This window comes from Pelophylax lessonae, assembly GCF_965119305.1.
Source record: "Pelophylax lessonae genome assembly, chromosome: 12".
In the NCBI taxonomy this organism is placed as follows: Eukaryota; Metazoa; Chordata; class Amphibia; order Anura; family Ranidae; genus Pelophylax; species Pelophylax lessonae.
The window spans coordinates 129,268,975-129,389,360 of record NC_138779.1 but is presented as its reverse complement, the minus strand read 5'-3'; the positions used below and the strand labels follow the sequence as shown (position 1 = coordinate 129,389,360).

The following is a 120,386-nucleotide window of genomic DNA, read 5'->3' as shown; positions in this document are numbered from 1 at the left end:
ACAAACTAGGGGAAGGATTTATGTCATCTTTTTTTTTTTTTTTCTACTAGTAATGGCGGCTATCTGCAGTTTTTAATGAGACTGTGAAATTGCAGTGGACAGATCGGACCCCTAACGGACATTTTTGACACTTTTGGGGGGGGGTCAGTGACATTACTACAGTAATCAGTGCCAAAAATAGGCACTGTTTCTGCAATAATGACACTGGCAGGGAAGGGGTTAACCTAGGGGTGATCAAAAGGTTAAATGTGATCCTAGGGGAGTGTTTACTAACTGTGGGGGGAGGGACTTGTGAAATGATCATAGAGACCTGTGATCCTATAGAGAAGTATCACAGGCGCTCTGGGATCATTTCAGAGAGAAGAACAGTCGGCTGTGTTTACAACAGCTGACCGGTGTTCTCTCTCAGAGGGGAGTAATCGTGGGTGCCCAGCGACATCGGTGCCACCGGTCCCGTGGATCGACATCCCCGCTGCCTAGTGGAGCGATCCCTCTGATCCCCATACAGGTATGGAAATTCCACAGCCAAGCCAGCCTGCCGCAGTATATATGTGACAGGCGATCGGCAAATGGTTAAGGGGGTTGGGGGGGAGGGGGCATACTTCTACCTAAACACTTTTTACCGTAATGCAGTCAAATCCTGTGAAGAGGGAGTGGGGGCAGGGCAAGCGGTGCTGTCAGTGTCTATAGATGCAGGTAGCATGGCTCTGGAGTGAGCCCACAGGTGTGCCCCCATAGCAAGCAGGAAAGGAGGGAGCCAGGAATGTTGGCGGGGGATCTGAGAAGAGGAGAAGCAGAGCCACTCTGTGAAATTCTATTTCACAGAGCAGGTAATTATAAGCCTGTTTATTATTAAAAAAAAATAAACAAATAGAGTTTACAACCACATTAAAATGGTTGTTAAGCAATAAAGCCTCTAAATACCTTCTTTTATACTACACTGTGTTCATGTTTGTTTAAAATCGTGCCTCTAAATTCCTTCTTTTAGATCGTTTCTCTTAAGTCACATGACCTTCAGCTGCTCTCCTCTTCCCATCCAAGGTCTACAGTGGGAGGGGCCGACATCCCCCACCTATGTCATGTGACTACTGTGCTGTCCACTCAGCCCCTCCCACTGTAGCCCTTAGATCGGAGGAGGAGAGCGGCCGGACGTCACGTGACTAAAGAGAAACGACCTAAAAGACAGTATTTTAGAGGAAAATTTTAAACAAACATGTACACAGTGTAGTATAGCTTTGTAGAACAGAGGGTCTGGCAGTAATCCTTCTTTGATTTTATTGCCAGCTACTAGGAATTGAGGGAAGGGGTGGATTTGTTTATCGGCTCACACACAGGAGCTGACGGGGAGGGGAGAGTAGCGGGATGATGGAGGCATGTAAATTGACCATGGTATTATGGATCAACAGCCATGATTACCGTGGTCAGTTTACATAGGGGGACACAAAAACAGGCAGGATCAATCAGGTTTTTTAGAACGTAGAGAGGGACAAATGTTACCGCACGAGCATTATGCTGTGTATCCTGCTTTAAAGGAACAGGATCCTTTTTTTTTTTCTTTAGGCTTACAACCGCTTTAAAGACCAATATCTGTCAGCAACAACTGATCGATAGTTAGCTTTATATTTGTCGGCACCTTTTATTTGGGATCTATTATTTTTTGTTGCATTATTTAAATTTAAAAAAGTGCAAGAATTGTGTGCACCTAAACCAACTCACACTGTATCACTCACCTTCACTGTATTTCAGAAACCTCCTTTTCTACTCATTAGAGACATTCTTTTCTCTGCTTTCACCTACAAGGTAGTATTCCCTGTTGTTATCACCTCTGTGAGTCGTCACATTCTTTTTTTATTTATTTTTTTTGGCTGCAAGGCTTCTGGGCTCAGTATCAGGGTAGTATATTGTTGTCGTATATTGTTTATTTATAGCATATAGCAATATTGCTGCGCTAAATTCATAAAAAATAAATATATGAAAGGCGAAAAGCAGCCAACACAAATCTTGAATTAAGAACAGATCAGATAAATAATAATGGTAATGTGGCGCTAATCTGAACACTGTTAACATATAAAGTTCATAAATCGGAGAGGAAATCAACGGTCCATATGTGTCCAATCCAAACAGAGGTGTATAGAGCCGCAGGCCCGGAGAACCACCACCACATAACAGATGACACTGCCTCTTACCAGACGCAGTCTATGACGAAACGCGTTGGGTGGAGCTTATGGGGACGCACGCCACATGCGGAGGAGACGCGGCGGCCATCTTGTTGGTGGGTTATCGGCAGTTACAGACTGCAATGAGAGGAAACACACAACGCCATCCATTTCCTGGGATTTTGTAAGTCATTTTTAACCATATGCGCTGAATAAACACTATAAACATTATCCACTATGAGGAGTGTTTTGCTTTGTATTTTATGAGCCTACATATGGTTGGAGAGTGAACCGTGTGCCATTACAAGAGAGAGGAGGACCTTACCTGTACCTTGATCAATATGCTGTTCATGACCTTTGTAATGAGGGTCATTTGCATCTGGTAAGAGGCAGTGTGATCTGTTATGTGGTGGTGGTTCTCTGGGCCTGCGGCTCTATACACCTCTGTTTGGATTGGACACATATGGACTGTTGATTTCCTCTGCGACTTATGGACTTTGTATATTGTTATTTTTTTATGTTAGTAAAGGTATTTGTTTTAGACTAAGGCCCCTTTTCACACTTATGGGACCTAAAAGTCGCACGATTTTACCGCGATTTTACCGCAATTTTGACTGGACTTGAAACAATGTCTATGTCTATGGACCTCAAAACGCATTAAAATCGGCCCAAAGTAGTGCAGGGACTACTTTGAAGTTGTTGTGACTTGAAGTCGCACAGATATGAACGGTACTCATTGGAAATCATGGAGTACGACTTGTAATGCGACTTTGCAGTCCCAAGTCACACAAATGTGAAAGAGGCCTAAACTGCATTTTTTACAGCAAGGCTTTCTTTAAAAAAACAAAAACAAAGTGTGCCTTTTTTAGGGGGTGATATTTTGTAGTCTTAATTTCTTTTGGAGTTATTTTAGATTCTTAGTTAATGTAGATAAGGCCTTTTTGGGGTGCTCAAAGCACAGCATTTACTTGTTGACTATCTATTCTTGGAGCTGCCTTTTGTCTATAGCACACCACTGCATTGTTTAACGTGGGTGTCTGAGCTGGCGGCTTTATCTTGTAGGGGAACCTCCTGCAAGACACGGGTGTTGAGGCCAGTTTATATTGCCTTCCCTGTCTATGTTTGCTTGACCAGGGCAGGAACAACCTTAAAAGGAAAATGATTTAAAAAGATTAGAATGATTTAAAAAAATTTAATATATAAGTAATCATAATAAATTGTTATGGTTGGTGGGAAATGGCTGGGTCAGTACCATAAAAGCGGACCAATACCAGCAGATGACATGGCTCCCCAAATCATCACTGACTGTGGAAACTTCACAATGGACCTCATACAACTTGTATTCTGGTCCTCTCCACTCTTCTTCCAGACTCTGTGACCTTGATTTCGAAATGAAATATAAACATTTCAACAGTCAGTGATGATTTGGGGAGCCATGTCATCTGCTGGTGTTGGTCCACTGTGTTTTATCAAGTCCAAAGTCAGCGCAGCCCTCTACCAGAAAATTCTAGAGCACCTCATGCTTCCCTCTGCTGACCAGCTTTATGGAGATGCTGATTTCATTTTCCAGCAGGATTTGGTCCGCCCACACTGGTAAAAGTAACAATACCTGGGTTAATGATCATGGTATTACTGTGCTTGATTGGCCAGCAAACTCGCCTGACCTAAACCCCATAGAGAATCTGTGGGGTATTGTCAAGAGAAAGATGAGAGACACCAGACCCAACAATGCAGATGAGCTGAAAGCTGCTATCAAAGAAACCTGGACTTCCATAGCACCTCAACAGTGCCACAGGTTGATCGCCTCCATGTCATGCCGCATTGATTCATTCAAAAGGAGCCCCGAACAAGTATTGAGTGCATACTATACTGTGCATGGACATACATTTTAGTGAGCCAATATTTCTGTATTAAAAATACTTTTTTTTTAGGTCTTATGCAATAGTCTAATTTTCTGAGATACTGAACTTTGGGTTTTTACTAGCTGTAAGCCATAATCTTCAAAATTAAAATAAATAAATGCTTGAAATACTGTATTTCACTCTGTGTGTAAAGCATCTAGATAAAATATATTTTATTTCACTATTTGAATAAAATTACTGAAATAAATTAACTTTTTGATGAAATTCTAATGTTATGAGATGCACCTGTAAACTGGGGCAGTCATGGAATTGGCATGGGGTCACATTGGAGGCCTTCAGTTGCCAATCTGCTTTGCTGGGCTTCTAGTATGTCCCTCCACCTTCAAGGAGGAATGGGTGGCCTCCAGGCATACCTGTCCTTATCTTGCTATATATGCTCCAACCAGGGTCTGTGCTACCGTGCTAGACTATTTTACGCAAGACCAGCTACTTGGACCCCCCCAAAAAAAAACTGTACATATTGCCCCCCCTGCACAATATGTCCCCCTTTAATCCTACACCCCCCTTTCTGCACACACTGCCTTCCTTTAACGCTACACCCCCTCCCTGCACACACTGCCCTAATTTATGCTACAGCCCCTTCCTGAACACACTGCCCCCCTTAATGCTACACCCCCTTTAACCCTACACCCCCTTCCTATACACACCGCCCCTTTAACCTTACACCCCCTTCCTGTACACACTGCCCCCTTCCTGCGCACACTGCCCCCTTTTAACCCTACACCCTCTTCCTGTATACACTTCCCCCTTTAACCCTACACCACCCTACTTGTATACACTACCCCCCCTAACCCTACACCCCCTTCCCACACAAACTACCCCACTTCCTGAACATACTTCCCTGTATCGACTATCCCCCCCCTGTGATGTGTCTTGCCCCCACTTGCCGAACACAGCGAGCAGTGCACAGCGAGCCACCCGGCCCTGACAGCAGAGTTCATCTACCTGCTCCCGCAGCCTCCGGTTCTTACACTGCAGGTTTGTGATAGCCCGGGAAAGGGGCACCTGAACTCCTTCATCTCGGCTTGCAGCTCCCGCAGGGTCCCCCATAGCGGACATTCCCTCTCCTCCTCCAGTATACTTCTACAGACCAGCCACACCGATCTCTACCCCAAGTTCCATGCTGGCTGGCGATGACAGGTGGCGATTGGGGCCTTGGAATGACTTCATCTGCAGCATGCTGGTGATCATCATCATCCAGTGAATGACCTTGTCTGGTTCTGGGATCTCAGCTCACTTCCGCTGTGTGCAGGTGCACCGGTGTGTGCAGGGGGAGGGACAGCAGCTCTAGAAGTGATATTCATGGGAGATGAGGAGATGCTAGGAGAGGAATGTGGTACTAGTAATGGCTGCGCCGTAGGTGGCAATGCACCGTAGACGACTGCCTAGTTCGCCTACTGTTAGCACTGGCCCTGGCTCCAACATCGAGAACCTGAAAGAATAGAGTTAGGACTGCACTTTACATAGGAGCCTTGAAGAGGCTGTGTGGATTTAATGTGTACAGTATATTTGCAAATGTTTTTCAACTAAAACCTCTATTTTTAATGCACAGTGTAAGGATGAAAAGGGCACTTGCTGACAAATGGCAGCTCTGCATCCTTGGAAGAGGAGGAGGATGAAAAGGGTACATAAGCAGCACTTGTAAGCAAGTGCCTGCTCAGCATCCTAGACAAGGAGGAAAAGGGTGCCTTAGCAGCATAGAAAGGAAAGTGGCTGCTCTGAGTCATGGCCTTGATCACCTACTGGTGGCACTGAAGGGCGAAGTTCCAGTGGGCAGTAATTAGGGCTGAAAAAGGAGCGCATGCTTCTCAAACGCGTCGCCATAAGCGTTCCGCATCACCGTGAGGAGTGACGTCAGGATCCCAGGACCCATGAGTGTCAACGTTCCACCAGCAGACGGGGAGCCCACGGAGACCACCGAGGCCGCCCCATCGCATGCGGAGGAACCCCTCTGCCTCTCTCACCAGGACCCCCTGCCCCTACCACCAAGACCCACTCCAGTGATGCCCCAGGTGACTGACAATTCTTGTTGATGTGCTTCTAATTCACCTGTATTATGTGAGTGTACTACTGCTTTACTCCACATTAAATGTCTTGCTGCACTTAGAAGGCGCTGCACTTGTTTCCTCTTGTCTCCCCCCAGAGATCACTTCTGTCTCTCCTGCCGGCAGCCGCTACAGTGGACAGCTATCCCCTGAACTTGGGACCCCCCAAACTTTTTTGAGCCCAGAGGTCCAGGAGAGCTGACTGGTGGAGTTGAGGCACTGCGAGAATCTGGAAAGCAGTATCGTGAGTACAGAGGATCTTGCCTAAGGGTCTTCCCAAGAAGGGGACCACTCCGGAGAAGTGTAGTCAGTGGACAGGTGTCAGCTGGAGGAAAGGGGGTACTAGGTGAGTGCCCTGATAAGAAATACAATAAGGAACATCTATCTCGGATTCATCTAGTGGCAGGATTAAGTAGCGGCCTTGCTGCATCCTCAAGTTAGAAGTCCTCAGAATTGTGAACAGTTCAAGCTTTGGAGTATCCCACTCATCCCTTCTCCCATCCCAACATAAAATAAAAACAACAAAAACATCAACCCCTAGACTGATCATTGACTGAGCCAAGAAGGTAAAGTGCTAAGATTTCTGCTTGCAGTTGCTACGGGTAACCCAGGGGAATCCAAAAGTGTTAAACACCAGCAGCTCTTAAGGGGGCAGTGCTACACAGGTAAAAACATCACATCACAGTTGGGGACAGAAGGATGCTAATGCACTTTGTGCTATACAATCTCATGGGTTATGATTAGGCACCCTTATGTAGTGGCAGACCAGTGAGTGCTAGAGTGGAGGTACCTGGAGTGGGGTGTGTTTGTTTTCATTTAAGCCTTTTTTTTTCAAAATTAAATCATTCCTATTGTGATGCTGCTGCTTATGTAAGCCAAGCTAACAGTAAAAGAAAAACAATAATTTAGACATTTGCCAGTCATGCCTGCCAGTGTATGCTGACAATAAAACTGTCCACCAAAACCGTACTGTTCCATTACACGACATATAGCTTTAAACAAAAAGAAGGATGGTGGACATAAAAACATAGAAATTCCATATGTTATAAAATATGTAACATATCTTTTGGATGGGATTGTCCAGTATAAATATTTCTAGGACATCCTGGTATAGATTTCACAAATGTATTGAAATACGGTCGGCGTATTTCGTTGAGGTACTACTTCCTCAGGACCTTTCTGGCCTTTCTTGTGTAGCAATACCGAACACCACAGAGGGATACAAGAGGGAATTGGAACTACACGATACCCAGTGGTTGATAGAAAAGATTAGAAGGAAAAAGAAAAGAAAACAACAATAATATAAAAATAAAAAATATTATGTTTATTTAGACAACCATTAAATGAGGAAACACATTGGCAACCAATTAAAATATGAGATCCCATATAATGTTAATATCACAATGCATTAAAGATGGACCCTAATACATATTGGATGATGCTGAAATAGGTGGACACATAGACACCAACGCGTTTCAACAAAACGTCCTCTTCAGGGGGAAAGGATGTCCACTTGAAGTAGATATAATTACCAGATCAGACATCTAAGTGCATTTGTACATGAGAAGTGGAAACTCTGTGTGTATATGACTCAGAACAGTGTTATAAAGAGTCCCATGTATCCCAGAGGACAGCACAAGCGAAAACCGACAAAAGGGAAAAGAGGATTCTCCCACATAAATGGGAGAATCCTAAATAATATCCAACAGTTTTCCCAGTCAAAGACCCAATATTTTAGTAATGCTGGACATAGACATCAAAGGCCCTCCTAGGTAGGTGCTAGAATGAGTCTATATAGGTTTTGGTTTCTCTGCTTAACAGGGAGAGAGCTAGGCACATGCTGTCTGCTTAACAGAGACCTTTGATTGATTGGTATAGTCTGCTCAGTGTGTTCTGGTGCTGCTCGTGCTGTCTTGAGAGTTTCACACTGGTCGGGAGCTATGGGATATGCTGGACAGTGGGAGGAAACCTTGCAGATGAGAGCATGGATGTCTATACAGCCCTGGCCATTTAGAAGGGGATGTGCCCCAGTGGATGCTGGGTAACTGTATTTATATCTGAAGAGCATATGGGCTCTGGGTCTTCCTCTAAAACAGTGAATCTCGGTACCCCAGATATTTCCGAACTACATTTCTCATGATGCTCAACTACACTGCAGAATGCAGGGGCATCATGGGAAATGTAGTTCCAAAACATCTGGGGTGCCAAGGTTCGCCATCACTACTCTAGAGAAAGAGGTCCAGCAGGGGAGGGGGCTGCTGTCCCTCCTCAGCACAGGCTGCCATGCGGCCTCAGATGGGCGACCGGATGGTCTAAAACATTGAAGCTGCAACCCATGGTTTTTACTGACTGAGGGAGGAGGTCCTCAGATCCTTTCTGATACTACTGAGGAAGACTGCTGCTGGTGCTTCAGAAGCCTTGTGAGTACAGACCCCCACAGAGGATCCCTGGGACTGATGCTGCTATTTCCCAATCTGGGTGCCAGAAGTAAGTTGCTGGGGGTGAGCTAAAGGGGACTCTGGCTAGTGTCTTAAAGAGGCAAAGTTCACTGAGTTCCTTCAGCTACAAAGGAATTTGTTCATTCCATACACCGGCTGTATGGTCCTACACCATAATCTGCTACACAGTTCTCTTGAGAGAGTTGTCCTCACCTGTGAATAGTTAATTTGAAGTATCCTACTAATTCCCTTCTCCTATCCACGTTCTCCAAATAAAACATAAAAACAAAACCCCTAGACTGGTCATTGGAGATAACCATTGGAAGAGTGTGTGCTCCTGGCTGTGCAAAAATATCCTAGGACTGGCTGTGGATCAATCAGTGGGAGGCTCGGGCACCAATATTCAAGCGGCTCCTGCGGGGGTAGCGCTACACTTGTATTCGCATATAGCACAATATAAAGTTGAAAACTACAAGTAAACAGAATATCCAAATTAAAATCATGAAAAACATTATTTCATTTAGTCACAATCAGAAACATGGGTTCAGTAGGATATGAGAACAATGAATCACCCTAATAAATAATATTATAATTTATATTACCTCAAATAGCATGTATCATACAGCACTCACATAAAAGAGATATAGTTTTTTTCAAATATAGGGTCTGGGCGGTTCATGGGGGGAAAGAGAGGGGAACCCACACGTATGGTAGTATTCAAATTTAAAATGGTCAAACCAGGCTGATAAACCCAAGTACAAAGCAAATAAAAAATGGTAAGGTCTTGTACCAAATTTTATATATGTATACACCTATCTACATATCCTTAAAGGCAAAATAGAGCTGTATATTATTCCTATGTATTTACCTACAGTATAAAGGATCTTCAAATTATGTCCATATTATAATATATAATTGAGGGGATTCTTTACTGTTAGGGCTACAGTATTGTGGAATTCTCTACCACAAGAGGTGGTTTCTGCGGGAAGTATGGTGGCTTTCAAAAGACTCTTAGACGTACATCTCAAGGATCAGAACATTCAGGGATATGTGAGATGATTACGGCCACACACACCTACACAGGTTGAACTGGATGGACTATTGTCTTTATTCAACCTCACCTACTATGTAACCTATGTAATATAAATAAAGGCAAGAGACATAAATGAGTAAAAAAACCCCAAACTAAATGGGATAATATAGCGCTTGCTGGTAGGATCAGGAGCAAATAGGAATAAAATGACAATTAAAAAAGCTAAATTATAGGTGGAACGCACGCCGTCAGCCAGGAAGTCACGTGGAACGCAATCTGCTCTCCACCCTACAGACACCATACCAGCGGGCATTAGATAGCGTGTTTTATTTTTGTTTGACTACTAACTCCAATAAAAAACTTTTTAAACGGTACTGCACCATTTGGAGCCTTTTGTTTTTTCCCTAAACCGACCTGGAGGACCTTGGGGACCTTATCTGCTCAGCAAGGGGGATTCCGGTCTAAGGGGATCAGAGCCCAGCAGTTACCACTTCTTTGACCTGGAGGGTCATAAAGCGCTATTGGTCTCTTTGTCGTAAGGCAGTTGAGACCCACCATATCTGGTGAGTTTACACCTTATCCTTTCCTGAATTCACCTTTATGATTGGATTTCCTGGACCATTGGAGGATCCAGCACTGAGCACTTGCACTTTTTTTGGCACCTTTATGGACTATTTGTCACTAAGTCACCTATGAACTATTTTGGACTTCACTTGGCACATTTATACACTTTTATTGTTATTTATTTATATATATATATATATATATATATTTTTTTTTTTTTTTTTTCCTCACTGCGTGTACCTTTTAAGGGTTTAGATTTTATGTAATTTATGATATTAGCTTTTTTAATTGTAATTTTATTCCTATTTGCTCCTGATCCTACCAGGCAGCAAGCGCTATATTATCCCATTTAGTTTGTTTTTTTTTTTACTCAGATATTTCCTACTTTATAGCAGCTGCTTTTATATTTAATTTTATTTCCTTTTATTAATATTTATATATTATATATTAGTGTATCTAACCCGCTTAATTAGGCACTCCTAGGCGCGAGGAATATATTCGTCTGAATATATATATTTCTAAGAGACATAAATGCCCCATCTGATGTATCTCTCACCCAGATAAGGGGGGGGGGGACCAAAAGGTTGCCCTCACATTCAGGAGACCTAAAGTTCTATGGATAGATTAAAAAATAAAATGAAATGTTATTCAATATGTGGTACTTTTGGAGGTGTATATATAAAGTCCCGTATCCTATTTACTTTACACAGATAGCTCTAAGGTATCCCTCAGTCATATTCTATACAGGATTCCTGCATTTTCAATGTTGCCCTCAAAGCCACATGAAAAGACCCTCTCCTTGCTGTATTATACTTTAAAACATTTTTTTGCATGAGAACCTTCTTAATAAAGACATGAGGAGAGATAAAACTTATTTAAAATATAACAAAAGTTTTGAATACAGTAAGCAAGAGTTGGAACCTCTACCAGGTTTACAGTGTTGTCAATGTTCCCACTAGGGAGATTCACCCTCTCTGTCTTGGTGACCCTTGTCATTGGGACAGAAAATCCAAAATTTTGCAGCGGTCTATAGATAACAAATTGGGAAATCTTTCAATGTGCTCCTTTCTGTTCTTTAGGAAAGGAAGTGAAGAAAAATGTCTCCAATTGGACACAAACATAAAAAAAACTGTCAGGGGTTCTAAAGATTCCCTATGGTATCAAAATAGCTAAAAAAAAAAAAAAAAAAAGAAAGAAATTGGGTTTACACAAACTTTATGGTTCACAGCTCTGGAAAAGATTCCTTCTGACCTTGGAACTGCATGTTAAAACGTTTTTAGTGGACATTACCATGTAGAGCTTACTTTTCTATTGCAACGTGAATTGAGAGTTCATAGGATTGTAGTTATGCTGCTGTTATAACTGTTTGTCTAAGTGAATCTGACTGGGAGCGACTTTCATTACACAGTCTGAATCCCTTTAGATGTTATTAACCCTTTGGGAGTATCTCACCAAAAATGTTTTGTTTTTTTCTTACTGAAGATTCCAAAAATTTGACTTGTATCTTAGTGCAGACCCATGGGAAAATCAGTGGGGCAATCACACAAGCAGCAAATTACATTTCTGGGAAGCGTTCGAACACCAGCTGCATATGGAACACCTCCAGACCGCCATATTTTTTTGAATTTTACAGATAATTACAGAGCTGCAGATTGAAAAATGTTTTAATAACATTAAATTAATAACATTAAATTGCAATTTGGCTTGCATCTCAAGTGTATATGTTATATTCATTTTTTTATTTGTCATTTTTTTCACCACAAAAATGGAGTTACCTGTTAAGCACTAATAGAATGGATAGCGCTACTAAAGACTTTTGCAATAGCACATTTGCATCCAAAAATGTAGTATGCTACATATACAAAAGATATAATATTTTCTGATTTATTATGTCAATTTCTGGAGTCTTCAGGTGTTTTCTGGAGGAGGAGCACATGCTGTTAACTAAAGTTGTAACTGTAACCCAAGTCCAAAAGTCCCAGACTGTAAGCAGTTAATGGGACAAGATACATGGGTGTAGTAAGAAGAAAGCATATGGCAGAATGCCAAAGAACAGACTATTAATGGCTCATTAACCCTTGTCCGAGCTCTGTCTAGTTGTGGAACTTTGAGCAGTCACTTGGTTTACTCTCTGCGACATACAATGAATTCTTCAGCTTGGTGGGTGACATTCATTGTCCTATTCTGTGTTTTGCTGAAGAAAGGTGCCAATGGAAACTTTTCCTCTCCATGTGACAGGTAAGCAGCAAAATTTTAAAACGTGTGAAAAGGGAAACGGAGTATATAAAATATTTGGATGTTGAATAATTTACAGTTTAATAATTATCGCTTATTTTTATGGAGTCATTTATAGATTTTGATAGTGTCCTATTTTTTATTCATAAAAATATAGAAAAGTATTGCACATAATATAACCTGCGTGACTGCAAATATTTCTCAGTCCATACTGTCCTGGGACCGTAGACAACAATTCCTGCAGCTCCTTGGTATGATCAGGAGAGATCCAGGTGATACAGACAAAAGGACAAACATGGCACGGAAAAGTGTTACAACTGGATAATTTGAATGAGAGATTAAATAATTCACACTCCTCACATTCCAGTAAGTAGGCAGAAGAAGAGCATCCACAGAGCCAAGTACCAGGCAATTTCATGCTGAAAATTATGCATTTGAATGTGAATTGTTTCATCTTTCATTAATTGTATCCAATTTTAACACTTTATGGAACTCTGTTTGCTCTCCTTTTTTCCCCGTTTGTTATTGAATTTTAATGCCTGACAGCAGTGGCTTACCAATAGTCATGGCAGCCCATGCAGCTGCCATGGGGCCTGGCCTGAGGTAGGAGGGGGGTCCCCATTAGGGAAGATTTATAGGTAACTAAACAGTGCAATTTACTGCATAGAATGACTGAAAGTCATACCTTAAAGTGGATGTAAACCTGATTCATGAAATTTGACCTGGGCACATCTATCTGTAGTTTTTATTTATCTCTCTTCAAAGTCCTAAGTCCCATGGCTCTCTCCTGCTCCGTTTTTCTGTTATCAGCATGATAACTTCTGACAAGTTCTCCGTCAACTGAGATAAAACCAGGCTGAATTTTGTGTTGGGGGTGGGTGCTATAAATAGATTAGCAGAGAGCTGGTCTATTCACAGCACAGCTCTTCATGTTTCTGCCTATGTGGAGAGGATATGTGTGCCTGTAACGGAACCGTTACCCACACTGTGTTTGTGGGCTTCTGTCAGAATAGTCTTGAACATAGATATCAGATATTCTAGCTGCCCCCATACAAAACTAGCCGAGAATAGCCTGTATCAGATCTGGAACCTTTATTGAACAAAATCACACACAATATATACTACAGAGGAGGACATCCCCCTCCTGATCAGATTACCCCACCAGGTCAGGTGCCTGATTACATTATCCTATGCAGATGAAATTGTGTACAGAAATATAGTTAACCTAAACGAATTATCTAGCCATCTGGACAGAAACAATAGGTGAGTTAATTAACAATTACCAATGGGACAGACGTGCTTAACAGAAAACACATCACACCTTAATACACAGACAATAGCAGGAGACCACCAGTAATAGACTGTCTGTCTCTTACATTGAAGAACATGGTACAGAGGCCAATGTGATTGGCCCTTTCAATGAACATGTTCAGAATCAAACAGGCCAGGAATAGTCTCCATATATTTCTTGAGATACATGGTTGATAAATATTACTGTCACATTTGAAGTAATCCAAACCATATTCTCAGTGTCCATTAAGTAGCTGTCCATCATTTCCTTGTGCCCCTAATAGACACAGGGTGACTTACACTTAAGAGGGGCCTAGGGAGCTAAGAGAGGGATTTCTCAACCTCTCTAATGTAAGCTGGGTTCCACAGGCCCCCCAACCAAAGTGACTCCTGGTACAGTGCCTGTCCTCCAATCAGCTGTCTCACAGTGTATGGCCGAACTTCCTTCCCACAGGTGAATCAGGAAGAGAAAATTCTAACAGGACGTTCGCTTTCTAAACAGTGTAGAAAGCTGAAGACAGCACATATACAAGTTAAACTTACTGTATGTAGGGAGATTTGTTTCATCTCTGTGTATCATCTGAGGCTGTTCACTTCACTGGGTATATGTGAGGGTTTACATCCACTTTAAGCTGTCCATAGGTGGATCAAAATTTAGCTGGTTTCAGCAGGGACTGGCCTCATTTTGATCCTTGTATGGGCATTATGATTGTACAAAAGTCCATCTGCTGGAAAATTTCCCCCCAATCAAAGCTGCAGGCTATAGCCCGTAGCACTGATCTGTATATTCTGATTGGGGGGGAGTCTCCCCGCTGTCAGGATACAATGACATCTCATCTGTTTTTTTCATTCAACCCTGGTTAAAAGAAAAACACTGACCAATCTATAACCATCTTTCCAGTGATCCCCAGTCACAGATGTGCAGTCCTCTGTGCAGTAAGAAGCATTTGCTTATCTGTCTTAGGAGTGAACATGTATTGCCCTCTGAACTTCTGCTACAGGCTGAAATGAACCCGGTATGCCTGATACAGTCAAAACCTTAGGGGTAGCTGAGGTTTGTAATTCTACAAAAAAGTTTAATGCTAGAGTTTTAAAGTGTGTATTAGAGTTGTAGAGTAATTGTATGCATAAGTATTATTATTTTGTCATATTAAAAAATATCATGATGGTTATTGTTAATATTGCAAATACAGCTATACATTTTATCCAAAGCTCTGGTCCCATGTGGTGTACTGACTATGGTAACAGCTCTCCTTCTACCTGCCCTTGATTTAGGCATACATTATGCTAATATCAATGACACATATTGTCACAGTGGACTAAATTGAAAGTCGAATTTATCAATATAACACATGCTTTTCATATCAAATATCAGGATTAAAATATTCTACATATTGCATTGTGACTACTACTTAACCCTAGATAGGGCTTTTTTTCTCAGAGAATAGGTGCAGGAACTCCCCCTTTCCGAGTCACCCCTTTTCTCTGTCCCCTACCCACCTCTGAGCACCAATCCTTGGTTCCACCCCCTACCCACCTCCCAGTACTGCCCTTTTAGAGAATACAGAACCAAGTATAATTTTGTGGTGCAAAGTAATTTGTATAGATTTTGGTAATGATAACAGAAAAAGCAGTAAAATAGATCCCCTGCAGCCAGTAACAATAGGCCGACCTGCCAGCAACAATAGATCCCCCTAACAACAACGGACCACCTGTAACAAAATTTCCCCCCTAGCTACAATTGACTTCCGGCAGCAACAACAGATCTCCCATTAGCCAGCATCAATAGACTCTCTGTCAGCAAAGAACAATAGTTCCCTCTCTCAAAAGTAGATCTCTCCCAGCAACAACTGACCCTCCAGCAATATAAGACTCACCCCTAGCAACAGTAGGTCCCCCATTAGCAACAATAGACCTGCTTAGCAGCAATAGACCCCCCCTGCAAAAAAAGATCTCCTCCAGCTGAAGGTGCTTTCCCCCCCATTACCGCTGAAAAAAAAGCCCTGACCTTAGATCTATAAAGAAGATACACAGCCAAAAAATTGGACGAGATGTGTTCAATCCTAACCCCTTGGCGCAGGCCAATTGTGAGGCCTCTCGGCACCGACAGGCTGCATATTTGTGGGCATTGTGATCAATAGTGCTGTGCCAAAAGCTCACGATCTCTGCATGCGATCGGGAGTTTTCGGATCCTGTGGCCTCCATGACAGCCAATCACAGCGGTCACATGATTTTTAGCCACACCCTGCCCCCGGCATCTTAAACCCCTTAAAGAGCCGATAGGCACGGCGTGAAGAGGTTAAACTGTGTAAGAGGTTCTTTGCTGTTAGAGCAGTAAGAGTGTGGATCTCCCTTTCACAGTTGGTGGCTTCAATGGGGAGTGTAGATAAATTGACAAACTTTTATATGTGTTACCTATTGAATACAGTGTACAGGGATATGGAAAAGGGTAGTGACATAAATTCACACACACACACACACACACACACACACACAAACACTCTCAGGTTGAAGTGGATGGACTGGTGTCTTTATTAAATCATAACACCTATGTAACTATGTACAACCTGAGGGCATACTGTACTGATGGTCTTTTATTTCCTGCTAGGGTCTTATTGACAGAACTGCTAAAGGAAAGGCATTGAAAAATGAACACTAAAAAGGAACTAAAATTAACATGTATAACATCTGGGGAATGTATATGGATGGCAATTTGAGGGATCATATCACTAAAATCATCCCTTATTAAGAAGTAGTCAATATCCACCAGTGTATAAATTGTGTTTTTATAGACATAATAATATCTCGATCACAAAATCTTGTGAAGTGCACCTTGAACACATTACTGTTTAAAATCTGTAAGGGTGGATAACAGAGGGGGGTTCGCCAAAAGGACATAATTCATTTTATATAGAGCAACAATCAGTAATTATTGTTAATAATGGAAGCATCTTCCAATCATAAATTATTCTTAGTGGCAGACTTTCCATTTTCATCTCTGCTGTCCAACCAGTTGATTTCTGGTCTTACAACCAATTTGCAAGCTGTTGTACATAACTTCGGAAAACTAAAACATGTCATCTTAGATATTTTTCTTTGATATTTGGTTGGGAACCATATCTTTTTTTGGCTCATGCAACAACACAAGGCTCACTAATGAATGCCATCTTCATGACTCAGCTGTATGTTACTTTTATGAACAATGTTATGTTCTAATTACCAAAATTCTAGCAAGAGGGAACATTTCTGTAACTGTTACAGCAAACATTCATCACTCAGGAACATGGTTTTAGTCTTTTCATCAACATACATCCATTATTGATACTGCTGTAATCTTGACTGCTGAGAAGCATAGACTCATTTATGAGCAGCTAATAAACCAATACCTTACCCCCCAAAAAGACACAGAAGCTGATTAAGTTGGAAATAGGGCAATCCCACAGCTTTATTGAACTTTGCAAAAGTAACAACTTTCCAAATGTACCAAACAGTGCCAGTCACAGTTCTACTGTGAGCACCCGACAATGCCAGCCACAGTTCTACCGTGAGCACCCATAAAACATAAACTTACATAGTCTAAGAGGCCTGTCCTTACCATCAGTGCCAGACAGACATTAGACTGACCCCAGAATTTAACTTAAGGGCATAGCCCATAAAGCAACATCAATTGCTGGCAAGGTCAAAACCGCCAATAAAGCTGTGACAAAACATCACAACGAGCGGAGGGGTGATCAACTCTTGTAACAGTTGAATCTCCTCAAAGAAGTTGGATGTGCCCCAGCGTAGCCTTTTCCTAGAGTTCAGGCTCCACCCAGTCACCTCAGGTCTTTGTAGTCAATCCCAAGGGAGCTACTTAACTTCTCTTTTAGGTTCACACCCACAGTGACGCCATGCTTCCAGCAGTCAAGGCTCCCTTTCCCTAAGGAGGTTCAAGGGGCCTTCACTATAACCCAAAGTTGGCCATGTGAACATTATTGGTAGAAGATATATTAACAGACCGGTCTGAACTATTGGTCTTTTTTCTTAGGCTAGGTTCTTTAGGCAAGGTGAAGGAATGTTAGGCTGCTGCAGCAGAAGGCTTCATGCATACTGGCATAAAAACTGCTAGTCCTCGGAGTAGTAACCTGTCTGCTCAACACAAAAGTGCATGCAAAGAAAATTGTTCACACTTTGTGGCTGCTAAAAACATAGGACAACAGACAATAGTTTCTGATGCATTTAATGCAACTGGCAGTACTAAGTCATAGAACAAGCGTGGTTACCTTTTGTCCTCTTTATTGCTGTAATATAGCACCAAAACTACCACTAAAACTAGGAAAAGTGGGTCATTATCCTGTTGTAAGAAATCAATGTTAAGAAAACTAAGATCATGGCAACCGATCCCATCACTCCTTGGCAAATAGAAGGAGAAGACATGGAAACAGTGACAGAGTTCATCTTCCTAGGCTCCAAGATCAAGGCAGACGGTGACTGTAGCCATGAAATTAATAGATTTTTGCTTCTTGAGAGGAAAGCAATGGCAAACCTAGACAATATTATAAAAAGCAGAGACATCACCCTACCAACAAAGTGCAGTATAGTCAAAGAGTCAAAGCTATGGTATTCCTAGTAGTAACTATGGCTGTGAAAGTTGGACCATAAGGAAGGCGGAACGCCGAAGAATTGATGCTTTTGAACTATGGTGTTGAAGAAGACTCTTGAAAGTTCCTTGGACGGCAAGAAGATCAAACCAGCCAATCCTGAAAGGAATCAACCCTGAATATTCACTGGAAGGACAGGTTCTGAAGCTGAAACGCAAATACTTTGGCCACCTAATGCAAAGAGAGGACTCATTGGAAAAGACCCTGATGCTGGGAAACATGGAAGGAAGGAAAAAAGAGGAGAGGACGACAGAAAACTAGATAGATAGATAGATAGATAGATAGATAGATAGATAGATAGATAGATAGATAGATAGATAGATAGATAGATAGATAGATAGATAGATAGATAGATAGATAGATAGATAGATAGATAGATAGATAGATAGATAGATAGATAGATAGATAGATAGATAGATAGATAGATAGATAGATAGATAGATAGATAGATAGATAGATAGATAGATAGATGGATGGATAATGTAAACAAGCCGCCTGTCATTCTCCCCTGTGTATGAATAGTGATCATACAGTTCTACTATGTAGATCCGTTGATCACTGTTCCTACACCTCAAGCCACAGCCAATAACAGTTAGAATCACGCCCCTAAGGACACACATAACCCCTCCCTCTCAAAAAAAAAGTTAACCCCTTCACTACCAGTGTCATTTTACAGTAACAGTGCATATGTATAGCACTGATTACTTTAGTAATGTCACTGGTAACCCCAAAAGTGTCAAAAATGTCAGTCAAGGGTCCGATCTGTCCGCCGCAATGTCGCAGTACCGAAAAAAAAAAATCGCACATCGCCGCCATTACGTGTTAAAAAAAACAACAAAAAATGACAAAAATCTTTCCCTTAGTTATTAAACGCAATAACTTTTGCAAAAACCAATCAAAATACGCTTTTTGCGATTTTTTTTTTTTTTTTTTTACGACAAATTGGCCGAAAATGTTAAAAAATTTTGATTTTTACATTTTTTTTTTCATATAAAAAAATGCGAAAAATATTGTTATTTTTGCAAAATTGATGCTCTTTTTTTGTTTATAGCGCATGATCAAATACCACCAAAAGAGAGCTCTGTTTGTGGGAAAAAAGGACGTCAAATTCGTTTAGGTACAGCGTCGCATGACCGCGCAATTGTCCGTTAAAGTCACGCAGTGCCGAATCGCAAAATAGGCCCTGGTCAGGAAGGGGGTAAAATCTTCCGGGGCTTAAGTGGTTAAGTTAAGCAAGCTCCAGGAGGCAGTGGAGGACAGAAAAGACAGGTGCTCTATGATCCATGAGGTCACGAAGAGTCGGACATGGCTAAACGACTGAACAACAACAATCCTGTTTTATTTGACTTATGTTAAAACATACACTTCACTATTATACTTTTTTTATTTCTTAACACGGTAATACCATTTTTAATGCAGATATACATACCGTAATCAAATCGTTTTCAGGCACTCAAAAGGTAACATCTACATTTATTATCCTTCCAGTTTTACTGGGAAAAGTAGATTAGAAGGGAGTGGTTGCGCTGTATGTTCACAGGTTACTGTGTTACGAAATAAACTATCTAATATTAATAGATGTCTATGATGCTCGTGTTCATTTGTAGCACTCTAATGAGGCAACACGTTTCATTACATGTGTTCCAGTCTCATGCAGAAAGATGATTTTATACAGCAGTATAAAAAATCACCAGCTCCAGATTTATTCACTGCAAGAGTAAAAAAAACTTCTAAAGTTGTTTAGCTGAGAATGGCTTGATGAAAAGAAATCTTCTTTAAAATGTAGAAGGTATTTTTAGGTGGGAAGGTATTTCGGGTCATTTAGGTTATTCTGTGTCTTTTTGTATCTGTGCCTTTTCCTTTTTTTGTGTTTGTGAATGTTATTTGTGCACTGTTACTTTTAATTTTGTGTTTTAGGTATTTTTTTCACTTTTTCTTAGTTTACAAAAATGTAAAATAATAAGGGTAATAAGGTTTTTTTTTTTTTTCTGAAACAATAACAGGTCTGGGATTAAAAGTGGGCAGCACAGTGGAATGGTGGTTATACATGGAGTTTGCATGTTCTCCCTGTGTTTGTGTGAATTTCCTCCCGTGCTCCAAAGATATTCTGGTAGACTTACTGCCTGGCTCCAATCGTCTTTACTATTTGTATACATGTGAGAGAGGGACACTAGATTATAGATTCTTTGAGGGCAGATTCTATTGTACATACACAATATGTAACGTGCTGCTTCATTTTTTATTGTTCTACAAATACCTATAAAGAAGGAGATTTGGTTACCCCCAGAAGCCATATAAAGCCCATTATAGTCAAACCACCTTAGTTTTGCCTTCCCTACTGACTCAAATGCATTTCTCCAAAATGATAAAATTATGCAAAGTTTAAGGAAATGAATACTTTCAATTTATTCATCCTTAATGTATTTATAAACCCAAACCAGTCCATTTAAAAGAGAAATGAAAGGCAAAACATTTGTGTATACAAAAAAAACATGAATAAATGTTTCCCCTTTTTTATAAGTGATTAGATACCCTCTGTTCCCAGCCACATATGCTTATATGAGAGCTGGTGAAAAGGAAACCGCTTAGAGAGCTGGGGGAGAAGAAACAGAAGTACACCGATCTTCCCAGTGAATGGCTATGCAGAGGAAATCTGATCATTGGAAGAAAGGAGAGCAGTCTGAGTTCTCAGCACAGCTAGTAACCTGATCACAATATGCTTTCATGCCTAGTGTGGTCAGTTTTTACTAGGAAAGCAGTGGGACTAGCAGAAACACCAGGAATTTCACACAAAGGAGAACAGGATACTTTATCATACAAGTACATGGTACAGCAGACACATATGAGGAATATGAAGTGTTGGGTTTATATATACTCTTTAATTAACACAGAGAGACACATGGAAAACAAGTTAATAATGCTAATTAGTGAACAGCTGAATGCCCTTTTCTTGTAATTTCTCTTTAAATTGGAGATCTTTGGCAATATGTCACAATAACATTACTGTAAGAATGCAGCTGGCAGACATTTTGTTTGTACTGCTTTTTCTTTTAAATGTCATCAGTTTAGAATTTGAGGTTGTTGTGATTATTCTCTAATACCTTCTTCTGGCATGTGGATCATTTGACTAAGAATTAGGAACAGGTTCCAGGAATCTGACACAAAGCAGCATTTATAGATGGCAGGCCTACCAAAAATCTATACTCGTTATATGTACTATGAAAAAAAATGCATTGATATATTTACATGATATACTCAATCTTTAGTGCCGGTTCACACTGGTGCGATGCGGGAACCCTGCAAATCCACTGCGGGTTCCCGCATCGCTCCCCACTCGCAGGCAGTTCACACTGCCATATCCGAACTGCTGGGGGTGTCAATACAAAGTTAATGACACCCACAGATTAGTTTGCATATCACAGTGGGAACTGTCAGTTCAGACAGGAATCGGATCGCACCCAATGCGATCCAATTCTGGTGCAGACCAAAAAAAGGGTCCTGTGCGACTTTTGGTCAGAATGCAATGCAAATTCAGCCATGTAATCTGTATGGCTGAATCTGCATCGCACAGACATCACATGTGATTTGCACAGCAGTGCGGTGCGAATCACATGCGATGTCTGACATCGCATATGTGTGAACCGCCACTTACTGTTCTATGTTATTCCGGAAAAAAATTCACATTTTAATTTATTACAACACCATGATAGCAAGATTGCTAATGTCATCCGATCGTTTTCTGTTTATTTTTTTATTTGTTAAAGTTTTATTGAGGTATAGACACACTAAGCTGGTTAAACCAGCTTAGTCTACAGAGTAATGTCTACCTGCCAAAACTGCAATTAGTCCATAATAGTAACTACTGTTCAAACGCTGCCCTTATTTTTTACCCAATCGATGTTCAACCTTATTTTTATTACTGCTTAAAGCAACTTTATATGGCTTTCTAGTTGCATGCTTGATATTTAAAGTATAACTAAATAATATATTGGAGAGAGATTAGAACTCCTATCATCAGGTTTCCCGTTAGGGAGATTCACCCTCTCTGCTTGTCCTGTTTACCATTATCATTGAAAGTTAAAGAAAATCCCAAATTTTGGGTTGTCCCCAAAAAAGTAACAGAGAGAAAATCTTCCAATGGGGACACTATTTCTGGTGATCTGAGGACCTAACCTAAGGGATTCCCTTAAAGTGGTAGTAAACTGCTGAGAAAAAAAAACCTTCAAGACAAAGGCATAATGTGCTTGTATGCATCACAAACTAGCGGAGCCCAGTCACTGACGTTCCCCTGGCCTCTTTTTCAGGTTCGCGGGCTTGGGAACTGTGAGTGGCTGAAGCCACGATTATGTCACTCTCGGCAAAAAGCTCTGAAGGTCCAGCATGGCATGCGTTGCCCATGTGCTGCTGACGTCACCGGCTGCATCCAGGGAAAATTTCTCCTAAACAGTGCATGTTTAGGAGATATTCATTTTATTTACAGGTAAGCCTTATTATAGGCATACCTGTATGTAAAAATAACAAAGTGGGGTTTACAACCTCTTTAATTGGCAGGAACTTCCTCTCATCTCCTGTTTTAACTACGGGACAGGAAATCAAAGTAAATCTCCCCAAGGGGACATAGATGGTGGAAAATAAAAACTGACAGGGGTCATAATGCACCCTTAGTACCGGTTCACACTAGTGCGATGCCAGACATTGCATGTGATTCGCATGCATTGCTGTGGAGATCACATTCGATGTCTGTGCGATGCAATTTCAGCCATACTAATTGCATGGCTGAAATCGCATCGCATTCCCACCAAAATGGTGCAGGACCCCTTTTTTGGTCAGCACTGGAATCGGATAACATGGGTGTTCACACCTATGGGATATGATTCCTGCACCATTTTACAGTTCGCACTGTGATCTGTGAACTGATCTGGGGGTGTCAATAACTTTGCACTGACACCCCCAGCGGTTCGCAGATCTCAGTGTAATCCACTGTGCAATTCTGGTGCGATGTGGGAACTAGCACTGAATTGCAGGGTTTCCCGCATCGCATCAGTGTGAGCCTGAACTTAGTCTATCCAAAATGAAAAAAACAACTTCTAAATACTAACTACTACTACTTCAAACCAATAACACTATTCATCTTTCTCATTTTGTTTATTCAATGATTAATCTCTTAACTTGCTCAAAGTCTCTAATTTACTTCATGGCAGCACAGTGGCTAACAGCACTGGGGTCGCCGGTTAGAATCCCAACCAAAACATTATATGCCTGGAGTTTGCATGTTCTCTCTGCGCCTGTGTAGGTTTCCTCCGGGTACTCCGGTTTCCACACACACTCCAAAGACATGCTGTTCTGTTCAATGGCTCCTGTCCAAATTGGTCCTAGTATGTGTATGTATGTGAATTCGGGACCTTAGATTGTAAGCAACTTGAGGACAAAGACTAATGTGAATGTATAATATATATATGTAAAAAGCTGCATAAACTGATGACACTATGTAAGTACCTGAAATAAATACATTTATTCAAATTAATTCTCAGTCAGATCTTCTGCACGGGACCAATCCTTCACCATGTCCAGATGGCCAAGATTTTTGAAGATGATAAACATTTTGTTGACATGAGCCTCCGCGATACACCGTGTGAGTTCTAATTCAGATTTTTTCAATAATGTTGATGTTTTATATAATGCATAAGACACAAATGCTACAACCTACCAACTTAACTACATAATAAACTAAATAGAAGTGCTGATGAAGGACTTGGACTAATTACCTAAATGTAGCCCTTGTGTATTGGTTTTATATGGAAGAGCCCTGGGGCCATCATGAAAAAAAATTCAAAGATTTGAGTTTGAAAAAATTTCTTTTTTTTTTTTCAGAATTCTGAGTTTCAAAGTCAGAATTCTGAGATTAAAAGTCAGAATTTTGACTTTGCAAGTCAGAATTCTGAGATTACAAGTTTTGACCATGCTAAAATTTATTAAACACAATTCTGAGATTAAAAGTCAGAATTCTGAGATTATTAATACAGTAGTCTTTATTAGGATGATTTTAGAACCAATGAGCAACAATGTAGAGACCATCTTTCTGCAGACATACATATCTTCTGCTCTGTAAGATTTATAAATCTATCCTAGTTACAGCACACAGTATATATAGGGATGCAGGGCAGTGCTGGGCTCTGTGGTTCTTCTACTGTATTAAAAGCTCCTCATTTTGCTGTCATCCTCCTTTTCTGCCATCTACTCCATCATAAGGAGCCTTGCTGAAAATGTGTGTTTCTATGGTCATAATGGATCAATCATAACAGTTACTTGTCTGGACTGATATAGCTCTGTTACAGAGACTTAGATCAATAAAAGTGCTAACTATAGCAGTCTTGAGGCTATAGCGTAGCGGTTGGGGTAACAGGCTTATTATGGTGAAGTTTGAGGGTTTTAGCCCAGGTGACTGTACCTTTTTAGATTATATATATATATATAAACTTTAAATATATTGATATTATCTTTAACATATTTTAAAATATAAGTTAAAAAGGGCCATGTGTGTGTGCGTGCATATGTGTGTATGTGTTGGGGGTCACAGCTCGTTGTGCTTTCCACTTCCATAGATATCAGAACATAATACCCAAAACAGTTCTGCACCCCAATTTGTAGGAAACATTACACTGTTGCCCCTACATGAGGGAATTGTGAATGGTTAGAAGGCAGCAGGACAGTGTGTGTCTATGGCTCTTTTTAACTTATATTTTAAAATATGTTAAAGATAATATCAATATATTTAAAGTTTATATACATAATCTAAAGAAGTACAGTCACCTGGGCTAGAACTCACAAACTTCAACATGATAAGCCTAGTACCTTATCCACTACGCTATAGCCTCCAAACTGCTACAGTTGGCATTTTTATAGATCTAAGTCTCTGTAACAGAGCTATATTAGTCTAGACAAGTAACTGTTATGATTGATCTGTTATGACCATAGACACACACGTTTTCAGAGTGGCTCTTTAACTACCTCAATACTGGGCACTTAAACCCCCTTCCTTCCCAGACCAATTTTCAGCTTTTAGCGCTGTTGCAATTTGAATGACAATTGCGCGGTCATGCAACGCTGTACCTAAACCAAATTTGTGTCATTTTTTCCCCACAAATAGAGCTTTCTTTTGGTGGTATTTGATCACCGTCAGGTTTTTTCTTTTTTGGTGCCCAAATAAAAAAAGACTGAAAAGTTTGAAAAAAAAAAAAAAGTTTTTTTGTTTAGGTTATAACATTTTGTAAATAGATGTTTTTTCCTGCACTGGTGAGCACTGATGATGCCGCACTGACAGGCACTGATGAGGAGACACTGATGGGGTGGCACTGATGGGGTGGCACTAATATGCAGCACTGATAGGTAGCACTGATATGCAGCACTGATGGGCACTGATATGTGGCACTGATAGATAGCACTGATATGCAGCATTGGTGGGCACTGATAGGCAGCACTGATGGGCACTGATAGGCAGCACTGATGGGCACTGATTGGCGGCACTGATGGGCACTGATAGGTGGCACTGTTGGGCTGCAATGATCGGCACTGATCGGCACTGATGGGGGGCACTGATCGCCACTGATGGGGGGCACTGATGGGCACTGATAGATGGCAATAACGGCACTGGTGGGCAGCACTGATAGATGGCATTGGTGGGCAACACTGATAGGGAGGGCACTGGGGGGCTCTCTGAGCCCTGCTTGCCATCCCTGGTGGCCATGGTGGGCATCCCTGGTGGTCATGGGTGGGCATCCCTGGTGGCTTAGTGGCACCCCTCCCCCCCCAAGGCTGCACTGGTAATCAATCATCTGATTACCAGCACAGACCCCCCCTGTGATCAGTGAGTAATTAGAAATACTCACTGATCACCCCAGCAGCAGCACCGATCCTCTTCTCTTCTCCTCACTGACAGGATCTGTCAGGAGGAGAAGAGATCGAAGCCGTTACAACGGCTCTATTTACATTACATGACGGCTGTGATTGGACACAGCCGTCATGTGATCAGGAGGGCCAATCACAGGGCCCTCCTGCCGAATGATGTTGCTCTGTGTCTGAGGGACACAGGCACATCGAGATCGTGCCCGCGGCGGCGCGATCTCTCTCCTTCCGGAACGTCCATTCAGAAGGACGAGACTCCCACCCGGCCGTATATTTACAATGGCCCGGGTGGGAGGTGGTTAAAAATTCTGACTTTAATCTCAGAATTCTGACTTTAGAACTGAGAATTCTGACTTTTAATCTTAGAATTGTGTTTAATACATTTTAGCATGGTCCAAGCTTGTAATACCAGAATTCTGACTTTTAATCTTAGAATTCTGACTTTCAAAGTCAGAATTCTGTAAAAAGAAGAAAATTTTTTTCAAGCTCAGAAATCTTTTAAAAAAATTTTTTTAGATGGCCCAAGGGCTCTTCCATAGTTTTATTTGTTATTTGAAAACAATACCATACATATATTATTTGTTAACCACTTGCCGACCGCCGCACGACTATCTACGTCGGCGGTCAGCCCCTCACAGGCAAACTAACGTAGGGCTACGTTGCTTGCTTGTGAGGGTCTAGGGAGCGAGCGCGCGCCCCCCGGGGCGCGCTCCCGCTCCCGCGTGGTCACGGACCCCCCCGCGCGTGTGACCAGCGGACCCGATGTCCGCCGGTCACTCGGCGATCGGCGGGGGAGAGGGAGAATGTCAGGCAGCTTGTGTAAACAAACTGCCTGTCATTCTCCTCGCTGCAAAGACACTGATAAAACGGATCTGGTATGTAGATCCGTTGATCAGTGTCCTTACAGCTAGAGCCACAGCCAATCACAGTAGAAACCACGCCCCTAGGGACACACACAGCCCCTCCCTTCCAAATAAAGTTAACCCCTTCACTACCAGTGTATTTTTACAGTAACAGTGCATATGTATAGCACTGATTACTGTAGAAATGTCACTGGTAACCCCAAAAGTGTCAAAAATGTCAGTCAAGGGTCCGATCTGTCCGCCGCAATGTCGCAGTACCGCAAAAAAAATCGCAGATCGCCGCCATTACGCGTTAAAAAAAAAAACAACAAAAATGACAAAAATCTTTCCCTTTGTTAGTAAACGCGATAACTTTTGCGCAAACCAATCAAAATACGCTTTTTGCGATTTTTTTTACCAAACATAGGTAGCATAAAATAAATTGGCCGAAAATTTTTAAAAATTTTGATTTTTACATTTTTTTTGGGGGGAATTTCATATAAAAAAATGTGAAAAATATTGCTATTTTTGCAAAATTGACGCTCTTTTTTTGTTTATAGCGCGTGATCAAAAAATCGCACAGGTGATCAAATACCACCAAAAGAAAGCTCTGTTTGTGGGAAAAAAAGGACGTCAAATTCGTTTAGGTACAGCGTCGCACGACCGCGCAATTGTGCGTTAAATTCACGCAGTGCCGAATCGCAAAATACCCCCTGGTCGGAATGGGGGTAAAATCTTCCGGGGCTTAAGTGGTTAACCTAAATGTAGCAATATTAACCACTTGCCGACTGCCGCACGACTATATACTGCGGCAGTCTGCCTCTCCTGGGCAAAGTGACTTATGGGTACGTCACTCGCCCACGAGCCTGTAGGGGGTGAGCGCACACTGTCGGCGGCGCGTTCCCGCCCCCGCTCGTTCACTGACATCCCAATGTCCGCAGGCCACTAGCGATCTCCCTCAGGAGAGGGAGAAAGACAGACGGCTGATGTAAACACAGCCATCTGTCATTCTCCCTTAGATCATCACAGAGGCTATGCGATCCTGCTATGTAGGATCGTATTTCTCTGTGATGATCGAACAATCACGCCCCTAGGGACACACTTAACCCCTTGATCACCAATAAAGTTTACCCCTTCCCTGCCAGTGTCATTTTTACAGTAACAGTGCATATGTATAGCACTGATTACTGTAATAATGTCACTGGTACCCCCAAAAGTGTAAAAAATGTCAGTCAAGGGTCCAATCTGTCCGCCGCGATGTCGCAGTCCCGCAAAAGAAATCGCAGATCGCCGCCATTGCTAGTTAAAAAAAAAAAAACAATAAAAATGACATAAATCTTTCCCGTAGTTAGTAAATGCAATAACTTTTGCGCAAACCAATCAAAATTTTGATTTTTACATTTTTTTTTTGAGAATTTCATATAAAAAATGTGAAAAATATTGTTATTTTTTAAAATTGTCGCTCTTTTTTTGTTTATAGCGCAAAAAGTAAAAATCGCACAGGTGATAAAATACCACCAAAAGAAAGCTCTGTTTGTGGGAAAAAAAGGACGTCAATTTTATTTGGGTACAGCGTTGCACAACCGCGCAATTGTCCGTTACAGTCACACAGTGCCGTAATGCAAAATAGGGCCTGGTCTTTGAGCAGCCAAATCCTCCGGGGCTTAAGTGGTTAACCACTTCTGGACCGGAAGATTTTCCCCCTAATGACCAGGACATTTTTTGCATTTTGGCACTGCGTTGCTTTAACTGAAAATTGCGCGGTCGTGCGATGCTGTACCCAAATAAAATCGATGTCCTTTTTTCCCCACAAATAGAGCTTTTTTTATGGGATCTGATCAGCTGTGCAATTTTTATTTTTTGCACTATAAACAAAAAAAGTGCTACAATTCTAAAAAAAAAAAAATATATATTTTTCACTTTCTGTTATATAACATTCCCCCAAAAAATTTTAAAATCAAATTTTTTCATAATATTAGGCCAATTTGTATTCTGCTACATACTTTTGGTAAAAAAAATCCCAATAAGCGTATTCTGATTGGTTTCGCAAAAGTTATCACGTCTACAAACTAGGGGAAAGATTTATGTAATTTTTATTAATTTATTTTTTTACTAGTAATGGCGGTGATCTGCGGCATTGCGGCGGACAGATTGGACCCCTAACTGACATTTTTGACACTTTTGGGGGGACCAGTGACATTACTACAGTAATGAGTGCTAAAAATATGCATTGTTACTGTACTAATGACACTGACAAGGAAGGGGTTAACACAGGGGCGATCAAAGGGTTAAATGTGAGTCTAGGGGGTGTTTTCTAACTGTGGGAGGGGGGGGTTGTGAAATCAATACAGGGGCTCTGTGTTGATGGCTGAGAGAACAGCCGTTCTATCTTCACGGGAAGTGATCGCAGGTGCCCGGTGAAAATCGTGGCCGCTGGCCCCCTAGATCGGCTTCCCCGCTGGCGCACCCCCAGGATCGCTCCCGCGAATCGCCATACAGCTACGGTGATTCGTGGGAACCTGCCAACCTGCCGCCGTATATAGGAGGGGGCTAGTCGGCAAGTAGTTAAAGTGCATCTCTAGGCAAAACCATTTTTGGGAAGGATTCGACAAGACAAGTCAAACATTATTGTCAGTCCACTACATGTGAAGACTTACAATGGAATGAAATGTCATGTCTCGCAGGACCACGATAGTACACACTGATTACACATAAAACTATGCGAAAATAAAACACAACAAGGAACTTAAAAAATAGAAAAAGCACTACATATTTCTTATTGAGTCTTTGTTTAAGCAAGTGTTTGTAAAAGTGTCTTAGTGCATATGTTTTTGTAAAAAAGGGTTTCAAAGGGGATTAGAGTTGAGAACTTTCACAGCCTGGGGAAAAAAGCTGTTGAACAGTCTGACAGAACGGGTTTTAATTAGAGATCGACCGATTATCGGCAATGCCGATATATCGGGGGCCGATATGCACTTTCCCCGTTATATCGGCCCCCGAGATTAGCGATATTGCCGATATTTCGGCAAAGTGCTTGTACCGGAGTGATACCTGCAGCTAGAGGCATCACCCCCGCATCAGCCAAGCCACTCGGCAGTCATTACAAGGAACGGGAGGGGACGTCTCCCCCCTCCCTCCGCCTTCTGCCACTCGCCTGGGTCTCCCGTCCCACCGGGAGACCCGGGCATCCTACATGCACGGCCGCCGAAGAGAAGACCCGATCAAAGCTGCATTCGGCTCTGATCGGGTCTCCATGTAAAAAACCCATAAGTGATGTCATGACATCACTTCCGGGTACTCGGCGGAAAATTTAAAAAAATATGAGCATTCAAAACAGCCAAACTTGGCGTTTTGAATGCTTTTAAGTACAGATGAGGGGTTTTGGGTCTTTTAGACCTCCAGATCCCTCCACAATAGTACCTGTGAAAAAAAAAATGTTAAATGTCTGAAAATATCGGCCGATACCGATATCCGATGACCAAAATATCGGTATCAGCACTTTAAAAACGATATCAGTCAATCACTAGTTTTAATATTTCAGTACCTTCTACCTGATGGCAAGAGCTGAAAGAGACTGTGGGAGGGATGGGTGGGATCCCTCATGATACCAGTAGCTTTGCTGGAGCATTGTGTATGGAAAATGTCTAAGATGGAGGAGAGAGGGGCACCAATGAATTTTTCAGCTGTCTTCACTAAACCGCTGCAAGGTCTTGCAGTCAGCAGAACTGCAGTTTCCATACCAAACAATAATGCAACTGGTCAGCACGCTCTCAATGGTTCCCCTGTAGAATGTGATAAGGATAGATTTAGGGAGACTGGCTCTTTTAAGGCGGCAAAGAAAGTGTAGGCACTGTTATGCCTTCTTGGTGAGTAACTTGACGTTGGTAGTCCAAGTGATTAACCTTTGAGATATACACTCCCAGAAAGGAAAGGTTTTGGGACTTTAAATGAGGCACAAGCCACCTTGGGCTCTGTGCCTCCATCCCTAATATTGATAAGGAGAAAAAGGGGGAGATTGGGACTTTAAATGAGGTGCGTGAGGACAACTGGCACATAGTCTGCGTAAAAAATTGTCTATAAGACACAGGCGGACTTGCAGCATGGTACAATATAAAAAATAATTACAGTGTGTTAAGAGCGGATTATATTAAAAGTTTCATAAACAAAACACAAGGAATTCATGATTGCAATGATACATACAAGTAATGAAATGCGTTCATCAAAGGTATAGTTGGATCACACGACATATTGTAGTAATGAAAAACGAGAGCTGACTTGTTGTAATCTATGATAGAACAATACATTATTATTGAACAACTAGCAAAGATTTCATAATAAAAAATCGGACACATGATTGTCATGGAGAAAATGCATCCTTTAAGTTTGACACGTTTCGTGGAATATATTCCACTTCCTCAGGAGCAGATGCATTATGTATAACTGTAAAAAGAAATATACAAACGACATTAAAATCTAATAATTAAACAAAATGGTATTATGGGAAGGGGAAAGAGAGGAAGATAGGACCATCCCAGTATAAATTGTCCCTTACTAATATACTCACAACCCACCTCAAGTACAACACATGATGTTATGGACAGCAGACCGCTGAGGAACGCCTACACCCGGAACTGTGGGAATACAGTCTGTGACCAGCAGGGCACAATAGAAGGAACTCATGAAAAACGCATATCTCCATTGTGTGTTAGGTAGTGGCATGAATAGCAATCTCAAGAGAGTTCTTTAAAAAAGTATTAATTGACATAATTAATGTGAGTAAATTAACTCACGCTTACTTGGCTTACTTGTGAGTAATTTAACTGCTATAAACAGCCCAAACCAAGGAGGGGATAAAAAAGGGAGGGTGACTCCATAAGAAAAAGTACACAGAGTTATAAAAGTGATAAAGAGTATGATGAAGATACCAAAAGGTTAATTGGACCATACGTGTGCATTCGAAATATGGAGTATGTGGGTAACAGTATGCCAAGATGAGAAGAGGTAAGAAACCAGAGTGCCATTGCCCCATGTGGAGCATTATGAAATCAATATGCAAATAGACCCAAAGGAAAGCCAAAAGACAAAAATCACCAAAGAGGTACCGCCTGATGTAGACATATCCAGGTTGAAGTGTAATGTGTCCCAGGGAAGTGGGGAAGAAAAACAAGGGAAGGAAGAGTGTTCTCAAAAGGTGGTTTAAGTACCCTTAGCTCGGCCACGGATAGTTCCCAGCATCACGCCATATATATATAAAAGTGCATAAAGTGCAAAAAAAGTCCTATATAGTCCAAAAAACATATGTATCCTAAACCTTGTAGACAGCCTTCCCAGAAGAGTTGAAGCTGTTATAACTGCAAAGGGAGGGCCAACTCAATATTGAACCCTACGGACTAAGACCGAAAAACCATTAAAGTTCATGTGCGTGTAAAGGCAGTCCCAATACTTTTGACAATATAGTGTAACTTTCACGCAAACCAATCAATATACACTTCTTGCGATTTTTTTATTTTTTTTATTGGATATGCTTTATAGCAGAATGTAAAAAATACAGTTTTTTTTTCACAATCTTCTGAGTTTTTTCATTAATATCGCAAAAAATAAAAAACCCAGTGGGGATCAAATACCACCAAAAGAAAGCTCTTTTTGTATGAAAAAAAATTATATAAATTTCATTTGGGTACAGTTAAATTTGTACAGTGCTAAATATTAAAAAAAATGGCCTGGTCATGAAGGGGGTAAAATCTTCTGGAGCTGATGTAATTAAAGACAGAAAGTTTCTGCTGACTGATATCATGCCATGCTGTAATGTCAGCACTATAGTCTCTGCTCCAATGTGCATTTCAGCCGACAGGGAGGGGGACCTCCAGTGCTGAATTACGTTTATATGGGTATTGGAGCAGAGTCCCAGGTAAAATCATGAAGCAAGATAGTCCCCCCCCCCCCCCAAAAAAAAAAAATCCTAAAATGCTCAAAATGTTACATAGCAATAAACAAGGCTGCTTTGATAATAAACCATAAATCATTTTATTGAAATCAATATGGTAAAAATTACCATTGCACCGATACCAATATCTGGGCAAATACTAAGCATTTACACGAGTACTTGTACTCATGCAAATGCTCTGATACTAAAACTGATACTTTTTTGTGATTTATTTGCAAGTTGAATTGACCTCTGTTACGTGAAGTCGCAAGCCATAATGAAATCGGAGATCCAAATCGCACTGACCTTTGGCTTTGAAATCCCGCTGAAGCAGCACGATTTCAAAGCCACACTGTGCGACTTTGAAACTGCGCTATTTCAAGGCTGCAGAGTCTTTTTTTGGACCTTCGGTTTCATTACAACTTGCGACTTCATTTAACAGAAGTCAATGCAAGTCCCAATGAAATCGCAAATGGGGTGCGACTTGTCATTCCTTTTTGAGCTATCAAATTGAATGGTAAATCGAACTGGTGTGACCCCTTACAAAATAAATGCATCCAAGGGCAAAATAGGTATTGATAATTGGTATCAGTGAGAAAAAGTATTGATCGCTAGTAAAAATATGCACATTTCCACCTATGATGTTGTTGGAGATTTTCCCTCAAATTGTCCCAGGAATAGTAAGTGAGAGGAAATTTCAGTTATGGAGCATCAGATGGCAGGAAGTGTTTTGGCTGATAATATACTTCTAGAGCCCATTTACACTTTTCCAATGGGGTGTCTTGCATTTAGGCATGCAATGCTGCAACCCACAGAATATGTGTATTAGCATTTTATGATGCCATTCATTTTGATTGGCAGCTCAATTCACTAAAAAAATGTAATTCCAAAACACAATGCATCGCAATGCACAGCATCACACTCCTGTGTATCATTATGGTGCACTGCGTCAGAAAAACTGCGTGTCAGTTTTTTGGTCAAAATGATTGGGCTGCCCTAATGCAATCAATCACAATGTGTGACACAGCATATGCTAACGCAGTGGTCTCCAAACTATGGCCCAGGGGCCAAATGTGGACCTTTGCCTGCTTTTATCTGGCCCTTGGGGTAATATTTCATCCTCTGACTCCAACACTGAGGCATAAGTCCCCCCACTAACACCAACGATTTATCCCAATGGCTCCAACAATGGGGCAGGTTCCTCCCAATGACACCAACGATGGGGCACAGTTCCTCCCAGTGACACCAATGATGGGGCACAGTTCCTCCCAGTGACACCAATGTTGGGGCACAGTTCCTCCCAGTGACACCAACGATGGGGCACAGTTCCTCCCAGTGACACCAATGATGGGGCACAGTTCCTCCCAGTGACACCAATGTTGAGGCAACATTCTTCCCACCAAATGACACCAACGATGGGGCACAATTCCTCTCACTGACACCAAAGATTGGGCATTGTTTACTACCATTGATGCCAGGCAATTTTCTACTTCTAATGCACACAGTCCAGCCCTCCTAAAGTCTGAAGGATGGTAAACTGGCCCTTTGTTTAGATAGTTTAGAGACCCCTGTGCTTACACATTAACACATCTCTAACAAATTTTCTTTAAAAAGACAAATGCTAAGTTAATAGCCTTTTTCTAACAATTATGAGAAGTGGTGATAAAGGGGTGATAATGATCACCTAGTATAAATATATAAATGACCCATACAGTAAAATTAATGGAACGCTATTCCAGTGTTTCTCAACCTTTTTTCAGTCAAGGCACCCTTTAAAATTATGAACAATCTCAAAGCACCCTCTAAAATTATAGACAATCTCAAGGCACCCTCCAAAATTATGGACACTCTCAAGGCACCCTTTAAAATTATGGACAAGATCAAGGCATCCCATTCTATAATGTAAAAAACTATTCTAAGAGTTTTACACAATACATTAACATCCACACACGTAGGACACCCAATGTTAGAGGTGATTTATTTTTCCAAATTCAATACATGTTTGCACACTGGTACTGACTAGTATTCCAGTGTTTCTCTTTTGCTGACAGAGTGGGGCAGGGGAGGGTCATTGGTTGTTAGGGCGCCGGCTTCTAGAAGGTTGTAGTGGTGCACAATGAAACCTGTGGCTTTGTGAAATTAAAGGCAGGTTTTATTCATCTGCTGGCTTGTATACAAATTTTGAGTCAATTTTTAGGCATTTTGCCAAGGCACTCCTAAAGAAACCTCAAGGCACTGCAGTTGAAAAAGGCTGAGTTATTCACATTAAAGTGGTAGTAAAGTCAGAATTGTTCAAATCGGCTGATGTGCAGCTCAGACCACATTTATGGCCCACTCATGCATGCGTGGCAGTGACATCACATCGGCCAGCCAATCAAGTGGCTGGAGATGCGAAACCCGGCCTGGGTGAAGATGGAAGTGCTGGGGACCGGGGAGAGCACTGACAGCGCATCGCTGGAGAGCTCCGTTTGTATGTAAGTCTGTCATAATGTACTATATGTGGTGCATACTAGTACATTAAGGTTTAAACCTGCAGGGGGGCACATTATTTTATTTTGTAAAAGAGATTTTAATACCGTTTTAAAGGCACCCCTAAAAGTCACAAAGGGAAAAGGGTATAAAACTTCATATTCTTTACAGTTACAGCTCTAAAAATGTGAAATCTGTGTGTTTCTTCTTTTAAAGATTTCAATGGAGAAGTGTATGCTTTCAACCTAATTTTGTAACTATTTATATTTCAGCCAAGATAACAAAAAAATTTCAGACTTTGATTATGAGCCCCCCTATGGGAGAAGTGGATAGAGACAAATTGATTCAATTTGTGAACACATCCTTCAGTGATCCTGGCACAGAATTGGAACAGTGGGATCCACCAGACTGGAATGAAAGGTACAAACATTTTTTATGTAAGGCAAAAAAATATATTTCCTGGCAGTCTCCATGGCAGCCTACGTGTGGGTTAACCCCGCCTCCTCTCCAATGGTATAGGACCTCCCTCTCTAAATTTCAGCTTGCAGGCACAGCCAGTGTTCCTTTTTTGTCCTCTTCCAAGGACCCTATTTGGATTATTTCCTGTTGGAATTTGGTCGGCTTACCTCAGAATGAAAAGTCGGTGTCTATGTCCAGGGCCCAGCCATGGGCGGGTGAGTGACATTTAAAAAATCCCCTTTGGCTAATAACTGTGCGGTGCTTCGGATGGCCGACGGATATCCTGACAGGGTCTGAAGATTTGTCTCTTCCATGGCAGTGTTTTTGTTATGTTTGTATGTCTCAAACTACTTTCTTTGCTATCCCTGGTGGCCCAATGGTGGCTGGAACGCTCCGTGCGTTCCAGCCATCTCCTTTCTGCTCCCCCTCCGCTCAGTCCAGCGGACGCATGCGCTGTGTGGTAATGGAGCTCTGCTCGCTGCCTGCGCATGCGCACTTTGCCGCGATCGGAAGCGAGGCCCGGTCCACGCATGCGCACTTGCGATTGCGGCCGGCCGCTGCTGACGTCATCGTGGTGCGAAAATTTAAACGCCTGTCAGCTCCAGGGCAATTGGGAATGCACTGTGGGCATAGCGACGTCTTCCCGGTACCTTGTCCATGTGAATACCAGGTATGTGGGGACCGGATGCTGCATACCTTTTGGCGGTGTGCAGGGGGGGGGGGGGGGAGCGGTTGGATGCATATTAGGACAACACCTGAATGTTCCTTATTGCCTTGTAGTGATCTGTATGCTCTACTTCCTTGTCAGTTTTTGGTTTTGCCTGAAACATGGATCCTGCTTCACCGCCCCCTTGTGGCCAGCTCTCTCACAACAGGTGAGTGCTGGTACATTTTAGGGGGATATGAAGGGAGGAATGCTGGCTCATGATTCATGGCTAAATCCTGTGTCTCCCTGGATTTCTCTTTCTCCCAGCTCTTCCAGGTCTGTCAGGCCACGAAGAGAATCATCTTCAAGGTCAAGACGCCATGAGTCTCCATCAGGGAGCAGGCATGAAAGGAGACGCTCAAATTCATCCTCCAGACACCGCACACACCGCCACAGTAGCCATACGGCCCAGAGAGCCTGTTGGGGTGTTGGGGTTGTGGGGCGCATGTCCCGGAGGACAAGTCCCTTTGCGAGCCCTGTTTCGCTCGTGCATCTGGTGAAAGAGAGTCTGAAGATCAGAGATTGGAATCCCTGGTGAAACGGATTATCCAGCAATCCATGAAAGAGTGGGGTGCTAGTCCCACACCTGGGCCTGCTACTCCCAGCTCTCCTGCTGATGCTCCTGAAGAGCAAGGTCCCTCTCAGCCAAGCTTCACTTCCGGGAAATCCTCTGAAAGCGATTTGGAAGAAGAGGAAGGTGCAGTTGGGGGTTTTGATTTTGTCCTTGTTGCACCTCTCATAAGAGCAGTCAAAGAGGCTCTGAAATGGGAAGATCCCAGTACCCCACAAGTAAAACAGAGAAGGTTTTTCAAACACTTGGGGAAAGGGCGGCTAAACTTTCAGCTCCTTTCAGAATTGAAGGATGTCATCCTAGAAGAGTGGAGTAAAGGGAATAGCAAGACCTCCTTATCCTCCAAATTGTCTAAGTTGTATCCCTTTAAACCAGAAGAGGTCAGTCACCTGGAATCGGCTCCTCTAGTTGATGCCGCAGTTTCCAGACTAGCAAAACACGTTACACTCCCGCTGGACGATGCGGTTTCCTTTAAAGACCCTCTGGATAGGAAAATGGACCTGGATTTAAAAATAATTTATATCACAGCCGGTGCGGCATGTAAACCTGTGCTAGCATTAGCAGCCATGTCTAAGGCCATGGAAACCTGGGTTTCTGATGTTGAACTAAAATTAAGGAGTGTGTCTGAAGATGCAGTAGAGAACTCTCCTGTTCAGGAATTGAAGTTAGCTTCTGTGTTTCTTGGAGAAGCATCCATTGATGTGTTACGTCTCTTATCCAGATCCATGTTGGCTTCTGTCACAGCCAAACGGGCCCTGTGGTTACGTCCCTGGCTGGCAGACCCAGCCTCTAAACAGGCTTGGTGCAAAATCCCTTTTGAAGGATCCTCTTTATTTGGAAACAAATTGGATAATGCAATTACTAAAGTGACGGGTGGAAAGTCAGGTTTCCTTCCCCAAGACAGGCGCCTCTTTGGCCCTAAGAAGCAGCAACCAAGAAAGCAGTTTGCAGAGCGATCAAGGGATGCCCGCTCATATAGGCCTGGGCGAGATTACAGGAGAAATTGGAAAGGCAGCCAAGCATCCTCTCGTAAGCCGGTCAGAGGCTCAGCACCTTCCGGACAAGAAACCTCAAAGTCCTTTTAAGATTGGGCCCATTCAGACATGCCAGGTGGGGGCACGCCTGCTCCGCTTTCAGCGTGTCTGGGCGGCCTCAATCTCAGACTTCTGGACCATCAGGACAGTGTCCACAGGACACACATGGACTTTCTCAACAGATCCCGTGTCCAGGTTCATTCCCACTCGCTTGCTTTCTCAGGACGAGAAAAGAAGTGTTTTGCTCGACTATGTAAGCACTTTGGTGGCTCAGGGCGCTATAGTTCCGGTGCCCGTGCAGGAAAGATTCCAAGGCGTATATTCGCCCCTCTTTTTAGTACAGAAGAAGAATGGATCTTGGCGCCCTGTGATAGATCTCACCTATCTCAACAGGTTCATCAAGAACGAAAAGTTCAAAATGGAGACCTTATCCACCATCCAGAAAGCAGTGCTTCCAGGAGACTGGCTAGTGTCAATAGATCTCAAAGACGCGTATTTCCACGTGCCTATAGCAGTAAACTTCCACAAGTACCTCCGTTTCGCGGTAGAACATCGACACTTCCAGTTCATCTGCCTTCCTTTTGGCCTGTCCACATCCCCAAGGGTGTTTTCCAAGGTCCTTCTAGCTGTGGTAGCTCTAATCAGAACAAAAGGTGTACGTCTACATCACTACTTAGACGATCTTCTACTGTTATCACAAGACAGGGATCAACTTTTCTCCCACAGGGACCTGGTCACCACAACTCTCATGGAGTTCGGATGGTTGTTGAATCTTCAAAAAAAAAAGTAATCTGGAGCCCTCTCAACATCTGGTCTATCTAGGCGCTCAATTCAACAACGTTCAGAATACACTTTCTCTGCCTCTAGAGAAAATTCCGGTGGTTCGGGAGAGGATCTTTCCAGCCCTCTCCTCCTCTTTTCTGACGGCATCCCAGTGTCTCAAGATCATCGGCACTATGGTCTCGACGGCCCCTATGGTCAGGTGGGCACTGTGGCGAATGCGGCCCTTTCAAAGGGGCTTCCTTCGGCAGTGGAATCCGGAAGAATGCAAGCAGCGTATCTTTATTTTCCACAGCATGAGGAGCAGCTTATTATGGTGGCTCCAACGCAAGAACCTGCTCAATTGCCATTCTCTAGTTCCCATCACGTGGGTCATCATTACAACCGACGCCAGCAACTCTGGCTGGGGAGCCCATTGCATGGCAGAGGTGGCTCAAGGGAAATGGCCTCCACAAGCCCACTCCCTGGTTTCCAACGTCCTGGAGCTTCGTGCGGCTTTTCTAGCTCTTCAAGCTTTCCACCACCTAATAGAAGGCAAATCCGTACTTCTTCGAATGGACAACACCACGGCAGTGGCTTATGTGAAAAGACAGGGCGGAACCAGGAGTCTCTCCCTTCTTCAGGAGTTAGACCCAATCATGACATGGGCCCAAGCCCATCTGTTCAACATCTCGGCGGCCTACATTCCGGGGCCACAGAATGTCCAGGCAGATTTCCTTTCCAGAGTCCAGTTGAATCACAACGAGTGGTCTCTCCACAGCGACTCATTCAAGTGGATTCTGTCTCTAGGGGTCTCACCCGAAGTAGACCTGTTTGCATCTCCATGCAACCACAAGCTGGACCGGTACTTCACATGCAGCAAGTATCACCGAGTCTGCGGAACGGATGCTGTGACCGACAGATGGGAATTCAGCAGGGCATATGCCTTTCCCCCATTTCCCATCATCCTCAGATTTCTTCAGAGACTCCAAGCAGAAGATGTGGAGATTGTCATGGTAGCCCCTCATTGGCCAAACAGGCCCTGGTTCCTACTTCTCCTGCAACTCAGTTATCGGAGCCCGATTCCCGTGCCCCTCAAACCAGACCTTCTCTCGCAGGGAACAACATTACACCCCTGCCCCGCTTTGCTCAGGTTAACGGTCTGGTTCTTGAGAGGGAGAGGTTGGAGTCACTCGGATGCCCTCCTGGGGCAATCCCTACCTTAATGAACTCCAGAAGACCCAGCACGAACAGAGTTTACTGCAGAGTCTGGTCTAGATTCTTGGAATGCACGTACCCGGAGGGAAATCCTTCCTTGGATTTTGGAGTTCAAGAAGTCCTGAAGTTCCTTCAAGCAGGTCTGGATAAATCTCTATCAGTTGGGACTCTCAGGGTGCAAATATCAGCCTTATCGGTGTTCTCAGGGTTCTCCTGGGCCAAGCATGTACTCATACAACAATTCTTCAAAGGTGCGGTCAGACTCAGACCTCAGAGGAAGCCAAGGTTCCCGAAATGGGACCTTCCTCTTGTCCTTAACGTCCTTTCAAGAACTAGTTTGTCGGACTTCATCAGAGAACTTGCCATTAAAACAGCCTTTTTAGTGGCAATCACTTCAGCCAAAAGGGTTTCTGAGATCAGTTCCCTTGGTCATAAAGAACCTTTCCTCACGTTCTTTCCGGATCGAGTAGTCCTAATTCCGATGCTCAATTCCAATCTGAAGGTATCATCGGTTTTTCATGAAAACCAGGAGATTGTGCTTCCTACCTTTTCGATCTTCCGAGGATAATGAACCTCATCCCTTGGATGTAGGGAAGACTCTAATGGAATATCTTCAGTCAACGTCTTCTTTCAGACAATCGGATAATCTCTTTGTCCTTTTCTCAGGCAAAAATAGAGGAAAGCGGGCCCCGTCAAGGTCCATTGCAGCCTGGATTGTGTCTGCTATTAAACGAGCTTACTGTGTAGAGGGTTTGGCTCCTCCGGAAGCAGTGACAACCCACTCAACGAGAAGCATCTCAATGTCCTGGGTGGCTTCACATCATGTTGCACCAGAAGTAGTCTGCAGAGCGGCTTCCTGGTCTTCTGTAAATACGTTTATGACACGTTATTGTGTGGAGCCAGGCTCCTTATCTTCAGTTAATTTTGGCTTGACTGTTCTGTCTGCTAATAATTTGAAGTAAAATTTGATTTGAAACATTCCCACCCGTGTGGTTTGGGCTAGTTATTTCCCACACGTAGGCTGCCATGGAGACTGCCAGGAAAACGGAAAATTCCTATCATACTTACCGTAATTTTCCTTTCCTGGTGGTCTCCATGGCAGCCGGAGGTCCCACCCTCTGGTCTTGGATTCGGCTAAGATATGGAACACTGGCTGTGCCTGCAAGCTGAAATTTATAGAGGGCGGTCCTATACCATTGGAGAGGAGGTGGGGTTAACCCACACATAGGCTGCCATGGAGACCACCAGGAAAGGAAAATTACGGTAAGTATGATAGGAATTTTCCGTTTTTTATAGGAAACAGGCAGGTATTTTAATGGTCTGTCTTTGTCTCTGTCCTAGCAGACAGCACATTTTTTTTAATCCAGGAGTTTCCTAACTCCTAATTCAGGAGAACTTATGAATGGTAAACTCCACCCTCGCTGGAAAACTCTACCCTCGCTCCTACCCCATAGTACCCCACTCCCATAAAATTTGAGGCTGATCCAGTCCATGTGTTTCTATTTTGTCCTCCTTACCTCACAGGCCCTAACAAGATGTGATGTGTAAATAGCTCCCCTTAACCTGGTTGCAATAAAGTTGTTCCAACAAAATAAGGTGAATGAACCACCTTTCTCCTGCGCTCAGACAACAAGGCTCCCCGACTGCTCTTCCCACGGGACTTTACAAATGGCGTCTCGGATGGCTACGGTCTTGCTGCCCTAAAGGACTGGGGCAGTCCAACAGTACTACAAACAAAAAAACACAAAAAAGGGAGCACCGACCTAGCGCATTATCCTCAATATTGGCTTTATTGTTAAAACATAAAAATGGCTACTCACAAACACAGGTGAAAATCAATCATATCATTGAGTTCGATATGACTGATTTTCACCTGTGTTTGTGAGTAGCCATTTTTATGTTTTAACAATAAAGCCAATATTGAGGATAATGCGCTAGGTCGGTGCGCCCTTTTTTGTGTTTTTGATTTGCAATAAAGTTGTGGCTATTCCACCTGTTCCTCCCCATGTGAAGACCCACTTTTTGGACCTCAAGTAAGGCTGAAGGCTCATGGGTGTTTGTGGTTGGCATTCAGGATTTTTGCCTTGTTAAATGCAGGTCTGTTCTCAGGGGTGACACCATGGCTTTCTGGCATGTAGGTTCTGCCTTATATTAATGCCTTTTATTAAATCTGAGGATGGAGGCTCCACATCTGATTTTCCCTGATGAATACCTTCTCGGAGCTAAGGAGCCCCGTATGTTGCTGGAATGTTTTCTGAGTTCCACAGCAGCTTGGAACAGATTGAAGGCACTTGCCAAGGCACTGTGCTGGCTATTCTAAGTGTAATGTCACCTTTGTTAAAAAAAAAAAAAAAAATAATACTAACCTATCTGGGTGATCTTTGTACATTGCAGAATTTTAACAAACTTTGTTGCAGATTCCTACCTCTCTTTCCTGTTATAAGCCAAAGACTTAATTTCCTTTTCAGATTGATAGCTGAATGGCAAGGACTGGCTCATTAACCACCTGCTGAAATACCAGTGTTCTCATATGGGAAGCTGCCATGTCAGCATCTCTTTAACATACAGTATACTACCAGAAGTACATTAACTTTATTATGGCATCCCAGTCTTAGTTCATAGGGTTCAAAATTGAGTTGGCTTACCCTTTGCAGCTATAATAGCTTCAACTCTTCTGGGAAGGCTGTCCACAAGGTTTAGAAATGTGTCTATAGGAATGTTTGATCATTCTTCCAGAAGTGTGGGAAGATGCAGGAAGTTGTGGATGACCCGGTTTTGATTTTAAGCCTGTACCTTCCTTTGTAAGGTAGCTAAGAGGCCTTAAAATTGAAGGTTTTAGGGTTCTTTGCAAAGCAGTATTTCAGGAACCTCTAAAAAAAAATGTCACAGTTTCCCTGTGGTAACTGAATTAAAAGTTTATTCTAGAAGGATAAATAAAATCAAGCAAAATTCATTCCTTTTCTGGTTAATTCCATGGCAGCAATTTAATGCAACCATCATTCCCTTCCCTTACGCCAGGATACTAGGTGTAATCCTAGACTCTGACCCGTCCTTTCAGCCCCAAATCCAATCATTGTCAAAAGCTTGTAGACTTAACCTCCGTTACATCTCTAAAATTCACCCCTTTTTACCTAATGAAACCACCAAGCTACTCATTCACTCCCTTGTTATTTATTGGCTTGGCTATTGCAACTCCCTCCTCATAGGCCTACCTCTCCATAGGCTATCCTCTCCTAAGTCATGAATGCTGCTGCCAGACTCATCTACCTTACCAACCACTCAGTGTCTGCCACCCCTTTCCGCCAATCACTACACTGGGTTCCGATTAGCTAGCGAATTAAATTCAAAATACTATTTAGATCATACAAAGCAATTCACAACTCTGTCCTGAGCTACATCACCAATCATGTCTCAAATATCACCCAAACTGTCCTCTACGCTCCTCTCAAGACCTCCTGCTCTAAAGCTCCCTTGTCTCCTCCTCCAATGCTATACTGCAGGACTTCTCCAGAGCCTTTCTTATCCTCTGGAACTCTCTACCTCGATCTGTCTGGCTATCTCCTACTCTGGCTGCCGCCTTCAGGCTATCACTGAAAACGAATCTCTTCAGGGAAACCTATCTTGCCTCCAACTAATCTCTTATCACTTCCATCAGCTCATTCCCCTCAGTTACAAACTTTTGTACCACTTGCCCCACTCTATTAGATTGTAAGTTCTTCTGAACAGGGCCCTCTTAACCCTCTTGTGTTTTATTTTATTGTAATTGTATTGTCTCCCTTATATATTGTAAAGAGCTGTGTAAACTGTTGGCGCTATATAAATCGTGTATAAGAATATTAATAATAATAATAATGGCAGCATAGGATCCCTCCTAGTTTACTTGAGTAAGTTAGTTGTGAAACACGTGGGCTTGATCAGTTCCAAAATGTATGGTATTTGGGTCCTATGGGGTAGAAGTGAGGGCAGAGTCAACCGTTCATATGCTTGTGGAGGTAATAAGGACAGAAAAATTATGGTAAATATTTGGTAACAATTTTCCATTATGTCTACACTCCTATAGTAAGAGTTTTAGCTTTACATATCTGATATACAAACAGCCACCAAAGTGTGAGCTATCATTATGAAATATATATATTATGAAAAACAAAAAATGCGAGGGAGGAAACATGGACTTTGCAGGCACTGGGTATCTATAAGATCACATACTTTATTGTATAGTACATCTAAAAACATCAAACAAAATTCAAAAAGAATAAAGAACATACAACAATAATATCCCATATGAGGGAGATATAAAATACAAAATTGACAGAAAGATAATTATATTGGTGGTAGTAATGGACAATAATACAATCACAATAAAATATAACAGTAGTATTAATACTTCACATTTAGGACGATCATGACCACAGGTGACAGGAAATGGTACTGTTGTCCCGGGGAGATCAAACGATGTGTATTAATAATAGATTGTACAGTTTCATTGAGCCATATTGCTCGACATGTTTCGCCTTATGCTTCCTCTCGGAGCTAACGGATCAGTATTCTGTGTATTGATAGAAAAAGAAATCAATCAAACCAAAAATAGTGGGTGACTGTCCAAATATATTGCATGCTTCAGGACAACATGTCATGAAGAGAGAGCATACCTATACTCAAAGTCAATATGTCTATGGCCAACAGATCTGTGTATAAACATAGATGATTGAAGCTGACAAAAACAATACAATAGGGATGTAAATAAATATGCTACCTACTGTATGGGGTGTTACATAGTAAAGTTAGTCAGGCTCGGTTCACACTTGTATGATGCGGGAAGGCTGCGAATTCGCAGCCTGTTCCCGCATCGCATCCGCACATCTGGCAGTTCACACTGCCATATGCGATACTCAGGGGGTGTCAATTAAATGTTAACGACACCCCCAGTTTGATCGCATATCGCAGTGAACTACTGCGCGATCCGATCCTGATGCGGCTGAAAAAAAGGGTCCTGTTCGTGTTTTTTCGCGGATACAGTGCGAATTCAGCCATACAAAGTGTATGGCTGAATTCGCATCTGCACATGAGATTGCATGTAATGAAGGAGCAGTGCGCTCCGAATTACATGCGATCTCCGCAGCCGCAATAATGTGAACCGGCACTTAATAAAGGGAAATGCTGTCTAAAGTGTGTGGGAGGGAAAACCAGTGCCAAAGGGCTGGTCGGTGGGCCCCAAGGTTGAGGGGTGCGCCCGTATGGGGACGATGCAGGGGTCCTAGCCAGATACAGAACGTAGATCATGATACAGGGGATGCACAGGTTGTTTTTTATATCCTGGACTTGTGGGAATTTCTCCTATTATCCCTTGCTCTTTATGTTGCCTTGCCGAGTGTAGCGGCCATGGGCGTCACCACGCCCTCTCCGCACACCGGCAATTGACAACTGACCGGCCGGGGCGGTGACGTCATCCATTGGTGCCCCGCCCGGGGCCCTCGCCTTACTTAAGAGGACACTCTATGTTCCTCACTATGGTGGTTCTTCTGGTTTTGTTCCTGATATTCTTAGGTTTCACTGCCGCTATACAGGTTGTTTTTTATATCCTGTGCATCCCCTGTATCATGATCTATGTTCTGTATCTGGCTAGGACCCCTGCATCGTCTCGCACCCCTCAACCTTGGGGCCCACCGACCAGCCCTTTGGCACTGGTTTTCCCTCCCACACACTTTAGACAGCATTTCCCTTTATTAACTAACTCTACTATGTAACACCCCATACAGTAGGTAGCATATTTATTTACATCCCTATTGTATTGTTTTTGTCAGCTTCAATCATCTATGTTTATACACAGATCTGTTGGCCGTAGACATATTGACTTTGAGTATAGGTATGCTCTCTCTTCATGACATGTTGTCCTGTAGCATGCAATATATTTGGACAGTCACCCACTATTTTTGGTTTGATTGATTTATTTTTCTATCAATACACAGAATACTGATCCATTAGCTCCGAGAGGAAGCATAAGGCGAAACATGTCGAGCAATATGGCTCAATGAAACTGTACAATCTACTATTAATACACATCGTTCGATCTCCCCGGGACGACAGTACCATTTCCTATCACCTGCGGTCATGATCGTCTTAATGTGAAGTATTAATACTACTGTTATATTTTATTGTGATTGTATTATTGTCCATTACTACCACCAATATAATTATCTTTCTGTCAATTTTGTATTTTATATCTCCCTCATATGGGATATTATTGTTGTATGTTCTTTCTAATCTAATTTCTGATCTAATTCAGGATGTGGCACTTACTAAATTACATATACGCCCAGCACACCGCTATCTGGGAGCGTATTCTCCAATTTATTATGAAAAACAACCACTGAAAAATGTGAATACTGTAAATTAAACTTTCAAAAATAACTCAAAATACTGTATGTATTTACTGAAAATGATTTCTCTTCCTAATGTGGATATTTTTACCAGCCCCAAATTCTTATCTGGTATTGCTGATGCTGAACTTCGCAATTGGGCCCTAAATCTTACTTCTCTTTGGAAATCTTTGGGTAGAAAGGTAAGAATAAATAGGACATTTAAAGATGTCTTTACCAGTGACTAAACAATATTTTAAAATATCTGGCATAGAAGAATTAAGCCTCATTATGTTACAGATCAAAGAAGACGTAAAAAACCAACCAACTCAATATTCGCTAATCTATGTTCCATATCCACTGATAGTACCTGGAGGTAGATTCCGAGAATTTTACTACTGGTGAGTAAAAAATAACCAGCACACCTTTAATAAGTTTGATAATTACACTTGAATTGAAGAGCTATTAAATTCATAATTTATGCTATTTATTTTGCTTCAGGGATTCGTATTGGGTGATCAATGGACTCATTCTCTCTGAAATGACCCAGACAGCCAGAGGGATGATAGAAAATTTCCTTTATATGGTACAACGGTGAGTTGGGCCTAATCTATCAATCCAAAGTTAGAGCCATTTATTATTGCCTTCACCGAGGAACAAAATTGAGTGAGGTTAAATAAAACTCTCAAGACTCTTGACAAGAGTCAAGACTCTTGTACGTTCATAAGACTCTTGTACGTTCATAAGACTCTTGGACGTTCATAAGACTCTTGGACGTTCATCTCAAGGATCAAAACATTCAGGGGTATGAGAAATGATTACGGCCACACACACCTACAATGGTTGAACTGGATGGACTATTGTCTTTATTCAACCTCAACTACAATGTAACTATGTAACTATGTAAAAACTAGGTCTAGTGGAAAAAGAAGAAGCAAATATAAAGAGAGCAGAAAGAGAAAATACTGTATGTGTGTAGAGAGCGGTTTCAGAAGATTTGTTTTTAATTACAGATATGGAATGATCCCTAATGGAGGGAGAATATATTACACTCGCAGAAGCCAACCACCATTTCTTACTTTAATGATGGAAAGTTACATGGAAAGCCAAAAGAACCTCACCTTTCTCAGGTACATTTTTAAAAGATTACTACTGCTATGACTTATACTAGTGGAAGAAGATAAGAGGAACTTACATTCTGATAATCTTTCTCTCACAAAGGGAAGCCATCCCACTGTTGGCCAAAGAGTATGACTTCTGGATGAATAACCGGAGTATATCAGTGTCCCTCAATGGAACAAATTACATGCTAAATCGCTACTATGTGCCAGTAGGGGAGCCAAGGTGAGAAGATTCTTACTATAATGTTAGACTTAGCTAACAGCTTAAAGAACATGTGAAGGCAAAACATTTTTTTTCGTTTTGGATAAAATTGGAAAGGGTTATGTACCCAGTCAAGTTTTTTAATGTTGTGTCTGCCCTCTTTTACCCTCCCTTTTTGTCATAGTGACTTTTGTCATAATGAAGAGAAATCCAAAATGTTAGAATTGTTATCAGAGAAAGAAGGCAGGGTAAACCATTTAACCCTTTCGGTGCTGCCACCATAGCTATAATGGGACCACTAGCAAGCAAACAACCACTGAGCTGCTAAAACAGCCGGGGTTTGTTTACTTTATTAATACCAGCAGCAGGCTTTCTAGTAGAAGTGATTAGAGTGTATGTAAAGCCATCAAATTACTTCTACATTGCTGGGGAAGTATCCATCTAGAGCCATAATTCATGGTTATCTGTAAATTAAATGAGCACCAAATGAACCACCAAATAAGAGAATGCTGCCAGCCGTGCACTGTAGTTTTACTGCTACAGTGCGGGCCGACTGCAAAGAATCTCAAATATTTACAAGATTTTGCATTTCTGCGCAGGGGGCACGCGTGTGCCCGCCCACCCGTCCCGACTTATGGCTGGGACCTGCCGATCAGCTGAGTGAGTGACAGGAAACATGAGAGTATGTAAACAACACACAGCTTGCTTCTGACAGCCGGTTTTTGTTTCCCTGCAAAGCAGGGAATGGAAACTGGAACATCCCTTAGTAAAAACACCACACAGTAAACACATTCCACATACTTAGGCACACATTTAACCCAATTGATTAGTCAATAAAGACACGGATGAGCGAGTTTGACTGGCCTGCACAGCGTCTTTACCTCAACATGACAGAACACCTTTGGGATGAATTAGAGCGGAGACGGCGAGCCAGGCCTTTTCTCCAACATCAGTGCCTGACCTCAAAAATGCGCTTCTGGCAGAATGGTTAAACATTCCCATAGACACACTCCTAAACCTTGTGGACAGCCTTCCCAGAAGAGTTAAAGCTGTTATAGCTGCAAAGTGTGGGCCAACTCAATATTGAACCTACGAACAAAGACGGATGCTATTAAAGTTCATGTGTGTGTAAAGGCAAGCATCCTAATAGTTTTGTATACATATATATATATATATATATATTTTAATATATCCTACAGTGACTAATAGCTGGGACTTGATGACTACTCCACTGGTGGACATTTCCCTGTGTAAAACTGGCAGAGAATTGTATGACAAAAAGTATGATTATTTGTAGATTCTTGTACATCTGTAGAGGTCTATTTGTATTACCATCTTGAACAGAAACCTTGTTTTTTTACAGTAGTAGTAGAACATTAGGGTATAAATCTGTAATATTAAAAAGACATTTTGATATCTACAGGCCCGAGTCTTATTCAAAAGATTTTGAGCTTGCTGAAAACCTTACAACAACAGGTATAAAAGAATTTGCTTGTGTCTTTCTCCTATTGCTGTTGATGTTGTGTCAGAAAGGCCCTGTTTGCTAACAGAATTTCCTTTTATATATGTAGAAGCAAAAAAGTTGTTGTATTCAGACCTTGCAGCTGCAGCGGAGTCTGGTTGGGACTTTTCTACCCGCTGGTTCTATGGTTCTACAGATACTTTGCTAGACACAAAAACAAGCTCTGTTGTTCCTGTGGACTTGAATGCCATCTTGTGTCGTGTGGAGAGAACACTGGTAAAATTCTACACTGACCTAGGTGAGATATTGGAAACAGTCCATTATATTTATCCAACTTTTTCAGTAATAGAGATCAGGCTACTGGTTTATAAAGAACTGCAGGTGAACTAATAGTTCTTCACCCACACCATAGCACACGGGACCTCTTACCCCAGGGTATGGATGACTAAATTATAGGTGGTCATACAAATGTTCTAATACACACGTTTGTATGACCACCTATAATTTAGTGGTCTATACCCTGGGGTAAGAGGCCCGGTGTGCTACGGTGTTGGTGGAGGTCTTTTAGTTCACCTGCAGTTCATTTGGTCTTGCACCCTGTTCCTTAGAATTTATGGACTTTCATCCTTATGGTTATTTACTTGCTGTCCTGTTTCTTGTCAACAAAAGTGATTAAAGCCTAGTTAGTACACCATGGAACCATAGTACTGAGGCTGACAATCCACCCACAAGCGCCACACCATCCAGGCTTCATAGGTGGTTAGACGTCGCTCCCCCGCTCCTGGGTCCTCCTTGTTTTGAGGTATTTTCATCGGTTTTACATCTGACTGCTGCTTGCTGCACCCCAGGCACACCACTGTTTTTTTCTGTTAAGGAGCATATTTTAACTTATTTTAATAAACAAGTTTTAATGTTTCAATATACCGAGCAGCATCCATTTTGTCCTTGTGCCATTTTGTCCGGGAGCGCCAATATACCCATTTTTGTTGCTACTTTTCTTCTCAGTTGGGATCTGGGTTTGGGTAGGCTGCAGCCCGGACATGGACATGTAACCAATGGTGGACCTCTTTGGGCATTGTCCGACCTTACTGTTCCATCCCCGCCTTCTGATTACCGGCACCACAGCGCCAGGATTTTTTGTATATACATATAGTGTAGATTGCAGTTATACTAACCTTTGTGTACACTCTTTGTTTACCATTCTATAGACTTTCTTCAGATTCTTTTTTTCTGTACCAGGAGCAAGTTTGCTTGTTAATTTATGTGCCACCCCTTTTCGCAGCATTTGTTTTAGTTTTGTATTTTATCAGTATATATTTTTTTTTATTTTACATTTTCTATTTTATTTTCAGCTAGGGTTAAAAAAAAAATAGTGGACTTTTATTTTCAGTGCTTAGCATTTTAGAGTTTATATATATTTTTGGTGTCGAGCAATAGTCTATTTGATTGTCTTCCTAGGGTTCTTTTCTAAGTTTAGGGTGTGCAGCATACATTTGTTGTAGAACAGTTTTTGAAACTGCTTTTTGTACGCAGCACCCTGCCACATTGCTGTACAGTAATTAGGGTGCATCACAAGCACCACACATTCACCCCCTATCTCCAAAGTTTTAATAAAAGTTAGGCATCCCATTCCCCTCCCACAAAATACTACAATGAGAGGTAGGTCTAAAATGGGAGATAGAGATACTGCGTGTGGAATTATGGCACTTTTCCAATGCAAGTACCGGCTCGGCTCTACTCGGCCCTGCTTGGCCCAGTTTGCTTTTCCACTGCTGGTACCGCATGGTACGGTGTTTAAACGGTTCGGTACGGTTTGGTATGGTTTGCTTTTCCACTAAAGTAGTACTAAAGTTAAGTGGGTGGGATAACAACGATTCTCTGACCAATCAGTGGCTAGTAGTGACTGCTTGCAAAGGATTGTGGGATATGGTACCGGTATGGTACCTCTTGGAACCACAATCGAGGTGTTACTGTTTTAGATAGCCGTACCGTTCGGTTCCATGCAGTGGAAAAGCGCCACCGTACCGTACCGAACCGTTCCTACACCTTACCATGCGGTACCAGCAGTGGAAAAGCACAAAAGCGAGCCGAACCGTTCGGTTCCATGCAGTGGAAAAGCGCCATTAGTAGGGGGCGAGCCGGTCCTGCAAGACATAGCAGTGGTTGTGCTGCATGTCCTGGAGGTAGGACATGTGTTATTTCTTCTCCAAAGTGGTCTCATGGCAGGTAGAGGAATTGGTTGAATTATCAGACAAAGGATATCAACTTGAACTTTACTAAACAGGTGCAGAGTAGGATTAACATTGGAAACAGGGTCAAAATGACAAAAGGGTGTTCAAGTGATTATGAAGTTATACAAACAGGGGCTTATTAGAACAATGTGTTGCCACTGTTGTGCAACAGCATCTCTCACAGTAAAGTCTAGGGTAGGTTTGGGTACACAGGTGAAAAGGCACCACAAGTGAGGTGAGCTGGAGGAGTCCGAGGACTGGTACCATAGGCAGGTGGCTAAAGAGCAGGTCAACCCCACTTGATTCACAGTGCCCTGGTGGCAATCAAGGATGTTATCCCTGCAGTTGCTGGGTTTTCTCTAGAAGCTGCATGCTCTTGGGCTCCTGCTTGGCTGCCTGAACGCCGGGGCTAAGAGTGGAGTACTGCACACCTGGCTGCAGATCACAAGCACAGCCACCTGTGCTTCATCAGGTGTGGTATCTCTGAGCTGCAGAGGGTGGAAAAGAGGGAAACATCAGGGTGTGCCTAGGAGCGCAGGGGCATGTAGGAACCCAAGAAACTGTGGGAAAAGGAGTTTCCAAACTAACTCTAAACGAATACAGTGGCAGCACACACAGCAGATAGTTAACAAAGCCTTCTACACCCACATCCTCCCAGGCGCAGAGCATTCAGTTGTCTGCCAGCATTACCAATACCCTCTCTTGCCCTTTCTCTGAGGCTGTCTGTGAACATTTTGATGTTCCATAACACCACATATAGCTTTCCTACATCCCCCAAACCTATAATTTATAGGATTTGTGTATTTTCAATGCAGCCCTCAAAAGCACATACAAAGGCACTAATTCTGCTGTACAATCATTTTATTTTAGTTTTTCCCCAAGGCAGTGCATAGCTTCTTATTACTTTTGACAATAGATTGTTGACTAGCCCCACAAAAAGTATTTAATTGAGTATCAAGATTCCCCTTCCCCCCCCCCCCCCAAACCCCCATAGACTTTAGGGGGTTCAGGAAAAATGTCATATTTTTCTTAATACATTTTTAGGCCGCTTAACAAAGTTGGCCATGAATCAAACCCAGGCAGATTTGCTCATTCCTAGTCACACATGCTATGCTCACTTTTAGGTGGACCACCTGCTCTGGTACTTTCAAGAAAGGTTCTAACGTTCATAAAAGGTGATAGTAATAGTTCATGGAGAACAGAAGTGTGCATTCTGTCTGCTATGTTAAAGCGGAGTTCCGGCCCCATTTTTCACTTCCTAACATGCATAACTTTTTTACATGCTAAAAACGATTTGGCTATATTTTTTTTTTTACGGTTCCTTTACCTTATTTTTGCTGAAAAATCTTTTCACTTCCTCCTTATTGCGCCATGGCCAATAACATCATTTCCTGCTTTGCATTTGCTCTTGGGAGATGAGTGTTATCAATCCCAGGATTCAGTTGGAATGACTCCTTCTAGAGAAGAACTGCAGGGATAACTTCCTTGATTGCCACCAGGGCACTGTGAGTCAGCTCGTAGCAAGCAGTGGGACTCACTGTGATGCATTGCGCATGAGCGAGAACGGGAGATGCACGCTGGGTACCCAGCATGCACAGAATCCTGGAAGAAGAACAGTGCGGCTTCAGATGCCCAGACTGCAGACTGTACAGGAGAAGAATAAAGTAAGTGAGGCATGCTGCACAAAAACAAAACGGGGCAGTTTACAGGATAACTTAGTGTAAATGCATGAGCCCTAACTATACTTTTTTTAAAAAAATTAAAATTCAGCCAGGACTCCGCTTTAAGCACATTTTCTGAATCTTTCTAGCTTTTGGATAAAGTAATCTGTTTGCCTTGGACTGTTTTTTAAACCTTTTTTCTGTGTTCTGTTACTTGGTCTCAAGATATGCCAGAAATGGCCGCCAAGTTTTCAGAGGCCCTAAAGCAGCGACTCGAAGCTGTGCAGGCTGTGCTGTGGGACCCAGATCTAGGAGTATGGTTGGACTACAATACAGAACATCAGAAAAGGAATCCAAACTTTTATCCCAGCAACTTGTCTCCACTCTGGGCTTCGTGTTATGAAGACACAACAATTGTTGACAAACTGGTTTCCTATTTGGAGGTATGTTACGTGTTTTTTTTTTTTTATTATTTTGGTAGGCACTGTACTTGTTACTTTAGTGAACTCGGTACAGGAACAGCTTTAGGATAGGGGGTAAGGGTGAATCAGGATATCCAGGGCCAGATTAACATAGGGGCTATTGGAGCTGCAGCTCCAGGCCCCTAACTTTATATAGGCCCCAGGTTGGCCATATTCACTGTTACCGCTCTTCTGTCACTTGTAAACACAGAAGTCTGGCTTCTATGCTCGCTTCCCCAGGCAGCTCCCTCAGAACCTCCCCACACAGCACGAAGGCCGAACAAGGAGGGACAGTTACTGATGCATGGATGTGTTTATGGGCTTCAGAGACAGCATCCCATGTGGAATTAGGCATGCATGGCTGCACCCTTCCTCCTCTGGGTGCATGCCAAGGCACAGCCCTTAAGGCCCTTCAAAATCCTCAGCACCAAGCCCATGATGCTCTTAATCCGGCCCTGAGGATATCCCCAAAACATGAATGATCTTAAACACCAGACTAATCTCTAATCCCTTCAAACAAAAGAAGTCTCTTTGTACCTTCTATAGCTACCTCTTTGGCTTCCTGGCAACTAAAGTTCTAGTGGTTTCTCAATCTTTAGGTCTCACGCACACTGAACATTATAAAAATGCCAGCAGTGTTAGTTGTAGAATGTGTTTTTGCATTAGCGTTTTGCAGCGTTTTTTTTAGCAAAACCCTACTCAAAAAAGTGGCTAGACGCCGGATAGCCATGCTTTTACCGCGTTTAACAGTGTTAGAGTGTTTTTACAGCTGAAAAACTCCTCTTTAACGCAGTAGTTCTGGGGGGGGGGGGGGGGCGCAACTGCCACAAAAATGCTGATAAAAGCACATAAGTGCACGGACACATAGGATAACATGCTGGGGAGTTTACTGGCTGTAGAAAAAACTGCCTGACGCCCAAAACATCAGCTGTAAAAACGTCCAGTGTGCATGAGGCCTTATGTTCTGAGGCAGGACAGCAGGGAAAATGTTCCTGTGTATACTTCACACTCAACTGGTCATTCACCACACCACATGCACGCCACAGCCTATTTGCTCTAGGCCAGGGATCTTCAAACTTTCTAAAGAAAGGGCGAGTTTACTGTCCTTCAAACTTTAGGGGGGCCTGACTGTGCCTAATGGGAGTACACAATGCCTGATCTTTGGTATTAGGGGGAGAAATAGTTGATGTCAGTGGGAGGAATAGTGCCCCATTTTTGTTGTCAGTGGAAGAAATTATGCCTCATCGTTGGTGTCAATGGGAAAAAAAGGGCTCCATTGCTGGTGTCAGTGGCAGTAATAATGCCCCATTGTTGGTGTCAGTGGCAGGAATAGTGCTCCATTGTTGGTGTCAGTGGCAGGGATAGTGCCTCATTCTTGGTGTCAGTGGCAGGAATAATACCTCAATACCTTAAGGGCCTCATAAAGGCAAGCAAAGGGCCACATTCAGCCTCAGGACCGCAGTTTGGAGACCACTGCTTTATGCCACCACTACTTACTCCTCCAGCAGCCAGACTCTTCAGGACTACTTCCCTAGCAGGTGAAATTCTTGCTTCTTTCCAAACACAACAGCTTCGGTAGAGAGACAGAGCAGTGACATCCTCACAAGGTAAAAACTCATGAGGGATAGACAGAACAGAGAGTGTCCCAAATATTGGACAGCTCCCCCAACATACATCACCAGGCCCTCTAAGCCTGCTGATTGGCTGGACCATTAAACATGTATAGCTTAAAATGATACCTCTCTAGCACAGCCTGCTGGAACAAGCTCAAACAACAAGTGGAACTGTAAGGTTCTGGCACTCTCAGTGCCTCCTATCACATTTATTCCGGGTGATTTCCATCTACCTAGACAGAAGAAACACATATAGGTGTGTTTCCCTTTAAGGCTGAAGCTGTCATCACCCAGCGCCGGACTAGATGGCTATTTAGGGCGTCGGTTCTCACTCACATGTGTTCGTTCAAACACCAGTACCTGGATACTAATCTTGCTTGAAGCTTCCATGCTTGCAAGCTCTCCTCGCTGACGAACCTCGCTGCGCTGATCCCTGCATCCTGCTACTGGATCATCCGCATCTCCTGAGCGATCCTTCGGCTATCGCTATTAGTGCTAAGTACCCCACAGGGGAAATCTCTATAGACTTGTACTAGGCTTACACTATTTAGCTCTGCATAGCAAGGACTGTCTTTTACATCTGCATAACTAGATTGCTAGCTCTTGAGGCTACTGCTACTATTTCCTGCACTGGGTTGATCTCTCCTGTATGCACCTGCTACTCTGTCATCTGTTATCATACATGATCGCTAACCCTTCCTGCATCCATCTGCACTGTCTCACCTCAAGTGTCTGTCACCTACCAATTCCACTTAAACCTATCCCTAAGACCTTTATCATTGTCTTACCACATGTATATAAAGTCACACTAGGAACCAGCTTAATTACTGTGTGTATTTACTGGCTGAAATAAGACCTTCCATACATGATGAGTCATTGAGGTTGGGATTGGTATCTCAGCATCTCTCCTACATGACTACTGACGTGGAACTACTTCTGCAGCTGAAAATCCACACCTTATAAGAAACGCAAGGAGCGTTACAGATTGAACGAACCCAAAAAATGGATTCAGCAGAAGTAGCCACTCAGGTGACACAATTAAAACAGCAGGTATCTGCGTTAATACACGCACTTGCTGAATTGAAAAACGACAATCAGGCTCTGTCGCAGCAGGTAATTAGACTGACACAACTTACCTCTGCACAGTCTCCTGAACCCAAGATAAATCCCCCTTTGGTATTTACAGGCGATCGCAAAAAATTTCGCGAATTTAAAAACGCATGTGAGTTACTTTTTTTGCTAAAACCTCGTACCTACCTTACTGATCACATTAAGGTTTGTACTATTATTTCTTACCTATCAGGCGATCCTCGAGCCTGGGCAGATTCTCTTTTTGAAAAAAAACGACCAGCTTCTCAACTCCTATGCCTTGTTCCTGGCAGAGCTCACTAGCCTATATGATGACCCCAATAGGCAGAGTACTGCCGATCTTCAGTTAAGATCCTTGAAACAAGGAAAAAGGCCTGTAGAAGACTTTGTCGCAGAATTCAAGAGATGGACCCTTGATTCAGGATGGAATGATGCATCTCTGAAAACCCAATTTAGGCTTGGCCTATCAGAAGCCGTCAAGGACGAGCTCGCCCGAGCAGAGATGCCAAAAACCCTGGATACATTGATACAACTCAGTATCACCATAGATAGAAGACTAAGAGAAAGGAAGTCTGAAAAAATGGAAATGCCATTATCCAGTTCTTCTCAGAATTCAGCTATTGACCCCACTCCTAAACCCGCTCCAGGTAACCACAGACCCCGGCTACCTAAGGAAAAAAGGAGACCTAGTAGATATGGTGATCCTGCCTGGTCATGGTCCGAGCCTGCCTCAAACAGTCGACCTTGTCACTCTGACACATCCCATTTGGACCCTGATCCTACAGAGATGGATGAGGAGCCTATGGAGATTGGTGCCATACATGCTAGGTTGTCCTCACAAGAAAAAAGAGATCACAGGAGAATCTGTGGCCTTTGTTTTTATTGTGGAGAAGGGGGACATTTCATTACATTCTGCCCAACCAGACCCCATAGGCCTAAGGCTCTCCCAATGGAGGCCAGGCGAATCCGAAGGGTCTTCCCTGAAAAACAGCCTGGAAATTATCAAGGCTGTTGCCAGCCCTGTCCCTGTTCTATATCAGTGAAGGACACCCAGAAATTAACAAATATTGGAATAGATATTCCTTCAACTCCAGTGAACTTTATACCACGTTCAAAAAACCCTTCTGTACCACCTCCTGAGGATACTCCTATTTTTGCAAGCACATTTCTGGCTTCCGATGAAAATACAGAGATTCTTGCACCTGACTGCGTACGTGCTTCTAATGGCACGGTGGTATGTAGGAAGGATCTGAGGATGTTTGAAGAAGCATTGGTTGCTAGGTCTACTAGGATTACTTCGGATGGTTATGCGTCCGATTCTAGTGAGGGGTCCATGTAGCAGACACCCTAACAACAAGTGATCCGATTCTCATCGGTTACCAACCTGATCCGATTTTTATATCGGCAACAAGGGATCCGATTCTCATCGGCTACCAACCTGATCCGATTTTCATATCGGCAACAAGGGATCCGATTCTCAGATCGGTTACCAACCTGATCCGATTCTCATATCGGCAACCAGTATTATCCGATTCTCATATCGGCAACCAATTTTTTTTTTTTCTTCCCGATTTTCATATCGGCAACCAGTCTTATCCGATTCTCGCATCGGAGACCAGTCTCATTCCGATTCTCATATCGGCAAAAAAAAAAAAAAAAGAGAAAATTTTTTTTTTCCCTTCCGATTTTCGCATCGGCAACCAGTCTCATGTGATTCTTATATCAACAACCAGCCTTAGAGGCCTTCCGGAGCCGGCCTTACGGGGGGGGGTAATGTAAGGTTCTGGCACTCTCAGTGCCTCCTATCACATTTATTCCGGGTGATTTCCATCTACCTAGACAGAAGAAACACATATTGGTGTGTTTCCCTTTAAGGCTGAAGCTGTCATCACCCAGCGCCGGACTAGATGGCTATTTAGGGCGTCGGTTCTCACTCACATGTGTTCGTTCAAACACCAGTACCTGGATACTAATCTTGCTTGAAGCTTCCATGCTTGCAAGCTCTCCTCGCTGACGAACCTCGCTGCGCTGATCCCTGCATCCTGCTACTGGATCATCCGCATCTCCTGAGCGATCCTTCGGCTATCGCTATTAGTGCTAAGTACCCCACAGGGGAAATCTCTATAGACTTGTACTAGGCTTACACTATTTAGCTCTGCATAGCAAGGACTGTCTTTTACATCTGCATAACTAGATTGCTAGCTCTTGAGGCTACTGCTACTATTTCCTGCACTGGGTTGATCTCTCCTGTATGCACCTGCTACTCTGTCATCTGTTATCATACATGATCGCTAACCCTTCCTGCATCCATCTGCACTGTCTCACCTCAAGTGTCTGTCACCTACCAATTCCACTCAAACCTATCCCTAAGACCTTTATCATTGTCTTACCACATGTATATAAAGTCACACTAGGAACCAGCTTAATTACTGTGTGTATTTACTGGCTGAAATAAGACCTTCCATACATGATGAGTCATTGAGGTTGGGATTGGTATCTCAGCATATCTCCTACATGACTACTGATGTGGAACTACTTCTGCAGCTGAAAATCCACACCTTATAAGAAACGCAAGGAGCGTTACAGGAACACTCTGTGCTTGGCGATCACTCCTAAGGTGCAAATAAGCTCACTGCAGCGCACTGCTTCTTACAGAATCACAAAAATACAAAAAAGCAATGTAGCAAAAATAATATGTCTCCGCATATACTGTGAGGGGGAAAAAGTATTTGATCCCCTGCTGATTTTGTATGTTTGGCCACTGAAAAAAAAATTATCAATCTATAATTTTAATAGTAGGTTTATTTTAACAGACAGAATAACAACAAAAATATCCAGAAAAACGCTTTTCAAAAAAGTTAGAAACTGATTTGCATTATAATAAGTATTTGATCCCCTATCAATCAGCAAGATTTCTGGCTCCCAGGTATCTTCTATACATGGAACGAGCTGAGATTAGGAGCACTCTCTTAAAGGGAGTGCTCCTAATCTTAGCTTGTCACCTGTATAAAAGACTCCTTTCCACAGAACAAATAAATGAGATTCCAATCTCTCCACCATGGCCAAGACCAAAGAGCTGTCCAAGGATGTCAGGGACACGGTTGTAGACCTGCACAAGGCTGGAATGGGCTACAAGACTACAGTTGGTGCGATTATTTGCAAATGGAAGAAACACAAAATAATTGTCAATCTCCATGGTCTGGGGCTCCATGCAAGATCTCACCTCGTGGAGTTTTAATGATCATGAGAACAGTGAGGAATCAGCCCAGAACCACGCAGGAGAATCTTGTCAATGATCCCTTGAAGAGAGTGCGCCTAATCTTAGCTTGTCACCTGTATAAAAGACTCCTTTCCACAGAACCAATAAATCAGATTCCAATCTCTCCACCATGGCCAAGACCAAAGAGCTGTCCAAGGATGTCAGGGACACGGTTTTAGGCAAACATACAAAATCAGCAGGCAGCAGGGGATCAAATGCTTTTTTCCCTCACTGTATACAGTATTATATTAGGCAGAGCTGCAGCTGGGAGTACAACACTTGGATGGCCATCCTTTGTACCCCAGCTAGGGAAGGATTCACATTTATCTTGGGGGATCGGCTGATATATAGGACTATTCTATCCTCCTTACAACCTTGGGCTATTGTATCAATTTTTTTCGGGAATATACGGAATCTTTTTATCCTTGGTGTCCTATATCAGCGGCTTTTATATTGGGGACCTCCATGGGGGCTTTTTGAACCCAGCGGTGGAGGCGCCTTCTCCTGTCATCCCACCCAGACAAAGGCAAACAACTTCCATTCATGTTTTTTTACCATGTACATGGCTGTACATTACCTCAACTGAATTATTGAATGAATATATATCTCCTTGTCAATGCCCCTAAAGAAAGGTTACGGGTAAACTGGAGACAGCACAACACATGTATATTCATCAACAATATGGTTTACTGTTAATGGTGTATTTTTACATGTCTATGTATAGAAATTATTTTTTATGTGCAATTTTTTCCTTTCTAACATGTATTAATAAAAAATATGTATTTTAATCAATGAATATTGGTGATTCTGTCGCCTTTAAAGTCTCGTTCCCAAATGGGGATACTTTGCTTTCCTTATATACAGTATATGCAATACATAAAACACTTTGGACTTACAAAATCTTCACAATCCAGATAAATAATTCCTGTTTTTTTTTTGTTTCAGGAAAGTGAAGCATTGACCTATAAAAATGGTCTTCCAACTTCTTTCAACAACTCTGGACAGCAGTGGGATTTCCCTAATGGCTGGCCACCTTTACAACACATGGTAATTGAAGGTAAGGGTTAAATATAAAATGTAACACTTAAGCCCCGTACACACGTACCGATCATCGGCGAACGATCGGCCATCTTTTGTCCTCGGGCTGTCTGTGTCTGTTGAAAAGTGCAAAGACAGCACAAGAATTTTGTCCGCCGACTACAGCCGACTGCAGAAGTGATGTCATGTGATGGTTAACTTTCCCTGTGTTTTTTCTTTTCTGAGCATGCCCAGTTTTGCAAATCTGCGGTCTGTCGGCCGAATTCTGTACTGACTGGCGAACAATCGGCCGCTCTGGTGTCGGCATACAAAACTTTTAATGTTTGCATGACAGATTCTTGTCGGCAGAATGTGCGCTGACGGCTGTCGGAGGCATCATACTAACAAGCGTTCAATCGGCAGATCGTTCGTCGGCCAACGCTTGTCTGCCAACGATCGGTACGTGTGTACGGGCCTTTACTCTGCTGCTGATCTGTTTAAGGCTCGGTTCACCCTGCTGCGACATGGGATCCAACTTGTGAGACCCTAAGCCACATGACATGTCATTTTCAATGTTTCCCTATGAGAGCCTTCATAACTGATACTACACTAGTTGCTCCGACTTTATAAAAGGTTCCTGCACTACAACTTTGCCATCGCAGCAGTATGAACCAAGCCTAAGTTATTAAAAGACAGCATGATAATGTTTACTATCTCAACACCTGTCAAGTGCGTTTGATTGAAAAGCCAGTCAATATCAAGTCATTGAATTGATGAAACACAGTTGCTGTTTTTCCACCGAAAAGCCAATATCAAGTTCACAGAAGAGCCTGTCATTTCTTTCAAGTACACCAAAACATAAGGGCAACTTTTGTTCCCCTCAAGAAGTGAATCAGAGGCAGATCTAGTCACTGACTCAAAAATGGATGGAGATGTGGGCATTGCAACTTTAATAGGCCTGCAACCTTATTTTTGAGGCATGGTCTTGGTTGATTATGGCAGCTTGGCATCAGCCATACCCAATACTTTGCCCCTGATGCATTGTGCTTCTGAGTCCTACACAGCCCACATACTACCACGTATAGAGAGCCAATGTGAAGTTCTCCCTCACCTCTTGTTCATGTGACAAGGCAACATTTTTGAATTTGCCATATTTTCCTGTACCAGAGACTTCGATCACAGGACCAATAGTGAGGGTAAATCTGTCCTGCAGAGCCACAGACAGCTCAAAAATACTAGTAGTGACTGAAGCATGAAGAAAGGCACCAAAAGCAGGTGGTATAATGTCCAGATTTAATTTCATTCAGACTCTTATATCATAGAGATCCAATGAATTTCGGGGATTAAAAGGGCCCCCTTCATCTAGTATTGGTAATATTGAACAAAGTGTGCACTGAACTGATAAAATTGGGGGAATCCGGAGGGGTAAAAAGTATGATCACTCTGAATGCTTGGCAACCGGCATATGAAACCCTCCAATTCTATCAGTTCATTGACATTGAACTTTGGCTACAACTCCTGGAAGCTCTGCCTAAAGCCCCGTACACACGCAACGATTATCGGCCGACCGATCACCCGTCTTTTGTCCAGAGTTGTGTTTTGTTGGTTGGAATGTGCCTAGACTGCACACAAATTTTCTCGCCCAACAAAAATCTACTTCAGAAGTGATGTCATGTGTTGGGTTGCTTTCTTTGTGTTCTTTCTTCACTGAGCATGCCCAGACTTGCTCATCAGATTTTTCCCTGTCAAAATCTGTACTGACTGCACGAAAATCGGCCGTTGTGTTGACGGCCAACAAAAATTTTATAGTCTGCAAACCAGATTCTTTTCGGCCGAAAAGTCGGAGTTGGTTGTCGGAAGCATCATACTAACAAGCCGAAAATCGACAGATCGGTCGTCGGACGAAAATTCCCTGCCAATTTTCGACGCGTGTGTACGGGGCTTAAGGATTTTCATTCCCTCCACACTGCTTAAGACCTGAATGAGAATTCCAACTGCTCCCAGTGCCCCACATCTTTTTTCTACTTCCCAGCAATATAAACCATACAGAGGTTTGAACACTTCCACAATTTATTACTGGCTTTACATACTGCACATTTCAAGTGGAAACCAGTGGTGAGTGCAATGATAAAGCTGTCATGGTCGGATACTTATAGTATGTTTTTAGCTTTAAAAACGGTGCAGTCAGACCCAGACATACACAGGGAGTACATCCTATACCTTCCACCCCGCCTCTTCCCCTCAGTCCCACCCCCATATTTTAGCATATTCTCCATTCAGAAGAAGAAAGGGGAAAAGTAAAAAAGAAAAATGTCTCCCTTATGCAGTACCGGCCCCCTCCCAACAGTTTCCCAACCATTGCATTTGTCCATGGAAGCTAAAGCAGAAGATAAAACCATGACTACAGAACACTGACACTAGAAGACACTCAGCACTCTGAAGCTCTATTGGCCAGCAATGGATTTTCAAGTTCATCAATTCATTTTAAAACACAGCAATGTGTTTCCCATCCACTCTCTGAAGCACACTAAAATATGTATTATTTCCGGCAGGGCTGGAAAAGACGAAGTCTGCCAAAGCACAGGAAATCGCCTTCAAACTAGCCCAAAAGTGGGTCACAGCCAATTATAAAGCCTTCAAGAAGTACAATGCCATGTTTGAAAAGGTAAGTGTGCCCTTTGAGAAAATTGGGTTCTCTGAAAATGTTTATGCAAACTTTGGGTAAAAAGAACAGGGTGGGTTGGTTTCTAAAGCTTGCCATATGTATTATGATCTGCTTGTACAAGTTCTTGTTAGATTTGAAAACAAATATAAAGTAGAGGAGTGTCCATCCAATTTACATTCTAGTAGGTCCTTGTATTACATAGTGATGGTACATTTAATGGTAGTAAAAATTGTGATTCATTGAAAGAATAATTGTTTGATGCAGCACATATGGGGTCATAAAACATGTGATAGACACTTAACTATGTGAAGCTCTATATAGGCAGTTGACATTGGGATGGCAGCATTGCCTGATGTGATGTATATTTTATATTATCTTGTTCTATGGCCATGTTTGGGGGGTATTGTTTACTTTTATAGACACCAACACTTAGGCCCCGTTCATACTGGGGCGACGCTACTTCCCGGGGCGACCTCCGAGGTCGTGGTGAACGGGGGCTTAAAGTGAATGTAAACGATCACCTTAAAAAAACAGCCTATTCAGTTTTAGCCCCCGTTCACATTAGGTCGCTCTGACTTCGGGGGCAACCTGTGAAGTCGCGTGCACCGCGACTTCAGCGCGACTTGCACGGACTTCATATAATTGAAGTCAATGCAAGTCGCCTCCCGGTCGCCCAAAGTAGTACAGGACCCTTTTTCTAAGTCGGAGCGACTTGTGTCGCTCCTATTAGAACAGGTCCTGTACTACTCAATGGACCCGACGGTGCGCGACTTTCCAGGCTGTCCAAGTCACCTGGCAAGTCGTAATAGTGTGAACCGGCTCTAAATTAGAATTGAAAGGCAAAACATTTTTGTATAGATGGAAAAAAAAACATTATAAATATCATTTTTGCCTTTTTTATAAATGATCACATTCCCTCTGTTCTCAGCTGCATAAGAGCTGGCGGGGGGGAAAGCAGCAGTACACTGAGCTTGTCAGTGAGTGGCTGAGCAGCAGGGGTGTGTATGGACAAGTCTGATCATTGGAGGAGAGTACACTGAGTTTCCAGCATACACTAGCTAAAGAATGGACCACGCTGTGCTCTCCTGCTTAGTGTGGCCAGTTTTTAATAGGAAAGCAAGGGGACTAGCATGAACACCAGGGATTTAACATCAAGGAAGCAACACAAAGAGAACAGGATACTTTTTCATTACATGGTACAGCAGACACATATCAGGAATATGAAGAGTATGAATGGGTAACAAACGCTTTAACCCTCATTGGTCAAAGTGATAGTATCTGAAATCTTATGTGAAGTCAAATGTTCCTGTAAGTAATAAAAGTTTTATGAGAATTCAAATTTTTTCTTTATGGTGATATTGTTTTTTATGTTATTCTTACCACTACATTGGTGATGATTGCAAAATATCAATCATTTCGTAACCATGTACCATCAATAATAACCAACTGATAAAAATCTGCTACAACTTATCAGTGCTCACTGGTCAAAGTCTGTTAAAAGTTTGCCACAATCTTTCGTAATGTTTTTTGTAGATATTCTTTTGTTGAATCTTTTAACCACTTAAGCCCCGCAGGATTTTCCTGCTCAAAGACCAGACCCCTTTTTTTCAACCTGGCACTGCGTGATTTTAACTGACAATTGCGTGGTCGTGCAACGATGTACCCAAATGAATTTGACGTCCTTTTTTTCCCACAAACAGAGATTTTTTTTGGTGGTATTTGATTACCTGTGCGATATTAATTTTTTGCGCTACAAACAAAAAAAAAGAGAGTCAATTTTGAAAAAATAGCAATATTTTTCATATTTTTTTATATGAAATTCCCCCCCAAAAAAATGTAAAAATCAAAATTTGTTAACATTTTAGGCCAATTTGTTTTCTACTACATATTTTTGGTAAAAAAAAATCACAATAAGCGTATCTTGATTGGTTTGCGCAAAAGGTATTGCGTTTACTAAGGGAAAGATTTATGTAATTTTTATTGTTTTTTTTTTTAACGAGTAATGGCGGCGATCTGTGATTTTTTGCGGGACTGCGACATTGCGGTGGACAGATTGGACCCCTGACTGACATTTTTGACACTTTTGGGGGTACCAGTGACATTACTACAGTAATCAGTGCTATACATATGCACTGTTACTGTAAAAATGACACTGGCAGGGAAGGGGTTAACTTTATTAGTGATCAAGGGGTTAAGTGTGTCCCTAGGGGCGTGATCCTAACTGTAAAGGGGCATGGATAGTGATGTAACAACAGAGACCTAAGATCCTACATAGCAGGATTGTATGATCTCTGCAGTTACACCAGGGAGAATGACAGGCGGCTTTGTTTACATCAGCCGCCTGCCTTTCTTCCTCTCCAGCTGGAGATCGCGAGTGGCCGGCGGACATTGGAGCTGCAGGTCACACGCGCAGGGATGCCCGTGAACGAGCGGGGGCAGGAGCGCGCCTCCGGCGGCGCGTGCTCGCCCCCTGCAGGCTCCTGGGCAAGCGACGTGGTACTACTACGCTTTGCCCAGGAGGGGCTGACTGCCACAGTAAATATACTGTGGGCAGTCAGCAAGTGGTTAAATTCAAACTTAAAAATTGCCTTCCATAAGAGAGACTGTATGATCAGATAAGTGTGGCCAGGATTAGAAAAAAAAATATCCTTAGTATAGGTTTTTATAAAAATTAGGATTTTTTTTTTATTTGAGTTTATTGGTCTAGTCTCTTCAGCATTCCCTGTTAAATGTTTTTCTAGTCTTTCTTGTTAGCAAACCATTCATTCAGGACAGACATTTTTTTTTTAAAGCTTACATACACTTTGATATTTTTTTTTATTTTTTTTATTTTGATTCATTCTGGTTCTAAACACCAGAATATTTCATTGATTTAATGTATGAAAATATTTTGTAAATGTGTTTTCTATGGTTGTCTGAAGACATTAAGCTAATACTGGTGACTGTGGTTTAAGAGAATTGGATAATTCTATTAAGTGATTATCTGTAATCCAATTATTCTTACCTGTCCCCAGCTTTCTTTCTTCTCTTCTATGGCTCTTAGCAGAAATCCTTGACATATGCATTGTTCCTTATGCTGGCCATACACTATACGAAAAATCGGCAGAAATTTGGTCATTTGGACAGTTCTTTTGTTTTTTTGGCAAGTGAATGCGCACAAATCGCTAATCGGTTGTGACGTTTTTGAGACGAAAAAAACGAAGGACAGGTTTGGAAATTTTCTGCCGAACGAACAATAAATTGGAAGGTTATTGTGTTTCTCGTCCAAACTGTTTGCACTAGGTGGATGTGAAAAAACAAACAAAATAATTATTAATTTATGTCCATTGAACGATTTATCGGTCATTACATGATGGCACGATTGTTTGCTCTCATGGCCGAGTGTTCCTTTTTCGAACATTAGTTTGAACGATTTTTCTTATAGTGTATGGCCAGCATTAGACTGGACTATTCCTGCTCTCTGTTGTATGCTACTCTTGCTTCCGTCTCTCTCTTCTGAACCTCATGTTCCAGTCCAGTTGGCATTTCCATTTCAGATCCTCACATCCCTGCTTGCCCAGATATAAGCAGGTCTCTGGGCTGCTGAATATAAGTATTCTAACTAATCATTATAGCAAATATAAGATGGACTACACACTTCAAAAAATGAGTTTTCCTGACCCAATAAATACAATGTAAGAGTTATGCAGATGGCTAAATTATGTACCATACATGTCTTTAATACTGGATTGAATTCTAAAAAAAAAAAATATACACAGAATGTACAAGGAGCAAAAGTACCCCGTAATAAGATTAAATATTTCCCTAAAATTCAATAATTATTTATGATATAATATATGATATAATTACATCAAATATATAGTAAATGTATATTTACCACTTTTTTTTTCAACAGTATGATGTTGAAGGTGATGGTAAACCAGGTGGAGGAGGAGAATATGAAGTACAGGTAAAAACCTCATGTTTGAAACTACAAACTTTTATATCACGTCATCTTTGATTTGCATGTTTTCTTTAAAGTGAGTTGACTTGTATTAGTTGTTGTTATACCTTTGAAGTCTATTAACCATCTCTAATAGTTAGCTTTGCAGCCCAGGTCACAGGGTTATCATTTTCCAGATATTGATTGGGGGTTATGAGCTGGGTTTTTCCTTCTTTTCAATACAATAACAAATCCGCATACCAGTATGTAAGCAAGCAATTCAGGAACAGTAAGGAACCAAGAAGTAGCTGTGCATAGTGAATGCAATATGTAACTCACAAATTAGCAGAGCAAAATTAGACACATATACTGTGTATATACAGTATATCTATATATATATAGATATATATAAATATATACAGTATATTTAATCAACTGTATATTTAGGTGTTCACCTGGATTTCTACACGTCCATCATGTTGAACAAACAACTAGCAATGTATATATGTCAGCAGAGGGGAAAGGCACGTGTTTAGGAACAACATACCCATCCACATTGAGGAAGGGAGAAGGAAGTGAGGAATTAAATCACTAGACCAGTGGTTCTTAACCTTGTTGGAGGTACTGAACCCCACCAGTTTCATATGCGCCTTCACCGAACCCTTCTTAATTGGAAAAATAAAATATGATTTTTTTCAAATTCAAAACATAGGTATATATTATTTTAGGTATATATTTATACATAGGTGCACAAAATGAACAAAACCATTAAGAACAAAGAACAAAACCATTAAAACATGATTTTCACACAAAAACATAATGAATATTTACTGCAAATTAGTGTGACTTCTGCTGTTGTCTTTCAGAGACCAGTTCAGAAATGCGCGGCTTTATCTTGGCAAGTGCCACTCTCATGTCATTATCATGTCTCATGTCACCTCACCCTGGCCTGCTGTAAGGGGGGATCTATATGGGGGACGGCACCTCACCTCACCCTGGCCCTTACAGCAGGTCAGGGTGAGGTCCCCCATATGGATCCCAGGTCCCCCATATAGATCCCCCTTACAGCAGGCCAGGGTGAGCCGGTGACGTGAGGTCCCATCCCCCATATAGATCTCCCCCCTTACAGCAGGACAGGGTGAGGTGAGGTCCGGACACTGGCCTGCTTTAGGGGGGGGGATCTATATGGGGGACCCCAGAGTGACCTAACCTCACCCTGGCCTGCTGTAAGGGGGGATTTATATGGGGGACCCCAGAGTGACCTAACCTCACCCTGGCCTGCTGTAAGGGGGGATTTATATGGGGGACCCCAGAGTGACCTAACCTCACCCTGGCCTACTGCAAGGGGGGATCTATATGGGGGATCATGTCCCCCATATAGATCCCCCTTACAGCAGGCCAGGGTGAGGTGAGGTCCCGTCCCCCATTTAGATCCCCCCCCCCTTACAGCAGGCCAGGTTCCCCATAAAATAGATCCCCTTTACATAGTCTTCTCAGTGTTCTCACACAGTCAGTCACTAGACTAGTACAGTCAGTACTACTCCAGTCCTACACTTTTTTTTTTTTTTTTTCACCTGTGTCCCGACTCCCGATCACAGGCTAGGTTTTCCTCCTGCAGGCTGCAGCACCACTGTCACCACTGGCTCTCTGGCCTCTCACCTGCCGGCTTCTTCTGCTGCTGCGGCTGCCTGGCCTGGTGGTTCTCTCCCGCGCTGCGCTGGGTGGCCACTGCACGGGTTAGTCCCTCCCCCAGACAGTCTCTCTCCGCAACGCACGTCTGGCCTGTCTCCAAAACCCTCCCCACCACCACTCCACAGTGGGCGACGCCGGCTCCGGCTGGATCGGATTCGGCCAGGAGCCGAGCTGCACAGCCAGCAGTGAGAGTAAGCCAGGGGCAGAGAGAGCTGTGAGTGCGAGCGGAGCGGGAGCGGAAGCACATGCCCGAAACTGGAGAAATAGTCCCTGACAGCGAAGTGGTACTAGCGGAGGGTGTGCCGAACCCTCGAGACTGACCCACCGAACCCCTGGGGTTCGATCGAACCCAGGTTAAGAACCACTGCACTAGACACTCCCTGCTGAACTGGCCTAAAACTCAAACCAGCTATGGCTGGCATTAACTACTGGGCACTTTCACCCCCTTCCTGCCCAGGCCAATTTTCCGCTCTCAGTGCTATTGCACTTTGAATGAAAATTGCGCGGTCATGCAAAACTGTACCAATATAAAATTTTTGGACAGATAGAGCTTTCTTTTGGCGGTAATAAATCTCCACTGGGATTTTTATTTTTTGCTAAACAAACAATAAAAGACAGAAATTGAAAAAAAAAAATGTTAAATTTTGCAAATAAGATATTTTTCTTCTTCACTGATGTGCGCTGATGAAGCTGCACTGATAGGCTGAACTGCTAAGGCGGCAATGATGAGGCTGCACTGATGGGCACTGGTAGGCTGAACTGATGGGCACTAATTGGAACTGATGGGGCTGTACTGATAATTCCGGCACTGGCGATCAGTGCCCTGATTATCAGTGTAAACAGCGAGCTGACAGACTTGCCAGTTAACAGCTCTCCTTTGCTCACACAGACACAGCATGGGAGAAAAGAACTGCCAAGTCTGTTTACATGTGATCAGCTGTGATTGAAACAGCTGATCACATGGTAAAGGGCCTCTGTGATTAGTCCTTTACCATGTTCTGTGATTACTTGTGTCTGAAAGTGTCACACCGGTCACAGAGTGCACTGGATGCGCACCCCTGGGGACGCGTGGGAGGCAGGGTTCACAAAGGACATACATACATACATACACTCCCAGAACTGGATGACTGCGCTGTAGCTGTCTTTTGGCCATAGCGCAGTCAGGAAGTAGTTAAGCTGGCCATACATCATTCATTTTTTTTTTTTTTGTGCTATTGTATTCTGACAGCGGGGAGACTTCACCACCCTCAGAATACAATGATCACTGTTTCCGGGTACAGCCAGCGTCACGTATTGTTCGGAAAAAAACTTGACAGATGGGTTATACACAAGTCAGTTTATAACTTGTACAACCAGTCTGCCCATACATAGATTGAAATTTAGCCAGTCCCTGCTGAACCAGCCACATTTTGATCCATGTATGGCCTGCTTAAGAAAAGTACCAAATACTTAAAGTGACACTATACTCTGGTTTAAACAAAAATATATTCTATTACGGGAGGTATTCTTATGTTAAAAAAGGGCCTTTTGACTTCATGTTAGAAGGTGGCTACATTCATTCTCAATAGTTTGTAAGTAGAAATGTAGCCACCCTCTCCCTCCCAAAGTGAACTAGGGACTATTGACTATTGGATATATAGTGTGCATCGAGTAATGCATAACAAATGAAAGTGAATGGGGAAAAGGAGAGGTTTGGTAGCTCACCAAGGACACTACAAAACACAGGTTAATACACCAGTTGTCTGCTAACGGTGAGCATTTGCCAGTGACTTGTTATAAGGTTAAAAATGCAAGCTTTTAAAAAGCTCAGATATTCTTAAAGCGATTGTAAAGTCTCTTGTGGTTTTTTTTCTATTAAAATAACAAACATGTTATACTTACCCGCTCTGTGCAGTTTTTTTCTGCACATGGTAGTCCAGATCCTCCTCTTCTCGGGTACCTGGCTGGAGCTTCTGGCTCTTCCCTCCTGTTAAGTGGCCCTACAGCAAGCAGCTTGCTATGAGGGGGTATTCATTCAGAGACAGATCTGGCATTCAGCCCCACCCCCTCTCTCTCCTGATTGGCTAACTGAGTTTGATTGACAGCAGCGGGAGCTAATGGCGCCACTACTGTGTCTCAGCCAATCAGGAGAGAGAATCCCAGATGGCTGAAGCACTCGTGGACATCGCTGGCTAGAGATGGGGCTCAGGTAAGGATTTGGGGGGCTGCTGCACACACAAGGCTTTTTATCTTAATAGATGTATTGACAGATTGGTGTGGTGTGTGTATAGAATGCATTAAGATGAAAAACCTTTTGACTTTACAACCCATTTAAGTACAGTAATTGCACCATGCCTGAAGAAGGGAGGTCATCTGTCTTGAAATCTATTACTGTAATTCTACATCTCTGCTTCAAGTAATGGTGAGGAGGCCAATAGCATCCATTTCAAACAACTACATACATGCAAATTTAACAGTGTTGTTCATTTTTGTTAAAATATTGCTGTTAAAAATCAAATGGTTGCACTACATGAGTATGTCATTCAGATTACCTTACCAGGCTGTTTTATTTCCTTTCTCAGCTGGGCTTTGGATGGAGCAATGGAGCAATCCTTCAACTTTTGGACCTCTACAGATCCCGTCTGACTAGTTCAGCCGTCATTAGTTCATTATCTTTTCCTGCTTTACTGTTCCTGTTCCTGATACTAATGCTGACTTTATTGGTATAGATCTTATGTTGCTGCTTTCCCCAGACACTTTTCCTAAATGTGTTAATCTCTTATATGATTTGAATGTTCTACGTATGTCTTAAAATATTCATGTATGTTATCCAAGTAGCTGCTTAATGGAGTTTGGTTCCATTTCTTCCTCTGCACATAGAAATGCATGTATCTTTAGCATACTATTGTCATGTGCTGTGCTGTATTTTTTTATACATTTTACATTCTTTTATCTTACACATTTCAATGGAGAGTGTGTAGTGTGCATCTCCATTAATTAAAGGATAAGTTCTTCTTTTGGAACATGTTACATGTTCCACTAGTTTTTAGGGTAGAAGACATAATGTTTCCTCTGCTGCAGCCTCCCCCCAATTAGTCGCCTCTAGTGACAGCAAGTCGGAGATCTTCTCCCCAAACTCGCTGTCACAATTTTAAGTAAAACCCAGCCTTGCGGAACTCTGCCTGCCCGGCTGCATCATTCATTCACAGTTCTGTGAAAGGGGAAAATTACAACTGTCATGAGCCTTTGCGGCTGAAAGCTTGTGGTTTTTAATGAACTACCAGAGCACTGTTGAGCACTCTAGGTAGTTCATTGTTTGTTTGTTTTTTCTGACCCTTTGTAACGGCCTGCTTATATGAGGTATGAGCAGACAGCTTTGGCTGACAGTCTGCAGGGACCCTACATTGCACCCACAATCTGCTGATCGAGGCTGCAATGCTTTCCAGGCTCCTGAAAAAATAAAAAATTTGCAGGTAAACAAATGTGCATTTATAATGTGCATTTATTTATTTATTTTTTAAAAGGTGAACTTATCCTTTTAAACACAATAAGGGCATTTTACAAGGGATACCACCCTTTTCTAGCACAAAAAAGTGTATTTTAAGAGGACTGTAAAAAATGCATTAATGAGAACTGTACCATTGAAAGTAATGCACTTTAGGTGTAGTTTAAAGTGCATTAATTCAAAATGTGAATAATCCAATAAAGAACAATGCTCATATATAAAGTTCTTAGTGTGATATCATTTGCTGTGTGGGACATGGTCTATACAAGTCATAAATTCTCCAACTCTCCTCTCCCCACTAATAGCTTACTTACCTAACACAGTACAATCATTGTTGATCATTCATTACTATGTGTTTCTGGTGTTCTTCCCTGAAGCCTCCAACTCTACCTCAATGTACTACTTGCAACATTATATTCCTGAAAGTCATTCTCACTAGGTTATAAATGAATAGGCTTGAATATGTCCCTGAATACATACTGTATTGAGGAATAAGTATGTCTGTAGGGCTTCAGCATAACTATCGGAAGCAAACACTGAGAACTGATCAAAGTAAATGGCCAGAACATCCTGCATGTAACCATGGCTGGATATGTACTCACACTGCAGCCATCTGCTGGAAGCCACTGATAGGTTGTCAGTGAGTCTTAGGCAGGCCATACACAGTTCGAGTCGTGTATGAGCAGGCTCTATGTACCAAGTTGATCAATCGATCAACCTGGGTATAGGCAGCATGCCAGGCTTTACCTGCGATTATCGCTAACGGCTGCTATAGCCACTAGCAATAATAACTGTCTTCTCCCAGCGGGGATGGCTTCCCTCGCCCTTGGTAAAGGTGAACTAACCCTTTAAATCTGCATGTTTCTATGCACATTATACACATATACAGTAGGTGTACATTTAATAAAGGGTGATATTTCCTGCCTTTACACATCATGGCCCTTCACTGTGTAAAGAGCTCTCAGAGGAGAGCCAGTTTATTAACTGTATTGCTAGACTCGTAGGAGCTACTAAATTACAATAGGTCCTTGGTTCTTTGCGTAAACCTTTTCCAAAAAACCGTAGCCCCACTAACAAACCCACCAGGTTGACTGCACAAACATGCAATATAACAGGAAATCACTGAAGGTAAAATTTATTAGTACTTATAAGCAATATTAGCACTATATAAAAGAAAACAGGCACCAGGTAGTAAAGGCAAATTTATAATATTGGAAATATATTGTCACCCAATATGGCTGGTAACTAGGCAAGCATAAAATGGATTAACAATAATAATCACACAATTTAGCATACAAAGTGATTAACAGTAAGGTCTAGGCAAAAGATGACATTTGGTGTCCAGATCATCGTGAACAGTAGCAAGGCTACCTCAAGTGCAGCAGTAAGCAGTAGTAAAGTACCAGAACTATACTGCCAGAGCGCATTTATGCCAGAGAGGCTAGATTGGCTGGGTATGCACTTTCCAAAAGAAGAGGATGGTAGCAGTAGGGGTAGGGGAACAAAAGGGAGCTTGCAGAATAATTATTACAGGAAGTGCAGTCCTTTGTGATGTTCTTCTGCCGGCTACCATTGGGGCTCTTTAAGAGTATTGGTGCAGTTAACGACAGTCCCAGTTAACCTGCATGTAGTAGAGGTGCAGTATAGGTATAGTATAGTCTTGGCACAGATGTAAGGTAGAGGTCTCTCCGAAAAGCCTCCGGCGACCAGCCGTGGGAAGCAGAGGGTGTCTCCCTGCGGCAGCTGTGCAGGTGCTGTGAAGTGAGCAGTGCTGTGCTGCCCCGGGTGTCCTCACTCCCAGTGTCAGATCTCCACTGGTCTGGTCTCTAGCTGGCAGGTAAATATTTAGACAGGTGCTCTCTCTCCAACTTCCTCTGTGCCAAGAGGAAGAACATTCCTGGGCAGTTTTAAAAAAAAATCCTCTCTCCACTCCTCCTACAGCACAATGTATATAGGGAAATGCAGTGTAACCATTATAGTGTAGCAATTAAATGGCTGCCATCACAAACTATAACTTACATTATTAGCACTCTGCATAGACATCTTTGGGCTTGCCTGGCTTCAGCTCTTCTTCTGCAGGCCAGAGGAGGAAGGTGCAGCATTACATGAATATTTCAGCAGAGGGAGAAAAGAATAAAGGGCAATGTCCCCATCTTTATATTGCTGTGGCCCACCTAGCTACATACTCTCCCCACAAAAATTATTTGGTCCCTAGAGATTGAACAAAGTCCTTCAAGCACACAGTGTCCAAAACATCAGCTTAACTGGAACAAATAACCTAAGATGAACATCAATTAGCATGTTTATAGACATAAAATAGATCTTATTGACACTTGAGATCAATAGAACTTCCCACCAATTGTCAGGGGGGGGGGGGGTTAACTTGTTTATTGGCCATCAATGTAGGAATGGCCCACCTGGGTGAGCAGTCTTCTCACTAGATCGGTGTTTTGTCCCTGTCAGCAAAGAGTCCTATTTTGCCCCAGGAGGGCAAGGACATACGACTGCTAAGGTATCAAATGTCTACGGTTTCCGGACTGCAGAAGAAACAAACATCAGTCAGGTTGGGAGGTACCCATCACATGGGAACCAAAAGGTAATGGCACTTTAATTGTAGGTATTGGTTGCCACCATCCCGGTTATACAAGATATTAAATTAACAATAGCCTCCAATAGGATTTTGTCGGCAACCAAGAAAGAATACACACAGAAATAAAGGTTTCTTAAAAGTCCAAAATTAACATCTTTATTTATTTATCCTAAAACATCCGCCATCTAACTTGTTGCATATTAAAAAGGATCTTTCAAAGAAATGTGTCACAAATCCAAAAGAGGATCTACATCACATAATTATACTTGGTATTTTGTGGCACATCCAGTTGCAGTTTGCTGTCTGAGATGTAATTTTCACATTAAATTTCTCAACTGGTAATATCCAATGCTTTTCGAACAAAAACTATAACATATTCTTCATAAAGGAAGATTGTACCATACTGAAGAAAAAAAATATCAGTGTCAGAAAAATGTATTGTACTATAACGTGGTTGATAAAATTACTAAACAGATACCAAATATCAGCTTTACATCATATGCAATTGTGATCCGACCACTGACCATCAGAATCGTCCAACATGTGGACCCATCATGTAAGAGAGGAGAAGCCAACCCTGCATGCAACAGAGCTGTGGGGTGATTATATGGCAGTGCTTACTCTTTATAAGAAAACAGACAGGCAATTAAGTGCCCCTTCTTTTTTTAATGTAATCTTTATTTCAAAAGATAGAATTTTCATACAGAAGAATAAAGACATCTCCAAATGTAATAGAAATGCCACAAAAATATAAAGACCTGATATAGTTGACCAGGAGTAAAATGGGAGCAACAACCTGAGGGTGTTCATAAACACTGACATATGCCTCCTCTGAGGCAGAAGTGCATCCATAAGTGGTTGCATTCCTGAGAAGGGAGTAAAAGGTACAGGTAGCTCTAGGCCCAACAGCCAAGAGGAACTGGCCAGAGGAAACATCCACTAAGGATGACCTTAGGTGCCCCACATGAACAACCTCAATAGACTAGGGCACCATCAGATACCTGTTCATACCACTTAGTATAGAATACTCAGCTACTGTGTAGCATGCACTGCAGCAATACACATAAGTGAAAAGTTCAAGAAAAAAAAATGAAGGGGGGGGGGGGGGGGGACGGGTGAGAAAGTGTATAAGAAAAACAAACAAGTAGAAAAAAAAAAAAGAGAAATGAAAAGCAACTCACAGTTGGTCAATTGGTATAGGGACGCTACATGATAGGCACAAACAGCAAGTCTGACCTGTTCATAGATTAACAAGTGCATAGGTGTAAATACCACCTAAAATGAGGTACAGAAAGAAGGGTTGAAATGAAAGGCCCTAGGTGGCCACCAAGCCATCACCTCTTATGGTTAGGAAAGCCCCGATAAGGGGGGCTGTGGTGTCCCAGAAGCCCCTTAAGTATAATAGATCCATGTAGCCCAGTAGCGTAGAACTTGCTGTAACGATCCTTGCACTTAGCCATTCATTCCTCTGCCTCCATAACATTATTTACAAATTTGGTCAAGTCAGCATGACTTGGAGTCTGAGATTTTTTCCAGTATATCGGAATTAGATGATGTGCTGCGTTTAGGAGGTGTGGAGACATGTCCTATAGTAGCCAAGAGGAATATAGGGCACAGAGAGTAGGAACTAGAAAGGAGAATCTGGAACATGAATGTCAAGAATCAACTCATTTGGGCCCTAATATCTTGCCAAAAGGGTTGTATCTTAGGGCATTCCCACTAAACATAGAGAAAGATGCCACAGTGGCCACAGCCTCTCCACCACAGATCAAACACATTGTGATAGCTCCTAGCCAGTTTAGTTGGGACTCTATACCAGCGGGTAAACCGTTTGATGTTACTTTCCTGCATCTTAGTATCCACAGAGCTGGTATGGGTTAACAATGCCCCTTTTAATTGACCATAGGTACTCCTGTCTATGAATTACAAGGGGAGAGAGAAACCCAAAGCACCGATCTGAGTGTAGCAGTATAAAACCTTTAATGTGGGATAAAAACAATATTACTCACAAGAGTAAAGTGGTAACAGGCATCAAGTTTTATGTGGAGGTCCTGGGCATCTCACATCCAGGGGGTCCCTTTTAGTCCTTGCGGAGCTGGTCCTAGTGCAGGGGGAGCAGCGGTCTCCTGTGGGAGACAGTCCTGGTTCGTAGCTGCAGTGGATAGCGCTGGTCCGCATGTGGAGGGGCCATGATGTCACTTCCTGGTGTGCAGAGCCTAGAACGAGTGGCGACGCATTGCGGAGCATGCGCTCCTTCTTCAGGCCGCACAGGGGCCATTTTGGAAGAGGGCTTATATGCCCACAGGTAATGAGGGGAAAAAAAACTGCGGGAGCAGACCGGGGCCAAGATAGAGCTGTATAACGTATGGAGAGTCCACAAGTGGCTGGTGACCGAATATGAGAAGTGTATTAATGGATGATGTCGCAATGGGGACATATGAAGCCGAACAGGGGATGGAGGTGGGGAGTGGGAAGGAACTGGGGAATCAGAAGATAAGGAACAGAGTATGAGGTGAAGGGGCAAAGGAAGGGCTCAGCAAGGACTAAAAGGGACCCCCCTGGATGTGAGATGCCCAGGACCTCCACATAAAACTTAATGAATGTTACCACTTTACTCTTGTGAGTAATTGTTTTTATCCCACATTAAAAGGTTTTATACTGCTACACTCAGATCAGCGCTTTGGGTTTCACTCTCCCCTTGTATTTCACGCAGAGTTGCTTCTCTCTTCAACCACCATCTAAGTGGACCAGAACCTTTTTGGACTCATACTGGAACTGTTAAACCCCCCCACCTCCCAGCCCAGCTTAGACTGCTCCAGTAACACTGGCATTCTGCTTGTGCAAAATATCCCTCATTCTTACTCCTGTCTATGAATGCCTACCTTAAATATTCACATAATGATAGTGATGGCTGGTTCTATTACCCAGACCATTTGATTCGCCAAGTAAAGGGAACAGAATTTGGAATCTGCAAGTCTGGAAACAGCGCTATGGTCCATAGATGCTAATGAAAAAGCTTCTGGGAAGGAGTAACACAAAGGATAGCAACAATATTTTCTGATAGCACTTAGAACCGGGCTGAAACAAACAAACATGTATAGTCATTGGATATCCTGCCAAACTACCCCCTTAGCTCACCATCATACTTACCTATATACATAATCATCCACACCTGTATAACAAACACACTACCACATATGTACATACAACTTCATACCCCCACACACCTAAACCCCTCACCCCCACCTCTCCATATATCAAATAATCAAAAGCAGATACATTATATAGGTGCCAACACAAACAGATTACTCCCACCCTCTCATAGCATAGAGTTTACCAGATAATGTCAGGGACGCCTTTCCTTTTACCCACTCTGAACCATTCTCCCCTAGGTCCAACAGTGTTTAGAAGCCTTGTAGATATGTGGGTTTATATAACTGCACAATACATGCCACCACTTGTATCCTCTTGAGGTCGGCACCTAATTGGCAATGACCATACGACTCCCACTATCTTCAATACACACCGGTGTATACTTGCCGGCGTGCTGACGCACTTCTGGTCCCCATGTGACGCACTTTCAGTACCGGACAAGCAGGGGGGGGGGGTAGGGTTAAGGCAACATATAGCCTTGGGTAAGAGGCAATGCTTCAGGCACTCACAAAATCTGGACAGCTTGTAGGTAGGTGAGGGTCAGATGGGCAGAGGTGACAAAAGTCACTGTAGGTGGGCAGCAGAAAGGGATCAAAGACTGAGGTTCCATGTAGCCCTACACTCCACCTAGCAGATGTCTTTAGCGTTCAGTTTTACAGTGTTAACCCTTTATACAGCAACCGTCTGAAACAGGGGATAAAGCTATTCATTCAGCATGTTGTAGACGTGTCCTTGACCAGGTGATACTACAGTAAAGGTCCACTACATAACTAGGCTGTCTGAATTTAAAGACTGGATTAAAATAATTAAATATTTTGGCAAGGGTAAGGCAGTTCACATCTGCAATTCAAATATTCAATAAATAGACTAAATTGGCGGTTCCCCATGCTTTCCCCAATAGTATCTATGCATAGAGTCATGTTGTAGGCTCTTTTTTGCTCTCTCTCCAGACAAAGCTCTCTAGAAATACCTAGCTAGCAGCTGTGAAACTTTGGTGTAAACATTTTTAGAAGTCTCAGACACAATATTGTCACTTTCGTGGTTGGTGGGGTATATAGTTACAGTTAGTCTGGTTGAAAAAAAAAAAATAAAGTCCATCTAGTTTAACCATATTTTTTTCTGTTGGCTGACTGTGTTTAAAAAGCCTGATGTTCATGAAGTGGTACAGTCTTCACATCTGCTATAAAGAGGTAACATTAGAGAGGAAAGAAACGGTCACCTCTATGCATAGCTACTGTTGAACGGGATAGCATGAGGAATGGCAACAGTCATTTTAAGCTACTTCCCTGGAGTACAGCTTTAAATTCTAGCATCCAGAATACTACAAGACATACAGTGGTTAAAAAAAAGACCAGCACAAGGGTAGGCAGATTGGCGGTACAAGAGTGGATAACTCATTCACTGCAGATACAATGACACTTCATCAATCTGCACAATCTTACCCTCTGCGTTTGTCAAGATACTGCTTCCATCTAAATAACTGGTCTAAATGACCTGCTGCACACGTAAAGTGGTTGTAAAGGCAAAAGGTTTTTTTTATATCTTAATGCATTAGGATAAAAAAAAAAAAAAAAACCTGGGTGCAGCAGCCCCCCTAATACTTACCTGAGCCCATCTCAATCCAGCTATATTGCACGAGAGACTCGGCTGTCTGGACTCTCCCTCCTGATTCGCTGCTGTCTCTGCCAAATGCCATTGGCATCTGCTGTCGTCTCCGAGCTGCGCCCTGGCTCGGGTGCCCCAATAGCTAGCTGCTTGCTGTGGGGCACTCAACAGGAGAGAGTAGCCAGGAGTGTCAGCGAGGGAACCGAGAAGAGGGGGGATCTGGGCTGTTCTGTGTAAAACCAACTGCACAGAGCAGATAAGTATTAACAGGTTTGTTATTTTTAAAGTGTATATGTATTTGAGTATATTTTGGCAGTCCCTCTCTATTGCATTGTCCTGCCGATTTGGAAATATATGACAGGGAGGTGCAAAGAGGTGGGTTCCACAAGAAATAAAGAACTGATAAAATTAAAGAAGGAAAAAAACAAAATGGATTTCACCTTAAGTAAATATGGCAAAACACAAGAACAATGGATATTCAAATATTTAACTTGCATTTTACAAGTTCAAATTGATATTTTATTGATAGCAACAAATAAAAATAAAAAACACCTTATTAAACATGTAAAACTTGTTAAACATATCCCAATTTTTCCCATCACTGCTATATCATCATAACGTCTCCCCTTCCAATTACTCATACAGTGCCTTGAAAAAGTATTTAGGACTCTTGAAATGTTCCATATTACAACCAAAAAAGTAAATGTGTTTTATTGGGATTTTATGTGATAGACCAACACAAATTGGCATATAAATTGTAAAGTGGAAGGAAAATGATGAATGTTTTTTCAATTTTTTTTACAAATAAATATCTGAAAAGTGTGGCGTGCATTTGCATTCAGTTACCTTTACTCTGATACCCCTAAATAAAATAGTCCACCTGTGTGTAATTTAATCTCAGTATAAAAACAGCTGTTCTGTGAAGCCCTCAGAGGTTTGTTTGAGAGCCTTAGTGAACAAACAGCATCATGAAGGCAAAGGAATATACCAGACAGGTCAGGAATAAAATTGGGGAGAAGTTTAAAGCAGGTTTATGTAACAAAACAAAATATCCCAAGCTTTGAACATCTCATGGAGCACTGTTCAATCCATCGCTTGACAATGGAAAGTGTATGGCACAACTGCAAACCTACCAAGACATGGGCGTCCACCTAAACTGACAGGCCAGGCAAGGAGAACATTAATCAGAAAAGCAGTCAAGAGGCCCATGGTAACTCTGGAGGAGCCGAATAGATCCACAGCTCAGGTGGGAGGAATCCCTCCACAGGACAACTATTAGTCGCGCACTCTACAAATCTCGCCTCTATGGAAGAGTGGCAAGAAGAAAGCCATTGTTGAGAGAAAGACATAGGTAGTCCCGTTTGCAGTTTGCCATATGGGAGACACCGCAAGCATGTGAAGAAGGTGCTCTGGGGGGGGATGAGACCAAAACTGAACTTTTTGGCCTAAAAGCAAAACACTGTGTGTGGCTAAAAACTATCACTGCACATCAACCTTAACAAATCATCCCCACCATAAAATGTGGTGGTGGCAGCACCATGTTGTGGGGATGCTTTTCTTCAGCAGGGACAATGAAGCTGGTCAGAGTTGATGGGAAGATAGATGGAGCCAAATACAGGGCAATCTTAGCAGAAAACCTGTTAGAGTCTGCAAAAGACTTGAGACTGGGGCGGAGGTTCACCTTCCAGCAGGCAAGGACCCTAAACATACATCCAGAGCTACAATGGAATGGTTTAGATCAAAGCACATTCATGTGTTAGAATGGCCCAGTCAAAATTTAGACCTAAGTCCAATTGAGAATTTTGAAAAACATTTATCGTTTTCCTTCCACTTCACAATTATGTGCCACCTTGTGTTGGTCTTCCACATAAAATCCCAATAAAATACATTTACAATTTTGGTTGTAACATGACAAAATATGGGTATGAATACTTTTTCAAAGCACTGTACAATTGCATTTCTGATGACCAAGCACAGGAACAATATTCACTGCTGAGATATTACTTCAACTACAAAATTAGCTCTGAAGATTTCTTCCATTGTCTATGTGTTTTCTTTCATTCGTCTTGAAAATGTTCTCCCTGTAAAACTGCAGTTCCTTGATGCTCTCTGTGATATCATCCAGAGCTCTGAAAAAGTAAAAAAAAAAGAAATAAAACAAAAATTGTTCAAAGTAGAGCAGGGGTAGGCAACATTTGACAGGTGGAGCCACATAAAACATCAAAGACCACACCACCACCAGGTTGCGTGCCCCCTCCCCCCTTTTTTTTTTTTTAAAGAAATTAGGCAGAAGGAAAGCCTAAACTACATCTAATTTTCAAAATGATTCCCTCCTCCGACCCATCTCTTGCCTAATCCTAAATAAAAAAAAAAAAAAAAAAAACACACTGTATACTTACCCATTTTTTTATCTGCTTCAGTCACCTGTACAGGGCTAGCTAGGTTCACACATATGCAGGATGAGGAACATGTGATAATGCAGGAGTTTCCTGACCGGCAGGCAAAAACACACTACTCTTTTGCAGTCACGTGGGGGTGCCATTAATTGTTAATGCCACTCACAAAATGTTTAAAAAAAAAAATAGATTGTTAGAATTATTTTGCACTTTAACTACCAATGCCCCAATAAAAAGTAAAGATGGCATAAAGAAAATTTTGAAAGATATAACAAAATGTCACTGTAAAAATATAAAAAAAAATAAAAAAACACTTGGCCTGCCTCAAAAGGTTAGTTTCATAATGAAGTTATGTTGAATAATTTTTTTTATTAAAAAGCAGTTGTAAAGGCAGAAAGAATGCACGGAGATAAAAAAAAAACCCTATGCATGGAGATAAAAAGCCTTCTGTGTGCAGCAGCCTCCCCAGCACCTAATACTTACCCAAGCCCCCATCTCTGTCCAGCGATGTCCACAAGTCCCTCGCCTGTCCGGAACTCTCCCTCCTGATAGGCTGAGACTATGACTAAATACATAGCTCTAAAAATGTGCTTAACCACTTTACCACCGGAGGATTTTGCTGTCTTACGTCCAGGCCACTTTTTTGCGATTCGGCGCTGTGCGACTTTAACTGACAATTGCGCGGTCGGGCGACGCTGTACCCAAACGAAATTTACGTCCTTTTTTTCCCACAAACAGAGCTTTCTTTTGGTGGTATTTGATCACCTGTGCGATTTTTACTTTTTGCGCTATAAAAAAAAGAGCGTTTATTTTGAAAAAACAATATTTTTCACATTTATATGAAATTCCCCCCCAAAAAAATGTAAAAATCAAAATTTTTTTAAATTTTTGGCCAATTTGTTTTCTGCTACCTATGTTTGGTAAAAAAAAAAAAAATCACAATAAGCGTATTTTGATTGGTTTGCGCAAAAGTTATTGCGTTTACTAACAAAGGGAAAGATTTGTCATTTTTGGTGTTTTTTTTTTTTTTTTTTAACGCGTAATGGCGGCGATCTGCGATTTATTTTGCGGGACTGCGACATTGCGGCGGACAGATTGGACCCTTGACTGACATTTTTGAGGGTACCAGTGACATTACTGCAGTAATCAGTGCTATATATATGCACTGTTACTGTAAAAATGACACTGGCAGGGAAGGGGTTAATTTTATTGGAGAGGGAGGGGTTAATGTATGCCTGGTGCTTACTGACGTGTGGGGGGGGGAGGTGACTGAGTGACACAAGGACAGATCCAGGGTTCAGCTATGCTGAACCCTGCAATCTGACCCTGCCTGTCACTTCAGAGATCCGCCCGCTGTGTTTACACACAGCGGGCGGATCTCCAGACTAGATCCCCGACGATCGGGTAAGAGCAGCGGCGATCGCCGCCGCTCCTCCCCTGGCCCGACTCCTGCTGTGACTGAAAACAGCGAGAGCGAGCCTCCGGCGGCGCGCGTGCCGCCCACAAGGGGCGGAGTCCAGCGACGTAGGTCTACGTCGCTGGACGGGAACGAGCCACTTTGCAGCAAAGTGAGCGGAGGTAAAGTGGTTAAAATCTGTTTTTTTTTTTTTTTAACCAACACTTACCTATGTGAAGATGCTTTCTTAAATGCATGTTCATACTCCACAGGATACCAGCGCCTAAAAAAGTAAAAATAGGTAAAACAGATTTTGCATGCAACATACAGAACTCCCAATTCCAGATACTTTTTTTTCCCTCTCTTTGAACAGAGAAGAAAGAATTTCATGTTCATTTTGCCATCTTCGATACCATTGCGCGATTTCCCTGTTTTTTTTATTCCCAAGACATCAGGGCAAGAAAAGAGTGATGCTCTCCTTAACAAAAAAACACAAAGTTTCTAAGCTTTTCCATTTTCAGGACCATCATCATTACTTTAAATAGTAAAAATAAAACCGCGCTTGGTCAATATATTATGAACAATGAGCAGCTGCTGTTCACCTAATGGGGAAATTGGATAAAAAAAAAAAAAGATTAATAAAATTGCAGAGCTTGCTTTAAAAATGAGTGAATATAAATGTGAAAACACAAAGTACTAATAGCACTTGTTTAAACCAATGGATATGGGTGTACTAAACACACACATAAAGGGCTAACAGTGCTAAATACAAAGTGCTATAATGCAAAAATTCCAAATTTACATATATGCTACAAGAAATCATACACTATAGAAAAAAAAATGTTAAAAGTACAAAAATACATATATATGCAATATAAAAAAGCACACTAGTGCTCAAAAAAAACAAAAAAAAAAAAAACAAATCAAATTACAATGAAAAAATGTTCTAATAAAGTGTTTCCCAGTCCATAGGAAAATCCAAAACCGTGCCAATGTGCTCAAATAAGGTGCTTATTTTCCTATTGCTGGAAGGTGCTCATCAGTGCAAAGTGCCACACTCCCCTAATGCGCCCCTACTCACCAGAGATAAAGACCCTCTCTGGGTCACATGCAGCCTTTATGGTGAGTATGGACCCAGAGAGGGTCTTTATCTCTGGTGAGTAGAGGCGCATAAGGGGAGTGCGGCACTTTGCACTGATGAGCACCTTCCAGCAATAAGAAAATAAGCACCTTATTTGAGCACATTGGCACGGTTTTGGATTTTCCTATGGACTGGGAAACACTTTATTAGAACATTTTTTCATTGTAATTTGATTTGTTTTTTTTTTTTTGTTTTTTTTGAGCACTAGTGTGCTTTTTTGTTGCATATATATATATATATATATATATATATATATATATATATATATATATGTATTTTTGTACTTTTAACATTTTATTTGTAGTGTATCATTTCTATATCATATATATGTAAATTTGGAATAATTGCATTATAGCACTTTGTTAGTACTTCATATGCGTTTTCACATTTATATTCACACATTTTTAAAGCAAGCGCTTTATTATTATTATTTTTATTTATTTTTTTAGGCATCACCACTACTTGTTACAAGTCGGTGCATTTTAAGTGTCAGGAAACCGGATATACTCAAGCTTCACACTTTTCTTTTTTTTATTAAGGGCCCATTCACACCATATTGTGCTTCAGTAATGCATTTATTTTGAATAGGTCCCAATGCAGGGAAAAAAAAAAAAAAACACTTTTTTTCACTGTAGTACACTATTCTTTGTTCCCCTTTCCCTATGAAATGTATAAATTTTTAAATCCGTTACTTGTCTGGCAACGTATTGGAAGTGAGATCCCCTGGTATAATCCACCCAATAAGAGGTTTACTATTATCATGCATCATAAATAACCTACATTTGCTGCTTGACTAAAAACATTTTAGAAACCTAGTAATAACTATAAACCCATAAAATGCTCATTTCAGTATCATGTAAATTTTTACTGATTTTCAAGAAGGCTAGCCAGCTAAATCAGTAGTTCAAACCACACATGTAATTATAGTGTTAGTTCACTTTTACAGAAAAAAAAAAAAAATGGAAAGGTGAACACATAATGCCTCTCCTCCACCTCCAGCCCCTTCCTGCTTTACTTACCTCCGCGAATGCTGAGCTGTCAGTGCCCACGCAAGCTGGTCGAGGAATTTAAAATTCCCCTGCTGTTCTCCCTCTTCTCCCTGCAGCGCTTCTGGGACATACCAGAGCGATTTTGATTGGTCAGTGCCTGCACAGGGAATCTCTCTGGTTTGTCCTGGAAGCAATGCACATAGAAGAGGGAGAAGAGCAGGGACTTCAAATCCCTGGGCTGCCTGCCTGATCACTGACAACCCCGCATTTCTGGAGGCAAGTACAGTAGGGACCAGGGGGTGGGGAGGTTGTACAGTGTTGGTTCACCCTCATAGAAAAAATAAAGTGAAGAACACTAAAGCTTCTGAGGCTACATCACAAGGAAAAGAGGCAGCGAGAGATTATGGTAGAGAGGGGAGGAAAAAGAAAAATTTATTTAATATATATATATATTATATATATATATATATATATATATATATATATATATATATATACACACACACACACACACACACACACACACACACACACACACACACATATATATATATATATATATATATATATATATATATATATATATATATATATATATATATATATATATATATATATATATATATATATATATATATATATATATATATATATATATATATATATATATACACACACACACACACACACACATCTATCTATCTATCTATCTACACACACATCTATCTATATATATATATATATATATATATATATATATATATATATATATCTATACATACATACATACACATGCACCATCTATTTTTGTGGAAGGGGTTCCCTGTGGTTTTAGAAATGTTGAGATTTCATTAGGATTTTGTTGTGTTGTTAGCCCAGAACCACTATAATAACTAATCAAAGAAGGAATCTTACCTGCATAGTTCCTTTACAGTGCTCACATCGACGATTCTGTAATGCAAATGTCTCATAAACTGAGGCATATATTTGTTCAGAAATACTTTATCCACGTGCACTGAATTCCCTGAAGAGAGTATTAAAAAAAAAAAAACAACAATTGAAAGAACTGGCATGTCAAGACAAGTCTGATCAATGGAGGAGAGTACACTAAATTCCCCAGCATAGCTAGAGAACTGACCACGCTCTGCTCTCCTGCTTAGTGTGGTCAGATTTTATTAGGAAAGCAGAGGGGCTGGCAGAATGCCAGGGACTTCATACAAAAGGAAGCAATACAAAGAGAACAGGATACTCTCTCATACAAGTATATGGTACAGCAGCCACCGATCAGGAATATGAAGTGTTGGGGTAACAAACACTTTAACACAAGGTTAATTATCTTAATTTTAGACACATGATTTTAGACACGTGATTTAGGCTCCATGTACACGAGACGTTGTTAAAAGTCCCTTTGAATGCTGGAATTTTTAGGACGTTTGAAACGTCCGTTCAGTCGCGTTTGTACACGCGTTTAGCGGGCGTTTAGCAGCGTTTGCGTTTAGAAGCGTTCCTAGAGGTCATAAAAATGATTCCCCTTTAAAATGGAAAAACGCGAATGCTAAACGCGGGTCATCGCGTTCAGACGCGTTCGGACGCGTTTGTGCGTTTGAAACGCCGGGAAACACACGTTCGAACGCAAATAATTGCGTTCTTAAAACAGTCCCTGAACGCAACTGCCTGCAAATGACTGTAAACGACCTGGTGTACATGGACAGATAAGATAAAATGTAGATGGGTTCAGGGGCTTCTGAAAAAAACGCCCAACTGCTCCTAAATGGCCATTTCCAGCGTCCCGTGTACATGGAGCCTAATTGTTAAATCCAAATAGACGCAACTGAAAGTAAGGGGTTTATTTACTAAAGCTAGAAAGGGCAAATTTAGTCAAAATTCTGCAGAGAAACCAATCAGCTTCTAACCTCAGCTTGTTTGATTAAGCTTTTGCAATAAAACCTGGAAGCCAATTGGTTTCTCTGCAGAATTGTGACTAATTTTGCCTTCTCTAGCTTTAGTAAATAAACCCCCAACTGTCACTTTTCTGTCCATTTTAATCCCAACCACAGCACTACCTGCCTGGAGATGCACTTACACCAACTGTACTATATATACACACACTATATTAACACACTATCACAGGATACTACACTTGTGTTTCTACTATCCCTGGGAAAATAAATATATGGACAAATTTAAAGTGGTTGCAAACCCTTACATATAGCCAGTGAAGTAAATAGCCTCAGATGATACACAGAGATGAAAAAATCCTCCTGCATCAGTTTTACTTGTTTTTCTGCAGTCTTCTCCTCTCTACATTACTTCAAAAGAGAGAGCTGCAGTTACAGCCCTTATACACTGAAGGGAGAGCTGATTGGAGGAAAGCGACCCCCGCCTTCGCTTCCCACATAAGCAGAGGATCTGAGGAACAAGCAGAGCTTTATTCTAAATATACAAGCTGTGTGCTTATCTCCCTCCCCATCACAAATTTTATCTCATGTGTCGGTAAAATTTCTCAGAAGTGAGACATGCTGATAAAAAAGGAACTAAGCACCAGAGAGAAACTACACTTAGAGCTTTGGAGAGATTAAAGTAAACACTAAATATATACAGTATGTTCTTAGTTCATATATCATGACTGGGGTTTACAACAACTTTGAAAGCTATTGTACTGTATATGACCACAGTCATTCCGGTTTGTATGTAGGCAGTGGCTTTTTGTATCTTCACGCTACCCGTATGCTCTCACAAGGTAATCTTGCATATTAGAACATTTAGTGTCTTCATTTTTATCTTGTTTATTGTACTGCCTCAGTTCAAATGTTTGTCATGTTTACTTTTACATTTCAACAAATGCCCAAAAAACTGAACACCTACCAGCTAGAGGGCAGACACCAGGAGGTGTGTGCTGTCTGATAAATGAGAGAAACTCATACTCGGCTTGTGGTAAGGATATCTTACTGTCCCGTACTGCTTGAGTAAGGCCAGACTGTAATGAAAAGAAATAACATGATCATTGATTTAAAAACTGCAACTCAATCAGGTTAAGCCATTTAAAATACTAGAAATCCGTACAGAGCATTGAAAAAAATGTTAAAAGCTTAATAATTTTAAATTACGTGTGCTCCATATTCATCAAATCACTCAGTATGAAGTGTTTTTTAAATCAGTATGGTCAATCTCACCCCACAAAGTTTATGCTAGAACACAGTTACTTAGATGTTAAATGCTCAAAAAGACAGGATTTCAGTAATCACTGTATAATTTTGTTCAGGTTATATTGCCACCTACAGGGCAGATTGGACACAAAGAGAGCCCAGTGTCCCTCAATGAACTTCAATAAAACACTTTTACAGTGAGTACAAGAGGAATTTTGACTTGCCTTCAACTTTCATATCTTGGGGTACAGTACACAACACGATCTGGATATTCATAGAGTTATTGGCTAGTACATTCAGGGGATTGGACACTGACAAAGCTTTGCTTGGCATACCCACATAACCCTACCCCACTCCATGAAATCTTAGCTTTTTATTAGCAAACAATGTAGACCAACACAGGTACAGAGAGCAAGGGTGGCCTACAAGATATGAAATTTACAGGCTGGAGGTGTCTTATCCTTTACAATGTAAGCTCTTGAGAGGAGCTGTCTTATCCACATGGTAACAGTGGATATTGAAGCAGGAAGTCCTTCTTGAAGCCTTCACAACAGAATAGAATGTCTAAAAAGTTGTGGCTTTTAGATACACTGATCGTTCTGACAACATCCAGACATAAAAAAGCAACCTCTTTGATGTTTAGGAGCAGGGCACAAAGAAGAACAGTCTTCATTATGGTACACATCACATGTACATTGTACATGTATCACATGTATCACATGTCCCAGAAGATTGCGGGACCATTGACAATGTGCAGCGTGGCTCGTGTATGTGCAGCGGGCAGCCAAGCTGCAAGCTGTCACAACCAGGTACCCAGTTAATGGCAGCGCCTGGGACTGAAGGCCTGTGGAAAAAATGACCTAGGGGAGTATATTAAAAGTCAGACGCTACAGTTTTTGTGGCTATGGACTTTGAATTTTTATAAATATGACTGGAGCTCCTCTTTAAGGCCAAATTTGTGGTCAAGTCTCGGTTGTAGGAAGGCCAGAATGCAAGGCACAGAAATCTCTGGGACTGAAGTACCTGTATTCATGCCAGGCAAAGTAGGATTTCCAGTTTCATTAAAACATGTTTCTGGAAGTGGCTTTTCGGTCTTTGAGCAATGTGGATAGGACAGAATCAGATACCGCTCACCCTCAAGACATGGGTTACAACATCAATGCTATTAAGGTTAGTGACTGAGAAGCAAGATGGACAGCCCTGAGATAGACTGTGACTGGTTTCAAAGAAGCCAGGGATTGTCTCTTAGAAGTTTGTATGTCTGGTTTGTCTATGTACCAAGTTCTCCAGTTTGGTGCAATTAAAATTACTGGTTTCTTCTTTTGCTCTATTTTGAGGAGCAGTCTAGGCAGAATTTACATTGAAGAGGAGCAATAATATATGAACTAAAATGGATTCCAGGGAATTATCATTCAATGCCAGTTCTAGAAGGGCCTTAGTCCTGGACACAAAAGGGGGGTAACTTCTTGTTGGACCTGGAGGCCAGAATTTTCACATTTGGTTTTTCCAATTTTTGACACAAGAGATTGAAGATACTTGGCTAAAGGGCCATTCCCCTTGGTCCAGTCGGTGACAGCTAAGGTAATCTGCCTTACCATTTTCCACTCCTTGGATGTGAGCAGCAGAGAAGGCTGGACAGGGTTTCTCTACCCATGAAATGAGCAGACTTCCTTAAATTAAGGCTGCCTGACTCAGGATTCAGAAAGACGCCTCTGCCTTCCACTGCTCTGCCTATTACTGTTCCCTTGATGAAGCTCCAGCTGTTCCAATGTACAGTTTGGTTGGTCGCAGTCTTGTATCTATACAGGGATCAGATGGGTGGAGCTCCAAACTGTACATCAGGATAGTGGGAGATCAAAATACAGCCACTCTCAACTAGGCTTGTGACTGTATCAGATTTTCATGCTGCGATTGATTAAGGTTTTGCCACGGTATACGGTATTATCACGGTATTCTATTATTAAATTTAAATTATTAAATTTCCACCTCACTTCAATTTCATTGCTGAATTTAGGGGCTTTGGTTCACTTATGCACATTATTATATAGTCAGTCAGTACAGACTCTGTGAACCAGGCCTAAAATAGGTCATCAAGCAGTGTCTGGCCTAACTGGTGATAACTGGTCCTGGCGCTCGGCTCCGATCCGATGGCCTGGTCATTAAGAGGGCAAATCCTTGTGGTCAAGAAGTGGTTAAACCTGAAGGAGGTGTTGTTTATAAATGACTTTACTATTGCTTTAGGCCTGGTTCACATTTATGCGGGTTGGTGGTTCACATGTATGCGGGTTGGCGGTTCACATGTATGCGGGTTGGGGGCCCACATTTGCACAGGCATAGCAGCCCATTGATGTGAATGGGCTTGAGCTGCTATGCCTGCGTTTTCAGCTGAAAAAAGGTGCATGCAGAATTTAAAAAAATGCAGTGGCCATGAAATCCATCCTTCTTTTGCACCATGCGACTTACCTGCCGTTGCTGCACACGCAAACTGTTTTTAAATGCCGTGCCCACGTATACAAAAAATGCAGAAAGCTTGCCAGAGCAGGAACTGCAGGTTAGTCGCATTGTGCAAAAGCAGGATGGATTTCAAGGCCACTGAATTTAAAAAAAATGCTGCATGCACCTTTTTTCTGCGGAAAATGAGGGCATAGCAGCCCGTTCAAATCAATGGGCTGCTATGCCTGTGCAAATGTGGGCTGCCAACCCACATACATGTGAACCGCCAACCCGCATACATGTGAACCAGGCCTAAAGCAATAGTAAAGTCATTAATAGATAAAAACACCGGTCCTCCTGCAGGTTTAACCACTTCTGGATCGCAAGGATTTGCCCCTTTAAAGACCAGGCCATCGGATCAGAGCGCCAGGACCAGTCATCACCAGGTAGGCCAGACACTGCTTGATGGCTATATAATAATGTAATGTAGGCTGCTATGCGTGTGTGTGTATATATATATATATATATATATATATATATATATATATATTAGAGCTGCACGATTCTGGCCAAAAGGAGAATCACGATTTTTTAGCTTGGAATAAAGATCACGATTCTCACGATTCTCTGTGTAACAAAAAAAAAAAAATTGGGATAACTTTACTGTTACGTTTTTTTTTTTTATTCATTAAAGTCTATTAATTGCGTTTGAAAGACTGCTGCGCAAATACAGTGACATAAAATATTACAACAATCGCCATTTTTTTCTGTAGGGTCTCTGCTAAAAAAATATATAAAATGTTTGGGGGTTCTAAGTACTTTTCTAGCAAAAAAAAAAACTGATTTTAACTTGCAAGCAACAAGTGTCAGAAAAAGATCCAGTCTTTAAGAGGTTAAACTTCCTTTCTCCCTGGCAGAGGGAAGGAAAAGATACAATGTAAACATTTTTGTTTATAGTTACTGGGAGAGCTGTGTGAGTGAATGAGTCATCCAGCTCACTGAAATGTATCAATTCACAAGTCAGACCCAGGAGCAGAGGAACTCTGTATTTTAAAAATGCCACAATAACAATACCGTGGCTATGCAATACCGCGATATATCGAATTACCGAAAACCGGCATATGTCTACATCTGAATGGTTTTAAGTCTACTAAAATAGTGTCAATTTCGTCAAACATTTTAACATTGCCATGGCACTCCCCCATAATTGCAAATGGAATGCTTTCTATATTTATCATGTGTCCTAAACACATATGATTCTTACCTTTCCATGATGTTCTTTGCACCATTCTGACATGCCATCCAGTAACTCATCGGGTTGCTTTATTATCAAGTTAGGACCCTATTAACACAAGGGTAACACAAGGGTAATATACATTTAGAGTACTATGTAAAATGCAAAGTCTAACGAATGATATATAGTTTACTAAAGCAATGTAGATCATAAATGATTGCCTTTTTAAAGAAATAATAGTTTATATCTTTTTTTCATTCTTTATTACATTTAAGTGCTTAAGACTCTCCTGTAGCCTCTCTATGCAGCCACCTTGTCATGAATGCAAGCCAGAGAGGACTGCATGGTGGCAACTGCAGGGATCCTCAAACTACGGCCCTACAGCTGTTGTGGAACTACATATCCCATGAGGCATTGTAAAACTCTCACATTCTGGAAGAAAATGTGACAGAACAAAGTGAGAAGTACTTGAATAAGAACCTCCATTGCAAAATCACCAGGTATTAAATTTTGCATTATATGCTGCAGAACTAAAAATTAGATTTTTTGATTTAGAGGAGGTAAGTGTAAGTTGTAAATTTGTGAGCTCAAAATGACACATCAATCGTGAACAAAAGCCATTTTTGAGGTCACTAGCAATAATAGGAATTCACTATTTACTAAAATTTAGACATTTTCATTATTACACTTTGTTTAGAAATTTTTTTTATGAAATGTTAGATGTAGTGTATGCAAAACTGATTGCATGCATTGATCCCAATGCTATGTCCTGCCCAGAAAGAATTCAGTTTAACATGGATTAATTGAAGCCAAATTTGCATCTATTTTTTACACTTAAAACACATGCAAACTAAAACGTTTTTTTTTTTTGGGGGGGGGGGGGCAGCATTTACTCTGGCCTGCGAGGTAAAACACAAGGTTTTACTGTAAAGACACTTGTCAGTTGGAAGTCTAGAAAGGGGTGGCATGATAGGTGTTTAAAGTGGTTCTAAAGGCTAGGGCTCCGTTCACATGTCAGCGTATGGATCGCGGGCAGAACCGCCGCGGTTCTGCCCGCGATCCGGAGATTATTGCAAATCGCGGGACGCCTGTGCGTTGCCCGTGATTTGCAATAGCCCCCCAAACGCTGAGCGATGTTGCCGCGATTTCCGCCTGCCGAATTGCGGTAACATCGCGCAAAAAAAAAATCGCGGGGCGCAATACGCTCCAAAGAAGCTCTTGTACTTTTTTGGGCGTGATGTTACCGCGATTCGGCAGGCGGAAAACATCGCTCAGCGTTTGGAGGGCTATTGCAAATCAACGGGCAACGCACAGGCGTCCCGCGATTTGCAATAATCTCCGGATCGCGGGCGGAACCGTGGCGGTTCTGCCCGCGATCCATACGCTGACATGTGAACGGAGCCTCAAGGTTTTTAACCTTCATGCATATAAAATATGCCTACTCTGTGCAGCAGCCCCCCCTCCCCCAATACATACCTCAGCCTGATCTCTCTCCAGCGCTGTGCACGGTAGCCTCGGCTCTGCTGAATTTCTCCTTACTCGTAGGCTGAGACAGCAGCGGGAGCCATTGGCTTCTGTCAATCACAGCCAGTAAGCCAATGGGGAGAGGGGGGAGACTGTGAGTGAATTGAAAAATGCTTGCTGTGGGAGCACTTGGCAGGAGGGAGATGCCAAAAGTGTCGGTGTGGGACCAGAGAAAAGAAGGGTCGGGCAGCTCTGTGCAAAGAAGAGAGAACACCGCTCAGGCTGGTCAAAGTCCACGATTCAAGGTGGGTGTTGAACCTCGGCTCGCCACCAGGAGAAGCATGAAAAAAGAAAATGGTCGCACACCACCATAAAATCCAAGAAAAGTTCTTTATTCACATAAGTGGTACAGGTACAGCAGAGAGGGCAGTAGACACGTTTCACTCGACTGCTACGTGCTTGTTAACTACAGTGAATACAGTGATCAAGCACGTAGCAGTCATGTGAAACAGGTCTACTGTCCTAACCTGCCGTACCTTGTACCACTTATGTGAATAAAGGAACTTTTCTTCATTGGAATCCGTTGTGGTGTGTGACCATTTTCTTTTTTTACAGCTCTGTGCAAAACCACTGCACAGAGCGGGTAAGTTTAACATGTTATTTAACCACTTATTGCCCAACTACATCATATGTCACAGACTGAGTGGGAATATCTGAATGATGCCTGCAGTTACAGGCATCATTCAGATATTTGCTTTTTCAGCAGGCAATTCCCTGTACAGTGCTGCCCGTTTTTACAGAAAGTGGGAGGGGGGACAACCCCCCCCCCTTCTGCCGCGTCTACCGGCTCGTCCGAAAAGGAATCCACCGGCAGTGGAAGTTCACCCTAGAGAATACCATGGAACAGATGGGCCCCGGTCATCTCTATGACCTTATGAGGCTGGCGCGCCGTTATGACATCACGTCCAGCCTCGGCAGTTGTAAACACTGCCGTTGCCTCAGCTAGAAAGCCGAGACTGTTTTTTTTTATTTTAGACTTTCCAGCCTAGAGGCAAGATCTGGGGACTTCTAGAAAAATCTCAATCTCACTGTAAAAGGAGGACTTGTCATGCCCTATTTCTATTACAAGGGATGGTTACATTCCTTGTAATAGGAATAAAAGTGGTAAAAAAAAAAAAAAAAAAATGTAAAAAAGGAGTGTCAAGATTTAAACCAAAAAAAAAAAAAAAATTCAAGCTCCCGTCCCTGGTTGCAGAAGTGAATGCATATGTAAACGGCGTTCAAACCACATATGTGAGGTATCGCCCCAAACATCAGAGCGAGAGCAATATTTCTAGTCCCAAGACCTCCTCTGTAACTCTAATCAGGTAACCTGTACATTTTTTTTAAAGCGTTGCCTATGGAGATTTTTTGAGCACCGAACTTTGGCACCTTTCCACCAATGTGCGCAATTTTAAAATGTGAAATGTTAGGTGTCTATTTACTCAACGTAACATCTTTCATAATATGTTAAAAAAAAGAAAAAAAAAAAAAAAAAAAAAAAAAACAGGCTAACTTTAGTGTTTTTTTTTTTTTTAATTAAAAAAAACGCATTTGAAAAAGTGCTGCGCAAATACCGTGCGACATAAAAAAGTTGCAGTGATGGCCATTTTATTCCCTACGGTCTCTGTTAAAAAAAATAAAAACATATCTTTGGGGGCTCTGAGTAATTTTCTAGCAAAAAAAAAAAAAAAAAAAAAAAAAAAAAAGATGATTTTTACATGTTAGGCTCCATGTACACGGGACGTTCGAAAAAAACGTGCTGCAAAGCTAGTTCTGACGTTGGGAAAAAGCAGCTGTTAAACGTGCTTTCAGTAGCTTTTTCCATTGGCGTTATTGCACGTTTGGCCACGTTGCTTTAAGCAGCGGTTTTCTGCCTCCATTTAAAATCAATGGTTCCCTATGGGAGCCTATTGATTTGAATGGAAGTCGAACCGCAAGTCGGATCAAGATGATCCGACTTGCGCTGTGAGAATCTTGAGGGGGAACTCCAGGCCAAAAATGGGAAAAAACCTTCGGGTCTGGTATGGAATTTGAGGATAGCCCCACGCCGAAAAAACGGCGTGGGGTCCCCCCCAAAATCCATACCAGACCCTTATACCGAGCACGCAGCCCGGTAGGGCAGGAAGGGGGAAGGGGATGAGCGAGCCCCCCCCCGGACCATACCAGGCCACATGCCCTCAACATGGGGGGGGGGGGGGTGTTGGTGCTTTGGGGCAGGGGGAGCTCTGCACCCCCCACCTCAAAGCACCTTGCCCCCATGTTGATGGGGACAAGGGCCTCATCCCCACAACCCTGGCCGGTGGTTTTGGGGGTCTGCGGGCAGGGGGCTCATCGGAATCTGGAAGCCCCCTTTAACAAGGGGTCCCCCCAGATCCCGGACCCCCTCCCTATGTGAATGGGGTACATTGTACCCCTACCCATTCACCCCATAAAAGGCAGTGTATGTAAATAATGGCAGGAGACGTTTTGGAAAGTTTATTAAAAATCTTCATTGGGACTTCTCCGCTCTGGTCTTCTCCCTCTCCGCTCTTCTTGTCTTCTGCTCTTTTGCTGTTCAAACTTCTGCTCTTTTGCCCTCGGCTCTTCTTCCTCCGGTCCTCCTCCGACGCTGTCCCCGGTGATTATGCCGGTCTCTGCAGCTTGTTATATAGCCATCTGTGACATGAGGGGGCAAGGCCTACCGATTACGTCATCGGGAGGCCACGCCCCTAATGGCTATATTTTATATTTTTCACTGTAAATGACTGTAAACGACCCTGTGTACATGGACAGATAAGATAACATGCAGGTGGGTTCAGGGGCTTCTGAAAAAAAAAACGCCCAACTGCTCCTAAACGGCCATTTACAACGTCCCGTGTACATGGAGCCTTAGAGAGAAGTGTCAGAATTTGCCTGGGTGGGAAGTAGTTAAAAAAAAGTATGGGGTTTGGTTTTTTCCATTATTTATACTTACCCCAGTGCCTCTGCACTGAGAGCTGAGTGATCAAACCCCGCCGACCGCTCGGTTCGGACAGCTCTCCAAGCAGAGAGCTGCTGACTGTCAGTCACAGCTCTCCGCTCTGCCCCCTCCTCACTCACTAGAGCGCTGAGCTGTGGAGGGGCGGAGAATGGTTGGCTCAGGCTCTCAGTGGCTCACTGAGAGGCTCAGCCAGGTGTTGGTCCAGGCACCTGGCAGATTCCAACTCCGTGGGCATGATGAAGCGGAGCCTGGACCGACATCTGTGACGTCAGCAGAGAGAGGACTTCAGTCTGCTCTCTGCTGAAAACGGGTCACAGGAGGGCAAAACAAACTGCACTCCTGTGATCCATAGAAGTACAGCCAAATGAGCTTTGGGTGTACATTTCCATTAAAGAAAAATAAAACAAAAAAGGATTTCCTTTATTATCAATTTAAGTGCATTGCACCGTTCACTTTTTTCCCCTTCTTCTAAATTGAATAAAATATTTTATTCATTTCTACGCAGTGCAGCTCAGCTCCAGTGAGTAGAAACAAACAGCACACTAGGCATTCAGGTGAGCTCTGGTCCATTGCTGACAGAATGCACTTTTCCACACTGCACAGCAGCCAGGTGCTCCACTACAGTGTGAACTGGACACAATAATAGCAATTGTGTTCTGTCTTCTCTTGCTAAAACCTGACTTTTTCTAATGCAAAAAAAAAAAAAAAAAAACAGTTCTCTGCACAAGTGTGAACAAGCCCTTATGCTAGGGCTGGGCGATTTTGCCTAAAAAAAAAAAAATCTTCGATTTTTAAAGAAAAATTCGAGTTTCGATGCGATTTTCGATTTTTTTTCCAATGCACTTAAAAAATGACTGCAGACATCAGATATAGTGTCAAAAGTGCAACTTTATTGCTATTTTAACTCCTCAAGAGTTAAAATGCATAGAATCCCAAAACAAAAAGTACACGCTGCCATGTTGTTAATTTTTTGACTGTGTTGTTCTTTTAGGCCCCGTTCACATACAAGCGACGCTACTTTGCACCGCGACCTCCGAGGTCGCGGTGCGAGCAGCGCGCCGTGACCTCGGAGCGGCCGCCACGGACTTCATAACATTGAAGTCTATGGCGGTCGCCTCCAGGTCGCCCCAAAGAAGCTCCGGACCCTTTTTCTAAGTTGGAGCGACTTGTGTCGCTCCTATTAGACCTGTGAGGTGACCAGGTCGCCTTAGTGTGAACGGGGACTTAATAGACTAGACATTAGACAGTAAAAGAAGACGCGGGGGCTGGCTCATAACGCGCTGAGCGGGGAGGGAGGAGAGCTCACTGTGTGGAGGGAGGACTGAGGAGAAGGAGAAGCGCTACAGCTGTATATGTGTCTGACGGACCACCGCCGCGCCTGGATGTGACGTCAGCTGCGGGCGGTGCGTCTGTACAGGGGCTGCGCTGTGATAGGTACAGTCAGAGATCTCCCCAGTAACCGGCCACCTTTTTTAGTTTGAAACGATTTTTTTTTTTTCAAACGAGTTTTTTCTACAATTTTTTTTTTTTTCTGCTTTTTTCCGCCTTTTTACGCCTGCCCCCGCGTAACTACACACACCTGGGCTCAGCCAGCTACTAGTCCGCCGCACAGGAACCGAACTCTCCCCAGTAACGGACCGCCGCCGCCACGCCTGGATGTGACGTCAGCTGCGGGCGGCGCGCTGTGATAGGTCCTGACAGATGCTCCATGGGCTTTTCCAGATTGTTGGTAACCTTGTCTCAAGGACCAATTTACCATCTTGCTTCACAGTATCTGGCTTTAATGGTCATTGCTGTTTGAAGTCCTGGTTTTTAGACAGGGGCATCTCTAAATTTGTGGGTTTCCTACAATGCTAAAATCTAGAGTGGCTACTTCCCGAAAAATCAGTGAACGTATGGGCTTTGGGGCTTTCTTCCTAGCATTTTCTCCATTTGCTAAATCTTTTCGCCTTCCTGCAGTTGGGCCTGCACAAGTGGCACTTGGCATTATGAAGAGACAGGTTTCTGCCCTTTCTTCTGTTTGAGACCAGAGAACTCCCGGCCTGGATGTGACGTCAGCTGCCGGGAGAGGAAGGGGGCGGTGCGTCTGTACAGGCCAGGGGCTGTGATAGGATAGGTACCTATCCTATTACAGCCCCTGGCCTGTACAGACGCACCGCCCCATTCCTCTCCCGGCAGCTGATGTCACATCCAGGCCGGGGAGTTCTCTGTGTACCTATCACAGCGCGCCGCAGCCCCTGTACGGACGCACCGCCCGCAGCTGACGTCACATCCAGGTGCGGCGGCGGTCCGATACTGGGGAGAGTTTGGTTCCTGTGCGGCGGACTAGTAGCTGGCTGAGCCCAGGTGGAGGAAAAAAACAATTGTATAAAAAAAACTAGAGTTTTAAAAAAAAAAAATCGTTTCAAACTAAAAAAAATCGATAAATCGATTAAATCGATTTATCGCCCAGCCCTACCTTATGCCTCCTCTTCTTTTTCCCTAGGCAATGGTGACAAAGGTAGTGCCTTCCAGCTGCCTCCTGGGAAGGCTACCACACCAATGCCTTCCAGGTACTTGGAGCTGAAGAGCAAGATCTCACAGTGAACCTGGAAAAATTGTTAATTTCAGTTATTGCCTGCACAGCCAACATTGCAACAACTAAATCACAAGCTGTTCCGGATCCTAACGGAGTGTGCAAGATCTAATGCAGAGGACAATGATGGGCTGGCCTGATGATGAAGATGTAGAAGAGAACCAAACTATGAGACCTTGACAATCATTAAAGAATAAGGCAAGTTGCTGTGACTAGGTTTCTATATTTATAGCAGAAAATGTAACAAGTGCGGGTGGGCACTTTAATGTCATCCTCATTCAGACAGTACAGCACATACAAGTCTATGAATTTATGGAGCTATAAGAAAACTTTTTCATGGGTCCGATCATTAATTGCAAAAACTATCACCAATGTTATATAGCAAGCAACTGTAAATAAGAAAATGAACCACAATATAAAGTCAGGGTTACACACTGCTTCATAATCCAGGTCAACCATGGGGGTCACCAACACCAATACTTACTTCAGCAAGAATATTGAGCTCAGAATCCGTTATTATACAAGCCATCTCAATTATGTGGTCCTTTTTAATATCCAATCCAGTCATCTATAATACAAATAAAATATGAAGTGTGTTAGAAAATTATTGGAGGAGATCACTATATATTATACACATATAGCAGGGCTCAAAATTTAAAGTTCTGAGCTACTAACCAGGCCTTAAGGCCTCATATACACTGGAAAACCTCTTCTCAATGCTGGAACTTGACAGCTAGTAAACGACATTAAAAAACGTCGGTTTTATCACTTTTACATGCCGTGTTTACGAGCGTTTTAGTTTGGAAGTGTTTTTTGCACATAACAGGTTGTAGTTCTCTCTCTCAAATGGATAGAAAGGTTTCCCTATTAGAAATGTGTATAAATGTTTTTACCCCGTTTGCACGCCCTTACAAGCATTTGGCGCTTCAAATGCCAATAAATTTCCGTCCTGTACGCATTTTTTTGCTTTCATGAAATGCAAATCCCTTTAAACGACTATAAAAAAGAAAAAAAAAAGTGTAAATGTACAAATAAGATAATGGGAGAGTTCAGGGGTTGCTGGAAAACAAAAAAAAAAAAAAAAAAAGCCCAACTGCTCCTAAACATCTGTTCATCAACAGCAGTGTACACAAGGCCTAAGACTTACTCGCCACCAGCTGCCCCACCCAACCCCTACCCTGTCCCGCCCCTAAACACGCCCTCGTAAATTATCTCATGAAATTACATTGATAACCACTTGCCGACCGCCCGCTGCATATATACTGCGGCAGGCTGGCTCGGCCACACACTAATCTGTGTATCCCTATTGCCTTGTTTTACCAATGATTTCTAGTAGTCTCATGTAATATGTCCTCAGTCTATGACTGTCTCCTAATGCATGTCCCCGGTCTCCAAGCACATCTGCAGTCTCTGACCATCTCTTACGTTATGTTTACAGTTTGACAATCTCCCATTCTATGTCTATGGTCTCTGACCATTGCTCATATTTCACCCAGTTTCAGACCATCTCTTGTATCATGCCCATAGTCTGACTATATGCAGTTAAGTGTCTGCTTTGTGAATCTTATGTGCAGCCCTTTGGTGATGTTGGGGGCCACACGTGAAGCCCAGCCCTCCATAGGAAGAAAATTGAACACCACTGCTCTAGAGCTTCCAGCACACTGACTGAGCTGTCGCCAACAGCTCCTGGTCACTGCTTGCATCCTGTGGGCTTCCGATCATGTGACTGCCTTAACAGCCAATCACATGATCAGGGAGCAACCTTCTCCTGCTGGAGATCACACCCACCTAACCACCGGAAGATTTTACACCCTTCCTGACCAGGGCCTATTTTGCGATTCAGCACTGCGTGACTTTAACGGACGATTGCGCGGTCGTGCGACGCTGTACCTAAACGTATTTGACATTCTTTTTTTCCCACAAACAGAGCTTTCTTTTGGTGGTATTTGATCACCTGTGCGATTTTTTGATCATGCGCTATAAACAAAAAAGAGCGTCAATTTTGCAAAAATAACAATATTTTTCACATTTTTTATATGAAATTCCCCCCCCAAAAAAAATGTAAAAATCAAAATTTAACATTTTAGGCCAATTTGTTTTCTGCTACATATGTTTGGTAAAAATCGCAAAAAGCGTATTTTGATTGGTTTGAGCAAAAGTTATTGCGTTTACTAACTAAGGGAAAGATTTTTGTCATTTTTATTGTTTTTTTTTTAAAGAGTAATGGCGGCGATCTGTGATTTTTTTTTTGCGGGACTGCGACATTGCGGCGGACAGATCGGACCCTTGACTGACATTTTTGACACTTTTGGGGCTACCAGTGACATTACTGCAGTAATCAGTGCTATACATATGCACTGTTACTGTAAAAATGACACTGGGAGGGAAGGGGTTAACTTTATTGGAGAGGGAGGGGTTAAGTGTGTCCCTAGGGGCGTTATTCTAACTGTGATTGGATGTGGCTGTGTGTAACAGCACAGATCAACGGTCCTACACAGCAGGACCGTATGATCTGTGCTGTTACACAGGGAAGAAAGGCAGGCGGCTAATGTAAACAAAGTCGCCTGCCTTTCTCCCGCTGTATCCAAGGATCGCGAGTGACCAGCGGACATCGGGTCCGCCGGTCACACGAGCAGGGGCGAGAGTGCGCCCCCGGCCCCTATTGGCTCACAGGCTAGTGACGTACCGGTACATCACTTTGCCTGGGAGGGGCTGACCGCCGCCGTATATAGTTGGGTGGCGGTCGGCAAGTGGTTAAAGAGGAGCTCCAGTTTGGAAAAAAAATAAAGTCAGCAGCTACAAATAATGTAGCTGCTGCCTTTTTATATAAGGACACTTACCTGTCCAGGGATTCTGCGATGTCGCCAGCCTGAGTCGATTCATCAATCGGGTTTTGAAGCAAGAGTCAGAATTGTAAGGGAAACCGGCAGTGAAGCCTTCAGGCTTCACAACTGGTTTCCTACTGCGCATGCGCTACGCTTTCCAAACAGCATCGCTGTCTCCTGGGACCTGTGTGTGGAATACAGAAATACTCGTAGATCACAATCTTACCCAGAAGTGGGAACAGGTACCTGTCAAGACCAGGTACCCGCTCCCCCCTCAAAAAGTGATAAATGTGCAAGTGGAGGGGGGGAATCAGTGTAGTATTGGGGGGTGGTGGTGATCAGTAGTAGTAGTGGTAGTAAGTTGGGGGGTGGTGGTGATCAGTAGTAGTAGTGGTAGTAAGTTAGGGGGGGGGATCAGTGTAGTATTGGGGGGTGGTGCGGTGGTGATCAGTAGTAGTAGTGGTAGTAAGTTGGGGGGGGGGGATCAGTGTAGTATTGGGGGGTGGTGGTGATCAGTAGTAGTAGTGGTAGTAAGTTGGGGGGGGGATCAGTGTAGTATTGGGGGGTGGTGGTGATCAGTAGTAGTAGTGGTAGTAAGTTGGGGGGGGGGGGATCAGTGTAGTATTGGGGGGTGGTGGTGATCAGTAGTGGTAGTAAGTTGGGGGGGGGGGGGGATCAGTGTAGTATTGGGGGGTGGTGGTGATCAGTAGTAGTAGTGGTAGTAAGTTAGGGGGGGGATCAGTGTAGTATTGGGGGGTGGTGCGGTGGTGATCAGTAGTAGTAGTGGTAGTAAGTTGGGGGGGGGGAATCAGTGTAGTATTGGGGGGTGGTGGTGATCAGTAGTAGTAGTGGTAGTAAGTTGGGGGGGGGGGGGATCAGTGTAGTATTGGGGGGTGGTGCGGTGGTGATCAATAGTAGTAGTGGTAGTAAGTTGGGGGGGGGGGATCAGTGTAGTATTGGGGGGTGGTGGTGATCAGTAGTGGTAGTAAGTTGGGGGGGGGGGGGGGGATCAGTGTAGTATTGGGGGGTGGTGGTGATCAGTAGTAGTAGTGGTAGTAAGTTAGGGGGGGGGATCAGTGTAGTATTGGGGGGTGGTGCGGTGGTGATCAGTAGTAGTAGTGGTAGTAAGTTGGGGGGGGGGGATCAGTGTAGTATTGGGGGGTGGTGGTGATCAGTAGTAGTAGTGGTAGTAAGTTGGGGGGGGGATCAGTGTAGTATTGGGGGGTGGTGGTGATCAGTAGTAGTAGTGGTAGTAAGTTGGGGGGGGGGATCAGTGTAGTATTGGGGGGTGGTGGTGATCAGTAGTGGTAGTAAGTTGGGGGGGGGGAATCAGTGTAGTATTGGGGGGTGGTGGTGATCAGTAGTAGTAGTGGTAGTAAGTTGGGGGGGGGATCAGTGTAGTATTGGGGGGTGGTGGTGATCAGTAGTAGTAGTGGTAGTAAGTTAGGGGGGGGGGGGATCAGTGTAGTATTGGGGGGTGGTGGTGATCAGAAGTAGTAGTGGTAGTAAGTTGGGGGGGGGGATCAGTGTAGGAATGGGGGGTGGTGGTGATCAGTAGTAGTAGTGGTAGTAAGTTGGGGGGGGGGGATCAGTGTAGTATTGGGGGGTGGTGGTGATCAGTAGTAGTAGTAAGTTAGGGGGGGGGGATCAGTGTAGTATTGGGGGGTGGTGGTGATCAGTAGTAGTAGTGGTAGTAAGTTAGGGGGGGGGAGATCAGTGTAGTATTGGGGGGTGGTGGTGATCAGTAGTAGTAGTGGTAGTAAGTTAGGGGGGGGGGGAGATCAGTGTAGTATTGGGGGGTGGTGGTGATCAGTAGTAGTAGTAAGTTAGGGGGGGATCAGTGTAGTATTGGGGGGTGGTGGTGATCAGTAGTAGTAGTAAGTTAGGGGGGGGATCAGTGTAGTATTGGGGGGTGGTGGTGATCAGTAGTAGTAAGTTAGGGGGGGGAGCAATGTAGCAGTTGGGTAGTGATCAGTGTAGTTTGAGGTCTTCTTCCACAGGCACAGCTCACACATATCTCCCCCACCGATCCATAGGACGGGCTGGACCCACCGATCCATAAGACGGGCTGGACCCACCGATCCATAAGACGGGCTGGACCCACCGATCCATAAGACGGGCTGGACCCACCGATCCATAAGACGGGCTGGACCCACCGATCCATAAGACGGGCTGGACCCACCGATCCATAAGACGGGCTGGACCCACCGATCCATAAGACGGGCTGGACCCACCGATCCATAAGACGGGCTGGACCCACCGATCCATAAGACGGGCTGGACCCACCGATCCATAAGACGGGCTGGACCCACCGATCCATAAGACGGGCTGGACCCACCGATCCATAAGACGGGCTGGACCCACCGATCCATAAGACGGGCTGGACCCACCGATCCATAAGACGGGCTGGACCCACCGATCCATAAGACGGGCTGGACCCACCGATCCATAAGACGGGCTGGACCCACCGATCCATAAGACGGGCTGGACCCACCGATCCATAAGACGGGCTGGACCCACCGATCCATAAGACGGGCTGGACCCACCGATCCATAAGACGGGCTGGACCCACCGATCCATAAGACGGGCTGGACCCACCGATCCATAAGACGGGCTGGACCCACCGATCCATAAGACGGGCTGGACCCACCGATCCATAAGACGGGCTGGACCCACCGATCCATAAGACGGGCTGGACCCACCGATCCATAAGACGGGCTGGACCCACGCATATATAGAACGGGCTGGACCCACGGATCCATAGAACGGGCTGGACCCACCGATCCACAGAACGGGCTGGACCCACCGATCCATAGAACGGGCTGGACCCACCGATCCATAGAACGGACTGGACCCACCGATCCATAGAACGGGCTGGACCCACCGATCCATAGAACGGGCTGGACCCACCGATCCATAGAACGGGCTGGACCCATGGATCCATAGAAGGGACTGGACCCACCGATCCATAGAACGGGCTGGACCCATGGATATCTATCACACCACTCAGACCTGGAGCTCAGCTTTACTCCTCACCATAGAGATGAGAATCCCCAGTGACCGTCTCCCCGCTCACCTCCAGGTCCACCCAGACCAGGCGCTGCTCCATGCTGTGTGACATCGTGCTCTGTGACACTCTCACACTCTGGTAAGCCGCGCTCATCCAGCCGTGAACTCTCCCCAGCGTCCTCCGACCGCAGAGCGCCACAAGCATCACCAGAGCAGCCCGGGAATCCCGCTCTCCGCCTCACACCTCCTCCTCCATCCTATCAGAACACCGGTAATGCGCACGCTTCCGTAGACTGAAGATGTCTCCTCCGGGCCACCCTAGCCTACTATGGGCGACGTCACTCCCACGCAGCACTAACTCACACACATATCCGCCACGCCCCCTCTGCTAAGGGGAGACATCTGAATGGCTAACAGGCCAAAGCCAAGGGCAGGGAGGGCGGAGCAATGGGGTGCAGCCAGTGGGAGGGCGGGGTAGTGCTGTGTTGGACAGATTGGTGTGTGCGCAGTATGTAGAATGACCGGGAGAGGGCGTGCTCCGTGCAGGGCGGGAGATGGAAGCTGATTATCCTTGTTTAGGGGAGCTGGTGATGGTGGAGGATCAGACATCAGATTGGAGGGAGAAGAGTCCAAAATGAAAGCTGATCTTCCCTCCTATCCAATACACTGTATATCCCACCCAGTATAACGTCATCACTTTCCTTATATGAAAACGTCTCACCAATAAATACTCAGCCAATTGTCTATACAGTGCTCATGTGACTAGGTAGTTTAACCACTTGCTGTCCGGGACAGTTAGGATGTTTCTAATGTTACATTCAGCATTTTTTGCCAGGAAATGACTTAGAGCCCAGAAGAATAGCAATGTGAAAGAATATCACCAGCAGCACACCATGGATCCAAATGGGTCCAGAGCTTTAATCAGTGATCACATTGTTCTGGAACCTCGCAGGACCCCCTCATCAGGCATTGATAAAGGGGTCCTGCGAGGTTCTGAAACATTAGATAACAATGTGATCACTGATTAAAGCTCTGGACCCATTTTGGAGATCTGTGGTGACATTCCCTCTGATTGGCTTCAGTTCCAGCTGATTGTCGCTGCTGCGTCCGTTTCCATACACAGCCATTTCTGCGTTGGGAAAAGTATGCTAGAATCTTTTCTATAACAGACTACAAAGGAGACACCCCTGCATGCCCATTCTCAGCCAGGACTGTGTGAATCCACTGAAGTACAGAGAGCGCCTGGCCAGCCACACCTCTGCCCCAATGCCCAGGTCCAGACATACAGATGCAGGAGTCAATCGGTCCCTTACAGTCACTCCTTCTATGCAAATTACAGCTTTTTGATACCAGTTCATTTTTTTCAGAAATTCAGGGCAGTCCTGTGCAAGGTTCCTGTGTTGTTTGAAGGAGCCTAATTAGCACTTCCAGTAATTATCTTGTACTAGAAAACAATTAGGTCTCTTTCACACATATAGTCCGTCAAACGGACTCCGCTTTTCTCAGCGGGGGATCGATCCGCCGATCCCCCGCTGAGCAGGAGAATGACAGCTGTTCTCCACACTGTGTGCGGAGACACAGCTGTCAGAGCCCCATACATCTCTATGGGGGAATCGGATGGGAACGGACCGTCGGTCTGTTCTCATCCGATCCGATCCGCTGGACGGATGGAAAATAGGGTTTCCATCCGTCCAGATATGACGGATCAGGTGTCAGCGGACATGTCTCCGCTGACATCCGATGCCCCATAGGATGCATAGGGGGACCGTTCAGACCTGCCAAAATAAACGGACAGGTGGATCTGAACGGTCCCCCTGTGTGAAAGGGGCCTTAGTCAATGTGTTCTTGAGAAGCATAGGGATTCAGCACTTTGACAAAAGACAGCTGGGCAGATCGGACACCACAGAGTGCACAAAAATGCTGTGTGTATCCAGAGAGGAGTTAAAGCCGAGTTCCACCCTAAAAATGAACTTTGCATCATGAGTTATAGTAAAAAAACCTGAACAAGAATTGGATAATTAATATTTTTTTTGCTTCACTTACCTTGTTTTTAATGAGAATTAACTTATCTTCCTTCCTCTTGCCCCCGACGTCACTTCCTCCTTTGCATTGCATCCTGGGAGATGAGCGTCATCAATCCCAGGATGCAATGGGAATGGCCACTTGCCACTCTGATTGCCGATCGCAATCTACAGTGCATGCGCGAGATTGCGATCGGCATTCTGGGTAGCCAGGAACCCGGAAGAGGGACACAGCTGGGGACACCACTGTAATGTGGGGTTAGTGTTAGGGTAATTGGGGATATGTTAGGATTAGAGGGGTATTTTTAGCTTAAAAATGTATTTTTGCCCGGAACTCCACTTTAAGTCTGACAGACTGTGACAGGACTCACTTTGGTTGGGAAGCTCCACATAGAACTTTAGAGAGGTTGGGAAACTCCTTTTTCAGCTCCCCAGGCCCCTCTTATGTGTAAGTCACCCTGGGTCTATTAGGGCTCTTTCACACAGGCGGACCGTTCAGATCCGCCTGTCCGTTTTTTTGGCGGATCTGAACGGTCCCCCCATGCATCCCTATGGGGCATCGGATGTCAGCGGAGACATGTCCGCTGACATCCGATCTGTTAAATCTGGATGGATGGAAACCCTATTTTCCATCCGTCCAGCTGATCGGATGGGATCGGATGAGAACGGACCGACGGTCCGTTCCCATCCGATTCCCCCATAGAGATGTATGGGGAACTGACAGCTGTGTCTCCGCACACAGCGTGGAGAACAGCTGTCATCCTCCTGCTCAGCGGGGGATCGGCGGATCGATCCCCCGCTGAGATAAACGGAGTCTGTTTGACGGACACATCGTGTGAAAGAGCCCTTAGGGTCACAGGGTGACTGAGAAAGTGATAGACAACTACTCTATGAGCACTGAGCGTGTGGTTTGGATTACTTTAAATGGGAAATAAATATTTATCAACAATATCCCCATAAGAAATCTATGAAGATAAATTAATACCACTTTAGGCCCTGTTCACACCTGGGCATTTTTCAGCTTATAAAACGCTCATCTCTGAAGTCTCAAAACGCCCAACAAGCAAAATCCCATTCATTTCAATGGCCCCTGTTCACATATGAGTGTTTTATCACCTGAAGCTCTAAAAAGTACGGGGCACATAGAGAAGAAGAATAAAGAGAAGAACCATTGTTTTTTTGTGCACTTGCAGAACGTGTGCAGCAAAACCAATGTCTCTGTCTATACCATGGGGTGACTGTCAATGAACGAGGCCTAGAAGTAGACAACTAAAAAAATAAAGTGCTTGAAAAATAATAACTTAATAAAAGCTTCCCAAAACATAGAAAATGGCATTAAATGCTGCAGTGCACTCACTGCAATGATTACATTTAAATCACTACTGCAGTGCAAAAGCTAGACAGTGCACACTACACTTACTTCAATACTCCCAGTTAAAGCGGAGTTCTGCCTCCCCCCCCCCCCGCCTCCCCCTCCAAAATTTAAAAGTCAGCAGCTTCACATACTGGAGCTGCTGACTTTTAATATTAGGACACTTACCTGTCGTGGAGTCCAGCGATGTCGGCACCGCAGCCAATGTTTCCATCAGCTGTCAGGTGCTGCCGCCGCCATTGCCGGTAAGGGAACCCTGCAGTGAAGCCTTGCGGCTTCACGGGTGGGTCCCTACTGCGCATGCGCGAAGCGCGCTGCGCATTCCTACTGGCTCAGCATCGGAGGAGGGAGCCGAGCTTCCGAGAGACGGGGCCATATCCCAGAAGTGGGGAAGGATACCTGTCAAAAACATTGAAAAGGTGCCAAATGTGGCACCGGATGGGGGGAGAAAAGAGCGGAAGTTCCACTTTTGGGTGGAACTCCGATTTAAGTAGAACAATATTATAGTGCAGAAAGATTAACATTTCAGCATGTTCTCCTGTTAACTACTTCAGCTCCGGAAGGTTTTACCCCCTTAGGCCATTTTTTGCGACATGTCACTGCGTTGCTGTAACTGACAATTGCGACGCTGTACCTAATTAAAATTGAGGTCTTTTTCCCCCCCACAATAGAGCTTTCTTTCGGTGTTTGAACACTTTATTTTTTGCGTTGTAAACAAAAAAAGACTGACAATTTTGGAAAAAAAAAATGTTTTTACTTTCTACTATAAAACATATCCAATAAAAAATTTAAAAAATCGAATTTCTTTATTATTTAGGCCAATATGTATTGTACTACATATGTTTGATTAACAATATTCCAAAAAGGGTATATTGATTGGCTTGCGCAAAAGTTATAGCGTCTACAAACTATGGGATACATTTATTGACTTTTTATTTTTTTTTATTGTTTTTCCTAGTACACCCTGTTCCAAATTATTATGCAAATTTTATTTTTCTCATTTACCTAAATAATTGATGTAAAGAAAAGTCAGTATAATTCTCATGTTATCAACTTTTAAGAGTACAATTCAAATTTTATTGAACAAACCCCCTGATAACAGTATTTTTTTTTTAAACATAAAAAACTTACAATGCGCTGTTCCAAATTATTACGCACAGTAAGTTTCAAAACACTTTATAGGTTGTAAAGAACTGAAAATTGTCATTTGTTGTGTTTGCAGCATATTTACTGAAATCAAAAGCTATTTCAATCAAACTTATAACAACATATAACTTTTTAAACATTTTAACAGGTCACATTGCATTTTAACATAGACCCCTTATTTGATAGCGGCTTCACAAGTCTTGCATCCATTGAACTTGTGAGTTTTTGGACAGTTTCTGCTTGAATTTGTTTGCAAGATGTCACAATAGCCTCCCAGAGCTGCTGTTTGGGTGTAAACTGCCTCCCACCCTCATAGATCGTTTTCTTGAGGATGCTCCAAAAGGTTCTCAATATGATTGAGGTCAGGGGAGGACGGAGGCCACACCATGACTTTCTCTCTTTTTATCCTCATAGCAGCCATTGATGCAGAGGTATTCTTTGCAGCATGAGATAGTTAATTGTCATGCATGAAGATCATTTTTTTTTACAGAAAGCATAGTTCTTCCTTCTGGACCAGGGAAGAAAGTGGTCCGTCAGAAATTCCACATACTTTGCAGAGGTCATCTTTACACCTTTAGGGACCGACCAACTCACTTCCCATGATTCCGGCCCAAAACATGACTCCACCACCGCCTTGCTGACGTCGCAGCCTTGTTGGAACAGAGTGGCCGTCCACCAACCATCCACTACTCCATCCATCTGGACCATCCAGGGATGCACGGCACTCATCAGTAAACAGGACTGTTTGAAAATTAGTCTTCATGTATTTTGCTGTCCAATGCAGCCGTTTCTGCTTGTGAGCATTGGTTAGTGGTGGCCGAATAGAAGGTTTATGCACAGTTGCAAGACTCTGGGGCAGGGGCGGCTGGTGCTCAAAATTTTTGGGGGGGCGCAAACAGAAAAATGTAATAGGCATTGCTTTGCTGCAAAAAATGCAGTAAAAAAATTGCGTGACTTTGAGGTCACAAAAGTGTCAAAGGGGCCTTCAGTAATTAAGGTATAGCGTGCCTTCTTTCAATGCAGAGAGATCATCGTGCCCCCTTTCAATGCACAGAGACCAGCGCGCCCCCTTTCAATGCGCAGAGATCAGCGCGCCCCCTTTCAATGCGCAGAGATCATCATGCCCCCTTTCAATGCAGAGATGCCAGCGTGCCTCCTTTCAATGCAGAGATGCCAGCGTGCCCCCTTTCAATGCAGAGATGCCATCGTGCCCCCTTTCAATGCAGAGATGCCAGCGTTCCCCCTTTCAATGCAGAGATTCCAGTGCGCCCCCTTTCAATGCAGAGATGCCATCATGCCCCCTTTCAATGCAGAGATGCCAGCATGCCTCCTTTTAATGCAGAGGTGCCATCGTGCCCCCTTTCAATGCAGAGATGTCAGCGTTCCCTCTTTCAATGCAGAGATACCAGCGTGCCCCCTTTCAATGCAGAGATGCCATCATGCCCCCTTTCAATGTAGAGAAGCCAGCGTTCCCCCTTTCAATGCAGAGATGTCAGCGTACCCCCTTTCAATGCAGACATGCCAGCGTTCCCCCTTTCAATGCAGAGATGCCAGCGTGCCCCCTTTCAATGCAGAGATGCCAGCGTGCCCCCTTTCAATGCAGAGATGCCATCATGCCCCCTTTCAATGCAGAGAAGCCAGCGTTCCCCCTTTCAATGCAGAGATGCCAGCGTGCCCCCTTTCAATGCAGAGATGCCAGCGTGCCCCCTTTCAATGCAGAGATGCCAGCGTTCCCCCTTTCAATGCAGAGATGCCATCGTGCCCCCTTTCAATGCAGAGATGCCAGCGTTCCCCCTTCCAATGCAGAGATGCCATCGTGCCCCCTTTCAATGCAGAGATGCCAGTGTTCCCCCTTTCAATGCAGAGATGCCAGTGTGCCCCCTTTCAATGCAGAGATGCCATCATGCCCCCTTTCAATGCAGAGATGCCAGCATTCCCCCTTTCAATGCAGAGATGCCAGCATGCCCCCTTTCAATGCAGAGATGCCAGCATTACCCCCTAACAATGCAGAGATGCCATCGTGCCCCCTTTCAATGCAGAGATGCCATCATGCCCCCTTTTAATGCAGAGATGCCAGCGTTCCCCCTTTCAATGCAGAGATGCCAGCGTGCCCCCTTTCAATGCAGAGTGACCAGCGTAAGCGTGCCCCCCCCCCCCCCCCCCCGTGAGACCAGTGCACTTACCTCAGGCAGCAGCAGCTTCTCCTCAGTCCCCCGGCGTCTCCTCGAGTCCTCAGTCCTCTCACCTCCTCCTCGGTCAATGGCATGGGGTTTGCCTTTCGGCCAATCAGGAAGCGGGAGGACCCGCTTCCTGATTGGCCAGGAGGAGGATCCGTGTGTTTTCATTCATTATTTTCACACAATGGGTGGGCTCGGGGCACACTGCTCTGCGCCCCGGGTCCACCCTTTGCTGAAGCCTACTAGAGCCTCTGGCTCTAATCAGGTGATTCAAAAAGATAAAAAAGCTTAATTGAACTCCATGTGTCTGGCGCCCCGCAATTTGATTAGGGGGTCGAACGCATGGATAGGGGGGGCCCTCAATGCATCAGCCGACACTGCTCTGAGGGACTCTACACCTTGATGTCCGTGTAACTCCAGAGGCACCAGCAGCTTCAAATATCTGTTTGCTGCTATGTAATGGTATTTTGGCAGCTGATCTCTTGATCCGATGCATGGATCTGGCAGAAATCTTGCTCAATGTGCCTTTATCTGCACGAACCCGTCTGTGCTCTGAATCAGCCATAATTCTCTTAATAGTGCGATGATCACGCTTACGTTTTCATGAAATATCAAATGTTTTCATACCTTGTCCAAGTCATTGAACTATTTCACTCTTTTCGGCAGCAGAGAGATCCTTTTTCTTCCCCATATTGCATGAAAATGGTGCTACTCCTTTAGGCTTCTTTCACACGGTCCGCCTCCGCAGGCGGATCCGTGTTGCTCAGCGGGGATCGATCCGCGATCCCCGCTGAGCCGGGCGGATGACAGCTCCGTCTCCGCTTGCAGAGCGGAGAGGGAGGTGTCTCAGCCCCCGCTGCCCTCTATGGGGGATCGGAGGAGAGCGGACCGCTTGTCCGCTCTCATCAGATCCCCTCCGATCCGATTACTGAACGGATGGAAAAATAGGGTTTCCATCCGTCCAGATTTCAGCACAGGATCGGATGCGGATGGCAGCGGGTGTCAGCGGAGGTGACCTCCGCTGACACCCGCTGCCCCATAGAGCTGCATGGAGGATCCGATCAGATCCGCCTAAAAAACTGACAGGCGGATCTGATCGGACCGCCTGTGTGAAAGAGCCCTTAGTAGTTTTTTCCTTAAATTGGGTTCACCTGGCAATCTAATTATCAGATATGTCCGAGATTGTTTTCAGTGATCAAAAGAGCCCTGAGACACAATGCCATCCATGAGTTAAACTGAAAACCAAAATATTTAATTATTTTGCAGAATAATTTGGAACAGGGTGTAATGGCGGCGATTAGCAATTTTGCGAGACTGCTGCAGACAAATCTGACACTTTGGGCCTGATTTACTATACCTCCATCATTAATTTTGTTCTACTTTAACTCCATGGCGACTAGGCGAAGGCGCCAATGCAATTCACTATACCTCAATCAGAAACGTTATGAGCAATGTGAAATTAACTAAGAACAAAAAAACGTCAGGGCTGGAGTTAAAAACAGTCCAGCTAAAAGCATTAGAATGGACAAGCTTTCTTGCAGACAGTCTTAAGCCCCGTACACACACACAGATCCTCGTCATACAAATGTTCGTCTTTTCTCCCCGGGATGTCGGTGTCTGTTGAAAAGTGCAAAGACAGCACAAGGACAGCACAAGAATTTTGTCCGCAGACTTCAGCTGACTGCAGAAGTGATGTCATGTAATGGTTAACTTTCCCTGTGTTTTTTATTTTCTGAGCATGCCCAGTCTTGCAAATCTGCGGTCTGTCGGCTGATTTCTGTACTGACAGGCGAACAATCGTCCGTTCTGGTGTCTGCAGACAAAAATTTTCATGTTTGCAAGAAAGACTTTTGTCCGCGGATTGTGTGCAGACATCTGTCGGAGGCACCATACTAACACGCGTACAATCGGCAGATCTTTCGTCTGCCGACGTTTGTATGACGACGATCTGTGTGTGTGTACGGGGCTTTACATTCTAAATCAGGGGTCCTCAAACTACGGCCCGCGGACCACATGCGGCCCGTCGGCCGGGATGTATCATTCGTGTTTTTTTTTTTTTTTCATGAATCACTGAGCAGTCTTGAGCCTTTAGCGCAGCAGTTAAGGTAACAGGCTTATCATGGTGAGGTTTGTGGATTCTAGCCCAGGTGACTGGACCTTTTTACATTATATATATATATATATAAACTTGAAATAGATTCATATTATCTTTAACATATTTTAAAATATAAGTTAAAAAGAGCCATGTGTGTATGTGTGGGGGGGTCACAGCTTGTTGTGCTTTCCACTTCCATAGGTATCAGAACATAATAGCCTACACAGTTCTGCATCCCAACTTGTAGGAAACATTACACTGTTGCCCCTACATGAGGGAATTAAGAATGGCTAGAAGGCAGCAGGACAGTGTGTGTCTATGGTCATAGCAGATCAATCATGACAATTACTTATCTAGACTAATACAGCTTTCTTGCAGACAATTAGCCTTATATTCTAAATCAGGGGTTCTCAAACTACGGCCCGCGGACCGCATACGGCCCGGCAGGGTCCTGAACCCGTCCTGCCGGCCGGAAAGTATCGTTCATGGTTTTTTTTTTTTCATGAATCACCTAATTAGAGCCAGAGCCTAGTTAGAGTAGCAGGTTTACAGTGGTGAAGTTTTGGGTTCTAGCCCAGGTGGCAACACCTTATTATATTAAACTTATTTTAAAATATGAGTTAAAAAAAATGTGTTTAAAAGTCAGAATTCTGAGTTTATGAATACAGTTGTCTTTATTAGGATGATTTTTAAACCAATGAGAATTAATGTAGTAACTCCCACAGACCATCTTTCTGCAGACATACATATCTTGTGCTCTGTAAGATTTGTAAATCTATCCTAGTTCCAGCACACAGTATCTATAGGAAAGCAAGGCAGTGCTAGGTTCTGTGGTTCCTGTAGTGCAGGGGTCCTCAAACTTTTTAAACAGAGGGCCAGTTCACGGTCCCTCAGACACTGTTGGGGGCAGACTATTGTATGAAAAAAAAATATGAACGAATTGCAATGCGCAAATTTTTTTATTGTTTTATTTATATAGTGGCGGCTGGTGCTCAAAATTTTTGGGAGGGCGCAAACAGAAAAATGTAATAGGCATTGCTTTGCGGCAAAAAACGCTGTAAAAAATTGCGTGACTTTGAGGTCACAAAAGTGTGAAAGGGGCCTTTAGTAATCAAGGTATAGTGTGCCCCTATCAATGCAGAGTGACCAGCGTGCCCCCTTTTCAGTGCAGAGTGACCAGAGTGCCCCCTTTCAATGCAGAGAGACCCCAGCGTGCCCCCTTTCAATGCACAGAGACCAGCGTGCCGTGCCCCCTTTCAATTCAGGGAGACCAGCGTGCCCCCTTTCAATGCAGAGAGACCAGCGTGCCCCCTTTCAATGCAGAGAGACCAGCGTGCCCCCTTTCAATGCAGAGAGACCAGCGTGCCCCCTTTCAATGCAGAGACCAGCGTGCCCCATTCAATGCAGAGACCAGCATGCCCCCTTTCAATGCAGAGACCATCGTGCCCCCTTTCGATGCAGAGACCATCGTGCCGTGCCCCCTTCAATGCAGAGAGACCAGTCAGTGCACTTACCTGCAGCAGCGGCTTCTCCTCAGTCCCCCGGGGTCTCCTCAAGTCCTCCTGCCTCCTCCTCGGCCAATGGCATGAGCTCGCCTTTTGGCCAATCATGAAGCGGGTCTCGGACCCGCTTCCTGATTGGCCAGGAGGAGGATCCGTGTGACAATAGCGAAGTTTCATGCGCGATTGTCACACAAATGGGTGGGCTAGGGTGCACTCCTCTGCGCCCCGGGTCCACCCTTTTCTGAAGCCTATTAGAGCCTCTGGCTCTAATTAGGTGATTCATGAAAAAAAAAAAAAACATGAATGATACATCCCGGCCGGCGGGCCGGGTTCAGGACCCTGGTGGGCCGTAGTTTGAGGACCCCTGTCTTACATCATTCTGGCAACTGGCCCTGAAGATACTGAGATTGTACACTCCACTGCACATGCATGGAAGTCCTTGTACGATGTAAAAATTAATGGTAGCAGGGAGATTTACTATAACTAATGCACACAATCTGGTGCAGCTGTGCATAGTAACCAGTTTTAGCTTGTTCAATCAAAGTAATACTAAAGGTTTGTGTTTTAATTTAAAAAAAAAATAAAGTCTCTGAGAAATGGTTTTGCACAGAGCAGCACTCATCTTCCTCTTCCCGGGTCCCCCGCTGGTGCTCTGGGCTCCACCCTCCTACTTGCTATGAGGGCACGCATACATGCTCACTCCCAAGCCCTGCGGGACTCAGGCCCCTCACTGGCTCGGATGGACTGCAGTGGGAACGAGAGACCTGAGAGAGCCTTGGTTCTTGTGCACATCGCTGGATTGTGATCGGGTAAGGTATGTATGTTAATTGTCATGCATGAAGATGATTTTTTTTACAGAAAGCATAGTTCTTCCTTCTGGACCAGGGAAGAAAGTGGTCCGTCAGAAATTCCACATACTTTGCAGAGGTCATCTTTACACCTTTAGGGACCGACCAACTCACTTCCCATGATTCCGGCCCAAAACATGACTCCACCACCACCTTGCTGACGTCGCAGCCTTGTTGGAACAGAGTGGCCGTCCACCAACCATCCACTACTCCATCCATCTGGACCATCCAGGGATGCACGGCACTCATTAGTAAACAGGACTGTTTGAAAATTAGTCTTCATGTATTTTGCTGTCCAATGCAGCCGTTTCTGCTTGTGAGCATTGGTTAGTGGTGGCCGAATAGAAGGTTTATGCACAGTTGCAAGACTCTGGGGCAGGGGCGACTGGTGCTCAAAATTTTTGGGGGGGCGCAAACAGAAAAATGTAATAGGCATTGCTTTGCGGCAAAAAATGCAGTAAAAAAATTGCGTGACTTTGAGGTCACAAAAGTGTCAAAGGGGCCTTCAGTAATTAAGGTATAGCGTGCCTTCTTTCAATGCAGAGAGATCATCGTGCCCCCTTTCAATGCACAGAGACCAGCGCGCCCCCTTTCAATGCGCAGAGATCAGCGCGCCCCCTTTCAATGCGCAGAGATCATCATGCCCCCTTTCAATGCAGAGATGCCAGCGTGCCTCCTTTCAATGCAGAGATGCCATCGTGCCCCCTTTCAATGCAGAGATGCCATCGTGCCCCCTTTCAATGCAGAGATTCCAGTGCGCCCCCTTTCAATGCAGAGATGCCATTCATGCCCCCTTTCAATGCAGAGATGCCAGCATGCCTCCTTTTAATGCAGAGATGTCAGCGTTCCCTCTTTCAATGCAGAGATACCAGCGTGCCCCCTTTCAATGCAGAGATGCCATCATGCCCCCTTTCAATGCAGAGAAGCCAGCGTTCCCCCTTTCAATGCAGAGATGCCAGCGTGCCCCCTTTCAATGCAGAGATGCCAGCGTGCCCCCTTTCAATGCAGAGATGCCATCATGCCCCCTTTCAATGCAGAGAAGCCAGCGTTCCCCCTTTCAATGCAGAGATGCCAGCGTGCCCCCTTTCAATGCAGAGATGCCAGCGTGCCCCCTTTCAATGCAGAGATGCCATCGTGCCCCCTTTCAATGCAGAGATGCCAGTGTTCCCCCTTTCAATGCAGAGATGCCAGTGTGCCCCCTTTCAATGCAGAGATGCCATCATGCCCCCTTTCAATGCAGAGATGCCAGCATTCCCCCTTTCAATGCAGAGATGCCAGCATGCCCCCTTTCAATGCAGAGATGCCAGCATTACCCCCTAACAATGCAGAGATGCCATCGTGCCCCCTTTCAATGCAGAGATGCCATCATGCCCCCTTTCAATGCAGAGATGCCAGCGTTCCCCCTTTCAATGCAGAGATGCCAGCGTGCCCCCTTTCAAAGCAGAGTGACCAGCGTAAGCGTGCCCCCCCCCCCCCTGCAAGACCAGTGCACTTACCTCAGGCAGCAGCAGCTTCTCCTCAGTCCCCCGGCGTCTCCTCGAGTCCTCCCCCCTCCTCCTCGGTCAATGGCATGGGGTTGGCCTTTCGGCCAATCAGGAAGCGGGAGGACCCGCTTCCTGATTGGCCAGGAGGAGGATCCGTGTGTTTTCATTAGCTATTGTCACACAATGGGTGGGCTCGGGGCACACTGCTCTGCGCCCCGGGTCCACCCTTTGCTGAAGCCTACTAGAGCCTCTGGCTCTAATCAGGTGATTCAAAAAGATAAAAAAGCTTAATTGAACTCCATGCGTCTGGCGCCCCGCATGTTGATTAGGGGGTTGAACGCATGGATAGGGGCGGCCCTCAATGCCCCCTTTCAATGCACAGAGACCAGCGTGCCGTGCCCCCTTTCAATGCAGGGAGACCAGCGTGCCCCCTTTCAATGCAGAGAGACCAGCGTGCCCCCTTTCAATGCAGAGAGACCAGCGTGCCCCCTTTCAATGCAGAGACCAGCGTGCCCCATTCAATGCAGAGACCATCGTGCCCCCTTTCGATGCAGAGACCATCGTGCCCCCTTTCAATGCAGAGACCATCGTGCCGTGCCCCCTTCAATGCAGAGAGACCAGTCAGTGCACTTACCTGCAGCAGCGGCTTCTCCTCAGTCCCCCGGGGTCTCCTCAAGTCCTCCTGCCTCCTCCTCGGCCAATGGCATGAGCTAGCCTTTTGGCCAATCATGAAGCGGGTCTCGGACCCGCTTCCTGATTGGCCAGGAGGAGGATCCGTGTGACAATAGCGAAGTTTCATGCGCGATTGTCACACAAATGGGTGGGCTAGGGTGCACTCCTCTGCGCCCCGGGTCCACCCTTTTCTGAAGCCTATTAGAGCCTCTGGCTCTAATTAGGTGATTCATGAAAAAAAAAAAAAAACATGAATGATACATCCCGGCCGGCGGGCCGGGTTCAGGACCCTGGTGGGCCGTAGTTTGAGGTCCCCTGTCTTACATCATTCTGGCAACTGGCCCTGAAGATACTGAGATTGTACACTCCACTGCACTTGCATGGAAGTCCTTGTACGATGTAAAAATGAATGGTAGCAGGGAGATTTACTATAACTAATGCACACAATCTGGTGCAGCTGTGCATAGTAACCAGTTTTAGCTTGTTCAATCAAAGTAATACTAAAGGTTCGTGTTTTAATTAAAAAAAAAAAAAAGTCTCTGAGAAATGGTTTTGCACAGAGCAGCACTCATCTTCCTCTTCCCGGGTCCCCCGCTGGTGCTCTGGGCTCCACCCTCCTACTTGCTATGAGGGCACGCATACATGCTCACTCCCAAGCCCTGCTCTGTGTGTCCATAAGACACAAAGAGCGGGACTCAGCCCCCTCACTGGCTCGGATGGACTGCAGTGGGAACGAGAGACCTGAGAGAGCCTTGGTTCTTGTGCACATCGCTGGATTGTGATCGGGTAAGGTATGTATTTTATGGGGGACAGGGTCCTGCATGCAGAATTTTTCTTACATAACCTTCAAAAACCTTCTATCTTTAGAACCACTTTAAGCTTTAACAATGAAACCTAGAAGCGGATTGGTAACCATGCACAGCTGCACCATTTTAGTAAATATCCCAAAGCCCTCATTCAGACTGAACTCGCCTTTGAAATCGTGCAAGTTCATCTGAACTCACACAATTTCAAAGCTGCAATTTAGTCTGACTTTGGGGGCAACTTCAAAGACATTGTGCAGCTTCATGCACAGATGTCTATTGAAATATCCCCTGAAGTCGACAAAAGTAGTTCAGGAACTACTTTTGTAAATCATTGCAGCGCTGCACCGATTGGGACTCTCCCATTGCTGGCAATAGGCTGTGATTTGACATGCAGTTTGACCTGTCAAATTGCACCAACGTGAACAGGACCAAAGAGTCTCTTCTACCATAAAACGCTACTGGCTAATCATTTTTTTCTTCTTTAAGTCTAGTTCTGCTTTAACAATTAACACCTAATGTTCCAAATGAGGCATTTTGCTACATTTAAAGAGCAGAACACAGGAAATTAGGTCACCTCATGTTTATTTTGCAACAAATATAACATTGCAGAAGGTTATGTAATACTTTCAACACTTTAGCAAATGCTCCCAGTGCTGAGAAGATAATTTGGTAGCGCTGTGCAGAACTTGGATTACATATGGTTTTAGAATGCTTTAAGGCTCTTTAAAAGTTATTTAGAAGCATGAATTCCTTGTATAAATGAAAAAAAAAACAAGTCTAGTTTCTGTTTAATGGCATATATTGTAAAGGCACAGGTGGCATACGGTTACCATACCATAAAGGTGCCCATTGCAAACTATGGGCA

The 120,386-nt window shown here is 43.4% G+C and overlaps 2 protein-coding genes across 2 annotated transcripts; one reads left to right on the top strand and one right to left on the bottom strand.

Annotated features, from left to right (window-relative positions):
• Nucleotides 1-12,252: 12,252 nt before the first annotated feature.
• Nucleotides 12,253-71,833, top strand: TREH (trehalase). The gene is made up of 15 exons (XM_082273200.1): nucleotides 12,253-12,396; nucleotides 23,855-23,955; nucleotides 35,732-35,879; nucleotides 46,678-46,765; nucleotides 46,863-46,963; nucleotides 47,064-47,156; nucleotides 47,576-47,692; nucleotides 47,784-47,906; nucleotides 49,309-49,361; nucleotides 49,457-49,645; nucleotides 53,465-53,682; nucleotides 60,607-60,718; nucleotides 63,231-63,343; nucleotides 67,239-67,292; nucleotides 71,519-71,833. The coding sequence occupies exons 1-15, from the start codon at nucleotides 12,302-12,304 to the stop codon at nucleotides 71,663-71,665; spliced, it is 1,752 nt and encodes a 583-aa protein (XP_082129326.1). The 5' UTR covers nucleotides 12,253-12,301; the 3' UTR covers nucleotides 71,666-71,833.
• Nucleotides 71,834-81,715: 9,882 nt separating this feature from the next.
• On the bottom strand, nucleotides 81,716-105,713 carry REXO2 (RNA exonuclease 2). Its single transcript, XM_082273474.1, has 7 exons — nucleotides 105,466-105,713; nucleotides 100,049-100,132; nucleotides 92,555-92,632; nucleotides 88,577-88,688; nucleotides 86,627-86,735; nucleotides 83,811-83,864; nucleotides 81,716-81,918 (listed from the first exon to the last, which is right to left on the bottom strand). The coding sequence occupies exons 1-7, from the start codon at nucleotides 105,601-105,603 to the stop codon at nucleotides 81,807-81,809; spliced, it is 687 nt and encodes a 228-aa protein (XP_082129600.1). The 5' UTR covers nucleotides 105,604-105,713; the 3' UTR covers nucleotides 81,716-81,806.
• Between the last annotated feature and the right edge of the window lie 14,673 nt (nucleotides 105,714-120,386).

Coding starts and splice junctions, on each gene's coding strand:
- TREH (XM_082273200.1), top strand. CDS start 12,302: ATGAATTCTTCAGCTTGGTGGGTGACATTCATTGTCCTATTCTGTGTT. Junction 47,693..47,783: donor AAGAACCTCACCTTTCTCAG/GTACATTTTTAA, acceptor TCTCTCACAAAG/GGAAGCCATCCCACTGTTGG. Junction 49,646..53,464: donor AAAATTCTACACTGACCTAG/GTGAGATATTGG, acceptor CTTGGTCTCAAG/ATATGCCAGAAATGGCCGCC.
- REXO2 (XM_082273474.1), bottom strand. CDS start 105,603: ATGCTTGTGGCGCTCTGCGGTCGGAGGACGCTGGGGAGAGTTCACGGC. Junction 100,133..105,465: donor TGGTCTGGGTGGACCTGGAG/GTGAGCGGGGAG, acceptor TTTGTATTATAG/ATGACTGGATTGGATATTAA. Junction 81,919..83,810: donor AAGAAAGCATCTTCACATAG/GTAAGTGTTGGT, acceptor TTACTTTTTCAG/AGCTCTGGATGATATCACAG.